Source organism: Ovis aries, chromosome 12 (genome assembly GCF_016772045.2).
Source record: "Ovis aries strain OAR_USU_Benz2616 breed Rambouillet chromosome 12, ARS-UI_Ramb_v3.0, whole genome shotgun sequence".
NCBI lineage: Eukaryota > Metazoa > Chordata > Mammalia > Artiodactyla > Bovidae > Ovis > Ovis aries.
The window spans coordinates 28109598-28249550 of record NC_056065.1 but is presented as its reverse complement, the minus strand read 5'-3'; the positions used below and the strand labels follow the sequence as shown (position 1 = coordinate 28249550).

The 139953-nt window shown below is 49.3% G+C and overlaps 5 protein-coding genes and 1 non-coding gene across 12 annotated transcripts in view; 4 read left to right on the top strand and 2 right to left on the bottom strand.

The window, feature by feature from the left end:
• The window catches only part of LOC101105347 (left-right determination factor 2-like), a 7809-nt gene extending 5731 nt beyond the window's left edge, over nt 1-2078 (top strand). Inside the window, exon 4 of the mRNA XM_027976112.3 lies at nt 1-2078. This exon is cut by the window's left edge and continues 2648 nt beyond it. The gene's annotated coding sequence lies outside the window, so the exon portion shown is untranslated.
• An 8992-nt stretch (nt 2079-11070) lies between these two features.
• PYCR2 (pyrroline-5-carboxylate reductase 2) lies at nt 11071-23259 on the top strand. 3 transcript variants are annotated; one of them, XR_009595668.1, is made up of 9 exons: nt 11071-11300; nt 11744-11814; nt 12864-13043; nt 13138-13359; nt 13568-13660; nt 13847-14010; nt 15332-15471; nt 15792-15886; nt 20513-23259. XR_009595668.1 is itself a non-coding variant. In XM_060396055.1 (8 exons), the coding sequence occupies exons 1-7, from the start codon at nt 11234-11236 to the stop codon at nt 15435-15437; spliced, it is 903 nt and encodes a 300-aa protein (XP_060252038.1). In that variant the 5' UTR covers nt 11071-11233; the 3' UTR covers nt 15438-15471; nt 15792-18487. The 3 variants fall into 3 exon arrangements, 2 of the variants coding, with proteins under 2 accessions (XP_060252038.1, XP_027832111.1); XM_060396055.1 differs by lacking the exon at nt 20513-23259 and having other exon boundaries at nt 15792-18487; XM_027976310.2 differs by lacking the exons at nt 15332-15471; nt 15792-15886; nt 20513-23259 and adding an exon at nt 14582-15291.
• Nucleotides 23260-32716: 9457 nt separating this feature from the next.
• On the bottom strand, nt 32717-32789 carry TRNAR-UCU (transfer RNA arginine (anticodon UCU)). Its single transcript has one exon. It is a non-coding gene; the product is annotated as a tRNA-Arg (tRNA).
• A 13636-nt stretch (nt 32790-46425) lies between these two features.
• LOC101111566 (left-right determination factor 2) lies at nt 46426-49768 on the top strand. The gene is made up of 4 exons (XM_004013630.5): nt 46426-46734; nt 47963-48209; nt 48407-48649; nt 48950-49768. The coding sequence occupies exons 1-4, from the start codon at nt 46485-46487 to the stop codon at nt 49311-49313; spliced, it is 1104 nt and encodes a 367-aa protein (XP_004013679.2). The 5' UTR covers nt 46426-46484; the 3' UTR covers nt 49314-49768.
• A 1442-nt stretch (nt 49769-51210) lies between these two features.
• Nucleotides 51211-88229, top strand: TMEM63A (transmembrane protein 63A). 2 transcript variants are annotated; one of them, XM_060396053.1, is made up of 24 exons: nt 51211-51530; nt 55375-55543; nt 57357-57556; nt 59949-60028; nt 62163-62226; nt 63196-63233; nt 67563-67705; nt 68680-68731; nt 69136-69244; nt 70219-70289; nt 74012-74092; nt 74314-74437; nt 74533-74666; nt 75934-76071; nt 77443-77596; nt 80260-80366; nt 80509-80595; nt 81066-81128; nt 82088-82250; nt 83176-83281; nt 84444-84611; nt 85280-85395; nt 85778-85840; nt 87282-88229. In XM_060396053.1, the coding sequence occupies exons 3-24, from the start codon at nt 57371-57373 to the stop codon at nt 87444-87446; spliced, it is 2412 nt and encodes an 803-aa protein (XP_060252036.1). In that variant the 5' UTR covers nt 51211-51530; nt 55375-55543; nt 57357-57370; the 3' UTR covers nt 87447-88229. The 2 variants fall into 2 exon arrangements, with proteins under 2 accessions (XP_060252036.1, XP_004013678.1); XM_004013629.5 differs by lacking the exon at nt 51211-51530 and adding an exon at nt 52049-52107.
• Nucleotides 88230-88751: 522 nt separating this feature from the next.
• On the bottom strand, nt 88752-126688 carry EPHX1 (epoxide hydrolase 1). Of its 4 annotated transcripts, none has more exons than XM_012187144.4 (9): nt 126641-126688; nt 106263-106450; nt 103732-103912; nt 97888-98115; nt 97185-97314; nt 96452-96657; nt 93909-94017; nt 89873-89989; nt 88752-89257 (listed from the first exon to the last, which is right to left on the bottom strand). In XM_012187144.4, the coding sequence occupies exons 2-9, from the start codon at nt 106443-106445 to the stop codon at nt 89056-89058; spliced, it is 1356 nt and encodes a 451-aa protein (XP_012042534.2). In that variant the 5' UTR covers nt 106446-106450; nt 126641-126688; the 3' UTR covers nt 88752-89055. The 4 variants fall into 4 exon arrangements, with proteins under 4 accessions (XP_012042534.2, XP_060252037.1, XP_014954660.2 ...); XM_060396054.1 differs by lacking the exon at nt 126641-126688 and adding an exon at nt 125810-126531; XM_015099174.3 differs by lacking the exon at nt 126641-126688 and adding an exon at nt 126468-126531.
• Nucleotides 126689-139953: the final 13265 nt, after the last annotated feature.

Here is a 139953-nt window from a genome sequence, read left to right as displayed (position 1 = left end):
CAATCCTTAGAACCTGTGACTATGTCCTGTTACATGGCGCAGGGCCATGGCAAATGTAATTAAGGCTACAGATCTTAAAATAGGGAGATTATCTTGGATTATTCAGGTATACCCCATCTAATCACACGAAAGCAGAGAACTCTCCAGCTGGAGGCAAAAGGGGAGGTCAAGAGATTCAAAGCTTCAGAAGGACTCCATCTTCCATTGTGGGTTTCAAGATGAAAAGGACCATGAGCCAGGAAATGAGAGTAACTTTCAGAAGGTGAAAAGGACTCCCAGCTGACAGTCAGCAAGGAAAAGGGACCTTAGTCCTACAGCTACATGGAACCAAATTCTTCCAACAACCTAAACGAGACTCAATGCTGATTCTTCCGCAAGAGCCTCCAGACAGGAACCCAGATCAGTTGACACCTTGATTTGGCCTGTGGGACCTGGAGCACAGAAACCAGTTTGGTCCACTCAGATCTCTGACCCACAGGATGTGAGATAACAAATTTGTTTTGCTTTAGGCCACTAAATTTGTGATAAATTGTTATGGCAGCAATAAAAAAAACCCCTAATACAGACATTAAGCCAAATCTCATTACAAGTGACGTGTAATTACAACTTTTTTCCCACTGTCTGACTTACTGAAGTTCATGGCTTTTCTATGTTGATGTACAAAGCTAATTAATAGCATCTGAATAGTAGATGCTATTCATCTGAAAAGATGAAGTAACAACATTAAAAGATAATTTTGAATGAATTGAAAACTGCACATAATCCCACAATCCTAAAACAGAATTATTTTGGTTTTTGCATCTCCTGTTCATACACAACCTGACCTGTTCACATACAGCATGAGTTCATAACTGTTTTGGAAATTAAAGTTAAGCTGTGCCTTAAGGCATAGGAAAAAAAAAAGGTGTAGAGTCACATTCCAAAAGAGCCACACTGGTTCTCCTTAGGTGATGGGATTAAAGGCAATGTTCACTTTTCCATTTGATCTAATTTCTAATTTTTCTATAATAACCATGGATTATTGGTATAAGAAGAAGCAAAAATATATGCAAAAGGTGCCTCCCTGGAAGTTCCTAAATCCCGGAGGATTAGGGATCAAGAGCACCTGCCATTTGACTTGCTGGGAGCAATTCAAGGATTCATTCTTTGGATCATCTCCATTCGTAGTGTTGCAGGAAGGGGGACCCCCTTCCAGGGCCCAAACCTGGGCTCTTGTCTAACACTCAGAAATGAATTGTCCAAGGAGACACATGTGCTGACAAAGCAAGAGACTTTATTGGGGAAGGGAACCTGGGTGGAGAGCAGTAGGGTAAGGGAACCCAGGAGAACTGCTCTGCCACGTGGCTAGCAGTCTTGGGTTTTATGGTGATGGGATTAGTTTCTGGGTTGTCTTTAGCCAATCATTCTGACTCAGAGTCCTTCCTGGTGGTGCACACCTTGTTCAGCCAAGATGGATGCCAGAGAGGAGGATTCTGGGAGGTGGTCGGACATGTGGTGTCTCCTTTTGATCTCTCCTGAACTCTTCCGGTTGGTGGTGGCTTATTAGTTCCATATTCCTTACCAGGATCTCCTGTCGTAAAACAACTCCTGCAAATGGTTACTACGGTGCCTGGCCAGGGTGGGTGGTTTCAATCAGTGTGCTTCCCCTAACAACTCCCCCCTGAGAGACTTCATACTCAAGATACTTCTTGGGAATTGGGGTGGAGGTCTCTTTCTTCTGTAACTTCTTCCTGTTGTGCATGGGCATAGGCCTGCCTAGCAGAGCAGAAGTCTCTCTCTACCTGATCTAAGCCAAGGTTTTTTTTTTTTTTCCTTGACTGAAACCAGCATTCACCCTTATAATAACAGCACTTTAGTTGGCTCCTCTCAGAGGTCAAATAGACAGGGGCCAAACAGAAGACCTAACAGGATGGTCATCACTGGTCCCCAGAAACAGGAGGCAACATTTGGGGTGAGGGCTGCAGGGTTTGTGACTTCTTTTTTTGTTTTTTTTTTGATTGGTTGGTGGTGAAGCAACAGAGCTGTGGTCCAGGAATCTTGTGTTTAGTCTGAAGTTACCATCCTGCACCTGAGTGGGGGCTCCAGTTCTGTAGAAGAACTCAAAGACATTGTTATGCATATTTCTTTGAGTAGGAACCAGGACCCTGTCTCAAGGCTGTACCAACCTTTGATTGCTTCTCCTGTTTCTGTATCCCTTCCCTTCCCTGATTAGCTTGTTTGAATCCACCCTTTGGAACTCAGGGAAGGTCAAGGAGGCTGAATGAAGCCTATATCCTACAGACAAGACATGGAGAACACAGAACAGATCTGTACTCAGAGCCCCACAGAGTCCCACTCAGTTTTAATTTAGGGAACTGGGCAACTATGACTGTGATAACTTCCTGTCAAAATGGGGCATAGGATCGCCTCAGCTTGGAGAATAGACACTGAATTGGAAGTATTCCTGAGTTCCAAGTTCTAGATCTGAGTCTTGTATGATTAAAATCTCAGTTCCTTGGTCTGCCATTTTGTTGTAACAGACCCAATTAGAAGTAGCTGGAGGAGGCATAACTGGAATTTTAACAGACAAAATAAATCTCATTTCTTTTTAGAAGAATAGGCCTGAAACCCAGTCTGGACCTGGCACTTTGGGGAGACTTGTAGCCAAGTAGCCAGTTGCCTGGTTTTATAAAAAGTAAGGTTGCAGTTACTAGCTTCCAGCAGACATTGTTTTGAGAATGGTGGCATCTAAGCCTGACATGACTCAGAAAACTCAAGTGTTTAGCAATATGTCTAATCTGAAATTACACTCATAGTGTCATCTAGTTATTTCCCAGGTTGTCTGAACCATAGCTACTCTATTTTGACTTTTAATTGTAAAAATTTTCCTTAATAGCCAAAGCAGATGTCACCATTAATGATGTCTGTGTTTCTCTAGGTATGAGAAGATGCAAGAATTGCAACTCATAAAAAGCAGAGTGCCTCATTCCTGATTTTCACCCTGAACTCCTTTCAGGGGCATTGAAAGTCAGCAGTTGCAGTGGCCATGATTTAATCTTTGTAAATGTAGATGGCAAGTGTCAGTCTTCAGTTGGCAGAATCTCTTTTTGCTTTTAAACTTGACCATGATTTTAAGGGGGGCATTTCATCACCATTTTATCCCATGGTGCTGAGAATGTCCATTCTCAGGTTTGGCAAAGATTTTGATGATAGGCCACTCAGTGTGCTGTTACTGGACTAGGCCATAAAACAGTATCCCAAATTCCCTGGACCACCTGTCTTACTAGCCTCTTGGTCCAGGACAATATTCCCTCTCATTGCTTCTTCCCATATCTAGAGTTACACTGCTACCATCATTGATCTCATATGCAAATATATATTATTCTATCAGAGGCCTCAGTCACACATTTGGGAGTATAAGAAACAGCAATTGTGTAAAACAGGTAAAATACAAATAACATAGCCAGCAATATTAGTAAAGTCACAAGTAAGACTTAAGTTAAGAGCTTCCATTAGATGTATCCCAGTATATCTCAGGTCATCTGACTTAGTCTACTCTGTAGAATCTTTGTCTTCTAGGAAAATTATACATTGGCACCTTCTATAAGGCACATAGCCCAGTTTTCTAGTGTTACTAGACTGACTGCCCTTAGTATGATTTAATTGTTTCCAACACAGAGGAGACTTTAAACCTAAATTACCATAGCCTGGTATTATCTATATAAATCCATCCCATAATTGTAGGAGATTTTTTCCTCCTTTGCTGAAACTTTGGTTGTTGTTCTGCTTGAGCTTGAGTAATAGAAGAAAGCTCAAATTTAAGGCCAGAGTCAGAGCAGGCATTATTAATTGGCCTGGTGAGGGAATCTCATCTAGTAATATCACAGTGACCTGGATATGACTATAAATTTTTTTTAAGTAAATTTTCTCAGGGCCAACAAGTTAGAGTCTTGAGAAATTTACCAAGGTAACCCAGAACTAGACACAGGTAATTGGCCACAAACCCAACAATTGGATTGATTTCTAAAATTAGCATAGGATCAGGCCAATGATAGAAAAGCATTTGATTTATATGCAAAGGTCTAAGAAGTCAAGAAAACATTATAAATGATCATACGAATCAGGTCCAGCATCTTGGGCAAGCTGTCTACCTCTGATGTCGTCTTCTCATCCTGGTGTAGTGTGGTTTCTCCTCTGAGCATCATTTTAAGGTGAGATCAGGTCAGCTATCTTCTCTATAGACCAATCCAGTGTAGGGGCCTTTGGAAGTGGGAATTAGTCTAAGAGTTAATTTCCCTTCAGTTTCATTGTGCGTGAGCTAGTTAAGAGTAACTGATAAAAAAAAGTCCTTCTATCCAGGTTGGAGACAGTCCCTTAAATTATGTCTTTTTCCAGTCCTGGTTGCAGGTCATGAGGCATCTGATCTTCATCCAAAGATAGATTACTGAGATAAGCTTCAAAAACAAACTTAGGGTGTTCTTTAAGAATTCAATTAAATTTTACAGTACTATCACATAACAGTGAAGAACTATCCAAGAAATGAGTCTTACTACATGCAGACCTCCCTTAACAAACTGGGATTTAACATTTATTAAAATACTTTTTTCTCCCTAAAATTACCCTAATTTTTATCAAATATAGCCAAATTAAGGCTAGTTTGCAAAATAGATCTGTTCTCACTAATTTTGGTCTGATGATTTATATAACCATAATTGATCATAGACTTTTTATTTTGTTGAAACATTTATAGTCTCACTGAATTTTTAAAATAAAACAGGGCTGGGAAACTCACACCAAAAGCTTATTACAGATTTTTCCTAACAAATCTAGGTGAATTCTTCCCTTTTTAAGGTCTCAAAAATTCCTTGAGATTTTTGTACCTGTTAGTGAGATAACCTTCCTAACTCACTTGATAAACTTACTGGAAACCTAAGAGTTTCAAATCTCTGGAGGAGTCAGACAGAGAGAAAATATAATTGTTTTGTTTATAACATATAATTTTATCAAATTATTATCATAATTAGTTTGAAAGGAAGGTTTTCCCTACTCCTGGAAAATACAAGATTCAAACCTGTAATTTTTAAGATAGAAACCATAAGTTATAAACATATTTGCTGGTTCATTCAGTCCTTTGTTAACTTTTGTAAAGTCATCAGGTTTTCCACTAGAATACCAGGACATATCAGAATGTTAAGAACTCCACATAATTTCTAGGATATCTGTATTAGTAATTTTACCATACATTATAACATGAGAGGATTTATTACTCATTTGATAATCTTTTCCATGTAATTTAACCAACCAAATAAACACAGTTTAATATCTCTCTTTGGGATGTTTCAGGGGCCCTCTGAAGCATCCCAAAGCTAGCTAGAGGTCAAAAGAACTTCAAAAGAATTCGATTTAGGAATTTTTATCAAAAACATCAATTAAAAGGGTTTAGAACACTTGGTCAGGTTTAGTCAATGTTGATGGGTGTATCATTTAGCTTGTTGATATGTCACAATGGGCGTAAATACCAAGGCTCAAGGTCTAGTGAAAGTCAGCTCTGCCATCTTGGACCTAGTTGGCTCTAACCAGTTTTCTTATGTTGTAGCCATGTGTTCCAGGAAACAAACTCACTCAGAAGGACAATGCAGATAGTGGAGTGCAGTTTATTACACCAGCAGGCCCAAGGCAGAGTATCCTCTTAGCCAAGGACCCCGACCAGTTTTTGTGAAAACCTTATATACCCTATGGAGAAGGAAATGGCAACCCACTCCAGTATTCTTGCCTGGAAAATCCCATGGATGGAAGAGCCTGGTTGGCTAGAGTCCACGGAGTCGCAAAGAGTCCGGACACGACTGAGCGACTTCACTTCGCTTTTTTTTTTCACTTTATATACCCTAAGTGTACTTGCTCAAACCCACCTCCCCAAATTCCTTGAAACTAGTCTGGACAAAGTAAAAGAGAGATACGATCAAAGTTAACCCATGATTCATGTGTCACAAGACTAGATAAACAGTGGACATTTATTAATAGGACTGTGGTCATATCCCGATAAACATAATGAAATTTACAACTTTGTTCTGTTACAGAGATAATTAGCATATTCTTTTAGGCAATGGAGAGTCCAAATCCTGAGGCTCTTTTATTGGGGGGTCCGGTTTCCCATTGGTATGCCGCTTCTATAGACACCGAGCACAAAGTTCAGAGTCCATTGGGAGGGAGACCATGCATGTAGCCTAATGCTCACAGCCTGGCCTAAGACGGAGTCCAGCTCTGTCTGTTTCCTCCTTCACTTATGGCTGTGTCATTCCTAACAAAATCCATTTATCTAACTAATTGTAATCCAATTCTAGAAAATCCTGATCATGCATAACTCTTTTTAGTATTTTTTCATACTTTTTTTTTTTTAACTGAAAACACATTTCCTACTTTTCTTTAGCAGCCAAGAACTAACTTTTATATTAGCATTTTATAGATTGGTGAGCATAAATACCAGTGATAATTTCTAAAACCCCTGCTTTCTTAGAACATTTTAGGATGGCACCAAACGTTATTCATTTATAGTCCCAAATCTCTGTTTCTCTGTAAAAGGAAATTAGCATTTAGAAGTAAATGTTTCAAAATCTTATTTTATTTGGAAATGACCTAACTATGCAACAGACTTCCAACATTTTGTTTAGCACAACCCTTAGAAATTCAAGTTACATTCATCTGGCGAGACTATTTTAGACAGATATTTCTAAAGAATAATTATTCTTAATAGAGTTTATCCAAAAGCTCATATCTCATTTACATTTTTTTTAGAAGTTTCTTCACTTGAGGTAGTTTCCTTGCTGACAAACTTGTAACAGATATGATAATATTTAACTTATATTAAACCTAGGTACAATGAGAATATTTTACTTAATGTTAATTAATCTAAGACATGTTTATAATTAGATAGGTCAACAAACAAACATTAACTATTTAATATTGAATATTTCCCAGTTCACATGAACCTGGAATTTATTATTTAATTATTTGATTTGTAAGCACTTACTTTTCTTTAAGCCAATTAAATAGAGCTCATTTACAAATTAACCTCAAAAATATTATCCGGAGACAAAGACATACCAAGACTTGTTTAGACAGACACAATGCAAGATCTAGCTTCATTTTCTAAGCTTAGTCATGAATTAGATATTACAATATAACATTTACTAGTTTATAAAAAACAGTTGGAATAAATAAAACTTTTAAAGGCTGTTTCCCATTTTTCCTCAGTCTCAGGGGTTAGAGATGGTCTAGATAAGTGTTCCTGAGAACAGAGCCAGAGCCCTGGTCTCAAGGCACAGGGAAAGAAAATCAAGTTCTAACAAAATGGCGGCAGGTCTAAACCAAATGGTGGCCAGACAAAGCAAAATGGCCATCAAAAAGCACAACACAGAACACAGAGTTAAAACACACATATAGACCTGGCAGTCCGCATCAGACACTCCCTTAAATACAAGAATACAGTCTCTCAGAAAACCTCCTATAAAGACATAGAACTTTAGATCCAAGTACTAACAGAGTAAAGGAACATATCTCAGGTCTTCAAACATTTCAAAGGGAGGAAAGGAAGCCAGGTTGAAAGAAGGGGGAGGAGGCGGGAGAGGAGGGTGAAAGGGGTGGCCTTACAGACGTCTCTTGCCACCTGCAGATACCCAGGCGTTATGGGACTTTACCCTGGGCCTCCAGAGATGGGAGGACTGGAACTCGGCCCTACCAGAAATCTGCCCAGAAAAGAACCAGAATTCAAGTTCTCTGCCAAGTGGAGGTGATCAGTCTCCAATCCTCAGCTCAGGCTGAGGCCCTTCGACCAGATTCCTGCATCCAGGACCAGTGGACTAGAAAAAAGGGGAAAGATAAGAAGGTTAAGGAGAGGAAAGAGAGAGGGCAGGGGAGAGAAGTCAATAAAGTCTCTTGTTCCTTATCGGTCGGGGCACCCTGGCCAGTTGTCCGCATCAGGAGGAGACCAGGGACCAAAGGGTCCCATTTGTGGCCACTGGGTCTGGTCCATTGGCAGGCAAGCTGGCTCCTGAGTACCCCGAGTGGTCAGGATATCAGTCGCAGAGAAGAAGAGTCCCGCCAGAGTTGTCATTTGTTGCAGGAAGGCGGACCCCTTCCAGGGCCCGAAACTGGGCTCTTGTCTAACACTCAGAAATGAATTGTCCGAGGAGACACATGTGCTGACAAAGCAAGAGATTTTATTGGGAAAGGGCACCCGGGTGGAGAGCAGTAGGGTAAGGGAACCCAGGAGAACTGCTCTGCCACATGGCTCATAGTCTTGGGTTTTATGGTGATGGGATTAGTTACTGGGTTGTCTTTAGCCAATCATTCTGACTCGGAGTCCTTCCTGGTGGTGCACACCTTGTTCAGCCAAGATGGATGCCAGAGAGGAGGATTCTGGGAGGTGGTCGGACATGTGGTGTCTCCTTTTGATCTCTCCTGAACTCTTCTGATTGTTGGTGGCTTAATAGTTCCGTGTTCCTTACCAGGATTTCCTGTCGTAAAACAACTCATGCAAATAGTTACTATGGTGACTGGCCAGGGTGGGCGGTTTCAATGTGTGTTTCCCTTAACATTAGGACAAATGAACCTACTATCAGAGACAGACCAGGAAGGCCTTGAGACTGAAGAAGTGAAGCATGGCCCACTTTGTTGGGACAGCTAGAGGAGAACAGGGGTGAAGGACTGTGGGGGGTGAGAAGGGAGGAAGGGCAGGAACAGCTGAACCCATCTGAGTGGTGGATGAGAGGATCAGAGGAGAGAAGTGAGGTGGGCAGTTTTGGAATCTTAGCAAACTCCCCACTTTCTTTCTGGGCTTCTCTGTCCCTTCAGATGGAGTCAAGGGATAGAGTAGGCACCCAAGAAGACAGGTACCAGACAAGGTGAGTGTATGTCTGTGGCTGAATAGAAGCATCAGCTTCTGACCATTCCTGAAGGTGTGTCCAAGTGGCTGGGTGGTGAGGAGATCCTGTCCCGTTCTGTCCCATCCCATCCCATCCCATCCTATCTCATCTGTTCAACACTTGTGCCCAGGGCTTCCCTGGTGGCTCAGCTGGTAAAAGAATCTGTCCACAATGTGGGAGACCTGGGCTCGATCCCTGGGTTGGGACGATCCCCTGGAGAAGGGAATAGCTATCCACTCCAGTATTCTGGCCCGGAGAATTCCATGGACTGTATGGTCCATGGAGTCGCAAAGAGTTGGACACAACTGAGTGACTTTCACTTGTTACTTGTTGTTATACATATAAACACTTGCTTCCAAAGGAAATTCACAGGCATCAAACATAATGGTCATGAGCGCCACAGCAGGGGCCACTGCACAAACGAAATGGATCTTTAGTCAGCAAGGTCATCATAAGAAAATAAAATCTGAGTGACTGAGCATCTGTACAATGGAATACTAAGTAGTCACCAAAATCTTATTTTAAATAACTTTCCAGTAACTTTGGAAAATATTTATTGTATATCTAGCATAGAAATTTCAAAACCGTATGTGTATCATTTATTTCCAATGATGGAAAAGGTCTGTATGCACAGAAAATAATGTGTAAGGAAATATACCAAAAATGCCTGCAAGAAACGATCCTTAGGAAGTATGACTGTGGGTGATTTTGACTTCTTACATTTATTTTTTGTATTTTTCAAATGCATGTATTATTTGCTAATCAGAGAAAGTTACCAGTGAGGCAGTTCTTCGCATCAGGTGGCCAAAGTATTAGAATTTCAGCTTCAGCATCAGTCCTTCCAATGAATATTCAGGACTGATTTCCTTTAGGATGGACTGGCTGGATCTCCTTGCAGTCCAAGGGGCTCTCAAGAGTCTTCTCCAACACCACAGTTCAAAAGTGTCGATTCTCTTAAATTTACTAGTGATGAAAAAGTAAATATCACATTTGTGAAGCTTTTGAAAGCAAGTAGCATGGTCAGAGGATACCTTAGTCAGGTCCTAAGGAGCCTTGGAATGAAAGTTATGACCAACCTAGATAGCATATTCAAAAGCAGAGACATTACTTTGCTGACTAAGGTCCGTCTAGTCAAGGCTATGGTTTTTCCAGTGGTCATGTATGGATGTGAGAGTTGGACTGTGAAGAAAGCTGAGCACTGAAGAATTGATGCTTTTGAACTGTGGTGTTGGAGAAGACTCTTGAGAGTCCCTTGGACTGCAAGGAGATCCAACCAGTCCATTCTAAAGGAGATCAGTCCTGGGTGTTCTTTGGAAGGACTGATGCTAAAGCTGAAACTCCAGTATTTTGGCCACCTCATGCGAAGAGTTGACTCATTGGAAAAGACTCTGAAGCTGGGAGGGATTGGGGGCACGAGGAGAAGGGGACGACAGAGGATGAGATGGCTGGATGGCATCACCGACTCGATGGTCCTGAGTTTGAGTGAACTCCGGGAGTTGGTGATGGACAGGAAGGCCTGGCGTGCTGCAATTCATGGGGTCGCAAAGAGTCGGACACGACTGAGCGACTGAACTGAAGGAGCCCATCATTTCCTAAACAGAGGAACTGGTTCTGTTTGCAATCCTAGTTAAGACCAATCGCGTAAACCACGTAAATTCAAGTAAATAACCGGGGCTTCCTCACCGCCTCCCCGGGCGCGCCGACAGGGTGCGGGCGGTAGCGCGGGAACTCCCAGCTCCAACCTCGATAATCCCCGGGTGCACCGAGAAGCCTGACTTGTAGCCCACGGGCCTCCACGCTCCAGTCTAAAGCCTCACCAGGAGCGTCACATTCGTCCCCTCAAATAAGCAACCTGGAGAGTTTCTCTAGCCTTCGAAAGGCGGCTGACGGCTAGCACCAGAAATAATAGAAGCCAGACCTCGCCGCTGGCCTCAGCCTAGGGTCGTGCCGGGGTGCCAGCGGCGATCTCCGCCCGCAGGTGGGGGCGGGGCTCGGGGGACACCCAGGGCGCGGGTGTCCGCGGCGCGGAGATCCGGGCTTCGCGCGCTGGGACAGAGCTTCCGCCCACAAATCCCGTGTCAGAAGGCGGGCACACGGCCCCGTCCCGGCCGCGGATTGGTCCCCCTGGCAGGGCGGGGCCGTTTAACCCTGCGGCGTGGTGGGTGAGCGTGAGAGAGGCGGGGTTGTGGAATAGAGGCCGGAAGCTGCGAGCGTTTCCTCGGATCAGGCTCGTTGTCGCCGGGCCGGCTACGCTCTCGGTTTTCCACGTTTCTCTCAGGGACCCTCTGAGCGGACTCCTGCGGCGGCCGGGCAGACAGGGAGCCCGGATAACCATGAGCGTGGGTTTTATCGGCGCCGGCCAGCTGGCCTGCGCCTTGGCGCGGGGCTTCACGGCCGCAGGTAAGCGCCTGAAGGCGCGAGGCGGGGGCGCGGAAGGTCCCCAGCTTAGCTTTTGACCGCCCTCCGCCGCACTAAAGTGAAGGAATGAGGAAAGGGGAACTTGAAACTAAGTGAAGTTGCTCAGTCGTGTCCAGTTCTTTGCGACCCCATGGACTGTAGCCTACCAGGCTTCTCTGTTCATGGGATTTTCCAGGCAACAGTACTGGAGTGGATTGCCATTTCCTTCTCCAGCGGATCTTCCCGACCCAGGGATCGAGCCCGGGTCTCCCGCATTATAGAATTAAGGATTCCTAAATCCCTAATAAGGGATTAAGGGGCAGGGGTGCACCAGCGACCGTCTCCACAACGGTCGGAGTTGCGTGGGTTTTGACTCTGCTCTCCCAGGAAAAACATGGGAACCGGGTGGGCCATGATCCCCAGTCGAAAAGCCCTGTCTTCTGTAGGCATCCTGTCGGCTCACAAAATAATAGCCAGCTCCCCGGAAATGGACCTGCCTACGGTGTCCGCTCTCAGGGTAGGTGGGGTATGAGGGTTTGGGGAACGGGGCGGAGACCCAGGAAAAGGGTGGCCTGATGAGCTGAACCCCTGTGCTGTTCCTTGGCCGGCGCTGACCTCCCTACCAGGAGCATCACTGTCCTCCATCTTTCCTGGGGCAGCTCAGGGTGGTGCGAGTAGCCAGGCAGACCGACTTGGGTTCCAGTCCAGACACTGGGGTGATTAGAAGGTTAGTTGAGGTTTTGATGTGTGGAAAGCACCTAGCACATAGTATGTACCCAATAAAATACTCACTTTGCTTCATCCACTAGCTCAGTTAAGGTCCTTAGCTGAGGTACTTAGCTTAATCCGTTAAGGTATTTAGCTGCTCTTAGCCTCAGTTTCCACATTTATAAAATGAAGCCCACAGTAGTCACTTTGCTGAGCTATTCTGAGGCGTAAATGAGCATGTTGGGAAAGAACCTGGCAAGTTAGTTTTTCCTCTTTCTGAACAAAGAATATCCCAAGTCTTCACCCAAAACCTGAGCAGTGTGGGAGAGGCAGGCGGCAAGTAACAGGCAGTGTCTGGGCCTGGGATGGCAGGTGTTGCCATCACTAGAGGGCCTTGTTTCTTAGTGTGATGTCTTAGAGGAGTGTCCTCAACTACACCCCTGGACCACACAGAAACAGGCACCCTGATGAACAAGTGTCCAGGGTTGGGATAGAGCCCTGCTTCTGACCATTGGGCACCAGCATTTCACCTTTCCCTTTACCTGTGCCACTTTTAAGCCATGGAGATGTCTTACCTGGCAGAGGGGTGCCTTGGGTGCCAGAGAACTGGTGGGGATGGGGGACAGTGATTTCCTGTTTGCCATGGGGAAGCTTGTCCATGTCCAGCACTCACTTGCCCAGTAGCAACACTGGAAAACTTCGAGGCAATGGGGGTAGGGGCAAACTCTGAGGGGAACAGGGTAGGGAATTCCAGGCTGCCTTTGGCCACATGAGCTTGGAAGGGTTCAGCTGCTCCTGGAGAGGGCCAGGGCTCATGAGGCTGCCACACGGTGTGAGCCTGGTGGTCTCCTCCTGCAGAAGATGGGTGTGAACCTGACCCGGAGCAACAAGGAGACGGTCAGGCACAGTGACGTGCTGTTCCTGGCCGTGAAGCCACACATCATCCCCTTCATCCTGGACGAGATCGGGGCCGACGTCCAGGCCAGACACATCGTGGTGTCCTGTGCGGCTGGCGTCACCATCAGCTCTGTGGAAAAGGTGTCCATCTCAGCCCCGGCGCCCCTGTTGATGGGAGGAGGGGGTGGGTGCTGGTGGGACTGGCAGTTGACTCGGCCCTGTGCCTTCACCCCAGAAGTTGATGGCGTTCCAGCCGGCACCCAAGGTGATCCGCTGCATGACCAACACACCTGTGTTGGTGCGGGAGGGCGCGACAGTGTATGCCACGGGCACCCACGCCCTGGTGGAGGACGGGCAACTCCTGGAGCAGCTCATGAGCAGCGTGGGCTTCTGCACGGAAGTGGAGGAGGACCTGATTGACGCTGTCACAGGGCTCAGCGGCAGCGGACCTGCCTACGTGAGGCCCTCATATACTCACTCAGCCCTCTGGGGACCCTGGGATGCAAGATGGGCTGGCAGGCAAGCCTGGGCTGGGGTTGTCGCCCACCGCTTGGGTGAGGCTGTCTGGTAGAGGAGGTTGACCCTTGGAGCTAATCGTCAGGAAAAGACCCTAACGCGTGCCCCTGAGTACCTGCAGCCCCGGGGCTCAGTGAGTGTCTTCACAGGCGTTCATGGCCCTGGACGCGTTGGCTGATGGTGGGGTGAAGATGGGCCTGCCGCGGCGCCTGGCTGTCCGACTGGGGGCCCAGGCCTTGCTGGTTAGTATCTTCTCCCTGCGTGTTCTGGACCCTGGTGTGGGGATGGGATGGGATTCTTAGGGCTCTCTGAGCCAGGGCAGGGCTTGGTGGGGAAGCTAGGATAGGGACTGGGGAGGAGTGAATGTGGAGAAGCTCATCCCAAGGGGCACCAGCAGTTTTCTCCTCTAATGGCCGTTCCTGCCCTAGGGAGCTGCCAAGATGCTGCTGGACTCAGAGCAGCATCCCGGCCAGCTCAAGGACAATGTGTGCTCCCCCGGGGGGGCCACCATCCACGCCCTGCACTTCCTCGAGAGCGGGGGCTTCCGCTCTCTGCTCATCAACGCGGTTGAGGCCTCCTGTATCCGAACACGGTGGGTTGCTCTCCTTTTCCACCCAGGCCCTCCACTTGGAGCCAGCCCCATGTGGCTGTCAGTGTCTTACAGAATCTGCCTTCTGTGGCCCCATTAGCAGTGCTGGAGTCTGTGCTCTGTTAACCCACTTATTAGACTCTGTGAGCTTAAGGGTTTGCAGGCCTTACTTCGTGTAATTCTTACATAGTTCTGATAACTGAGGTTTAACTTTGATTTCCAGGTGAGGAAGTTGAGGTTTAGAGATAACAGCTTTCCCAAAGTCAAACTTTCCCAAAGTCAAACAGCTAGTAAGTGATGGAGGTAGGATTTGACTTCAAGTCTTTGACCCCCAATTCTGTGATTTTTTTTTTTCCCCACTCTCTCTAGCTGATCACAGATAACACTTGAAGCTCTGCATCCGTGTAGTAAGCCATACTTAGTTAAATAGCACTTCTGAGAAGCTTAGGGGAGTGTTTGGTTTGGGTTTCTAAGTTCGGGTGGTATCCAGTCAACAAGGGTTGGGGTTAAGTGGATGGGGAGACCTTGTGTATCTAGTTGTAGTTCCTTCAACCTCTTGGGGTTTTGCCTGCAGAGAGCTGCAGTCCATGGCTGACCAAGAGAAGGTCTCCCCAGCTGCCCTCAAGAAGACCCTCCTGGACAGAGTGAAGCTGGAATCCCCCACAGTGACCACACTGACCCCAACCAGCTCAGGGAAGCTCCTCACGAGAAACCCAGTCCCAGGAGGCAAGAAGGACTAAGGCAGCCTGGCTCTGCCTTCCCCTGTGTCCAGAGCCCTCGGCTGTGAGGGCCATGTAGGGCGAGGTGATAGAGTTTCAGTCAGCTTCAGGTCCTCATGATAAACCTCCTTCCATCTGTTAGACCCAGCTGCGCTGGTTTCCCCTCCTGTCTTGTGTTAGAAGATGCTATGAAGGGGTGGCTGGAAATGAGATGCAGCCCTGCAGACCTCACACATTTGGAGGAGAGGGAGGCTGGGACTTCATTCAGAGCCCCAGCTGCGTAGGCAGGCCTGGAGACCTTCAGTGGATGACTCCTTCAACTGAGGTCCTCCCACTGGAGCCCACAGCAGGGTCAGCTTGTTGCTGAGTCAGGGTGTACGAAACATGACCAGGACTTCTCGAATTAGTAAAAGGAAAAGAAGTGAGTGACTCAGACTTATCACAATCAGAAATGCACATCTTAGACTGTGTTATATTTAACTCTTGCTTCATAGGTGTACCACTGAAAATGTGTTGTTCAATGTTGCTAAGTTTGGCTGCTTTAATAAAGTTTTATTTTTTATTACCTTGCTTTTCTTATGCTTAATCTCAAATCATCATTTCAGAGAACTCGAGGCCCTTGGCAGGTGTTCCTGGCTTCAGCAGGAGGTTGCTATCTATAGGCAGGAAGTAGGGATGAGAAGAAATAAGGGTCCAGGCCGACAGCTGTAATGACACTCTGCTCCAGCCCAGCCCCTAGTGTCAGGTAGGCCAATGCTCATTCCCACTTTGTGGGGGTGGGGAGTGGGGGGCATCCCAGACAGAGGAGGAAGCTACCTGCCTTGCAGTGGGCCAAGCACTGCATCAGATCCAGACAAGTGCCCTCAGAGGGAGGAACTATTATCTTCCTCACTTTATAGAAGCTACTGAGGCCTAGAGGGGATAAGCGACTTACCCCAGTTGAGTTGCTGGTCAGTCCTGCAGTTTCCCTGTGCAGGCTGTGTGCCTGGTGCTTTTCCCCAGCAGCACCTGCCTGTGGCTTTGGCTTCAGCAGCAGCTCTGAGTTCACGTCTTAATTTCCACCAGTTTTAACTAGGTGACCATGGAGAAGTTACTGAGTGTCTCTGACCACAGATTTCATCCCTGTAAATACAGAGGTTATCCTTCATCAAAAGGTTCTGGTGAGTATGAAATGAGACCGTGTGGAATGGCTCAGTAGAAACATCTAGAACATGTGGACCCTGGTGCTGGTGGAGCTCGTCCTTTGCCCTCCAGTGAAGAGGGAGGGCAGCTGGGCTCCAACTCCAAACCTGTGAGCCCATGGGGCCAAAGTGACAAGTACGACAATACTGTCATCTTTAAGCGCCTCATTATACAGTGGCCCCTTGGCAAACCCTCTACATAAAGTGTCATGGCTTTAGGCTCTAGACTTTTTTAAGAGTAAGAGGTTACATCAGTGGCCCCTAAAGATGTTAATATCTCACCAAAGAAGATTTACAGATGGCAGGTAAGTGCATGAAGAGATGCTCAACACCATTAGTTATGAAAGTCAAGTGTTAATTGCTCAGTCATGCTCAACTCTGTGACCCCACGGACGGTAGCCCGCCATACTCCTCTGTCCATAGAATCTCCAGACAAGCATACTGGAGTGGGTTGCCATCTTCAATCAAAGCCCGGTGAGCTAGCACTTGACACCCACTAGTGTGGCGCTGCATTAAAAAGGATAATGACGAATGTTGTCAAGGATATGGAGAAGTTAGAACTCTTGTGTATCTCTGGTAGGGATGTAAAATGGTGCAGCAACTTTGGAAGACAGTTTGGTAGTTTCTCAAAAAGTTAAACATAGAGTGGCCAGGCAGTTCCACTTGTAGGTACCAATCTGAGAGAAGAAAATGTATCCACACAGAAACTTGCACATGGATATTACGGCAGCATTACTCAAAATAGCCAAGAATCGAAAATAACCCAAATGTTGGGAAACTGATGAAAGGATAAAATGTATAATACACACAATGGGTATTATTCAATGATAAATGGGAAATAAACATGCTACAGGCCTTCCCAGGTGGCTCAGTGGTAAAGAATCCACCTGCCAATGCAGGAGACAGGTTCGATCTCTGGGTGGGAAAGATCCCCTGGGAAATCCCATGGACAAAGGAGCCTGGAGGGCCACAGTCCATGGGATCGCAAAGGGTCAGATACAACTGAACCACTAAGAATGCACGCAAAATCAGATGATGGTGATGGTTGCACAAACCTGTACATCGTTGTCAAATTGTACACTTGAGGTGAATTTTATGGTATGTAAGTTATACTTTGTAAGGCTTAAAGGAAATATGTTTCCCTAGTTTAATTAGCTAGGAAGTGGTACCAGGACTCAAATCCATGTCTGATACCAAATTCTGTCCTTTCTACACCAAGCCTGCTGACAAGCTATCTTAGGTGACAGGATACTGTCCCCTCATCTCCTCCACCCCCTGCAGTGTCACCCCCTTCCCAGGCCTAAATCCACCACCATACATTTACTGAGGACCTCCTAATTGCCAGGCCCCAGTCATGCCTTGTGTGAGTCCACCTGGCTCAGGTGAGTCCTCACCTGCTCAGGAACCTCCTGCCCTTTTCTTCTGATCTTTGACCAGGTATGTACGGTCAGGACTAGGTTTCACCCAGGATGGCTGGGGCCCCAGTCCTCCAGGGCATAAGTAAAGAGGGCCTCTCTAGGGAAACAGTTCTGGTCACCTTTCCACAGGGCCTCAGGCCTGCCGCCTCAGCTGCCCGCCTTCTTACAGGGCTGACTGGCCAGGGACGGGAGATGCAGGCAGGCAGAGCCAGGGGCCGGCAGCTCCCAGTGGACACCCTGGCCAGAAGGTCTGGAGCGTGTGGCCTGAGCCACCAGGAGAACACCCAGATGCCCCCTGCAAGCCTCTCAGGAGTAAGAGCTGGTGTTGGAGGTCAGCGCAGCCTTTGAAGAAGCATGCTGAACGCTCTCTGTGCCGAGTGCCCTGCGAGGCCAGGGTGTGCCCTAGTCAGTGAGACTCAGTTCTTGTTCTGAATTGCACAAGGGCCGAGGACAGATGTGGACACAGGGAGGAGAAGTGGAAAACACGAGAAGGCAGAGGAAAAGGCAGCACGGACACAGGTAAAGAGTGAGGAAGGGGCCAACCAACCCTCTGCCCGCACCGAGCCCTCTCTGTTCCCCCAGCTAAACTCTGCAAGCAGACGGGCCTAGACCAGGTGCAACCCCCATTTCATAACTGGCTTCTCTCAGGACACCAACCCCCAAGCACTCCCGCATCTATTGCTTCAGTTTTGCTCTCCTGTGAAATGGGGGCATGAACCTCTGGCCCAGATGTTAGCAACAGTTACTTTGGGGAAGTGGGATTGAGGTTACTTTCTTGCTTAATTTCTTTCTTTATTTTGCTTTAGATTGTTGCTTACGATAAGCAGGCAGGATCTCCATGGTTGAAAGACTGAAAAATGTTTTCACCAATCCCCACAGGCAGGCCGTTTGTGGGACACAAACATACCCTCCTTCATCCTTGTTCTCATGTGGCCGTCAGTTACTAAGCAACTCTCTGGGGAGGCACACAGGAAAGCCTGACTGGGCCCCTTTCCTCAGCGTTCCCATGGTGTAGACAGGCCTTCCTCTGTATCTAACTAAGTTCTTAAAGCCTTGACTTGTGCTTGCTTTCACCAATAAATCAGAACATAGGCAGAATGGAAATCGTGTCAATGTGAGATCAGGAGTGTTCTGAAAATAAAATGTACCTCTTTTCAAGGTCCAACCCAGAGTGGATGGTATGCTACCTTTATGTAAGAGATGGGGAGGGAACTTTGCTGGTGGCCCAGTGGCTAAGCCTCTGAGCTCCCAATGCAGGAGCCTGGATTCAATCCCTGTTCAGGGAATTAGATCCCATGTGCCATAACTAAGAGTTTGCATACTGCAACTAAGACTGGTGCAGCCAAACAGATAAATAAATTTTAAAAATGAAAGTGGGGATACAAAATTGGGTGAGGAAAGCCTCAAGGCTACACAAGACACCAAGAAGAGAGGTACTGAGGGACAGAGGGAAGGAGGCAGATGAGGGCAGGTGTGGGAGTAAGATATCTCATTATAATCCTTTTTGTACTGTACTGATTTAGGAATCATATGAAGGTGTCACCTAGTCACCAAATACATGCTGCAAACCTTTAGGGGCTGCCAGGCTGCCCCAGCTGTGCAGTGCTCCAGCATGACACATCTCCCCGAGGTGGTCAGTCAGGGCTGGCGCTACCAGAGTGCCCCACTCTTGTCTTGAGCTGCATCCAGGAACACTCTGGGCATGAGCATGCCCTGCTTGGCAAAGGTAGACAGATGGGTCTTCTGGACATCAGTCTCTTTCTTCCACCTTAGCCCACTTTCTGGGTCATGAGCCCTCAGGATGGGCTGGAGCCTGGCTCTAGGTTCCTATGAAACCTCTGACTCCTCTCTAATGATACCATGTCCGTCGCGTGATAATCATCTGTTTTCCTGTCTGGTTCCCCTACCAGTTTGGGTGCTTCCAGCAGCCGGGGGCGGGCTGGGCTGTAGACCATCCCTCCTGGTCCTAGTGCTTGACACCCAGTAAACACAGCTGAATGCATGCCTGCAGTCATGAATGAATGGATGAATGACATCTCCCCTGCTTAAATGTCAGTTTCAGCTGTATAGCACAGGGAACTACAGTTAATATCGTGTAATAACTTACAATAGAAAATAATTTTTTAAATAATATACATGTGTATGTATAACTGAATCACTTTTCTGTGCACCTAAAACACTGTAAGTCAACTGTACTTCAATTATATATATATATATATATATATATATTTTTTTTTTAATGTCAGTTTGGGCTATTTCTTGCTGTGCCTCCTGAGGCATCTGGTTTACTGAGGTGAAAGCCCCATGCAGCTCACAGCCTGTCTTTGGATCTGGTAATCCACTGTTTGTTGGGTTACCACTTCCTCTTATTCAATCAGTGAGTGTTTACTGAGCACTTGTGAGATGCTCTGCTCATGCTTGATTGGCTGGGATGTGAGGGACACAGTGAATTTCTATCCTTGCCACTCTGTCTTGACGGCACCTCAGTTAGTGCACCCTGTCCCTCCCCCAGGGCTACCTGAGAGCTTTTTCAGCACGAGGACATCTCAAAGGTATAAGCCATTTCATATGGCTCTGGAGTCCTTTAGGTAAGACGGAAACACCTCAGGAATGTTTAAGTAAAAAGGGACAGGAATGGAAATCAATTTCCTAACAGTTTTCAATAGGACTTCCCTGGTGGCTTAGACGGTAAAGAGTCCTCCTGCAACACAGGAGACCGCAAGTGACGTTGCTTTGATCCCTGGGTCAGGAAGATTCCCTGGAGAAGGGCATGGCAACCCACTCCAGTATTCTTGCTGGAGGACTCCATAGACAGAGGAGCCTGGCAGGCTACAGTCCACGAGGTCGCAAAGAGTCGGGCACGACTGAGCGACTAACACACTTTCTACATGGATAAATGCTCTTCCTTGAAAATAAAACCAGAAATGCTCTCGGGGGGCTGCAGCAGCAATACTTTTGATGAGACATCAGAGACTTTTCCTTTCAATCGAGATACGTCAGTAGCGGTGATCTGGAGGTGCTGTGAAACCTCTGCACCTCTCAGTTACCGGTCACCCTGAATCAAAAGTCTGGGTTCTAATCTTCACTGGCCAGATGACCTCATGCAAGTCATTCATCTGCTTTGATTTCAATTGATTATTAATCATTAAAATGGAAAAATAGCACTAATGGTCTGCGCTTCTCCCAGGGTGGTCTCTGCTTCGGGTAAAGCCTTCGTTAAGCCTGAGTCACAGCGCAGCCTGGTGGCACCTTGGCAGATGACAGCATTGCCCTGACCCGGAGGTCTGTGTCCGCCCCCCACCTCTCACCCGCAATGTCCTCCTCTCCCCCCAACCTTGCCCCTTTCTGCAACCCCACAAGGCAAGGTTTCCCCTTCCCTGAGAAGGGAAGCCTGGCCAACATTTCCTATCAAGGAGCATTTTATTTATAACCTAAAACAGAAACTTCCTTAATAAACTAACATATTTTCTTCTAAGTGCCGGGCACTATATTATATGTGCATTACATGTGATCTCATTTAATCTTTAAATGAATAATTATGATGTAGCTACAATTTCCCCATGTTACTTATGGGAACACTGAGGTTTAGAGCTGGTAGGAACAAAGTCAATGAAGGGAAAAGACTGGATGCTAGAAACCAAGATCCTTTTTCTGAAACACTGAACTGTCCTGCCTCAGGCGGGCACAGCTGCCCTCACTGACTGACCTGAATGAGGGGTCTTCCTGCCGGAACACAAGGAATGACCAGAAAACTAGGCTGGGTAGGGATGCAGGCAGGGGATAAAGTGCAGGGGTCCCTGGCATGTGCCTGGGAAGGGAACCCAGAACACAGCGGGGTTGGGACTGGCCTCATTACAGCCTTCACTGGGGAAGGGGATCTTGTTTCGAGGGTGTCAAGCCATTGGGAGACCCACTCAGAGAAGTAAACATTTTAATATTTCACTTTAGTATGGAAACTAATATAATTGTCATTTTGAATTAAGAGAAAGGAAATGAGAAATTGGTTATTTATGGCTTCCTTTTCCAAAGCCATTGCCCACCTCTCCCCCAGAAGGCTCCCCTTGCCCAACACGCGTGGGCCTGTCCCCATGAAGCCCGCGCCCCACCCTCTGTTCACACCACCTCCTCTCCTGCAGGTGCCTCCCCTCCCCCGGGCTCTTCTGCCCCATCTCCTTCCCCTGCTCCCAGCCCTTCACGGGTCCTTAGCCTCCTGGACCCCACTCTGTACTTCTCTTGTGAACACACTACTATGCTTGTTAGTGGTGCTATTGAGCTGGCAAGGTGCTGTCACCCATCACGTCCAATAGGATTCTCACAGAATCTTAGGAGGCAGGTGAGGAGGGTATGGGCAACCCCATCTCAAACAGGAAGAGCTAAGGCCACCGGGGGAGCCGAGGCCAGAATTGCAGCTATTGGATTCCAAGTCCTCTTTCCAGTTTTCCCCCACTCATTTCACAGACGGGTTCTCAGCGACAGTAGGTAGGTGGCTCCTAAAGATACCCTTTAGAAGGTAAGCCCAGGAGGAAGCTTGTCCTGGCTGGCCAGACCCGTCCCGACCGCTCAGCTGCCGAGGGAAGGCTCCTCAGCGCCACTGGAGGGCGCTAGGCGCCAGCCGCTGAGCACCCAGGCTGTGTGATTCCCGCTGTAAAAGCCGGAGCGCCTGTGCTCCGGGGGAACACCGGTCAGAAGCAGGAATTCAGCTTGGTGCGTTGCGTGCTGGCTGCAGTATATGATTTCATGTATTCACGTAACAAGTGAAAGTGAAAGTCGCTCAGTCGTGTCCGACTCTTTGCGACCCCGTGGACTGTAGCCCTCCAGGCTTCTCCATCCATGGGATTCTCCAGGCAAGAATACTGGAGTGGGTTGCCATTTCCTTCTCCAGGGGATCTTCCCGACCCAGGGATCGAACCTAGGTCTCCCGCATTGCGGGCAGACGCTTTAACCTCTGAGCCATCAGGGAAGCCCACGTAACAAAAGCAGCTTAGTATTGGTACAGAGGGAAGCACTTGCATCTTCTGCTGGGCCGCCTTAGCCCTCTTCCCCCCAGCATCATCTTCTCTGGTGAGAAAAGCGAGAAACCTGGATGCCTACACCTGGGTTCCTCCCCTGGGTGTCCCAGGCACTTTCTCAAGCGCCCCAGGATGCAGGCTTCTCAGAGGTCATCTCAGTCAATACATACCATACACACCAGTCTTGCTCAAGAAGAAGCCTTGAATAAATACTTGGCTGCCTGATGTAAAAAGCCAACTCATTGGAAAATACCATAATGCTGGAGAAAATTGAGGGCAAGAGAAGAAGGAGATAATAGAGGATGAGATGGTTGGATAGTATCATTGACTCAATGGACATGAGTTTGAGCAAACTCTGGGAGATGAAGAACAGGGAAGCCTAGCATGCTGCAGGTCATGGGGTCACAAAGAGTCGGAAACAACTTAGCGACTGAACAACAGGGGATGTAGTGTACAACGTGATGAAGGTAATTAACACTGCTGTACCATTAGAAATGAACATTAAGAGAGTCCTAAGAGTTATCATCACAAGGGAAAAATGTTTCCCTATTTCTTTAATAGCTTATGAGATGATGGGTGTTCACTAAGCCCATTTCATGATGTGTGCTGTGCTCAGCCGCTCAGCCGTGTCCCACTCTTTGGGACCCCATGGGCTGTAGACTGCCAGGCTCCTTTGTCCATGGAATTTTTTCAGGTGATAATACTGGAGCAGGTTGCTGTTTCCTACTTCGGGGGATCTTCTTGGCCTAGGGATTGAACCAGCATTTCTTGCATCTTCTGCATCAGCAGGTGGATTCTTTACCACTGTGCCCCCTGTGAAGCCCATTTCATGATGTATGTAAGTCAGATCATTATATTGTTCACCTTAAACTTATGCAGTTCTTTATGTCAATTATATCTCAATAAAACTGGGGAGAAAAAAGTGGCTTTGAGAGTCAGATTACTCAGTGGTCCTGCGGCCTTGGGTAAGTTACTTACTTTCCAGGCTCCTATCTGCTGCATAAAGATGATAACTGTCTCCACCTTGAAGGATTGAGATGAAGATTAGATGAGATAAAGGGCTGGGCTTGGTGTCTGGCAGGAGGTGAGCGCTAATGACTGGAGGTTGCTGTTATTTTTACTACAATCGTGCAGGAATCTGAAACTCAGGGAAGTTAAGCAGGGCAGATCCAGAGCCGGGGCCTGGTGGAGCTCAGGCCCAGGTGTGCACATGGCCCCTGTTCCCTGGACACCACTGGCTCCAGACCTGGTTCTCAAACCAGCCCGTCACCTGCCTTTTTTTTAACTAAGGGAAATGTAGAGGAAACTAGCATTTCCGTTTCCAATCTTATTACCCTTGACTCTCGAAAAATATGGGCCCCAGACCTATCCTTACCCATATGCCCGTCACTATTTGTGCTCACCCCATCTCCGCCACTGGAAATGGCTTCTCCTTGTCTTTCCCACTTCTGTAAATGTGGCAGATCCTCATCTCCAACTTAAAACCTCAGAGTCAGTGATTCCAAGCCTCAGCAGTGTGGGAGCCACTGCCCAGAACTTGAGAAACAGCTGTTGAACTGAGCTGACTGTGGTCACAGCCAACATTCCCAGGTATCCACGGAGACAGACCAGAAAAAAGATGAAGACCAGAGGAGAATACCTGCGTGATGACCAGTCAATGTATGTTCATTTAGAGCTAATTCAGTCGGTAAAGAATCTGCCTGCAGGGCAGGAGACCCGGGTTCGATCCCTGGGTTGGGAAGATCCCCTGAAGAAGGAAATGGCAACCCACTCCAGTATCCTTGCCTGGAAAATCTCATGGACAGAAGAACCTGGTGGACTGCAGTCCATGGGGTTGCAAAGAGTCGGGCACGACTGAGCGACTAACACACACATGGACACAGAAAACGCAAATTGTTCAGGTACTGGACTCTCTGCGGTTTGGTGTCAGTACCCCAAGCCACTCAGGGCAGACAGGGTAGCTGGCTCTCCTGGTGCCTTGTGCTTCCTCAGCTGAGTGAGGATTCAATGGGAGGAGGCATAAAAGGCACCTGGCTTAGTTCGAACCGCCTGCTTTTATTCTCTGATTCATTTATTCAGTCTGCTCACCAGAGGCACCACTGTGTGCCCAGCCCTGGAGCAGCAAATGTTATCAGACCTGGTCTCTTCCTCCCCGATGGGGTTCCTGATCTAGTAGGGAAATGGACACAAAGAGATCACCACAAACTCCAGATTACAAGGTGATAAATGCTCTGATGGGGGCAGTGAAGCACCCTGGGAGCAGAGAGGTGTTTGGAAATCTGAGGAAGGAAGGGATGTTGGTGATGGCTCTTGAAGTTCTCCAGATAGAAAGCGGTGGCTACGAGCAAAGGCGGACTAAGGAGCGATACCGGGGTGACAAGCACGCCTGTGTCCAGGTCTGGAGGTGGGCAGAGGCCCAGCGACGCTCACTTAGCAAGTGTGAAGGGTGCGGGGCTGGACGATAGGTGGGAGACCGTCTACGCGTTGCTCTGTGTAGACGTGGGCCGGCTGAAAGCAGGAGCAGCCGGGGAGATTTTAAGCAGGAAGGGATCGGGTCTATTTTTTCTAAAGAAAGGAAATTCTGGAAGCCTCGGGGAACTGTAACTTGAGTCTTGCCGCTCTCTGGGGAAAAGACGAGAGGCCAGCTGAAGACCCTGTGGCTTAAGGATCCCTCCCTCACTTCCCTCAACACACCCCCTTCTCCAGTAGCTGATTGTTTAAAAGTCAATTTGTTTAATGAACGAGCAGATAAGCTGAAGCTCCTTCCCGCCCACAGGCTTCCTCCAGGCTGCCTGTTCAATGAGGAGAGCATAATGGCTGTTGTTTAGTAGGTGCTGGATAAGGATTGTTGAGCTAATGAAGCAAACACAGGTCAGCTTCAGGAGTGGGGGAGGACTGTGGCGGGAGCAGGTGTGGAGGCCCCTCCAAGACTCCCGGCTTGGTGGCTCTAGGAACTTACCTGGGAAAAACTGGGTCAGGTTTAAGAGAAATAATAAAAACGACAGCTGCCATTTGTTGAGTCCCAAGTAAGGGTCAAACCCAGGGCTAGGCCTTTACACAGTTCTTCCCAGATTATTGCATGCACCTCTGTTGAGTGGGCATTCTGATCCCCAATTTTACAAGGAGGAAATCGAAGCTCACCCATTTGTCCTCGGGGCTGCAGTAGAGGCCAGAGCCTGTGTTCACCCCTCTCTGCTGTCAGGAGTTCCACTTGGGGTGAGGCAAGGGTGACATGGAGACCTCTGAAGAGCAACCTCAGATGAAGCTTCTAGAACCAGATGTGGGTTTGCAACCCAGCGCCATACATTAGAGCTAAACAGAATTGGAACTTTGTGGGCATCCGTGTGGGAAAAGCAAAATATTAGCTTGCTAGGGCCACTCTAACTAACCGCTGCAGGCTGGATGGCTTAAGCAACAGGTGTTCATTGTCATAATTCTGGAGGCTGGAAGCTCCGGTTTGCAGTGTCAGCAAGGTCTGTTTCTTCCTAGGCAGGTAGACCTTTGCCTTCTCACTGCGTCCTCTCAGGGCCTTCTCTGCATCTGTGTCCTATGGGGTTGGCCAGAATGTTCATTCATTCTTTTCTTGAAAGATGGCTGTAATAGCGCTTGTGTGCAGGCTAAGTCGCTTCAGTCATGTCCTACTCTTTGTGACCCCCATGGACTGTAGCCCGCCAGGCGCCTCTGTCCATGGGATCCTCCAGGCAAGAACACTGGGTGGGTTGCCATGCCCTTCTCCAGGGGGATCTTCCTGACCCAGGGGTCGAACCTGCATCTCATGTCTATTGGCAAACTGTATTGGCAAATGGGTTCTTTACCACTAGCGCCACCCGGGAAGCCCCTAGTAGCACTTGGTTGTCTTTAACTTCATTTGAAACAATTTTGTAACATTGTATTGTGACAGTTGTCCTACCAGGATACATTAAAAAAAAAAATTGGTGAGTCAAAAAAATTGACTGCTGCTAAGTTGCTTCAGTCGTGTCTGACTCTGTGCGACCCCAGAGACGGCAGCCAACCAGGCTCCACTGTCCCTGGGATTCTCCAGGCAAGAACACTGGAGTGGGTTGCCATTTCCTTCTCCAATGCGTGCAAGTGAAAAGTGAAAGTGAGGTCGCTCGGTCACATCCGACTCTTCCCGACCCCATGGACTGCAGCCCACCAGGCTCCTCCGTCCATGGGATTTTCCAGGCAAGAGTACTGGAGTGGGGTGCCATTGCCTTCTCCGGAGTTTTTGTGTAGCCATTTTAATATTGAAGATGGAAGAAAAAACCCAACATTTTCAGGATATTATGCTTTATTATTTCAAGAAAGGTAAAAATGCAACTGAAATGCAAAAAAAGATTTGTGCAGTGTATGGAGAAGGTCCTGTGACTGACTGAATGTGTCAAAAGGGATTTATGAAATTTTGTACTAGAGATTTCTTGCTGGAGGATGCACCAGTGGTAGACCAGTTAAAGTTGATAATGATGCAATTGAGACATTGAGAAAAACAATGTTATATGATGCAGGAGATAGCTGATGTACTCAAAATATCCAAATCAAGTGTTGAAAATCAGTTGCACCAGCTTGGTTATGTCAATCACTTTGATGTTTGGGTTCCACATACGCGAAAGAAATCTTCTTGACCATATTTCTGTGTGTGAATCTCTACTTAAACGTAGTGAAAATATTCCATTTTTAAAACAAATTGTGATGGGTAATCAAAAAGTGGATACTGTATAACAATGTGGAATGTAAGAGATCATGGGGCAAGCAAAATGAATCACCACCAATCCCACCAAAGACCAGTCTTCATCCAGAGAAGATGATGTTGTGTATATGGTGGGATTGCCAAGGGAGCCCTCTATTATGAGCTCCTTCTAGAAAACCAAACGATTACTTCCAACAAGTACTGCTCCCAATTAGGCCAACTGAAAGCAGCACTCAACAGAAAGAAATTAGTCAACAGAAAAAGCAGGATCTCCCATCAGGATAACACAAGACCACACGTTCTTTGATGACCAGGCAAAATCTGTTACAGCTTGTCTGGAAAGTTCTGATTCATCTGCCCTACTCACCATACACTGCACCTTCCGATTTCCATTTATTTTGTTCTTTACAAAATTCTCTTAATAGAAAAAAATTTCAATTCCCTGGAATACTTTAAAAGGCACTTGGAACAGTTGTTTGCTCAGAAAGATAAAATGTTTTAAGGAGATGGAATTATGAAGTTGCCTGAAAAAATGGCAGAAGGTAGGTGGAACATAATAGTGAGTAATTGTTCAATAAAGTTCTTGGTGAAAAATGAAAAATGTGTCTTCTATTTTTACTTTAAAAACAAAGGAACTTTTTGGCCAACCCAATACTTTCCCTTCTTATAAGGACACCTGTCAGTTTGGATTGGGGCCATGCTAATGGCTTCATTTCAGCATAATTCCCTGTTCAAAGGACCTATCTGCAAACATAGTCACATTCTGAGGCTCTGGGAGTGAGGGCTCCAGCGTGTGAATTTGGGTGCACAATTCAGCCCACCACAAGCAGAGTGCGGGGGTCATGGAGATTCAAGGGCTGAGCCTGGGAGGCGGGAGAGGGTGTTTTGGTAGTGCAATGGCAGCTCGTAGGACAAGGATTACGCAGAAGCCCTGAGGCTGGCAAATGATGGGAGGCTCCATGTAATCCAGGGAGAGGGCACCAGGGTGATGGGGGCTATGTGCCTGAACGCAAAACTCTAGGAAACGGGAGAGTGCTCAAGAGGAGGAGAAAGTGGCTGGAGCGGCCACCTCCAGCTGCTAAAGCATCAGTCAGACCTGCTTCAGACAAAAGGTCAGTGCAGTCATGGAGGCACCAGCAGGGGCTGTGGTGTCTTCATTACAGGGGGTGAAGGCCACTCCCCAGAGCTGTGGGAAGGGGTGCCTGCTGCTCTGACCACTCTTCTGGTGGCATGACAGCTGCAGAGCCAGGCAACAGGGAAGCAGGCTCTCGCCAGGTGTGTCCACCCCCATCAGCACATAGTCCACCTCACGCCGAGCCCAAGCCTGGGGCAAAGGTGCTCTGAGCATCACTGAGCCACTGAGCCACTGACCACAGGACCTGGAACACCAGCCCAACACAGAGATGGCGTGTGAGCCACTTCCACAGGGCCCAGTTTGGTTTCTTTTCTTTCCCCATCCTGTCCATGTCTGGAGTTTACCTCTAACTGCTCCCATGTGGAGCCCAAGGGACCCTGGTCCTCTTATTGAACACATTCTGGGGACCTCAGGGCCACCTGGCAGGAGCAACCAGTTTTCCCACTAAAATGCGGAAGAAAAAAACACGTTTTCCTGGAACCATGAGCTGCTCTGTGGCGGCAGTGAAATTACAGAGTCTGAGGTCCTGCCCTTGCTCAGGCTGTGGTCAGAAAGGGGATTGCACACCCATGCACACACTCACACACACATGCATACCCCGATGGTGCTTTTGTTTTACTCAACTGCTGCTGACACTGAACTAACACATCTCAGGATCCTCTTAGGGGAGACAGTACAATGGAATGGAAATAAAATAGGGGCACATCTGGGATGATTCCCATCTGAAGGAGACAGCCATGGTTGAGAAGCAGTCTCTGGAGGGACGTGAAGACTATACAGGTCTAATCACTCATTGTCCAGAGAGGGTCCTGGGCTGCCCAAGATCACACAGCACAGGCCTGTGCTGAGTCCACTCCTCCTTGCAGGTTCCCTTGGTTTGCGTTCAAGCCGCAAAACCCAGCTCCCGGGCCAACCTTTGTCAACACTGACCCATACACAGGCACTAGGGGAGCTTCCACCTGGTGCCTTGATTTGAGGTGAGCCTGCAACCACCTGCACGGCCTCCATCCTTCGGGAGGCCCTGGGTGGAGTCAAAGCTCCACGTGAGAAATGAGAGGCTGGTCCCATGGCAGCCCTGGGGACCAGCTCCTGCCTCGCTCACATGTTATTTCATTTTTAATTACAGAGCCGAGGCAGCAGAGCCTCCCAGGCTGAACCAGACATAGTGTCCTGTCTGATTTGATTTTTGTTCTCCTGAAGGAAAGCCTTTGGGGCCCACTGTACGGAACATGGGGTGAGGGAGGGGCTCACTGGGGCCTGGAGCTTGGGGATAGTGGGGATCCTGTGTCCAGGCTGGGGACACCCGCCTCCTCAGGCCCTGGTTTCCCAATCTGTGAAGTGAAGTGAAGCGCGTGCGTACGTGCGTGCCAAGTCGCTTCAGTCTTGTCGAACTCTGTGCGATGCTATGGACTGTAGCCAGTCAGGTTCCTCTGTCCATGGGATTCTCTGGGCAAGAATACTGGAGTGGGTTGCCATGGCCTCCTCCAGGGGATCTTCCTGACCCAGGGATCAAACCCACGTCTCGTATGTCTCCTGCATTGGCAGGCAGGTTCTTTACCACAGGCGCCACCTGGGAAGCCCATGAAGTGAGGGGATGGACCAAAGGTTCCTCTCAGGTCCCTTCCAGCACTAAAACCCTGTAAAACCTGAACAGCCCTTTGTGCTATACCTGCACAGCTTTGCAGGGCTCTGACCTCTCCTCCATTTCTGGGCTTTCATCTTATATTGTCGCTCCAGCATTCTTGCCTGGGAAATCCCAGGGACAGAGGAGGCTGGCAAGTTATAGTCCATGGGGTCGCAGAGTCAGACACAACTGAGTGACGGGGCACAGCAGCACGAACGTCTTCTCCTTACCTCTCTCTCCACAAGCCTGTGGCTCTCTGGAGTCAGGGGTGGTGGTGGGGGTGTCTCCTGCTTCTCTACCGGTGCTTTTCTGACCCGTTTGCTGGCTTCCTCCTTCTCCCACATCCTCAGCCACTAGTTATTTCCCAGAATTTGCCCTTGGCTCCTGTGTTCAGCATAGCCCTTGTCCTTCCAAGCAAGCGCCTGGCCACTCTCCTCTCCTGCTGCTCCTGCCTATGGCCAAGGAGCCCACACCTGACCTCCAGCAGGTGACTGGTTGTGGCCTCTGGGCTTCCCCCTGACGTCTCAAATGGACTCAGTCCACTCTCTTCCCCTCCATTCCCCACCTGCGTGGTCTTATTCCTCCCCTGCCTCAGTGAATGGAGCCCCCCACCCCCATTGCATGGTCTGTGCCGGTGGGTCCCGGGCAGTGCAGAAGGACGGGGCCTTGCCTCAGGGTGGGAGGGACCCTCCTCTCAAAGCTCCCCATTGGAGCTTGACACTCCTCCTTTCCCTGCGCCCACTGCGGGTTTCTTGCTCTAAAAGTTGGGAACAGATACTGATTTTTTAAACAAATTTCCTTTAATTTCCTTTCTTTATTTTTGGTTGTGCTAGGTCTTCGTGGCTGTGCAGGCTTTTTGCCACTGTGGAGAGCAGGGCTCCTCTCCAGCTGCACAGCCTTCTTTCTCATTGCAGTGGCTTCTCTTGTGCAGCGCAGGCTGCAGGGCACTCAGGCTTCAGTGCTCGTGGCTCTTGGGCTCTAGAGTGTAGGCTTGGTTGTTGTGGCACCTGAGCTGAGTTGCTCCACGGCATGCAGAAACTTCCTGGAGCAGGGAGCAAACCCTTGTTTAATTAGCAGATGGATTCTTTTTTTTTGGAACAATGAATAACTTCTTTATTAACCTTTAAATCATTTAATTAACCTGTTAACATTGTGAGTTACAGCTATTTTCTTTAAAATTTTTATTTATTTTTAATTAGAGGATAATTGCTTTACAATATTGTATGGGTTTCTGTCATACAACAATATGAATCAGCCATAAATATACATATGTCCCCCACCCCACTCCACCCGGTGGTTCAAATGGTAAAGAATCCACCTGAAAGGCAGGAGACTTGCAGGAGACCCAGATTTGATCCCTGGGCTGGGATGATCCCCTGAGAAGGAAATGGCAACCCACTCCAGGATTCTTGCCAGCTAAGTCCTATGAACAGAGGAGCCTGGCGGGCTACAGTCCATGGGGTCCCAAAGAGTCAGACATGACTGAACAACTAACACACACACACACACACACACACACACACACACACCCCATCCCACCCCTCTAGGTTCTCATGGAGCACCGACTTGAGCCCTGTGAGTCATACAGCAAATCCCACTGGCTATCTGTTTTACATATGATAATGTATATTTTGGGCTTCCCAAGTGGTGTTAGTGGTTAAAAGGAAAAAAAACGACAACTCACCTGCCAATCAGGAGATGCCAGAGACATGAGTTTGATCCCTGGGTTGGGAAGATCCCGTGGAGAAGGACACGGCAACCCACTCCAGTATTCTTGCCTGGAGAATCCCATGAGGATTCTGGTGGGCCATAGTCCATCAGGTCACAAAGAGTCAGACCCGACTGAAGTGACTTAGCATGCACAGTGTATATGTCTCATTGCTACTCTCTGAATTCATCTCACTCTTTCCTTCCCCAGTTGGGTGAACACCTGGCTTTGACACGGCGCTGTCACCGACTCAATGAAGAATCCACCTGCCCCCAAGACTGTCCTCAGGTCAGGCGGATTCTGTGCCACTGAGCCAGCCACCAGGGAAGCCCAACAGATACTTAGCTTTGAAATTCCAGCAGATCTGTCCGTCAGGCCCAGAGTGCAGAGGCTTCTTGTTATGAGCTGGTGACAGAGTTGGGTCAAAGCCAGGTCTCCAGACTCCTGCCTCCGGGGTGTCCCTGGGCTGCGCTGCAAGCCAGGCCCTGCCCCTAGCCCACCACCATCTTGGGCCCTGGGTGCTCCCAGACTGTAGCACCTGCTGGTTTCTGTAGGACCTGCTGCCCTGGGGCTGAGGGAGGCCAAGACCCTGATGCTGTCTCCCTCACCGAGCGAGGCCCCCACAAGAGGCACAGGGTACCTGCCTATCAGGAGATGCCTTGGAAAGGGGCAGGGAGGTCCGGGGTGGCCAGAGTCCTTCTGGCCCAGGGAGACCAAACACTTAGATTAAGAGCTTATTCTCTCGAGGAGCAGTCAGGTCCACTGCCTCACCAGACATATCCTACAAGGGCTGAGTCAGCCCTGCAGCGTAGAACCAGCTGGGTCTGCTGCGTGGAGCTGGTGCCCCGTTCCTCACTGGAGCTGAGCGCAGACAGGTGTGAAAACTTCCCTGTCAGCACCTGGGCTTGCTGTTCAAGGAACAGTCCTGCCCATGGGCATGGGCCTGGAGCTCTGAGGGCCTCTGGGCAGAGGTCCACAGCTGGGAAACGGTCAGCCCTTCCTGGTCCTGGGGAGACCAGCATTGGCAGGAGTCTGGCAGCATTTTACACTGGTGGCCATTTGTCCAGGGAGAAGCCCAGTCCACCCTTGTTTTCTCTTCTGGTGTTTTGGAGCTGGAAGACAATTCTGGTCTATCTCCCTCATTTTACAACAATGAGATCCAGAGAAACTTGCATGGCTAACCCCCCCAATGTTTTTTGACTTCATGGCGTGGCATGTGGGATCTCAGTTCCCTGACCAGGGATCGAACCTGTGCCCCCTGTGTTAGAAGCACAGGGTCTTAACCGCTGGACCACCAGGGAAGTCCATAAAACTCCTATTTTTTTAAAATTAACTCATTCATCCAGTAAGTATTGGAGCACCCAGTAGGAGGGCTGGACATTGTTCTCAGAACAGGCACACAACAGTAAATGGTAGACAAGGTCACTGAGCTCCTAGAATCTACATTCTAACTTGGAAACAGTCATAAAGAGTTAGTAAAGAGTTAAGCAAATGGATGAAGAAAGTAACTCTAGATAGTACTAAGTGCCAAGAAGGAAATAAGCCATGCGATAAGAGATAGTGACTGTAAGAGACAGGAAGGGTTATACAGATATCTATGAATATCTGAGAGGGGCCTTCTGAGGAGGTGCTATCTGATCTAAGTCCTGAATGATAGCTAACCCTGCAGAGGTCTGCACGCAGAGCCTTGCAGGCAGAAGGAACAGCTAGTGCCAAGGTCCTGAGGTGGAACCCAGCATGGCAAGTTTGGGGACAGTAAGACGGCCCCGTGTGGCTGGACCTTAGGGAGCACCTGATCAGTGGTGGGACCTGAGGTGGGAAGATGAAGCTGGCTCCGGTCAGTCTACGCTTTAATGACATGGCAAGAAATTTTAATTTAATTCAAAGCGGGTTTGCTGGTTTGTTTTTTGAAATAGACTTTAGTATTAGGTTCAGAGCAAAAATTGAGTGGAAAACATAGAATTCCCTTATACCTCCCTGACCCCCCACACGCACAGCCTTCCTTTTTATCAACATCCCACACCAAGGTGGGGTACATTTGTTATACTGATAAACCTACACTTACGCATCATAAACAGCTTAAGTCCACAGTTCACATTAGGGTCCACTGTTGTTCACATTAGGGTCCGCTGTTGTTCAATGGGTTTAGACAAATGTGGAATGACATATATTTGACATTAAAGTATCATACCGAGTAATTTCACTGCCCTAGAAATCCTCTGTGCTCTCCCCTCAGCCCCCTCCACCAACCTCTGGCAACCTCTGATCTTTATATTATCCCCATAGTTTGCCTTTCCCAGAATGTCATATACTAAAATCATATAGCATGTAGCTTTTTCAGAGTGGCTTCTTTCATTTGGTAATACGCATTTAGGTTTCCTTCGTGTCTTTTCATGACTCGATAGCTCATTTCTTTCAAGCGCTGAATCATGTTCCATTCGTCTGGAGGTACCATATTTTATTCATTCACCTATTGATGGGCATCTTGGTTGCTTCCAAGCTTTGGCAATTATAAATAAAGCTGCTGTAACATCCACGTGCAAGCCCTGTGTGGACGGAAGTTTTCACATTCTCTGGGTAAATACCAAGGAGCACAAATGCTGGATCATATGGCACAAGTACGTTTACTATTGAAAGAAAGTATTTTCTCAAGTGGCTGTACCATTTTGTATTCCCACCAACAATGAAGAATTCCTGTTGCTCCACATGTTCCCTAGTATTTGATGTTCAAGATCTTAGCCCTTCTAATAGGTGAGTAATGGTATTTCATTTTTATTTAATTTGCACTTCTCTGATGACAAATTATGCTGAACTCCTCACATACTTATCTGCCATCTGTTTATCTTCTTTGGTGAGGTGTCTGTTTGGATCATTTGCCTATTTTTTAATTTAAATTGTTCATTTTCTTATTATTGAGTTTCAAGGGATCTTTGTCAGAGAAGGCAATAGCACCCCACTCCAGTACTCTTGCCTGGGAAATCCCATGGATGGAGGAGCCTGGAAGGCTGCAGTCCATGGGGTCATTGAGGGTCGGACAAGACTGAGCGACTTCACTTTGACTTTTCACTTTCATGCATTGGAGAAGGAAATGGCAACCCACTCCAGTGTTCTTGCTTGGAGAATCCCAGGGACGGGGGAGCCTGGTTGGCTGCCGTCTATGGGGTCGCACAGAGTTGGACATGACTGAAGGGATCTTTGTATAGTTTGAATAATAATCTTTTATTAGATGTTTCTTTTGCATATGTTTTCACCCAAACTGTGCAGCTTGTGGTGGTGTTCTCTTGACAGGATCTGTTGCAGAGCCAAAGGTTTCAATTTTAATAAAGTCCAGCTGATCAATTCTTTCTTTCACGGATCTTGCCTTTGGTGCTGTGTCCAAAACATCACTGCCAAATTCAAGTTCATTGGGATTTTCTTTTATGTTATCTTCTAGGAGTTTTACAGTTTGGGGTTTTATTTTTAGGCCTATGATCCATTTTGAGTTAATTTTTGGAAGATTTTGGGAATTCCCTGGCAGGCTGATGGTTAACACTCTGTGCTTCCAACACAGGGGGCGTGGGTTCGATCCCTGGTTGGGGAACTAAGATCCTGTAAGCCATGCAGCACAATCAAAAATAAAATAAAATAGTTAATTTTTGTATCCCATGGACAGAGGAGCCTGATGGGTTGCAATCCATAGGGTCCCAAAGAGTTGGACATGACTGAAGCAACTGAGCACACACACATGTAGGGTTTTAATGGATAGAGTTCATGTGATTAAACCTTGCCTATGATTACTATTGACTGACGGACGAGCCTGGTGGGCTGCAGTCCATGAGGTCACTAAGAGTCAGACTCGACTGAGAGGCTTCACTTTCATGCATTGGAGAAGGAAATGGCAACCCACTCCAGTGTTCTTGCCTGGAGAATCCCAGGGACAGGGGAGCCTGGTGGGAGGCTGTCTGTGGGGTCGCACAGAGTTGGACACGACTGAAGTGACTTAGCAGCAGCAGCATGGGGGTGGGGAACAGGAGCAGGGAGAGGGCAGTGGCAGTTGCCCAGGTAAGTGATGAAAGGTCACAAACACGATTTACTTTGCAGGTGAGACCAATGGGGCTTCCTGGGAACAGACCCTGAAGGATGTGGGATAGGAATCAACCAGGACCCTTAGGGGCTTCTCCGGTGATCCAGTGGCTAAGAACCTGCCTGCCGATGCAGGGGATGTGGATTCAGTTCCTGGTACAGGAAGATCCCACGTGCCACCGAGCAACCAGGCCTGTGGGCCGCAGCTACTGAGCCAGCCCTCTAGAGCCCGCGAGCTGAAACGACTGAAGCCCGCGTGCCTAGAGCCTGTGGTCCTCAGCAAGAGAAGTCACTGTAGTGAGAAGACTGAGCACCGCAATAAAGGGTAGCCCCTGCTTGCCACAGCTGGAGAAAGCCCCTGAGCACCGACAAAGGCCTTGTGCAGTAAAAAATAAATCTTTGTTAAAGTAAATAAAATAAAAGCCATTTGTTAAAAAAGAAAAAAAAAAAAAGAATGACCCCCTAGGTCTGGAGGTCTAGCTGGGTGTAGGGTGGAGCCATTTACTGAGATGGGAACAGGCAGGGCTGGGTATATGGTTCTGGCACTCAGTGAAGCGGTCAGGCTAGAAGTGTGAGCCTAGAGCCATCAGTGATTGGATAGCCAGGGAAGCCAGGAAGCTGGACCACATCACTTAAGAGGAAAGAGCAGCAGGTTCTTTCCACGACCTCAGGCTGTTTGCAACAGCAGGTCAGCCCCCGGGGCCCTTCTGGCCTGGGGTCAGAGAGATGATGACACGCCATTAACACAGGGGACTGACTGAGTGCGGACCTGGCAAGGGGATCAGTAGGGGCAGACGCTGGGCAAATCCCCCAGACCTATTATCCCTCTGCAAACACAGGCCCCTTTCCCAAATGTGGATTCCACACGGGTTCAAGAGTTTTGCTGGGGAAATAAAATAATTGGGCAATCAGCCAGAAGAAAGCCAATGTGGATTGGGAAGCTTCTTACAATGGGCTGTTAGCCCTCAGGGATAATCTTTGTCATGCAGAGGAAGGAGCCTGGCTTCCGGCTGAGGATCTGGGGAGAGTCTGGCCTTCTTCGATTGGATTTGTCCTGAAAGGCCCAGAGGGGACTTCCCTGGTGGTCCAGTGGTTAAGACTCTCCCTTCCAATGTGTGTGTGTTGGGGGCGGTGGGGCGGTGGGGCGGTGGGGCGGTGGGGTGGTGGGGTGGAGGGGAGGAGTTGGATCCCTGGTCAGGGAGCATGCCTCATGGCCAAAAACCCCAAACATAAAACGAAGCAATATTGTAACAAATCCAATAAAGAGTTTAAAAATAGTCCACACTAAAACACTCTATTTAAAAAAAAAACAAAAGGTAGTAAAGTCAGATCTGCTGTCCTGGAGGACAGGAGGTGAGAGCGAGCAGTGAGGATGGGGAAACACTCAGTACCCCTGACTGAGGGCCTGAGGTTGAGGACACTGTAGGGGGATGGGTGGTGGGAGCCATGATCACTCTCCTGTCTCTAGAGCCCAGGATCTGACCCCCAACCAGAATCCAAGCTGCTAGCTGAGGCCTAGTAAGAAGACATGAGGGTCAGAGGTCATCTCAGGGGCTTGGTCAATGGGACTGAGCTGGACCTGGACTCAGAACCAAAGAGGACTTAGCTCAGTGAAGGGTGGAGCCCAGGAGTGGATTCCCTCCTAGATTAGAGCCCAGCATCTGAGCGGGCTCCAGGAGGGGTTCCCAGTCTGGTGCAGACACACTGTGTGTGACCCAGAGATATCCCTAGGCCCAGGTGCCCTGGCTGCCCCAATCCTGCACCCATCGGCCTATTGATCCCAGACCTGGGAGCCCATGTAGCTCCTTGGGGGTCTCCAGACATGACCCTGGGTGGGCAGTGGGGCATCCTTGTCCTCCAAAGCAACTTGGCCTCAGTGTCAGCTGGGCCAGCACTTCCCAGGGGTTCCCTGGGCTAAGGAGGGGTGCGGACAGGGAAGGACTAAGAACCCAGGTTTCGGTTCATCCACACCTTCCAGCGGAGGGTGGGTCCTTGCTGTGCCACTCATCAACTGTGTGGCCTTAGATGGGTTTTCTACCCACTTCAATATACGTCTCCCTCTACAACATGGGGATAATGTACTTTTCTTAATCCTGCTGCACCGCGCAGCTTGTGGGATCCTAGTTCCCTGACCAGGGATTGAGTCCAGACCCTCGGCAGTTAAAGTGCCAAGTCCTAACTACTGGACCTCCAGGGAATTCCCAATACTGAAATACGCTCTCTTTTTTGGACAAAAAACATGTCAGTATTAATGGAGAGGTCATCAGAGTGCCTTGCAAAGCAGCGCCCCCGCCATGTGCGCGCACGCGCGCGCGCGCACACACACGCACACGGTGCTCAGTAAACGGTAGGGGTCTCTCAACTGATAGTTACTTACAATGTTTAACTTTTAAAATTTTAAGTTAACAATGTCTTTGCGTTATTTTATAGTTAATACACACAGTACAAAAGTCAAAAGATACAAAGGCGTTTGTGAAAAATGTCAGCCTGTGGACCCTCCCTGTCCTCCAGAGCAGCTTGGCCTTGGCATCACAGGGCTGGCCTTTCTCTGGGGCTCCCTGAGCTGAAGTGGGGGTTGAGGGGGAACTAAGGACCCACATTCAGTTTCATCCACACCTTCCAGCTGAGGGTGGGTCCTGGCTTCAGTGTTCACTGAGCCACTCCCTGGCATGAGACCTCAGGAGAATCACTGCGCCCCGCTTTGACAGCTGTCTGTGGTCAGCTGGGTGAGGCAGAGAGGGGCCCGACTTCTGCAAGGAGGGCCAGGAAGGACACCTCTGCAACCAGATAATAATTGCTGGTCTTGACTGAGCCATACTTCACTGAACGCTCACCATGAGCTTGCGCAATACGTATTATTAGTGTTCCTATCTCACAGATAAAGAAACCAAGGTGCAGGGAAGGTAATGAACTTGTCCAAGGTCACTGGCCAGGACTGGCTCCCCTCAGTGCTCTCATTGGCAGTCTATGGCCTTGGACCAGGGTCTTCACTGCTCGGAGCCTTTGGTGTTCAGTGTCAACAATGTCTTCCTCCCAGGGTGTGAAGGAGAAATGGGAGGCGAGTGAAGCAAAGGGAGATCCCACACCTGGTGGGGCGAGGGTGTGGAACCACCCAAAACACAGCATTTAGGGAACCCTTGGGCTGCCCGCCCCCCTTTCTGTCACTGAACCCAAGCTTCCTCTTGAATCCACTGCCCTTTTGTCTCCTTAGCTGTCCCCAGGATACAGAGAAGGGGAAGAGTCATCAGTAAACATTTCTCTCTTTTTTTTTAGTTCTATCAGTTTATTGCTACCAACACACCTCCCTCCACCCTCATGCACGCATGTTGAGTCATGTAACCCCATAGACTGCAGCCCGCCAGGCTCCTCTGTCCAGGGACTTTTCCAGGCAAGAATAGTGGAGTGGGTTGCCATTTCCTTCTTGATTAACAGAAAAGAGGGAGGCAGGAAGAGGAATGTATGGAGACAAACTACTTCTAGAAATTCCTTCTTCCGGGCAAGATTTGAGGATAGAGACTAGTTTATGTGGGTGTTTTTCTTTCTGGACATTTTTTATTTGGGTTGGGGGGCACAAATAAGAGACTAATACTGATAACAACTCTTTCAGAGGAAAAATAAAGAAAGAAAATAGAAAAGAAAGGGAGAGGGTAAGGAAGAAAAAACAACTTGTGTTACAATCACAACTGTGCTTTTCTGAATCCAGGAAACTCTTGTCTTTTTTTTTCTTCTTAATTTTTCTTTTCCTTTTGGCCACACCGCATGACATGTGGGATCTTAGTTCCCCGACCAGGGATCAAACCCACACCCTCTGCATTGGAGTCTTACCACTGCACCACCAGGGAAGTCCCCAGAAAAGTCTTGTCTTTATAATGGAGAGGCATGTTTGGACTCTACTGCTGGGCAGGGGTGAGAGGTGAGGAGGAGTCAGAGGGGAGTTTGCTGCTGTTGACGGAGAAAGACGGGCAACAGCTTACCATCAGCAGACTCACTTTTGTCCCCCGGACAAAGCCTGCCTACTGTGTGGTGTGGCTGACCACAGACAGGGACGTGGGGAAGTTGCCCTCACCATATACTCTCCAGGTGTTTGCTTCAACAAAAAATGTTCATTGACAGATGGAGCCTTAAGCCGTTAAGAAGAACAAAACAAACAAATACACAGAACCAAACAAAACCAAGCCTGTTTGCATCTCCTCTAGAGGCTCCTCTGTGCAGGCAAACATGGCCATTCTGCGCACATAACTTATTCCAGAGCCTCCCAGGTCTTCTGCATTCTTGTCCTGGACAGGGTGAGAGCTCCCCCAGTAAGGCCCACCACAAAGGAAGGAAAAGATGAACTCTTGGGTACATTTTTAATGTTGGAGGGAAATGGCAGGACGGCTCCCTGCAGTGGGAACAGCGGTAGGCAGTGAAGGAGATGCTGTCGCTTTGATCTGGGCCTGGATTTGATCTGGGTGGCACAGCCACCCCATCCCCTCCAGCTGCCCAGCCTGCCCCAGCCAAGACCCGGCCCTAGAAAATGGGTGGCCGGCTCACCATGCAGCTGCGTCTCCTCTGAGCTCCACTCACTTAGTCTGGTGTAGATCCCCTTGCCCTCTCCGGTGGCATAGAGAAGGGACACTAGGGAGCTGGTGGTCTCGGCCCACGGCAAGAGCCTCAAAGGCTCTGGCAGCTCCCTGTACCCTGGGAGACCCCAACCCAGGGCCAGGGGCAGCCTGTGGAGGCCACATCTCCTCTGCCAGAGGCCCACGGGCTTGGCAGCATGGGTGGTGGAGGAGTCTGGGGCGGGCGCACTCACTCGGGCAGGAGACAGTGCTCCCTGTGTTAGGGGAGGGAGCCGCCCACCCTGGCCAGGCACCACAGTAACCATCTGCGTGAGTTATTTTATGACAGGAGGCCCCAGTGAGGAACACGGAACTAACACGCCACCACCAACCGGAAGAGTTCGGGAAAGGTCAAAAGGAGACACCACTGTCTGACCGCCTCCCAGAATCCTCTCGCTGGCATCCATCTTGGCTGAGCAATGCGTGCGCCACCAGGCAGGACTCTGGGTCAGAACGATTGGCCAAAGACAACCTGGAAACTGATCCCATCGCCACAGAACCTGAGACTGTGGACAGACTGAGGCAGAGCCGTTCTCCTGGGCTCCTTTACCCTAACTGCTCTCCGCCCAGGTGCCCCTTCCCAGTAAAATCTGTTGCTTTGCTAGCACGTGTGGCTCCTCAGACGATTCCTTCCTGAGTGTTAGACGAGAACCCACACTCAGGCCCTGGAAGGGGTCCCGCAACATCTGGAGCTCGCAGGGTAGTGTTGGTGGGATGGCTCGGGGACTGTAGCCTCCCTAGGACTCTCATGGGCTTTGAATATGGGGACATAGGTGGTCTGACAACTCCCCCCACCTGCCCCCACTTCCTCTTCCTGTCAGCTCTCATCCAGGAGACAAAAGGGCCAAATGAGGCTCTGTGGGCTTGGAAGTCGCCCTTCCTCCAGCCACTGCTGTCCAGTCACCCCATGCTGCTCTCCCTTCCCTCTGAATACATCCCTTTCCCCACGGCCAGCCCCCTCCCCAAAAGCCTCCCGGCGGGAGTGAGTGTCCACCCACTGCCCTGTGGGTCAGGGTACAGCACGTCACTCAGCACAGGCCTGGGTCCTAAGCCTGGACACCCTTCCTCCAGGCCTCGACAGCTGGCTTCTGGTGAAAGGGCTGTGGAAAGGCGGTTGCCAGGCCAAAGCTACGAGGCTACAGACGGACTTTGTTCTGGGCCTGTGGCTGGGAAAGAGCTTCCCCAGGGTGGACTCCCACACCACTGACCTTGGCCTGCACCAGAAATTGCAGAAAAGCCTCTTCTTCCTGAAGGACAAACCCCTCCCCCCAACTCAGTGCCCTCTCTCAGGTAAGCTTAATATCACTCTCCCTTTCAAGGAACTTCTTTTTTCATTTTGGCTGCTCCAAATGGCATGTGGGATCTTGGTTCCCGGACCAGAGATCAAACCTGAGCCACCTGCATCAGAAGGGTGGAATCTGAACCACTGGACCACCAGGGAAGTCCTCAAAGAACTTCTTACTGAAATTCCTTTGTTCATCACAGAGCATCTATTGAAGGAGGCACCCAGCATTGAGGCGATGGATGGATGACTCACACAGTCCACTCCTTATAACTCAGCTTCTGTGTCCTCCCTTCTACACATCGGAACTGCCTGACCACGAGAACATGATTGTATGTTTCTCTCTAACAGGAGACAGTTGTCCTTCCTACCTATGCAGCAACTCTCTCTCGGCTCCAAAGATTAGAAGACTCATCATCCCAACGGTTATTGTATCGATCACAGGGTGTATTAGTTCCTCCTCAAGTTTGGTCATGGTCTCACTGAAAATTCTGTTTCCTACAGTTAACCTTCAATAACTCGTGTATAGAGACCTCTCTGGTAGTCTAGTGGCTAAGACTCTGCAACTAAAAAATTCTGAGTGCAGCAACGAAGACCCAGCGCAGTGAAATAAATGCTTTTTAGAAAGAAAAAGAATAAGTTATGTATATAATTTTTTAAAGACGGGTAAAGGAGAGAGGAGAATGATTCCTTTATACAAAACAATACACTCGGACTTCCTTTTGGGCCAGTGGCTAAAACTCCATGCTGCCACTGTAGCAGGCACATGTTCGATCTCCGATCTCTGGTCAGGGATGTTCTCTAGGTCATGCAGTATGGCCAAAAAAAAAAAAAAAAAAAGCCAAACCAAACAAAAAACAAGCATAGAGAGACAGTGCAAAGCTGTCAGTGACCCACCCTTTTAAAGGGATGATTACACTAAATGAGGCCCCTAGGGTGGGTTCTAACTCAATCTGTTCAGTGTCCTTCTAAGGAGAGGACATTTGGACACGCGGAGAGACACCAGGGATGTGTGGGCACAGAGGAAAACCATGTGGGCACACAGTGAGAAGGCTGCCATCTGCAAGCCAAGGGGCAAGGCCTCGGAAGAAACCAAATTTGCTGGCACCTTGATCTTGGACTTCCAGCCTCCAGACTGTGAAGAAACAAATTTCTGCCTATTTAAGGCCTCCCCCTCCCCTCCCCCCACACAACATTTTGTTATAGCAGCCAGAGCAGCGGCCTGAGACAGCCCTCCTCAGAAGGTGGTCGCACAGAACTGTCCCAGAGCAGCGGCCTGAGACAGCCCTCCTCAGAAGGTGGTCGCACAGAACTGTCCCAGAGCAGCAGCCTGAGACAACCTTCCTCAGAAGGTGGTCACACAAAACTGTCCCACCGGCCCTGACTGACAGGGATTGAGATACACTCTGATTTCACAGAGGCAAGTGTGTCAGAATTTGAATCAATTGAACTAACAACACTGGTGGGTAGGTGGGGGGGAATGTGGATAGGGAGATGATGGGGGCAGCGATATAGGCTTACTTTGTGGCTCAGCTGGTAAAGAATCTGCCTGCAAAGTGGGAGACCTGGGTTTGATCCCTGGGTTGGGAAGATCCCCTGGAGAAGGGAAAGCCTACCCACTCCAGTATTCTGGCCTAGAGAATTCCATGGACTGTATAGTCCAAGGGGTTGCAAAGAGTCGGACACAACTAAGTGGCTTTCACTTCACTTGCAAAATAGAGGACTTCCCTGGTGGTCTAGTGCTTAAGAATCTGCCTACCAAGGCAAGGGACACGGGTTTGATCCCTGGTCTGGGAGGATTCCACATGCCGTGGATCAACAAAGCCTGTGCAGCACAACTACTGAGCCTGCACGCTGCAACTACTGAAGCCCACTCACCTGGAGCCCGTGGTCCGCAATAAGAGAAGCCACCACAATGATAAGCCCGCGTGCTGCGACTGGAGAGCAGTTTCCCAGCTCACCGCAGCTAGAGGAAGCCCGTGTGCAGCAACAAGGACCCAGGTGGGGAAAAACAAATAATTAGAAATTATTATTTTTAATTATAGAATTGTACTTAACTATAAGAATTCTAATAATAAAATTATAATTTGAAAAGAGTCACAATGATAGATTAGTAAGATTCATGTGGTGGGGAAAATATCTGAGTTTCTTGGTAAGCAGACTGTCTCTGGGAAGGTGAAGTGGGAGACGAGCAGCAAAGTCACAGAGGCTGACATTTTTCACAAACACCTTTGATCTTTTGACTTTTGTATTATGTGTATTAACTATATAATAATGCAGAAACGTTGTTAACTTAGAATTTTAAAAAGTTTAACATCGTAAGTTAGTATCAGTTGAAAGATCCTTACCATTTATTGAGCACCTATTGTGTGTGTGTGTGTGTGTGTGTGTGTGTGTGTGTGTGTGTGTACGGGAGTGCTGTGTGAGGCACTCTGATGACCTCTCCATTAATACTGACAAGTATTTTGTCAGAAAAAAAAACATATTTCAGTATTGGGAATTCCCTGGAGATCCAGTAGTTAGGACTTGGCACTGTAACTGCCGAGGGTCTGGGCTCAATCCCTGGTCAGGGAACTAAGATCCCACAAGCTGTGCGGTGCAGCTGGAATAAGAAAAGTACATTATTCCCATGTTGAAGTGGGTAGAAAACCCATCTAAGGCCACACAGTTGATGAGTGGCACAGCAAGGACCCACCCTCCGCTGGAAGGTGTGGATGAACCGAAACCTGGGTTCTTAGTCCTTCCCTGTCCGCACCCCTCCTGAGCCCAGGGAACCCCTGGGAAGTGCTGGCCCAGCTGACACCGAGGCCAAGTTTCTTCGGGGGACAAGGACGGCCCACTGCCCACCCAGGGTCATGTCTGGAGACCCCAAGGAACCACATGGTCCCCCAGGTCTTGGGTTGGTAGGCTGATGGGTGCAGGATTGGGGCAGCCCAGGGCATCTGGGGCTGGGGCTCGGGGTGTTTCTGGAGCACCACAGCAGTGCCTCCCTCATCAGGAAGGGGATAGGAGTCCCTTTCCCCTCAGATGCTGGGCTCTAATCCAGAAGCGAACCCACAATCAGACTCCAATCTTCACTGACCTCACAGCTCCCTTTGGTTCCAAGCCTAGGCTCTGGTCCAGTTTGTCCCCATCTGCAGAGTCTGCAGGATGACCTCTGACCTCACATTTTCTCACAGCCTTCAGTGGGCAGTCTGGACAAAACCAGCCTGTAAGAGATAGGAGGGTGGTCGTGGGCACCTGGCCCTGCTTCTTACCTGCCCTCCTGCCTCAGTCCCTGTCATCCATCTTTCCAGGACTCTCTGGGGGCCAGGTCTGCGGCCCCCATCTCAAGAAGGCCGGCCCATTGCCCTCCATCCTAACCTCAGCTCTGGGCAAGGTCCAAATTGGTCCTTCAACGGGGTGAAAGTAAAAGTGTCAGCTGCTCAGTTGTGACCAACTCTTGCGGCTCCATGCACTGTAGCTCGCCAGGTTCCTCTGTGCATGGAATTCTCCACGCAAGAATACTGGAGTATGCCCTTCTCCAGGGACTCTTCCTGACCCAGAGATCAAACCTGGGTCTCCCACATTGCAAGCAGATTCTTTACCACCATCTGAGCCACCAGGAAAGCCCAAACCCTCTATTCCCTTGGCCCCTTTCCTCCTTCCAGACAGAAGATCTACCTCAGGGGCCACTAAAGCATCTCCAGCCAACCTGCCCTGGCAGGGTATTGGGCCAGACACAGGAGAGAGTGGAAGCGGGGGAAGCCGGGCTCCTCCTTCTGCATGACAAAGGGTGGGGGCTGCCCTCCCTGCCTGACGGCTAATCAGCCCATTGTCAGAAGTCTCCCAATCCACACTGGCTTTTTCTTTTTCTCTTTGGCCTCTGGCCAGGGTTACCAGATTTAGCAATTAAAAATATGGGACTCCTGGTGAAAGGTGAAATTTGAATTTCAGATAAACAACAAATGATGTGCTAAAGTATGTCCCAAATTGTGTTCTGTATTTTATCTGACAGCCCTACCTCCTGGCTGATTGCCCAGTTGTTTTACTTCCCCACTAAAACTCCTCTACCATGCAAATCCACATTCATTTGGTGAAGCTTCAGGAAATTGAAGGACATGCCCCCTACCCACACCGAGCCCGGGTCACCTGGGTTGAGTCCACTTGGCTGCTTCAGAGGATTGAACAAGGACTCTGGCTGGAAACAGCTGGAGGTTGTGGAAGAGCTGTGGGCTAGGAATCAGACTTGACTTCATGCAGGCATCCATCATTAACTGTTGTGAGCCAGGGGTATTGTTGCCTCTCTGAGCCTTGGTTTTCTTAGCTCAAAAATTGGAGGAGGGAACAGGCAGGATGGTTTTTCAACTCCAATCTCTGAATCTGTGAACAGCCAGGGAGAAGGAGAGGATGAGGTTCCTTATTGGACAAAATCCCATTGGTAATAAATTACCTCAGGCTCTCTTGTCTAGGAAGGTCACCCCTTCCCCCCTAAGCACTGGGAAAAACATTGGGTTTTCTAATTGTGGACAGCCCAGGAGCTCAGCAGCCCCCAGGAGTCCTTTGAGCACCAGGCTTAGATGCTCATCCTTGTAGGCAGAATCGGTCCTTAGCCAGAAAGCCAAGGTGTTGGTGTGCACACAGAGTAGCTGTAGCAAGAATCAGGACTCTCAGTCCACACCAGGGACTGGAGTTTGCTCTGTGACTGAGGGAAAGGGAAGAAAGCACATAGAGATCCTTGCCTCTTCTTCAGGAAACAAGCTTTTTAATTTAACTGGTCCAGCAACCCCGGCCAAGGTAGAGGCACCTGACCACAATAATACCATCTGTTCACAGTCTAGACAGCCCCCTCCTCGGGCTCAGGGACCTGTCTGGATGCTGAGCTCCCAGGAGGTCTGAGGGGTGTGACCTCCCTTCCTCCCAGCCTCTCCCCCCTCCCACCATCCTGGCCCAGCCCAGGGCTGCTATAAAGCTGGCCCAGCCTGGCTCTCAGCACACCCCACTGCTGGGACCCTCCTGGAGCCTCATCCGGGGACACGTCTACTCTGCACCTCCTTCTCCCCAGCAGCGCCATGCGGCCCCTGTGGCTCTGCTGGGCCCTCTGGGTGCTGCCCCAGGCTGGCCCTGGGGCGGCCCTGACTGAGGAGCGGATCCTGGACAGCCTGCTGCAGCAGCTGCACCTCAGCGAGGTCCCCATCATGGACAAGGCCGCCGTGGAGGGGCTGGTCATCCCCGCCCACGTGAGGGCCCAATACGTGGCCCTGCTGCAGCGTGGCCACGGGGCGCGCTCCCGGGGGAAGAGGTTCAGCCAGAACTTCCGAGGTGAGGCCCGCCCTCCTGCTGCAGCCTAGTCCTCGTGGTGGTGGTGGTAGCTGTCTGGGGTGCAGGGTCCACAGGGTGGTGAGGGGGGACCATGGCCTGTGAGGACGATGGGCCTGGGCTTCTGGTCTCTGTCTGCACTGAGGACCCCGCCTCTCAGGGCCAGGAGGAGCAGGGCCGGCTGGACTGGCTGACAAAGCCAAGGCAAGAACAGGGAATCATGGGGCAGGAAGCAAAGTGGAAAGAAAAAAGTTAGAGAAGAGAAGACAGATGGTCAAGGTGCCTTTGTGCTAGGGGACAAAGAGGCTGGCCTCCGCAGAGTGTTGCCTTAGAGAGAATGGACCTGTGCGTTCAGTTTTCAGCTCTGATATTTGTTTTTGGACAAGTCTCCCAACAACTCTTGTGTTTCTTGAAATGACATTAAATTAGCTTTGACTACTTCCCAAAGTTGTGAGTATTCTCATGAGATGGAAGGTACCAGGTCTGAGTCCTATGGCAGCCTCTCACTTCCCCAGGGCTGGGGCTCACCTCCTCGACACCCACAGATAGACCAGGCCAGGCGCCTGGGGAGACGAGGAGGCCGGTGCTGGACACCTCAGCAGGGTGACTGCTGGCAGCCATGGGACTGGCTGATCAGGTGATCGCACTGCCAACCTGGGGTGCTGGGGACGGATTGCTGGGGCCTCTGAAGAGCGTGTTGTGCCTGACCTCACCATTTCCCTCAGGGCTTGGTAATTCCACAAAAATTGCCCCTGTTCCTTTTCACTGGCAAGAGTCCCCTCACCAGGCAGGGAAATGAAAGTAAATTCAGAGCTCTTTCTCTGCCTCTTAGGAAAAGTGGGTTTCAGCTGGTGACTGTAGATTTTCACTGGCAGGTCCTCAGCCTTCCACCCTCCATTCCCACTCCTGGCCTTTGCCTAAAGAAGCCTGCAGGTCTGCGGTCTTCACTCAGAGTCCCAGCCCTTGCTCAGTATCCCAAAGCTGGCCCTCCCCTCACTAGTGGTGAGGGGGGGTCACCACTAGTACACAAGCCCCAACCCCAGATGATGGTTTTGGAGAGCCTGCTTGGGGAGTGGAGGTGCTCTGTTTCTGGCCTGGCCCATCAGTTTCCCAGCCTCCAAACTCTCCCTGGGGATTCCTGGGGAAACCCTGTTCGCTCGCCCTGAGCCCTGCATCCTCAGAGCTCGCCTTGTGCTCGGAGGGGCCCCGCTGACTCCGCTCCTGTCCCCAGAGGTGGTCGGCAGGTTCCTGGCATCCGAGACGTCCTCGCATTTGCTGGTGTTCCACATGGAGCAGCGTCTGCCGCCCCGCAGCGAGCTGGTGCAGGCCGTGCTGCGTCTCTTCCAGGAGCCGGTCCCCAGGGCCGCCCTCCGCAGACACGAGCGCCTCTTCCCGCGCAGCGACCGCGCCCGGGTCACCGTGCAGTGGCTGCACGTCCGCGACGACGGCTCCAACCGCACCGCCCTCATCGACTCCAGGTGCGGAGGTCGCGGCTGCGGTGTGGGGCCCGGGGGAGGGAAGAAAGGCTGGGCCCGGGGCGGGAGGAGGGGCGGCTCGGTCCCGGCGGGGACACGCGGGAGCGGGTAGGAGAGGTGCCGCCCCCGGGGCCACCCCGGGCAGTCCCAGTCCCCACGCCTGAGCGCGGGCCTGTGTCTCCCTCCGTGCGGTGTCGCAGGCTGGTGTCCATCCACGAGAGCGGCTGGAAGGCCCTGGACGTGACCGAGGCGGTGAACTTCTGGCAGCAGCTGGGCAGCCCCCGGCAGCCGCTGCTCCTGCAGGTGTTGGTGCAGCGGGAGCACCTGGGCCCGCTGGCCTCCAGCGCCCACAGGCTGGTCCGCTTCGCCCCCCAGGGGCCGTCGAGCGGCCGGCAGGGGGAGCCCCAGCTGGAGCTGCACACCCTGGACCTCAGGGACTACGGGTAGGTGCTGTGGGCCACTGCGGGGGAACCTATTTTGAAACGGGCAACTTTACAGGGTGCTGTGGGAATGAATGAATATATAAAATATCTCCTTCCACTCTTGGGAGTAATGTCAGCTCTAATTATTATTTTGGGGGTTATTTCTGGTTATCCATCCTTATGACAAATATCCAACATTTTGAACATAATAAAGAGATAGATCATAAATCTTTCCAGGTGTGCCACTAGGTCTCACCCTGGGCCCCATGACCCCTGCCCTCTCAGCTGACCTCTGACTCTGCCTCTCTTTGCTCCCCACAGAGCTCAGGGAAACTGTGATCCTAAGGCACCGGTGACCGAGGGCACCCGCTGCTGCCGCCAGGAGACGTACATTGACCTGCAGGGGATGAAGTGGGCTGAGAACTGGGTCCTGGAGCCCCCAGGCTTCCTGACCTATGAGTGTGTGGGCACCTGCCAGCAGCCCCCAGAGTCCCTGACCTTCAAGTGGCCTTTTCTGGGGCCTCGACAGTGCATCGCCTCGGAGACGACCTCACTGCCCATGATTGTCAGCATCCAGGAGGGAGGCCGACTCCAGCCCCAAGTGGTCAGCCTGCCCAACATGAGGGTGCAGACATGCAGCTGTGCCTGGGACGGGGTGCTTGTGCCAAGGAAGTTGGAGCCGTAGGTGTGGGGTATAGTCATCGAAGGACTTGGCTTGTGTGTGTTGAAACTGTTCCGGGTGCCAGAAGAGATGGGGATGACTGAGCTGATGGTGGCACATGCTCTGCGCTTCATACTGAGTTCTGACCAGTTAGCTCGCCTTCTGATTTTTGTTTCTCAGGAACAAGACTCCCTGGATACTGGGAGCCCCTGCCCAATCTTCTCTCCTCGACATTTTTTCACTGCACTGTATCCTAAGCACTTACCTGTGTAGATTTTGTAACCTAAGAAGAGAAACCCCAATTTGTCACTGTTTCCTTGTCCTCTTATTGGACGTGGGCTGAGCTCTGTGGTATGGCTGGGAGACACAGTTGCTGCTCTGGGCTTAAAAATCTATAGTAAATAGAAGTTGTGCATACCTAACTCAAATAATAAGGGTATTCTGCAAGAAACAAATAAAATACATTTTATTCTGTTTTACCCAGAACCCTGCAAATTGTGAGAGAACAGAAAGTTCTATAGGAATTAGGTCAACCAGATTAGAAAACTAAGGAAAAGACTTTCAAAGACTTGTTCAAGGTCTCAATTAAGTGATACAGGATGCTAGAATTGGAATGCATTGATTCTAATGTGCCTGTCCTCTGAAGATTGAGGCAGAACTTTTTTTTGTCATTGCTGTTGCTATTTTTACTTCTCTGGGCACAGGGAGTGGGCTTTATTTCAATTCTAATTGATACAAAATTTTTAAAATCTGTGATTAAAATCATCATCTACAAGAATGTGAATCACTCCTTTAGATTTGAGGGCAGATAAAGGGAGCAAGTGATAAAATGCTGATGTAAGATTTTGGAATGCCAAGATTACACTGGCTTTAAACTGAGTTTGATACAGGGTTCAGGCCTTGGACATGGTTGTCTTGGATTCCTTGCTTATCTTTACAGCTCAAATTAACTGTAAATTCTACATCCTCTAAATTTCCATTTTCTTCTCTATCAGATAGGAACAATCCTTGACTTCTCTGTACTTCTACTGGAAATTTAAGGAAGTAGTGTTTATAAGCACTCCACATGCTGCCTGATACATAGTGGGGCTATGGTTATCTCACCTCACATGTTGATCTGTCTAACCTCTTGATTTTGAAACGACCTACTGAAACTCAATTTAGAAATACCTTCCCTCTCTGAAATCAAGGATCCTAACTTTTCTTTTCAGTGTCTCCACCAATGTAATCACTGGGGTTAGAACCTTACACTTCCCTGGACCCCACAGCACAGATCAGGGGTGGCTGCATTCATTGAGGAAGGGGAAGAATAAAGACGCAAGGTGGAGGATATGCGGGGAAGAGAGTGGACAGAGTCCGTCTGAGGCGCCAGGGGGAAGCCCAGTGGCCACACGCAGGCACCTGCTGGAAGTCAGTTGTGGGTTCCTTGGCCGCTGGAGGGAACCGCAGGAGGAGAGATGGCCAGGCGCTTACGGGTAGGCCAAGGGCTGTGTTGAGCACAGACGTCAAGGGCAAACTCTGGAAATAACTAGTGACTGGGGGTTGGGGAGAAGGAGCAAGCCAGCAAATGGGTCAGAAAAGCACTGCTAGAGCAGAAGACACCCCCGGCAGGCTCCCTCCAGAGATCCCCAGGCTGGCTGGGGAGGGAGATAAGGTGAATACATTTACCACGACAACAAAAGATGAAAGCCCAGAAATGGAAGAGGGCCAGAGCCCTGCAAAGCTGTGCGGGTACTGAGTGCGGAGCTGTTCAGCATTCACAGATTTTTAGTGCTGGAAGGGACCTGAGAGAAAGCTTTGGTCCAACCTCCTGCGGAAACGGAGGCCTGCGGAGGAGGGCAGACTGCTGCAGCCGGCGGGCTGTGCTCTTCGGTTTCACTGGGGGCGCTGTCCTCATTGAACGCCAACCTGTGTGTTGCCCAGAGCACACCCCAGCGCCCTCGGGGAGCTTACAGTCCAACTGCGGGGGCTGCCGCTCATAGGGAACTCTCTGGGACCCAGAGCTCAGCGAGCTGGGCTAGAACGGTGACCCTGGCGGCCCGGAATTGGCAGTTCCGGCTTTGGCTCCGGGGCACCGCCGAAAACACTGCGACTTCTATCTGGGGCCAAACGCAGGAACCCCCCGCGGCCCCTCCCCCGCCGCCGGCCCCAGGGCTTTCACTGTCAGGCTATTCAGAAAGATAGCGGAGCCGTAGTCTTCCGCGCTGGGAACCAGGTGACGACGGACTACGTGGAGCCGAGGTGCGGGCTGAGCCTACCCGATTTCCCTACCCCCCCGACCCCACTCCGCCCCGATACAGGGGGGCCTAAAAGCTGGTCTAGGAAATTCAGTGCACTACAGAAAAATCAAGAACTTTCGCCCATGCGCTGCCCCCGCCTCCCACGGATGTGATCACCCTGTACTAGGCCTGGGGCGCCCCAAGGTGTCTGTCGGGGAAAGGGGGACGCGTCGGGGGGCCGGGGAGGGGAATCAGCCCTGGCGGCACTCTCCTCGGTCCCAGGACACGAGCTGGCCGGAACGGGGCCTGCAGACTGCAGGGAGGAGCTGAGCGCACTGAGCAGTGGCCCCGCGCCGGGCCTGGACGGGGGATCGCCCAGGGGCGCACGGCGCCGGGGGCGGGAGGCGGCGGCAGAGCTGACACCCACTCGGGCGTAGCTGCAAATTGGGCAAGCCGTGGACGCGGCTCTGCGCATGTGCAGGAGAGCGGGGAGTTTCACTTTATAACTTTTAAGTGGTCAGGACTCAGCCCCGCCCGACCAGGTGGAGCCAGGCAACTTCTGGTCTGCCCGGGTCGCTGCGCCGCCGCCGCCTCCGCAGGTAAAGGGGAAGGGGCGTTGAGAGGGGGGGATGACGCCTTCTTCCTTTCCCCGAGACAGGCAGGACCCGGGGTCTACGCCAGGGTGCCACGTCTAGTGTCTGGTTCCGGCGTGCGGGCCTCTTGCCTCCGCAGCCCCAACTCCGGAGCAGGGGTGACCGAGTGGCTGGGAGGAGGGTGTCTGTCCCCGGGCTGCGCAGACCTCGCGCCTCGCTTCCAGCGCCGCGCCTGATGGCTTTACGCAACTTCCCAATCCAAGGCTCCAACTTTTCGCTTTTAAGGCTAATCCCTTTCTCTTCCCACCCTCTCTCTGGGGATTTGTCAGCTGGAATCGACCTCCCAGCCTAGCCCGGGGATCTCAGCCCAGGGGCTGTTTTTTCTCTATGCGAGGCCGGCCTGGGTAGGGGCCGAGTATCTGCCCATGGGAAGGTAGAAACCACTCTCTGGAGTCCTGAGGAGGGAAGCTAGGGGTTTTGGAGGATAGGGGGAAGAAGAGAGCTCTGCTAAGAAACCAAAACCGTAGAGGTTCCAGTACCTGATAAGCCTGGCTACCTGAGACTCTGGGGTGGCCTCTCTTTCAGCTCAGTCGGTGTTCTGAAAAACAGGAGACCACAGGGGTATACAAAATTACACCCTTAACCCCCTTTGCTTCCTTCTGAGCTGAAGTTGTGTGACGGTATCCAGCCCCTAAAGTGTGGAAGGTTTGAGGTTAAGCCAGTGGATTGTGCTCACCAGTCCAGGCCTAGTGTGTACAAAGGGGCTGTGTGTGGGGGCATCCTGAGGACCTTCTTGGGCCCTGGCTCAAGCAGAGTTGTGGACTGTTGCTGGGGATGAGGAAAGACTCCAGGTCATCTCTTATTGGAGAAACAACCCGTATTTCCCCTCTCCTACTCCATGCTTGCCTTTCTACTTCCCTCCTCTGACCCCTGTCGGAGAGTCCTGAGTCTGCTGCTATCTTGAGGTGGAGTATACAGAAGGAGAGGCTTCTTTCTGCCTTCACACACCTCTTGTCTGGGCTTCCCTGGTAGCTCAGATGGTAAAGAATCCACCTGTAATGCGGGAGACGTGGGTTCGATCCCTGGGTTGGAAGATCCCCTGGAGAAGGGAATGGCTACCCACTCTAGTATTCTGGTCTAGAGACTCCCATGGACAGAGGAGCCTGGGGTCACAAAGAGTCAGACTCAACTAAGCAACTTTCACTTCACTTCACCTCTTATTTGTTTAGTTTATGGGCAAAGATCTCCCTTGGGTGTTCATTGTACTCTAACGGGAAAAATGTCAGATGGGGTTTTGCTATCATGTTTCCCATTGTCTGGAGAGGTGACTTAAAAGCAGATTTGGAGTGCCTGTGAGGGTTCAATGCTTTATGGGCATTGCCTCCCACTCTCACCCTGCAGGAAGCACATCATTGTCTCCATTTCACAGAGAAGGAAGCCAAGGCATGGAGTGGTGAAGCCACATGGTGCTGGGAGCCTCACTTCAGAGTCTGCTCAGGGCTTCAGGCCACTGCAGTGGAACTCTGAGCCATTTCCCTAGTCCCCCACTGCTGGTGTCTGGGAGGTGAATGGTTGTCCAGGTTCCTGGACCCTGTTTGGTGGGGCTTTAAGGAGAAGTTTGCAACCTGCCGTCTAGAACATCAGAGTCTTCTCTTATGGCAGAGGGCCTGGAACTGTTTGTCGTCCTGCCATCGTAGTAACAAAGTCAGAAGATTTGATGATAAAAATACCCTGAATTTGCAAGAGCTGATGATGCTCACACACTCTGCTCCTGTTTGTGGCAGGGAGGAACAGAGATCTTCTGGTGTGCTACAGGGGCCAGCAGCTGCCAGCTTGGATGGGCAGGGGGTTAGCATGGGTGGCTGACTTCTTTGGCAGTTTGTGGAATGGCCATCACATTGAGCCCTCTGTCCCCTTGCCACAACCAGACTCTGGGGTGTACGTGGGTTGAACTTTAAGTCCTGAGTCACCTGCTGCTCACCTGACCCCAGGGCCTCAGCAGTATATCTTGGCTTTCCTGAATGAGATGATGAGCAGAGAGCTCCCTAGAGAAGGGATGGATAAGACCAGGCATCCATAATGTGTATCTGACAAATATGGGATGACTGAACATGACCAGGCAGGGCACCCATGGCCACAGGGCCTAATTGCTGGTTTGGCCCCTGCCCAGCACTATCAGTCTTTCAGCCACTAAGCCAGCTCTCTCCCAGTCGCCACCAGCTGAGTCTCCTTTTCTCCCCCTCCTGCTCCTCCTGAGCCTGGGGGGGCCACCCTGTGGTCAGTATGTTGCCAGCTGCCCTCTCAGCATGCCGGTTGGGGAGGATGAGGATGCAGGGGGCTGGTCCTGGAGGGACTGTGATGTTTCCGCAGTCTTGCAGACTTGTAACAGGTGGAGACAGACCTCAACTAAGCAGAAAGGTCTGAGAGTCACTGAGGCCCCCCAAAGCCATGCCCACACCTGGAAGGCGCAGAGGGGACAGGCCACCTCTGAAGAGTCCTGAGGTTTCCTCCCAGGCTGGCTGGCTGACCTCACCGAGTCCTTCTTATCAAACCTTGTTAAACCACAGGGGGAGCCTGTTTGACTTAGTGGCGTGACTGGGGTGGAAAAGATGGGGAGGAGCGTAGGTCCCTGCCTCCCATTAGGCCTCTGCTCTCTCAAAGCTCCACACAAAGCAGAATTGGTGAGGCGCCCCCCACCACACCCCCCACCGCAGCAGCGCCTCTTGCCCTTGACAATGCTCCCTCTGTGACCATTTTATGGGGATATTTTTTCCCCCACTTCACTATTCAGGGCTTCCTTGTTGGTTCTGTTGCATTCTTTTTTTTTTTTTTTCCTGATTCTAGTCTTTGGGGGACCTGGAGAAGCCTTCCCAGCTACCCTTGGGGCCTGTGTGGGGTCCTGGACTCCGTCTTCCCAGAGCCCACAGCTCCCAGTGCTTCTGTGGGAGGAGTCCCAGTGCCCGGGGCTCACCAGGGCCTTGAGCCCTCGGACAAGAGAGGCTGGAGCTTCAGGTGATGTTAGGGAGGAGAGAGGAGAGACCAGGGTGCACAGAGGAGGGTGGCCCCTTTATAGCACTAGGTGCTTGGAGAGAGAGCCAGGACAGGAGGGAGCCCATTGGGAAGAACCGTAGGCTCTGGACGCGTGTTTGAGTTCCGAGACACCAGGCAGGTGTGAGTGCAGGGGAAGTGTGCTGAAGGGTTTCACGCCAGAGCACCCGGCCTGGGAAAAGGACAGCTCCCACGTGACTCTGGTTGTCTCCTGTGTTCCTTCAGGGAAGTCTGCAAAGGCTGGTGCCCCATGACCTCTATCAGGAAAGCCCAGCAGGAAATGAGCAGCGGACCTGAGGCAGCTTGGGAGGCGGCCAGGGCCACCGCTGCCTTTGCCAGCGCCAACTGAGGCCCTCTCCAGGGGACACATCCACACTTCCTTCCCCAGCATCTGGTAAGCGTGGGACAGGAAGGAGGGGCAGGCCTTCGCCAGCCAGCGTCAGGCTGGGTGTTGCATTGGGGCGGTGCCACTGGGTGGGGTTTAAAGGAGAGAAACTAAGACCATCTGTTTCCCAGAGGCAGCTTTTGTGACTCTGCGCAGGGCCAGCAACTCCGTGGCTCTGCCATCACACCCTCCAGCCACTGCCAAGTCTCTAATAGGGATGACAGAATGACTTGGCCTCTCGGGGAGTCCTCCCATGCCCCCGGACCTACTGCCTCCCCCATGCCTCCTGCACTTCCTGTCCTGTGTGCATGAGATTGTCCCAAAAGAGCCGTCCCAGTGGCCAGAATTGGAAATCACTGGCTCCCCAACACACACCCAGACTGTATTACTGCATAGTACAAATATCTGTCTGTTCTTTGTACCGTTTCTTGCCTCCCAGATTTTTGCCCCTCTAACAGGTAGGAAGACCAGACTTAGCCAAAGTCCCCTGGGAATCTAGTCTAACTAGATTTAAGGACATAGGACCTTGAGAGGAAGGGATGCTGAGCATTTTTCCAGGCTCCTCAGCTGCAGACAGTGTGAAAGCAGGTCAGAACCTGGGCACTAACACTGGGGCCTTAGGAGTTTGGAGATTTCCATTAGTTTCACCTGCGGTTACCAGGCGTCTCTGAAAGGAAAGGTCAACAACTAGCCTGGAGAAATATTTGCTTTGGAAATGCTGGACCTTCCAGAAAGGCCAGGAGTGCAAGAATGAGAGGGCAGAGCCTGGGGAGTGCTCCAGTGATGCACAGTGGGTGACTCAGGGGTCCCTGAAGAGGCTTAGGGCCCTGTCCTCCTCCCCCTTTGCCTTCTCTGTCTCCTTCTCTCTGCTGCTCTTTCCCTGGCTTTTTTTTTTTCTTTTTTCCCCAAATCTTTCTCTCTTTTAAAAACCTCTTTATTTGGCTGCATTGGGTCTTAGTTGCATCATGTGGGATCTTCATCACGGCACAGGGATTCTCTGGGTGTGGTGCACGGGCTCCAGGGCATGTGGGATCTTAGTTTCCTGACCAGGGATGGAGCTCACATCCCCTGCATTGTAAGGTGGATTCTTATCTACTGGGCCACGAGGGAAGTCTCCTTCTCTGCTTTTTAATCTCTCACCAAACAGGTGTGGGTAGTCAGCTGCAGAGGGAATGTGGCAGAGCAGAAAGGGAACTGGCATCTGAGACCCAGGAGGCTGGGTCTGAGGCTCGACTCTGCCCTGACCAGCTCTTTAATCTTAATGGAACTCTTAAGGCCCTGAGCCTCAGTTTCCAAGTGTATGGTGTGGGCCTATCTCTGAATTCCCAGCCTGACATCTCTTGAGCTCTTGTCCATGGCTCAGATGATCAGCAGTTGTTGCATTTGGACACTCTTCCTCCTCTGTTGATTCCTCTGCCCCATCCTGTCCCCTGCCTGCACTCCAGGGCTCCCAGGACCACTCCCGCCCCTCATCCCACAGGAATGACTTCCTGACAGTCATCCCTGAGGCTGGAGGAACTTGGCACCCTTTAGGCAGGCTCCTGTCCTTCCCTTTCGTCCTGTTCATCCCTGCCCCTGGGGAGGCAGCCAGCTGTGTCTTAGATGAGCCATCTGCTCCGTCCATCTGACCCTTGGGCTACATCTACAATGGAGCTATTCTCTGTAGACTCTGCCGGGCACTCAGGGCTGGTGTCTGCCTCTACCGGATCCCTGTGCCCCGGCAGCCCCTGGTGGAGACACCCGCCCTTGGCTCTGCCAGCGCTGGCTGCAGAAACCACGGGAGAGTTGGTGCCCTGACTCTCTGTTGGGTCTCCTTCTCCAGGGAGGACCAGCGTGATGACCGACTCCCCTTTCCTGGAGCTGTGGCAGTCCAGAACAGTGGCCATCCGCGAGCGGCTGGGCATCGGGGACCAGCCCAATGATTCCTACTGCTACAACTCGGCCAAAAACAGCACCGTGCTCCAGGGGGTCACCTTCGGGGGCATCCCCACTGTCCTGTTCATAGATGTCAGCTGCTTCCTGGTGAGACCCCCGGGGATCACATCAGTTATTTGTTTCGCACTAACCCCCTCCCCCGCCACAGGGTTTTCTGGGAAACTCAGATGAGGAGCCAGACATCCCTGGGTTTAAGTCCCAGTTCTGCTTCCAGGCTGTCACCTTGGGCATATCACATAGCTTCCTGGGGTCTCAGGTTTCTGCTCTGTGAAAGGGAGGTAATAATTCTTATCTCAGAGATTCTTGGAGAAGGTTAAATAAGGCGAAGCATGTGAAGAATGTACATTACTGCTCTTTTGTTTATTATCATTGTTACCAAGTTGTCAGCCCATCATGTGTCTAAGGCCCTTAGGAAGGGTCAGTCTGCTGGGATGAGAGATGTGACTGGAGAGTGTGGATGAGAATTAGAGAAGCTGCAATTCCCAGTTTATAGATGTCACCCTTGTTCTCCGCTGGGGTCCTTGGGCCTTTAGAGAATCAGATGTGGGGAAAAGGAGAGAATTGGGGGAAGGCAAGTACACCTTATTAGCACCACTCCTCACAGTGGACTTTTGTTAATTCAGACCTCCTTGTTCCTAAAGACCCCCACCACCATCACCCAATTTGAAATATGCCATCTTCCCCCCTAGACTGGCTCAGACTTGCTAGGTGTGATTTACTGGGGGGCTAGGGCACCTTCTTTTCAAAAGTGTCCATGGGATGGTTGGTCTCTCTTGTCGCCTTCTCCTCACATGTAATGGAGACCATCTGGGTAACCAAGGTAAGAAGGGGTGGAGGGAATGGACCCCTTGGACTGCTTTGGACCAGAGGCTAGGCTTGGGTGGGAACCTGGGAGAGGGGAGTTAGGGTAGCCTAAAGTGCATGCTAAGTCACTTGAGGGCCCTGTGCCCTAAAGGAGGCGGCTATCCAACCCAAGTTTACTTGTAGGAAAAATGTTCATAGGAAGAGAGGGAGTTTTTACTCCTCTTTCCGTTTTCTTCCCTAGGATTAAGGTCTAAATTGTTACATTAGAGCTTTGCTACATTGTTGATCTTCTATTGGCAGATATGGAAACCTGTGTGCTACTCATGTTGCTTTTACCATAAAGGGCTCTTAAGTGTCAAGTAACCTACCTCTTGGGGCCAAAACCCATTCATAGGTTGAGAACAGTCCTGTCTACCAGGCGTGGTTGGGTGGGGGGAGTAGGCAGGAGTGTGGTGATGGATTTCAGGGTTGGTGGGGTTAATGGAGGAGGGTCCGTCTGGAGCTGTTATCCAGCGTCTTCAGGGAGGGGAGAGTCTGGGCCAAGGACACAAGTCAGGAAACACAGGCTGGGGTGGGTCTGTCTTGAGCAGGATTTGATGAGAAGAGAGAGTCACTCTCTGTTGGAGTGTGCTGGTGGGGTACATTTTTATTGCAGGAAGATTTGGGGATTGGAGCCAGAGGAGCCTGAAAGACATCAAGGCGTGGGAAACATCTACCCCACTTGAGCCAAGGCAGCAGCCAGGGCAGAGGGCTGGCACTCATTGAGCGGCTTTCATATTTTTCTGATGATGAGACTCACCTGCCCTTGAAACTATATCACCAACTTCCACCTTCACCTTGCGAAAATTCAGCTGGAACTTAGCCACTCTGGAGTCCAAAACCCACATTTAAAAACCACAGTCCCTGACCAGGGCACTTGGGGATATGCTGATTAAAATGTGTCTTTCTACCTCCCTGGATTTTGAAGGGGGGGGAGCCTATCCAGGGTGGGGAGAGAGGCAGGAGTAGGGCAGAGGACCTGCAAAGGAAGGGAGGAGACAGTCTAGAATCCACGGGTTTTTAGAGCGTAAACGGGGTTAGACTTGAGTCCAACCCCTTCCATTGCCATTGGGCATGCAGGGCTGTGGATGGCCCTGGCTTGTGGAAGCCAAGCCAGCTAGCACTGGGCCTTTGGTGGGTGTTGCCTCCACGTGCTCTGTGCCAGATGTCCCCAGGGCTTGCCTCCTGGAGAACCGAACTCAAGGTAGAGATCTGACCACTTCTAGCTCAGCCTGCTATCATGGTTCTGTGATTAAAAATGCAACCTGATGTGAGGGCGGGAGCTGGTCCCAGGGGTGCTGATAGGGCCTCCCTACTCAGGGGACCTTGCAGGCAGACCAGGGCTGAGGAAGGTTGTGGCTGCCAGTGCTGCCTTGAGAGCAAAGGATAGGCCCTGGGAGCTTGGCCGGGAGGCCACCAAGGCAAGCTCAGTGTCAGCACTGATGGGGATGGGGGCTGGTGAAGGGGGTGGGCGCAATGTCGAGCTCTGGAGCTGTGTGGCCTCGGGCAGCTCAGCACCTCCTCTGGTCCTCTAGCTCTCCTGAGTCTAAGCAGGTGCCTTTGCCCTGAAAACAGCGGTCTCTTCTAATTAGAAGCCATCCAGTAAGATTTTACTTGGTTTCTCTTCTACTTTTAGTCTTTAATAGTGATATTTTCCATCATAAGAAGAAAATTCTGGGATTATGGCCGCATTGCCCTGGTGTCAGAAGGAAACAGGTAAAAAGACTCATTATTTCAAGTGTGTGTGTGTGTGTAGGTGGGGGGATGGGGAGAGTGAGCACAAGAGGCTGGGAGGGGCTTGTGAAGCCCACCAGGCATAGCCCACATGTGATGCCCATGTTAGATGGTGCTCATTAGTATGTCTGCCAGGCCTGTACCAGAAGCTGTTGTCTCTGCTCTTTACCGCAGACCCGTGAATTTGGCCTCAGTACCTTCTTTGTGGTGGTGAGAAAACCAGGGCCCACATGCTCAGCTCTCCCTTGGGGCTTGGAGCTGGCTGTGGCCGTGAACCTTCCGCTTCAGACTACAGAAGGAATCCAGTTGCTTCAGATAATTCAGGCTTTCATCATCGAAGAAGGATGCCTGCTTTCTTCCTTGCCTTGAGCATTTCCAAGTGCATCTTCTTTGAGATTAATTAATTCGGGGCTGGGGACGAAGAGAGCCATGTTGGGAAGGGCAGCAGGGCTGCAGGCGAGCTGCTCCCGTCCCCGGGGCAGGGTCCACCCGTGGTCTGAATCCACCAGCTTCAGAGGGCCTGGGTCAGAGCACAGACTGCCATGGCCGGGACTCAGGGCCTTCCACCTCCACCTTGTGCTCTACTGGCTCTCTGCGCATGTCACCTCAACAGGGAGAAAGAGTTCTAGGTCTGCACAACTGGAATTTCCAGCTCCAGCTGCTCCCCCTCACCCCAGGATTTTGTGTCAGATGCCGAAATAGGAAGTGAGTGGAGAAACAAGGACAGGCCCAGGCTCCCTGTCCCCAGCCTCCCCAGGGCTTCCCCAGGCAGGCCCCCACTCTTGCTCCACAGGTGGCTCCTGTGTTGAAATATGGTCTGTGCAGGAGGGTCGATGGGGGTTGTCTATCGATGCACCTTCTTTCCCCACAGTCTCCACTCTGGTTTTGCAGAAGCCCAGGGCTAGGCTTCGGGGCCTCTTGCTTCAGCTGTATGTGAGCCTTGGGCCATTTAGGGGAACTTTTGAAACGCCTGGTACATTTTTGGCGCGGTCACCCTTAGGAGGACTGAGTGCATGCGTGCGTGTGTGCTTAGTTGCCCAGTTGTGTCCGACTCTTTGCAATCCCATGGATGCACTTGGAAATGCTCAAGGCAAGGAAGAAAGCAGGCATCCCATATAGCTCACCAGGCTTCTCTGTCCATGGGATTCTCCAGGCAAGAACTGGAGTGGGTTGCCATTCCCTTCTCCAGGGGATCTTCCCAACCCAGGGATTGAAACGGGGTCTCCTGCGTTGCAGGCAGATTCTCGGCCACCTGAGCCATCAGTACTACTGAGTACTACAGCAGAATAGAGCGCTTGGAAATCAGGAGACACTCCCACCTCTGTGGCTGTGTCATCTTGGTCGGGACCCTGAACTTGAGCTCACTGGATCATTTCCTCTGGCCCTTTCTTGCCTGGAGGGTTACTGTGAAGGTCACATAAGGCAGTTCTTTGGACAGGATTTGACAGTTGAGTTTCACCAGGCCTTGTGCCATTAGAAGTGGGTTAGTGAAGCCGGGTACAGGAAAACAGAGAGAAACAAAACTTAGCATGTTGCAAACACCTCAAATTGGCAGTGCATGGGAAGCTTTTATGGGTTACTCAGAAGAAAGGATGTGCCCAAATCAACAATGTAAAATGCCCCAATTTGTCAAGTCCAAAATACATGTTTTGGACATTTCCTCATCTATGAAATTAGGTGCAACCTGTTATCAATGGTGGTCATAATTTAACTGATAGCATCCTTTCCTTCTTAGTGAGTCAAAAAATAATTGTGCCATTTATAACCAGAGCTGTCTTAGATTTAATAAGATAGTATTTCAAGTTTTACTTGCTATGTTGAGAAATATATTGTAAACAGGCAACGCTTTGAAGTCACTTTATCTATATCAGTCACAGGGCTGAGGTTCAAGGGGGTGAAACACAGGATGGTCCATTGACACCCTGGCCCCCTGTTCTTCATCCCACATAGCAGAGTTTCATGTCTCACCATTCCTTGCAGTGGTCAGTGTCTTTGCCTATAGTTTTATGAAGGCTAGTAGCTTTGGTCCTGAGCTCCAAGAGGGAGCAAGATACTAGACACAAGTTTTAAAATTTTTTAAATAATGATCTGTCATTTTTCCCCTTTGTGTTTCTAGTGAGTCCAGATTCCGGAGACTGTCGTCTTCCTCTTCAGGGCAGCAGGACTTTGAAAGCGAGCTGGTTGGTATTTAAGGGGCTGGTGTGGTTGTGGCTGGGAGGCGGGGCTTTGCATGGATGGGCAGGAATGAACTGGCAGGGAGAGGGCAGTTGTACTCCTGGTGAGCTGCTAACTTTGCTAACCCTTGACCTTGAGTGGCAAGTGCTGGTGACAGCGCTTCTCTGCTTTGACAGAGGCACCTGAACTTGAGGATTACTATGGCACAGATGGCGGCTGAGTGACCCAGGATCAGGAGACTTGGCTGATTCTCGGGCGCAAGGCTATAGCACTTGTCTGTGTTACCATATTTATGACTTTGTGTGACAGTTAATTGTTAACTTACCTGCTGGTTTATGAGTCAGCTGCAGGCAGGAACCAAGTCTTGTCCAGCTCTGTTCCCCATCTCCTGACACCCAGTAGGTCCTAAGTAACTGGCGAATGAATGACAAGCCAATATTTGTCTTTCCCAGCTGGGTGACAGTCCAACTTTAAGGCGAGCTAAGTTTAAGAAATGTTTTGGACAATAACACCCATGACACCCTGTCCCTCTCTAAACCCCCCTCCAGGGAACTGGCCAGTTAAGCAGGCTTGTTTCCTTGGCTTTGTCTTGCATCTCATTCAGTCATTTTGAAATGAACAGAAGCCCTCATCGACTTCTCCAGAGTGGCGCTGAACTTTCATCAGCTCTTGATTTGAATTTCACCGCTTGACCCAGGAGCCTGTATAATTCCACAAATTGTCAAAACTTGAGAGGTTTTCCCAAGATGTTCAGGCCCAGGACGCACATTACAAGGGACTGGGAGCACGCAGACTCTGTCGCATTTGAACAAGAGTGTTGCTTGCTGAATTGGGGACAGAAGCAGTTGTTGTTTGTTTGTTTGTTTTTATATAAAACAGGAAGTTAGATTGTTGCTTAGTGTCAAAGCTGATGATTATATCTGCCTCCGAAAAACAGAGATTATTGGAAGCTAACCCGTGTTCTCCATTCCCAGGGATGTTGCTCCTGGCTGACCGCAATCTTCCGCCTGCAGTGAGTACAGCGTGGGTGGCTGGGGATGTCTTGTTTGGGTGGGTTTGTTTGGGTCCAGTCAGGAGGAGAGAGCCAAGGTGCTGATCCTGAGCTGGAGTCTCTTAGATACTTTTCAGGCCCAAAGCAGTATGTAGGGGCAGAGAATTAAAGTGGCCCAGGCAGCCTCTATGCAAGCTAATTAAATCTAATTTTTTGCTTTAGGCAGTAATTCTGTCTGCTTACTATTTATCACTGATATATTTGCATGGAAGCTCTTCTAGGCAGCATCACATGTCTTTGAATTGGTGAACAATGGAGAAATAATGATTGTTTAATATATTCAGCTCGTTTGGTTAAAAGTTAGCTGTTTTTCAAAACCTGGACCCCTTGGAGAGAAAGAGGTGCTTGGGGCCCAGTTAGCTGCGTAGCATGTGATTGGCAGAGTCATGATATGAGGCTCGGCTCTGCTGCCTGTGGTGTGTTCTGTCCCATCTGAGAGATCACTGTTGTAAGGTGCACACTATTTTACACAGCACCAAGAATGAGAAAATGCTTTCTATTAACGCTGTGATCAGCTATGATCCCACCGCATTTCAGAGGTGTTGAAAAATGAAAAGGTTATCTTAGAACTGATGAAATGTGGGTACTTCCAGGACATTGGGTAAATCCTTCTCTCTGGCACCCTTCTCTTTGGCCTTCATTTTTCTCAACTAAGCTAAGAAACACAACATTGTAAAGCATTTGTACTCTCCCTGCCCTCACACACACAAAAAGACTGAGCGCAACAGCAGCTCTGCCTAATTCAGGTGCATTCATATGTGTGAGACCATGTTATAAAGAGCCGAGGTTGCTAAGGCTTGTTCCCAGGGGAACTGGCAGGAGGCAGTCTGTGCAGAATAAAGCAGAAGTCTGTTCTGAAGCCAGAGGAAGCAGGGGGAGAGGTTTCTGGCGGGGAGGAGAGGACTGAGGTCAGGAAGGGTGGATTTGCTAGCCTCTCCCATCCCTGCCCATTATGAAATCATGTCAGTGTTTCTTCTTTGCATTGGAAGTTGTCACACTCTGTGTAGTAAGTCTATCACAGTCAGAAAAGAATCAGTGAGAAGACATTTAAGCCACCCCTAGCCCTGCCTCTGAAAGGTACCTACCTCTGGCGCGCTTTCTGCCCCGCCACTGTCCATATCACTGCTGGTTGTGGCTCAGGTGATCCCCACCCCAGACTGTGGCCCCAACTCTCCGCCTGGATCGGGTGGGGCAGAACAGAAATTTTGACTCATTATCTTCATGGTGACTGGAAAAGGCTGCTTACAGTTTGCCCTGGATTCCACCCCTATGGTTTCCATCTTTGCATGTCCCCCTCCAGCGTAGACCTCGCCTCTCACTGAGTGGGGCTGTAACCTATACAGCTGTGCATTCTGCTTTGTCATATTAATGCTATTTGTTGCTTAGTCGCTAGGTTGTGTCTGACTCTGACCCCATGGACTGCAGCACACCAGGCTTCCCTGTCCTTTACTGTCTTTTGGAGGTTGCTCAAACTCATGTCCATTGAGTCAGTGATACCATCCACCCATCTTGTCCTCTGTCACCCCCGTCTCCTCCTGCCCTCAGTCTTTCCCAGCATCAGGTCTTTTCCAGTGAGTCTGTTCTTCCGATCATGTGGCCAAGTATTTGCTGGGTAAGCACATGTTATGGCAAAGTGTATGCATTCTGGTAGTTTATTTAGAAGTGAACACAGTGTAATCAGTTGCAGCGTTTTACCTCCAGTTAGGCAGTAAAAAGGAGGGATCTTAGCAAGCATCCCCACCCAGTGCCAGGCAGGCATCAGGCCTTGATCCTCACTGCCCCTTGTGTGCCTGCTGAGTGGCCAGATAGTCAGCAGGTAGTGGCCTCTCCACTTTAGGCCCTAGCCTCCCGTGGTTCCCATGACCCTCTCTGGAGGGGGGTTAGCTGGATTCAACTGTGGTCTGTCTGTGTGGCTGCAGAGCCCACTCACCACACCATTCACCACACCTTTCAGACCTGCCTTTTTATCCTGTTCAGTTCAGTTGCTCAGTCATGTCTGACTCTTGGCGACCCCATGGACTGCAGCACATCAGGCCTCCCTGTCCATCACCATCTCCCAGAGCTTGCTCAAATTCATGTCTATGGAGTCGATGATGCCATCCAGCCATCTCATCCTCTGTCGTCCCCTTCTCCTCCTGCCTTTAATCTTTCCCAGCATCAGGGTCTTTTCTAATGAGTCAGTTCTTCGCATCAGGTGGTCAAAGTACTGGAGCTTCAGTTTTAGCATCAGTCCTTCCAATGAATATTCAGGACTGATTTCCTTTAAGATTGACTGGTTTGATCTCTTTGCAGTCCAAGGGACTCTCAAGAGTCTTCTCCAACACCACAGTTCAAAAGGATCAATTCTTCAGCACTCAGCTTTCTTCATAGTCAAACTCTCACATCCATGCATGACTACTGGAAAAACCATAGCTTTGACTAGATGGACCTTTGTTGGCAAAGTAATGTCTCTACTTTTTAATATGCTGCCTAGGTTATTTATAGCTTTTCTTCCAAGGAGTGTCTTTTAATTTCATGGCTGCCATCACCATCTGCAGTGATTTTGTAGCCCAAGAAAATAAAGTCTGTCACTGTTTCCATTGTTTCCCCGTCTATTTGCTATGAAGTGTTGGGACCAGATGCCATGGTCTTCATTTTAAGCCAGCTTTTTCACTCTCCTCTTTCACTTTCATCAAGCGGCTCTTTAATTAGTTCCTCTTTGCTTTCTGCATAAGGGTGGTGTCATCTACATATCTGAGGTTATTGATATTTCTCCCAGCAATCTTGATTCTAGCTTGTGCTTCATCCAGCCTGGCATTTTGCATGGTATACTTTGCCTATAAGTTAAACAAGCAGGGTGACAATATACAGCCTTGACACACTCCTTTCCCGATTAGGAACCAGTCTGTTGTTCCATGTCCGGTTCTAACTATGGCTTCTTGACCTGCATACGGGTTTCTTAGGAGGCAGGTAAGGTGGTCTGGTATTCCCAGCTCTTGAAGAATTTTTCAGTTTGTTGTGATACACCCAGTCAAAGGCTTTGGTGTAGTCGATAAAGCAGAAGTAGATGTTTTTCTGGAACTCTCGTGCTTTTTCTATGATCCAGCATATGGTGGCAATTTGCTGAAGCGCTTCCTTACTTGAGCTCTTTCCTCCTTTCCTTTCGGCTGCACTGGATCTTCATGGTGGCGCCCAGGCTTCTCTTGTCTCAGCGTATGGGCTTCTCTGGTTGTAGCCTGTGGGCTTAGTTGTTCCACAGCCTGTGGGGTCTTCGTTCCCCTGCCAGGGATTGCACTCACAGTCGCCTGCATCGGAAGGCAGATTCTTAACCTCTGGACCACCAGGGTAGTCCCTCCCTGAGTTCCTTCTTCCCAGTGCGGTGCTTTCCTGGACTTCTGAGACCAAGACCCTCAGGGTACCTTCATGTCAGGAACAAGAGATACCCCCCATGCCTTCTCCCTCCGTAACAGGAAAGTCTGGCTGTCAGAAACCAGAATTTTAATTTTCTGAGTGCCCGGATGACCCAGAGCCTCCAGATATAGCACTGAGGGTGGGAAGGGGTGGAGCAGGTTGCCTCCGCTCCCCACCTCTGGGGCCACAGCAGGGACACAGGGAGGAAGCAGAGCTGGTCGGGTGGACAGAGCCTTGCAATGTCTGAAGCAGTGACCTCACCTCTCTTGCCCAGTTTGTCTGAGGGAGACGGGAGAAAGGGTGGGGGCTGTGAGCCTGACACGCACAGCTTTGCTCAGAAGATTCCCAGCAGCCCTCTGGTCAGTGGCTCCGCTTATTCATGGATGCAGGAAAGGGCCGAGGGATAATTGTACTTACACGCCTCACTCCCATACAAATGCAGGCACAGATGTTTCTAGAGACAGTGAGTGGACTGGTGCAGGTTCTTTCATCCAGGAGAACGGGGTGGAGGCTGAGAGGCAGGCTCTGGAGTCCACGTCGTCGCTCTGCTGTTACAGGCTGGGTGATTGTAAAAGGTTTATTTTTCAAAAATGTTTATTGTTTACTTGACTGTGCTAGGCCTTAGCTGTGGCATGTAGGATTTAGTTTTCTGACCAGGGATCAAACCCGGGCCCCCTGCATCGGGAGCATGGAGTCTTAGCCACTGGACCGCTAGGGAAGTCCCAGATTGCAGAAGTTAATGTGATTTTTCTGTTCCTGTTTCCCCACATGTAATATGGTAGTCAAATTGGGACTTACCTCCTAGATGGTCGTGAGGATTATATGGGATAATCTGCGAGAGGGCCCAAGGGCCTGGCCCGGTACCACTACTCATTAGGATTCTGTGTGTGTCTTGGCCAGCGATGACCAGATCCTGGAGTGGTGTGGGGAGGACGCCATCCACTACCTGTCCTTCCAGAGACACATCATCTTCCTGCTGGTGGTGGTCAGCTGCTTGTCCCTGTGCATCATCCTGCCCGTCAACCTCTCAGGGGACTTGCTGGGTAAGGACTCCTCGTCTTGCCTGCGTTGGGCCCCGGGCAGAGCATCAGTCCTGGGGAAAGGGCTCATGGTGCTGGGTCAGAGCCCCGGGATTCCTGCTGAACTCAGATGTGAGAAGGTCTCAGGGTGACTTTCTGAACTGGCCCATTTGATTAAAGATCTGGTGGAGAATCCACCCCAAACCTGGGCCAAGAGCTGGGGACTCTAATATCTAAGTAGGAGGAAGACCTCAAAATCTGTAAGATCAGAGCTTTCAGAGTGTGTTTTATAGCTTCCTGCCGCCACCCAAATCAGGTGGCCACAGTTAGTGGATCTGGAAGATGGTTGTGATGCTCAGAGTGAAAATAAGAGCGTGGAATTCTATTTCCAAGCACCCACAGGAATCCAACATCCAAAACACCATCATTAATCCACTTCTTTTTTTTAAAGAGTTTTTGATGTGGACTATTTTTTAAAAAATCTTTATTGAATTTGTTACAGTATTCTGTTTTATGTTTCTTTTGTTTTTGTTTTTTGTTTTTTGTTTTTTGTTTTTTCGGTTGTGAGGCATGTGGGATCTTATTAATAATTCCCTGACAAGGGATCAAATCTGCACCCCATGCATTGGAAGGTGGATTCCTAACCACTGAACCACCAGGGAAGTCCCATAAACCCACTTATACCCAGTGATTCCCAGCTTTGGTTTTGGGAACAGTTTAGGATGTATCTATATTTCCAAAGGGATGCCACGAGACTCTCAAAGCAAGATGAAGTCAAATTTTGACTTTAGGTAGGTTGAGAAGAAGTTGTCAGGAGCATCTTGGAGAAAAGCAAAGATCTTGGGTGGTGTAGCTCTGAAGACTGGATAAGTGTCACCATCCTCGGACTGGTCTGGATATCGTATCCTTCCCCTCCTCAGAGCTCCACAAACCAAGGTTGCTCCCCCTACCCGTCGCATGTCTCTAGTGTGACCCTGAGTATCTGTGCTTCTCTGCAGACAAAGACCCTTATAGCTTTGGGAGGACAACAATCGCAAACCTGCAGACTGAGTGAGTACGAGCTGGCCGGGCATGAGGGTGCTGATGGGTGAGACCGAGGAGAGGGTGGGCTCTGGAGCCCAGAATAGGCCGAAGCGGGAGGGTTAGCATCCCAAAGCTTCTTTGCCGCTAGCACCTGTCACTGGGCTATGGGCGTGGACACGCCCCAGGCTGCTGTTGTTTTGCAGTGGGTCTTAGGAGACCCGGGGGTGTCATTTGGGGCTGGCGTGCATTTGCCAGCACAGCGCCCTCTGTAAAGGGGCACTGGCCATGCCACCTCTGCCGGAGGAATCTGTTTTGATGAAGCCTTTGGCCTTCAGCTCAGGGCCATGAAGGTAACAAGCCCAGCCCCTGCCCCTCAGCCCCTGCCTGGGGGCCCAGCCCTGATGGCAGGTGCTGTTCCCCTCTCCCCACAGCAACAACCTCCTTTGGCTACACACCATCTTTGCTATCCTTTACCTCATCCTCACTGTGGTCTTCATGCGACACCACACCCAGTCCATCAAGTACAAGGAGGAAAGCCTGGTGAGTAGGGGATGGTCTGGGCATGTGCTGGGGAAGGTCTCAGGTGGGAACCAGAAAGGACTGGCACAACGCTTATTCCCCAGCACCACAATGGCAGTGAGTGCAAGGGGGCCTCAGGCTTGCATGTGTGTGCTCAAAATTGGCATTTAGAATTTCTTTTTTTTGATAGATTGTTTTAGGATTTGGCTATTACCCACCATTGGGGTTTGGGCTTGTAGTTATTGATTCTAAGTAACTTCCAAGAAGTTTGACTTGAGAGCAGCTCCTTCTCTCTTTGCAGCCGACAGCTTGATGAGGGTAGGGGAAGTTTCTGTTGTAACTGAGTCACTCAGTCGTGTCTGACTCTTTGTGACCCCATGAACCGCAGACTACAGCATAACAGGCTTCCTTGTCCTTCACCATCTCCCAGAGTTTGCTTAAACCCATGTCCGCTGAGTTGATGTTGCCATCCAACCATCTCATCCTCTGTTGGCCCCCTTCTTCTACCCTCAATCTTTCCAAGCACCAGGGTCTTTTCTAATGAGTTGGCTCTTGGGTCTTACTCTGATCTGCTGTGTGACCTCTTTTGAGTCACCTCCCCTCTCTGGGTTCTTTCTCAGTCTCTTGTCTTGCAAAGGAGGCTCATAGAAATTGCTTTGGAAATGTATTTTTTTCTTGGCTGTGCCACTGTGTGACATGCAGGATCTTAGTTCCCCAACCAGGGATTGAACTCATGTCCCTGCAGTGGAAACACAGAGCCCTAACCTCTGTACTGCCAGGGAATCCCCTGGAAGTGTATTTTTGACTGCCTAGAAAAGATGCTATGTAAATAACAGACTTCAAGGCTCTGTCAGGCTTGGAAGATGAGCCTCTAAGCCCCTGAGCCCCCATTGTTTTCCTTGGGGAGGAAAACAGGGTGAACAGCTTGAACAGGATGTCCTTCTGCAGACTGGCTTGCCCTGGTGACTTTTCTCGCTGGTGTGTTTCTCTGGCAGGTGAGGAGGACCCTGTTTGTCACAGGACTCCCCAAAGATGCCAAGAAGGAGACGGTGGAGAGCCACTTCCGGTGAGCAGGGCCATTTCCGCTGAGAGGGAAGGGGAGCACAGCCACCCTCTGGGTGGGACGGGCACCTTAGATGAGCTTGGGCACCCACAGAGACCCCCCCAGAGTGCCTGGCCCAGCCACAGAGCCTTGGATACTACTGTGGGCAGGCTCTGCTGGGGCTGCAAGGGCCTGGGCTGGGGTGATGCATCCTCTGCCAGAAGCCACGTGACTGCAGTAACCAGAGTACAGGCTGGCGTGTGGGAACAGAGAAGCATCTTGCGAGCTAGTGGGGAAAGAAGAGGATTCATAGGAAACCCCCCCTCCCCACCAAAAAAAAAAAAAAAGGATTCACTCTGGGCTTCTCCGTGTCCACTTTGCAGAAGAAGAGATACCTGAGAAAGACTAGTCTCGGAGGGGAGGGACCTGGGCCTGCATTTCATGGTCCATTCTTCTGATCAATGTGTTTCCTGAGTGAGCGCTCTGTGCCCAGAGCTCTGTCCTCCCAGAGCTCACTCAGCCCTCCCGGAACCTCCCTTCTGGCAGCCTCCTCTGAGCACCTGCACAGGGATTCCTGCAGGGGGGAGGCTGGAGAAAGGGCTTTCCTATACCAGGAGCCAGCACGAGTCCCGCCCGCAGCAAAGGTCATGAGGTTAAGGGGCCCGACAGGCAAAGGCAAGTCAGGCCTTAAGGGAGCCTCGCTGGATCTGCTCGTGCATCTGCCCCGAAACCAGAGTCTGCCTGCCTTACTGCACTGTGCTTTCCACTTACACTTCTGACATTAACAGGGGCTGTCCCCCACCACCTTCCTCTAAAAGGAATTAACTTAGAGCTCCAGTTAATAAGTCTCCTGGGCGTAAAAAAAATGTCTCGGCTTAAACCCCTCTGATAGCTTTCTAACTTACCTGACCGGTCTGCCCATATTTTTACGACTGCACATGTAAATTGTTTACAGCCTCCCAAGCTTAAGAAATTCTAAGAAAAATCATTAGAATAAAACTGATTAAGGGTTTCATTATTGAGCCAATACTTGCCGCCAAGTTTTCTTATCTTTTAATATAACTTTATTTAGTACTTTGAAGGTGATGCAGATTAAAGAAAAACACTACAGGGAAAATGAGATTAACATTCATTAAGGAAGAGAGCCAAGAAATGTTAACAGGCCTTTTGGCCAGAAGATATTGTAAATCACCTGAGACCCTTTGTATACGGAAACATTTACAAAGAGAAAGCCTGGTCTTGATAAGGGTCAGGGCTGCTGACCCTACATAACTTTATATTATCCATTGATCTCTATGTACAACCAAAAGTATAAAAAGCTTTCTTGAAAAATAAAAGACGGACCAGTTTCTCAGATCAGTTTCTCAAACTAGTTTCTTGGAAATCGGCTCCTTCCATGTCAACTCTCGCTTTCTCCCTCTCTCTCCCTCTCCTTTTCAGGCTGATCCCTTGGAACACAGAGGCTCTCCCTGTCTCCTTATTTGCCAGGGCTTCTAAGACCCACGCGAAAGGGAGCCCAAGGCGGGGCACCCTCCACTATTCAAGCAGGCGCCTATGGCCTAATGTAGACGGTACAAGTTTCTTGTCTTGAGACTTTATTAGCTTTCTGTGTAAACCAAGGAATATCAGCCTGTTTTCTCCACTAATTTTCTTACTACACTATTCTTTCCTAATCTCTCGTTATATCTCTAATTAAATAAGTTTTTCCTTGCCGACTCCGTCCCCACTTCAAATTCCCTGGATCCACCGGGGCTGGACCCCGACATTCCTGTGAGAAGGAAATTATGTGTGTACAGTGCTATGAATGCAGAGAATCATATGGCCCGTCAGGAAAGGGGGTGGTATGGGCAGAGCAGGCCAGAGACTCCCAGGATCCTGGGCTGGAGGGCTGGAACCCCAGCCTGGGAGCTGAGGTTCCAGTCTGTGTTCCTTCCTCATCAGCAGTCAGTAACTTGTAGTATGGGTTAAGGGTTGGCTGTGGCTTAGCTTGGGCTTCCCTGGTGGCTCAGTGGTAAAGAATCTGCCTGCAATGCAGGAGACCCAGGTTTGATCCCTGGGTTGGGAAGATTCCTTGGCTAGGAAGATCCCCTGGAGGAGGGCATGGCAACCCACTCCAGTATTCTTGCCTAGAGAATTCCATGGACAGAGGAGCCTGGCAGGCTACAGTCCATAGTGTCACACAGAACACATCTGTGTTCTTTGAACACAGCTGAAGCGACTAAGCAACAGCATGGCTTAGCTTTGCCTTATTTATGAAGAACACTTTCTAAACAAATGACTCAAGTTCAAGTTCAGTCGCTCAGTTGTGTCTGACTCTTTGCAACCCCATGAACCACAGCATGCCAGGCCTCAAATTACTAATATAAACAGAATTGTAAAATGAAATGTTTAAAATTTATTGACTAACCTCTTTTTCAGAAACTCAAAGCATTTTAGAAATATTTTTCTCTGTGTAAACACCGGATACTGGAATCATTTTTCTTGATTCCTTGAAACAGCTCCCCCACGTGTCCTGTTAGGCAACATCTGGAAACAGTGCGTGTGTACATGCCCATCTGTGTCCGACTCTTTGTGACCCATGGACTGTAGCCTGCCAGGCTCCTCTGTCCATGGGATTTCCCAGGCAAGAATACTGGAGTGAGCTGCCATTTCCTCCTCCAGGGGATCTTCTCAACCCAGGGATCTAACTCGCGTGTCCTACATCAGCAGTCAGGTTCTTTACCACCAGGGAAGCCCTTTGGAAACAGTAGCTCCACTTAATGTATTACCTAAAAGAGAAAAAAAACAGTCCTTGCATTCCCATTACAAACACTGAATCACACTTTCTCCTATTTTAGGAAGCTCTTCTAGTGAACACTGCTGCAATCCACGGGGACTGATGTGTGAATCAGCCTTTTAGCAAGGATGCTTTCACTGATGTTCTTTTCCTCAAACCTCCTATTGGGACCTGAAATTTCAGGTTGCCTGTTACTAAAATGTAAACTTTTCCAGGCTCCAAGCCCAGTACCCAGTGCTTGGTGTGAAGTAGATAGGGATTTACATGGTTCAGGAATGCCCAGGAGTTGTACATATGATTATGTGTATAAGGTGAGAGAGCATCGTATGGGGGTACAGGTGTGGGCCCTGGACCTGGGCCACCTGGATTCCCTTCTTGACTCAGAGACGCACTAGTTTTGTGATCTTGATCACAAGTCATTTTACCTCTCTAGCATTTATTTTCTTCATCTGTAAAGTGGGCACAGAAACCTCACAGGTCATGGTAAGGATCAGATAAGTTAATGTTCTTACAGTGCCTAGCCAAGAATAAGTATACATGCAGTATTTTACTAGGATTTGTGAATGCATTTGCTGGGCTGAGGGTCCTTTGCTTTCATTGGACCTGTGATTTTCAAAAGGGTCACAAACTGAATAGGATTTCAGTGATGGTCTAAGGTAGATAGGACCTGGAGCAAACAACAAATTTATTCCCTTGCGTGGGTAGAAGAGGTAATAGATAGTGTTATTTTTTTCTCCAAGAGAAGTGCTGATTTAAAGCCAAGTAGATGTAAACTTGTCAGTTTCAGGCAGTTACTTTCTTGCTATTAAAAAGGACCTCTTTGTATTATATTTCAAAATTTCCCCCTTTGGTAAAAGACAAAGAGGTGCCGAAATGAAAATGTAATTGCTCTGCCACCCTTGGAGTCTTTGGGGTCTCTCCTGCCAGGGGTTCTCTTTCCCAGTGGTCTTCTTTTGCTTCCGGGGCACAGGGACGCGTATCCCACGTGTGAAGTGGTGGAGGTCCAGCTGTGCTACAACGTGGCCAAGCTGATTTACCTGTGCAAGGAGAGGTAAGGGAGGGCTGGCAGGGCGGTGGGCATGGGCAAAGCTGGCCTGCAGCTTTCTGACCCTTCCCTCTGAGATGCCCACCTTCCTTCCTTGCTGGCCTCGGCTCCCCCAGCGAGGATGGGAGGAGGGTGGCTCTGCCCTTTCCTTGCTTAGGAAGCTGGTGGTGACCAGTGGGTAATGACGGGTGTCATTGCGAGTCTGATGTTTGTCCCTCCCACTACAGAAAAAAGACTGAGAAGAGCCTGACCTATTACACAAACCTGCAGGTGAAGACAGGCCAGCGGACCTTCATCAACCCCAAGCCTTGTGGCCAGTTCTGCTGCTGTGAAGTGCGGGGTTGTGAGTGGGTGAGGGTGCTGGGGGCCCACTGGGGGCGTGGGTGCTGGGCCCCCTGACACCCGCACAAGGCCACGTCATCACACGGGGTTGTGTCCTCTGATAGGAGGACGCCATCTCCTACTACACGCGCATGAAGGACAGGCTGATGGAGAGGATCACAGAGGAGGAATGCAGGGTCCAGGAGCAGCCCCTGGGAATGGCCTTCGTCACCTTCCAGGAGAAGTCCATGGCCACCTAGTGAGTGTGGGTGTGTTCTTTCCTTCCAGACAACTGGCTGTTCCTCTCGGGTTGAGATGGTCCTGCTGGACTGCCATCTCTGGCGTTTGTTTGTGGCGTTTGCATCTCCTTCACTGGGTGTGGCTGGCGTGGGGGCCAGCCACCCACTCCACTCACTCCCTCGGTGGGCCCAGCCTGTGTTTGTGTGACGACTGGGCTCGGGTGATTGTAGCTGAGCCCCTCTCTGGTTGTCATAGCCTTACCCCACTGCTGGCTCTCATCAGCTGCCCAGGGATCCTCTTGCCTCTGTGGCCCAGCATTTTCCCAGGTGGGATGTACCCACCCTCCTTCATATATCCACTCTGGAATCAGATTCTCTTTCTGTGTGTGTCCTTCCCATCTCCCTACAGAGGCACCACTGGGGGTAGAATGCTCACTGCTGACAGGAGCCTGGCCCAGGGGAGTGGGTTTTCACCTTGGCTGTAGCTCCTAAAGCACTCTCATGCCTGGGATCTCCATGTCACCTTGTGCTGGGGGCAGCAGGGGATGAGGGCAGGAGAGGGAGGCGGAAGGGAGGTGAGCCAGCAAATGCCCCTCCCCCTGCTTTCCCTGCCTGGGGCTTCATGAACCCTGGCAACAGACTCCCTGGATGTGCCCTGCAGACCCTGAAGTGAAGCGGGGTTGAGGGGAAGGCCAGTGAGAAGGGGAAGGGTGTTCTGAGACGGGAGTGGGGGCTGGTGGGTTCTTTGTGGGAGACTAAAGGGGGAAAGAGTGGTGAAGGTGGATGTGGGAGTCCCAGGGAGGGGTATCTTGGGGTCATAAGTAATGCAGTCTCACGCTGCTAGGGGGTCTGGGAGGAGGTGAGGGAGTGAAACGGTGAGGCCACGGCCCGGCAGGGGGATGCAACCAGCCCAGCTTAACAGGCAGAGTGTAGCGGGGGGGCAGGATGCAAGGAGGAGCCCCCTGTGCTGGGGTGACGGGAACAGTACAGGGGTTTTAGTCAGACAGCTGGGATGCAAACCTCACTCTGAGAGCCTGCATTTCCTCGTCTGTAAGATAGTAATGGTAATCCCTGATTGGCAGGCTTGTTCTAAGGATTGAACAAAGTTCTGCACATAGTGGGCTAAGAGTGACATCTCTTTCACAGCGCTAATTATAATAAGCTAATGATAAAGTAGAAGTCCTGTGCCACGGGGCTTCCAGTCTCCCATGGTCCTATTTGCCCCATGTGTATGTACATGGTACCCTGAGGGGTCTGGACCCTGGTCATTTCTGCATTTCCTGGCAGCATCCTGAAGGACTTCAATGCCTGCAAGTGTCAGGGCCTTCAGTGCAAAGGTGAACCACAGCCTTCGTCCCACGGCAGAGAGCTCGGCATCTCCAGGTGGTCGGTCACCTTCGCCGCTTACCCCGAGGACATCTGCTGGTGAGCCCACAGCCAGGAAAGAGGCCGGGGTGTCCTGTGGGGCTGCCCAAGTCACCTGGAAGCACAGGTGTGACCTGGCACTCAGGGAGACACACACTCTCCTGCATCCCTCTGGGCCGGGGGTGGGGAGTATCATGGGAGGGCCTGTCCACATCCAGGGCTTCACTCCAGTGTTTCTCCCTGGCATCAGTGGTCCAGTAGGATTATAATAGGAGCTGTGTGTATAATTTTAAGTTTCCTTTTAGCCACATTAAAAAATGTAAAAGAAACTGGGGAGTTCTCTGGTGGCCTAGTGGTTAGGATTCCAGGCTTTTACTACTGTGGCCTGGCTTCAGTCCCTTGTCGGGGAACTGAGATCCTGCAAGCCATGTGGTGTGGCCAAAAAAACCCAAAAATTAAAAATAAAGAACAGGTCTAAAAAGTGTACTAAAATTAACTCATAAGAATTCTCTCTCTATATATAATGTTATCATGGCAACAATTTTTAAAAATTGAAAGGTTTTACAATCTCCTTTTCCTGTGTTGTGGTCTTTGAAATCCAGCATGTATTTGACATTTCTGGCCCATCTCTGTCCAGACCAGCCACATGTCAGCACTCAGCAGCCACCTGTGACTCGAGGCTGCTGTATCAGACAGGGCAGACTTGCATTTAGTGCCAGCTGCCTCTGGCCTAGGGCGCAAACTGGTGACCTGAGCTGTGTCCACGGGAGCCTGAAGCATGATGCCCAGGGCAAGGAGGCCCGGCAGAGGCCCCGGCTCGGCTTGCCGTCCAGCCTGGCCTCAGTTCCTTGTCCAGAGCGAGCTTTGGGCCCTCGCCTCTGCCGGCTGTGCGTCAGCCCCTGGGAGTTCTGCTCTGGTTTGCTGACCTTTCTAAACTTGGGACTGGTTATCACTCTGCTCTTGGTGGAGGCAAGAAGCCAGGGAGTTCCCAGCTGGGCCTTTCGCCTTTGCCTCCTGCCTCCCTCCTCCTCACACCCCAGCTCATGGGCCCCTCGGGGGTCCTATGTCTCTAGTGTGTCTGAGAAGTGCCACATTGGAGCCTTGTTTGGTCTGCTTGGAGGCTCCTGGTGTCTCTTCAGGTAGGTTCTGGCCCCAGACTCCAGCTGAGGAGCCATGTTAGCAGCAAATAACTTGTTTCCCCCTGAGCTCACAGGGACCCCAAGTTTGACCTTCTTGGAGCTGAAGGTCAGTGCAGGACACTTGTCTGTGCTCCTGAGGTCAGAATGAGCCCTCAGCTGGAGCCCTCGGTCTAGTCACTTGCCTTGCCTGAATCTGACCTTCTGACCCACCTTAGCCAAGTGCACTGTTGGTGTCTTAGGTGACCAGAGCCTGAGAGATAAGCCTCCAGGGCCTGTGTCCTCCTCTCTGCAGGAAGAACCTCTCCATTCAGGGCTTCCGCTGGTGGTTCCAGTGGCTGGGCATCAACTTCATCCTCTTCGTGGGGCTGTTTTTCCTGACCACACCCTCCATTATCCTGTCCACCATGGACAAGTTCAACGTCACCAAACCTATCCATGCACTGAATGTGAGTGACCTTTCTGCCAAGCCCCTCCTGGGGGGCTGGCGATAAGAGGGTGGAGTGGGAGGTGGAGGGATGAGGCCAAGGGCTGGCCTGGCAGGATGGGGGTCAAACTAAACCAGGAGTTTAGTTTCAAACTGAACCAGTCGACTCATGTCTGTGTTTTTAAGCCCTGGGCATATATGGCAGCATTTATTACAATGTGTTTGTAGTAATGTTATGTGTATATATGTGTGTGTGTGTGCATCCATGTATATGAATATGTATAGTGAAGTCACTCAGTTGTGTCTGACTCTCTGTGACCCTGTGGACTGTAGCCTACCAGGCTCCTCCATCCATGGGATTCTCCAGGCAAGAATACTGGAGTGGGGTGCCATTTCCTTCTCCAAGGATCATCCCAACCCAGGGATCGAACCCGGGTCTCCCACATTGCAGGCAGACGCTTTACCCTCTGAGCCACCAGGGAAGTCCATGTATGTGTATATGTGTTACTATAAAGATATAGATACAGCTCTAATGGAATCAATCCACATGCTCAACAGTAGGGGAAATTTGAATTGAATGAGGTGTATTCAGTCTGATAGACCATTAAGCTTTCATTAAAAAATTACATAGATTTTGTGGCAGACATGGGGGGCTTATGATAAGATCAGGATGTAAAATTATCTCTCAGCAGTGGTCACGGTGATGTGCCTGTGAAGTGTGCTGCTGTGGGAAGTGGCTAGCAAAGAATGAAAAAACGTCTTTTGCTCTCTGGGATAGCAGGATCATGAATCAATTATTATTGTTGATTTTTCTTTACATTTCAGCTTCTGGTAATCTTATTGTATTTACTCTAGATAGCTAATGAATGATTTTTAAAAAAATCTTATGTGAATTGATAACAACTAAACACTCCCTAAAATGGCATCTACCTGGTTTCCCATAATTGGCTTTGCTGAAATATCATCCTCAGTCTTGTTTTTTTCAGTTCCACTTGGCATTTGGTTAATCATACCCTGGGACACACACAGTGGACAGAGGGCCTGAGGGCCTGGTCCTAACTCTGCCATTCCCTAGCTGGTGAATTCAGAGCCTTGCTTTTTCCTCTAAAGACTGGTTTTTCTTCTATAACACTCTGCCGTGTTATACTCATGGGGCTGTTGTGATAAATGGCTCAATAGATAATTTTAAAAATGCATAAGTTTTTGTTGAGATTTTCAGCATGTCATTAAAGAATTGATGCTTTTTGAACTGTGGTATTAGAGAAGACTCTTGAGAGTTCCTTGGATAGCAAGGAGATCAGACCAGTCAATCCTAAAAGAAATCAGTCCTGAATATTCATTGGAAGGATTGATGCTGAAGCTGAAGCTAAAGAACTGACTCATTAGAAAAGACCCTGATGCTGGGAAAGATTGAAGGCAGGAGGAGAAGGGGACGACAGAGAATGAGATGGTTGGATGGCATCACCGACTCAATGGACATGAGTTTGAGCAAGCTCTGGGAGTTGGTGATGGGCAGGGAAGCCGGATGTGCTGCAGTCCATGGGATCACAAAGAGTTGGAAATGACTTAGCGACTGAACTGACTGTATGGTTGGGCTTCCCAGGTGGCTCAATGGTAAAGAATCTGCCTACTAATGCAGGAGATGCAGGTTTGATCCCTCAGTTGGGAAGATCCCCTGGAGAAGGAAATGGCAACCTACTCCAGTATTCTTGCCTGGGAAATACCATGGACAGATGAACCTGATGGGCTATAGTCCATGGGGTTCCAAAGAGCTGCACATGACTTAATAACTTAACAACAACAGTGTATGGTCAAGGCCTGTTCTTTTGAGGAAGGATCTGCTGATTAGAATTCCCCTTTGTCTATTTTATAGAAAAATACCCTTATTTCATCGTTTGTGATTCTAGTTTTAGTTTCTTACAGTAAAGCAAGATCTTAAAGATACTTGCAAAAAGTACAGAATCCTAGATTTCATTTTCGTTGCTCTTTTCCAGTTAATTTACTGTTAAATTCAACAGCATTTTTCAGAAATTCACCTTTATCAAGTCTTTCCAAAGTGTCCAACCTAGTATTCAACGAAATCTTCTATTGTTACAAGATTCATTTTTTCAGAGAAGGTAATAAGTTAATCAAATCATGAAACTGCAATAACAAGTACAACAGGCATAGACCGGATTGGGAACTAACATGGCACCGTTTTGGGGAGCTGTGAGTGGGCAAGAGGCTGGGGAGGGGCCCTGGCCATCAGTGCTACATCTTCCTTTGGTGTCTGCTGTTGGCTTTTTATAGGTAACAGAAGAGGTTCTCTATCTGGCCAGGAAGATGAGTGGAGTCCAGTTGTATGTGAAGTTGCTTTCATCCCTCTAAAGTGCTATATAGGGACTTGCCTGGAGATCCAGTGGTGCTTTCACTGTAGGGGCGTGAGTTCAATCCCTGGTCAGGGAACTAAGATCCCACATGCTGTGTGGCATTACCAAAATTTAAAAAAAATAAAGAGCTGTACAAATGTCAGGTGCTGTTATCATCTATTCAGCCAGCATTATGGAATATCTACCCTGTACCAGGTACAGCATTGGTTCTAGGGGACAGATGCAACCAAAACCGAGTTCACTGAGTCACCATGGCAACAGGTCATGACCCAGATCACCCAGGCTCACAGCTCTCTCTGCTGTGGACTTTTTCTAGGACCCCATCATCAGCCAGTTCTTCCCAACCCTCCTCCTGTGGTCCTTCTCTGCCCTGCTCCCCACCATCGTCTACTACTCTACACTGCTGGAATCTCACTGGACCAAGTGAGTGTTCCGAGACTCACCCCTGAGGGTGGGGGTCTCTGGCCCCGCAGCCTACCAGCGTGATGGGCACACAGCAGGGGCCTTCCTGGGAATCCCTGGGGCATCTGAGGGACTGTGAGGGCTCACGTCTGACTTCCTGCAGGTCAGGAGAGAACCGGATCATGATGACCAAGGTCTACATATTCTTGATCTTCATGGTGCTGATCCTGCCCTCCCTTGGCCTCACCAGGTACACATTACCACCTCCTGCTCCAAGTTCAGAGCCAAGGTCACATCCAGAGAAAATGTAAATGGTTTGGAAGTGGATCCAAATTGTTAACAACATTTAAACCTGTCACACCCTCTTGGAGTGCAGTTGTGCTGGCACACTGATACTTTCAGAGAAATAGGTTCTTTCTGCCTTGAAAACAAAAAAGCTTAAAAATGAAACTTATCATGGACCTTCCACTTAGGGAGCAAGTCTAATCATGGCTTTGGTTATTCAGAGGAAGGAAGCTTTTGTGAAAGCAGGCCCTGATGAGTTATGGTGTAATAAGTAACCAGTGTAGATGCAATGTAGAAAACCAATGTAGATCTTGAGATTAGGCCTTTTACAAAACAAACAACAATCAAAAAAAGCAGAAAGAAAAAAAAGAAAATATAGGTATGATCACATGGAGTATTGGAAATAAATTCTTACAGGATTTATTTTTCTTTCAGTTTGGATTTTTTCTTCCGGTGGCTCTTTGATAAAACGTCCTCAGAGGCCTCTATCAGGTTGGAGTAAGTATCAGCCACATTGAGTTCTGGCTCTAGGTCCCAGATGAATGTCCCCCAGAGGCTGGGACTCTGGCGACAGAGGGGGAGGGTACTGTGCTTCAGTGCCTGTAGCCTCTCCATCACCCCTCCAGCTTCCTGGCTGGGCTGCACCCTGGGAACTGACCTACTTTGTGCTATGTGTACAGAAATGTGGTTAATCTTTTAGGTTAAAACTCAATTAGTGACAGTCTCCTTCATCCTTTGAAACTTACTTACTGAGAACAGAACCGCTTGGGGAGAGGGAACTGCTAGGTCTCAGGGGTGCCAGGGAAGGGAAAGGGGAATAGTAATTAACACTGCAACCAGAATAACTGTCTGGTCCCGGGTTATTTTTGCTATGAGAGTGGAGTTAAACTTATTTTTAAATGTGTGTCCTTGTTAGTATTTTCAGCTTATACCACACCTTTTTAATAATAATACCTGTTATTTAAGAAGATGCTCTGCTAAATGCTTTATTCTGTTTCTCATCGAATCTTCACAACAAGCTATGAGGCAGAAATGATGACTATTTCCATTTTACGGATGGGGAGACTGAGGCCCAGAGATGCTGAAGAACTTGCCCAAAGCTACCCAGCTAGTTAAGAGACAGAGCTGGGATACAGCCCAGCCCCTCTGATACTACACTGTAGGTCCTGATGTAGACCCTAAGGTTCAAGATAAACTTTTCCAAGGGAGTGTTCACAGGGACGCCTGCACGTGCCTATCTGAAAGGATAGAGCGAATTTTCTTAAGTTCTCGCTGGGTAACCTGAGGACTTGGGAGCTGGCAGCCACAGACAGACTCACACCCAGCCAGCTCAGGTCTGGGTTGACTGTGATAGCCAGATGGCCGAATCCACGGTCAACTCTCAGTCCCTCCTCTGCCCAGCTGCGGGCTCCTCTCCCTCCCTGGGTGCTCAGCTCGCACACCCGGTGGCTCCCCAGGTGCGTCTTCCTGCCCGACCAGGGCGCCTTCTTTGTGAACTACGTCATCGCCTCGGCCTTCATCGGCAACGGCATGGAGCTGCTGCGGCTGCCTGGCCTCATTCTCTACACCTTCCGCATGGTCATGGCCAAGACCGCGGCCGACCGCAGGAACGTCAAGCAGGTACGAGGGGGGAAGGCGCTGCCTTCATCCCAGAACCTCCCCACCAGCCACATTGACCTAGTGGAGTGCCAGGCACCGTGCTCAGGGCCTCCTAGTTCGGCCCAGGGCCCCACTGTGGGGAGTGGAGGTGTGAGGAGCCTGTGTGAAGGTGGCCTGGCTGTACCATCCTCCATCCACTCTGTCTCAGGCAGAGGAGAGAGTGGGGAGTTTTGCATTTCAGCTGGCCTGATCTCACACACACACACACACACACACACACACACACACACACACACAATTAAGATTCATACATTCCTTTCCCATAGCCCTCTATTTGCATAAATTGTTAGATTACCCGAGAGGTCAAAGACATTTGGAACTGATGGCATTTGTTTTAAGACTCTAAATTGGGTGTGTGGGCTTCTCTTTTACTCTCCTTTGCTGTTGTGGGAACCGTGAGCGAAGAGGCCCTGCATCCTATCACTGAATCTTCAGAGCCCCTGTGAGATGGGCCCTACTGGAGCCCACCTTGCAGACGCACAGACTGAGCCACAGGGAGGTCAAATGCTTGGCTGAGACACACGGCTCGAAGGGGTGGAGCTGACATTGGGTCTGACGTCAGAGTCTGTGGAGGATCGTTCTGCAGTCAGACATATCCCTTCTGTCCTTTGGAGGCTCACAGGCCTGTTGGGTAGACACGATTAGAACAAGAAAAACACTATGAAAACATGCTTCATCATGCCTTGAGAGGTCTGGGTGTGAACTAAGTGAAGCTGGAGGAGGCTTGTGGAGGGGCAGAAAGGGCCTTCCTTGAGAGGTGAGGGTTGCTGTGAGTCTCCCATTTCCAAAGTCCTCCCCGATGTGTTCTCCCTGACCACTTAAGAGAGCATGGAGGTGGGCTGGGGTGGACCAATCCCCTAAGTTCCTCACCGTCTCCCCCTCCCAGCACCAGGCCTTCGAGTACGAGTTTGGAGCCATGTATGCATGGATGCTGTGCGTCTTCACCGTCATCATGGCCTACAGCATCACCTGCCCCATCATTGTGCCATTTGGTGAGTGGCCCTGGAGTGAGTCCCAGGGTAGGCGGGTGGCTGGTTCTGCAGAGTTCCCCAGGACAACCAGCACCAGGACGTCATGGAGCGCCCCAGACAGAGGGCCTCTTGTAACCCCGAGAACCACAAGCTGTGGCTCATAGCCACCAGCCACACCAAATTTAATTTCATGTCTCATGGATTGCTGCCACTGGCCTTGCAAACTGAGACCTCTCTGAGTCCTCCTCCGGTCTGATGGCCTCTGCTGGCTGAGTGCTTCATTCTCAGCTGGTTCTCAGCCAGCAGCACTCGGGGAGGCCGTGTTTGTCACGGTGGCAGCCACTGTCGCCCTCCATGTGGATTACCACACTTCACTCTCTCAGGATCCTTCAAAGCAGGTCTTATTTCTGTCCCCTTTTCACAGAGAAGCACTTAACGCTGTGTTAGTGAGGAATGGAGGCAGGATTTGAACTTAGGACTTTGAAGGCCAAGGTCTCCTTGACTTAGAAGGCCAAGGTCTTGCAAATAAAATACACCTTCAGGAGCTGGCAACAAATGGAAGACTCTGGAAGGAAACAGAACACCCAGGAGACTGTTGACTGAGGTTTAGGAGGAAGTTTTCATTTTCGCTATATAATCTCTTGTACTGTTTTAAAGATCTACAGTAGTGTTACTCTTTCAAAGCAACAACGAAATTTTTTTTTTAAGAACCTGACATAATGGAAGAGGCAGCACCTGCATACCTTCTGTGCCATCCCTGGGTTTAGACCCTTGGGCATCTGTTGACAGCGATGGTGCAGGGGGTCGGCTTGGGTGGGAAAGGAGAGTGGGAGCACTGAGGGGCAAGGGGAGGGTCTCAGCCTGCTGGGGCTGCTCAGTGTGGGAGGAAGTTGAAGCCAGGCATCTGGGTGTAAAATCTCTTCTTTCCCCAAAATGGTCCTAGAACTGCAGTGATCCATGAGGATACACAGAAACCTCTGCTCCCTGGGGTCAGAAAGAGGCTAGGAAAGGGGAAGAAGAGAGGAGAGGAGAGAAGGGGAGGGGAGGGGTTTCGGAGAGTGAGAGCCAGGAGATGCAGGGCTGCCTGGGCTCCAGCTCTGGCACAAAAAGTGCCTCTGGGAGGCAGGGGGCAGAGCGGCCCCTGGTCCCAGGCGAGGTCCAGCTCACAGCCCGGGCTCTGCAGGCCTCATCTACATCCTGCTCAAGCACATGGTGGACCGGCACAACCTCTACTTCGCCTACCTCCCGGCCAAGCTGGAGAAGAGGATCCACTTCGCGGCCGTGAACCAGGCCCTGGCCGCTCCCATCCTGTGCCTCTTCTGGCTCTACTTCTTCTCCTTCCTGCGCCTGGGTAAGGGGTGGAGGGCAGGAGGCCACCCCCAGCCTCCCATTCCCACATCAACACCAGCCAGTCAAATCTCTCACTGCTTTAAGAGCATCAACTCGGTGTCCAATCAGAAGGTGGTACCCCAGGGTGAGGACTGATTGGGTGCAGCACTGACAACCCAGTTCCAAGCTCCTGAGGTCAGCTGTAAGCTGGGGAAGGCCAGGTCCATTGCCCCAGACAGCCTTACAGGGAAGATGAAGGGACTGGACCGCAGGAGAGAGGGAAGTTTGTCTGAGTGATTCTTTTAGGGTCCTCACATGTCACAGTGTGGAGGAGGTAGGGGCAGGCAGGAGGGAAAACTGCTACTCTTGGGAAAAAGGAAAATGCAGAAGAGATGCCTGACTCTTCCCAGGGCACTGGAGACTGGAAGGAACCAACCCAGCAAGGAGGTTGACCTCTTGCCATTGACTCAGTGCCCCAGTGTCCGAAATTGACCCGGGATGATGGCAGCTATTCAGCGCATCACTGTGTGCCCCTGGGGGTGAAGACAGCATCCCAGCTGCTGGAGATGGTGGGAAGGGGGTGGGAATGATGTCTTCTCTTTTATTTTTGGCCTGAGGGAGAAGCCACACAACAGTTCGTGCAGCAGGTGTGACCTCCCTCCATCAAGGCTGGCATCCCTTTGTCCCCAGGTCTGAAGGCTCCCCTCACCCTGTTTACCTTCCTGGTGCTGCTGCTCACCATCCTGGTCTGCTTGGCATATACCTGCTTTGGATGCTTCAGGCACCTCAGCCCTCTCAACTACAAGGTAAAGGGCCCCTCCCCGATCGCTGCCCCGCCAGAGTCTGGCAAAAGATGGTTGGGTTCATCCTCCAGCCCTCCTCCACCTCTTCCCATAGCAACAGATCAGCAGCCCTCTCCAGATTTTATTTATCCACGGGGAAGGCGTGGGTAGTTGGCTGTGATGTGTAGCTTCCCTGCCCTCCCGCTTCCCTGCTCCCTACGCTGCCTTCCCCCTGCCACCCCACGCTGCCTTCCCCCTGCCACCCCATCCTCTCTTGGGCTGCTGCTGGTAGCTTTGTGCCAGCTGGTACTATTATTCTGGGTGTCAATAGTCTGTTTGTTTAGAGGGTGTTAGTTCAGAAAGATCGGTTATGTTTATCATTGCAAGTTTTTGCTGTTATCTGCAGACAGAAGAATCGGCGAGTGACAAAGGCAATGAGGCGGGGGCACACGTACCTCCACCGTTCACAGTAAGTGTGTTTCTCACCCGAGCGCTGAGCACCTGCACAGGCCCAGCCAGATGGGCCTTGCAAACATGCTTTGATCTTCTCTCTTAAGACAGAAGTCCCCTGATCATGTGGCAGGAGGGTTTCTGAATTAATGTCATTTGAGAAGGAATCCCTGGTCCCTCCGGATGTTTTCTCTTGCATGTGTGAAGCCACATCCATCACCGAGAAGATAATTAGTTTTACCACGATACATACCCGTCCCCCTCAGTTTCAGTTCCCTGCTCACTTTCCTTCTCTGCATATTTCATGCTTGGTGAGTTTTTGTTGTTGCTGCTGCTGCTGTTGATTTTTCAATTGGGGGATCGTTACTTTACAATATTGGGTTAGTTTCTGCTGGACAACAGTGTGCATCAGCTGTAAGTACACATATACCCCCTCCCTCTTGAGCCTCCCTCCCACCCCTCGACCCCTCATCTCTTTCCTTCTCTGCATGTTTAATGCTTGGTGAGTTTGGGCCTTTACTGAAGCCATTTCGCAAGGCCCTGTGGTTTGATGAAGGTTTATCAGAGCATTTCATCAGCACCTGCCTATGTGAGGTGCTTCACGAGGCATGAAGAGGGTGTCACACTAACTCCTCTCTGAATTCAGTAGAAGAGCATGGCACCTGCTTTGGAGGAGGGCACTGTTAGAAAGATACCAGGACTTCTTTCCTTCCTCGTTCTCCCCGTTTCTGGCCTCCAGGGTCCTGCCCCTATGCTGGGCTTGGGAAAGGAGAATGGAGCCCCAAGCTCCCAGAGCTATGGCTGCTGGCCTGGCAGATCGGGCTGGGACTGACCGACAGGGCTAGGACAGTGCCGATCTGGGTCAGTAGCAGTGTTCTTTGCGATGGCTCCCTCCCACGTGTCAGGCACTCTTATCAGTGTCTGTCCTTGGATCAGCCCTGGAGGTTTCAGGAAGAGTCATCGCCCAGAGGTACAACTCTTGAGTGTACCTGCCAGACATGGCAGGTGGCGGATGTAAACCCCTCATTCTCAGCCTGGTTTGGGGTTGGCAGCCAGAGTCTGGGATTGAGAGGAAGCACAGCCTACATAGATTTGCTCAGCTACTCAGAAGTCCCACTGACAGCATTCTAAACCTGTCCTGTGTTGATAGACCTGATTCCTATAAAAAGTTGCTCTAGAATTGAGGATGTTTTGTCTCCTCTGAGAAAGAGGTGTGCTTTCTTCTCTAGGACCTTGAGACCATGTGGCTGTGCTTTCTGATTTGCTCTGGCTGCTGGGAGAATGTGCTAGTTGCTGTCTTTTAGGTCCTCATGTCCTAAGCTGATGTTGTTTCTTTATGTGTCCTTAATGAGAATTCTGTGTGTCTTCCTGCTGGAGGGAGTTGGGACAGTAAGGGGAGAATGGGGTCTGGAATCTCATGCCCAGCCCTCCCAAGCACTAACACTCCCATTTGTTGGCAGCCCTACGTGCCCCGGATTCTGAACAGCTCATCCTCAGAGAAAACAGCCCTGTCTCCACAGCAGCAGACCTATGGCGCCATCAACAACATCAGCGGGACTGTTGCAGGGCAGTGTCTGGCACAGAGCCCAGAGGACAGTGTGGCAGCTGCTGACCAGGAGGACTGAGAGCTGGGGAACTGCTGGGCTGGTCCAGGCTCGGGGCCCTGGGGAGTCAGAAGGTGAAGAGACACAGGTGGAGAGGTGGCTGGCCCTCGAGCTCAACCAAGTTTAGGACTTCTTTCCACCTGCTTTAAGCACAGCCAGTCTAAAGAGATGAAAGCAGAAAGGGGCTCTGGCCCTTGGCTGAGCAGGGAGGCGGGACCGCCATCAGGTGGGGTTCTTTTGGGCGCAAGTGCAGACCTGGACTCTCACTTGCTCGCCTGAGGTTCTATTTCTTTCCAAGTCCCCCTCCTGCACAAGCGCCCAGCTCTGTGGCTGGGATGATGGCCCTGGTGATTTTTAGCAGGATCATGTGTTGAAACTGTGTCCCTCCAACCCACAAGTGTGGTGACAGAATCAAGCAAGAGGGGGCTGCACCGTGTGGAAGACCTTCTCCCTCTGAGCATCCAGACACTGCCCACCCCTCTCCGGGCACACACACATACCACCGATAACCAAAGAGGCTGCCGCAGCCACAGGCCTGAGATGGGTTCCTGATGGTGATCCAGGTCCATCCCAGCTTCCCCTCACGGGTACTGGACCCTTCCCACCCCTGCCCCCACCCCAGGAGTGAGTTGCAGGAAGCAGGAGGGTAGTGGGCCAGCACCAGGCTGCAGCAGACTTCTCCACATCCCCACCAGGGTTTTTTTTTTTTTCTTTTCATGTTGCCAGTGACATAGTGGCTGGGTCGGGGTCACCTGGAGTGGCAGGGACCATGAGGACCACTAATAAAGTGCCCACTCAGCCAGACTGCAGAGATCTAGCCTTCTCTGCCTCTTCACATCCAGTGCATGAGGCTCCATCTGAAGCCCTTGATTCCATCTGTCTGTTCCCTCCAGAAGGAACAGTGCTCAAGGCCTCCTTGAAGCCAAGGGAGAACTATACCCACAGAAGGAGGGGCGCAGCCTCTTGCCTTTCTCTCCTGACTAGACCCCATGGCTGCAAGGCTTCTTTGGGCACTTGCTGGAGAAGCTGCCTCCAGGGGGCGCCAGAGGCACAAGCCTGCATGATGGGTGCGGGTGGGGAGAGCTGGGAGGCTGCCTCCAATCACTGAAGCAGGCAGTGAGGGTCCCCAGTAGTCACTTGGCCTTGCTGCCTCTGCTCTGAGCTGCCCCTGGCGGGGACCCGGATGGGCAGAGTGGCCTCTTGGTGCCCCCAACAAGAGTGGAATGGGACATCGCCCCAACACAGGCTGCAGGCTTGCCAGCTCGGCGGGAAGGGGCACCCTATGTGGGATCGGGGCTCAGCAAGTCACTTGTTCCAGCCACTCTCAGAAGAAAAATCATTTATCATCAAAGCCATGTTGCTTAGCAAGTGCAAGTGGGGAGTTTGCGTGGAAGGGTGAGCCTGGGGTCCCAGCATGGGCAGGGGACGGCAGCAAACACATTCCTGGGGACAGGGGCATCTCTCCCCACAGAGGACCAGAGATAGGGACTGGGCTCCTTGCCAGCCCCAATGCTACTGGGAGCTGGGCTGCGAGACCAGGGACTTCTCTGTAAAAGGGTGGGTGTCAGGAGGGAGCCTGCCATGCTAGGGCAGGGGCTGCCAGGGAGGTGACAGCCAGGTCCCGCTGGGGTCACTGCCGCTCCTGCAGCCCCACGAACTTGCGGATGTCCTGGGCGAGCAGCTCTGGCTCCTCAAAGGCGGCAAAGTGGCCCCCACGGGGCATGTAGGAATAAGAGATGAGTTTCGGGTACTTGGTCTTCACCCACTTTTCTGGCAAGTGTATCAGCTCACAGGGGAAGGCAGCAAAGCCCGTGGGCACGTACACCTTCAGCCTGGAAGAGATGGGAGATCTCACTGAGGGGGAGGCCGGGCCGGCTCTCCCGCACAGCCGGGGTTCAGGGAGCTGGGGGGGGGGGTGTCAAATTCGCTCAGCCACATGGATCCATGAAAGGACAGACCTAGGTTTTAAGCACCCACCTCAGCTCCAACCCCATTAGGGCCCTCTTTTCTGGAAGTGCTGCCCCAGCTGGAAAGTGTGGCTGAGGTGGGAACAGAATCCACCTCCCACCTTTGCTCCTTTTTCCCTTTGCTGCTGCCTGAGGGTCTCCTTATGAGATCTGGCAAGGGGTTCCCGAACCATTGTGCCACCTAAGGCTAGCCTTGGCCCTGGGGGAGCCCCTGCGGATGTTTGGGGACCAGGCCTGGCAGCAAAGGGAGCTGCTGTCTCCCTCCATTAGCTTCTGTCTGTGAGCTAATTCTAAAGAGACCCAGCACCCCCGACCTCCTTTAAATTGTATTCCTATTCTACACACCTGGTGCGCACCCAAGGCTTGGCTGTACTTTTCCATATCAAATGTCCTCCTTTGAGTCCAAGCAGGCCACCCTCCTGCTCTCTGTCTCAGGGGCACCCTCCCCAGAAGCCCCTTTCCGGGCTCAGCTGGACTTACGTCTCATGCTTATTGACCTGCGCCAGGTTCTCCTTGTAGAAGCGCTGGGAGGAGGTGATGGTGCCTGTTGTCCAGTAGAGCATGATGCCCGTCAGCAGGTCGTCCAGGGAGAACTTCCTGGGAGAGCAGACAGGAAGGCCACGCTCAGTGCCAGGAGCGCCTGAGAGCCGCCACTTTTAAGCTATGTGTCAGTGCTGTGCCCACCTGGCACGCCTCTTGGGGCCTCACCGCCCACTCAGTGACCTTATTTCTCCCTGTGCTACAGGCAGGCCTGGTCCAAGGTCACCAGTCACCGTGAAGACAGGTAATGTAGAATGATGAGCACGTACAAGGCAGCCTGTCATCCTGGGTGGTATCAGCCAACCCTCTCCCTGACCTGCCTGCAAAGGTTCAGGCCAGATGGGAAGAAGCAGGTGTGGTCAACCGAACCAGGAGCTTGGCTGGTCACCGCTGGGTGGTCTGTGCGGAGGGTGCTGCAGCCTCTGCTCAGCCCACCCCTCAGTGCAGGCCCACCCCTGACCGGTCCTGAGCAGAACCTGGTGTCCGGGCAGCCTTTGGGACCCTGGCACCAGGAGAAGCAGGCAGGGCCAGCAGCTGCTGGGGCATTTGTATTCACCAGCCCCCAGCTTACCTCCTGCCAAACCTGTGTCACCCCAGGAAGGAGCCATGGGCCCTGCAGAGACCCTCCCCCAACATGGTCAGCACAGGATACCCCTTTTCTTCTCTAGGCTGGGAACTGCTGAGCAGGTGAAGCCCACCCAGACTGCAGGGGCCCCCACTCCGGGAGGAAATAATCATTTGGTACCTGTTGTTAGAGCACGCGGCCTGTGGACTCTGGAAAGCTCCATACCCTCTCCGGCCCGCCCGCCCCTTGGGCCGTCGCCCTCTCCAGTTGGTGCGGGCCACTCAGCCCAGCCTGCGTCCACAGCCCGGAACTCTCCATGACCTCCCCCTCTGCCCATGTCAGCGGCTGCGACCCATGGGCCATGCCTCCTGGGCCTCCATTTCCTCACTGCTCTCCCCAACTCATCCTCCACTCGCCAGCCTCTGTCCTTGTCTCCTGGAATAACCACCCACCACTCCTCAGCCCCTCTAGTTTCCCTGACATGCACTCACCCCTTCAGGGTCTTTTTCCTGGGGGCCCTCTGCCACCTTGAACCCTCCTACAGCCCACAGACCCAAGGGGACTCCAGCCCTCCTGACAGCCGTGCTTACCAACCTCAGTTGCCACGTCCTCAGAGGGTCCCAACAGCTGTGTGACCACCCACAGCCTCCCACGCACCCACCTTCCTCTGTGAGGAAGTCTAAGTTCATGGAGCAGCCATCTCTAACTGCCCCTCCCCCCTCACCCCCCAGGCCATTCCCTGGTTGATTCCTGATTCGGGGCTCAGGGGGAGCTGTTGCTCCCTTGTCCTGAGTCCTAAATCCCTCCACCTGCCTCTTCAGGCCCAAACGCCCCTCACCTCCCACATTGTCCCCAGGCCTTCCCTCCCTCCCTCCCCTGCTCTCTCTCCCATGCCTCCTCACTCTGCGCACCAAATATCCTTGCTGCCCAGGCCTCGTGGGGAGGGTCTTCTCCCTAGGTCTGTCCTCCCAGACTCTCTTCTGGAGCCAGTAAGGCTCCTCCCAGCACCCCTGGACGCTGCTCTGCTGTGCTCTGTCTTGAGGAGATCTGCCCTGAGACTCCAACTACTAACTCACCGAGAACACAGTGGGAAGAGCTGCTCCAATTCGACCCCTCACCTAAAGCTCCAGATCTGTGAGCCCAGCTACCAAGTGGACACCCCTGCCCGGGCATCCTGCCAGCATCTCCCACTCGGCCTGTCCGTGACAGAAACCAGCTCAGCCTCTTGGCATCCCTTCCAAGCGCACTGCCTTTGCTCCTATATATCCACCCCATACTCGATGCCTGGACTAAAGAACATTTGCTGCTCCGCCTGCAAGGCTCCTCAGCTCCAGGCAATGAGCTGAGTTGATTCGGCAGAAGCCAATTTGCCAAAAAACAGTCAAAGGTCAGTTGGCTAAGTGTACTTGTTTGCTTCAGCTATTTAGATACAGTTGGTCAATCATATTTTTATCCTCAGAACTGCAATCTAAGGAATGTTCAATTCACCTCTGCCCTGCTCCCAACTAGTGCAGCCTGAGACAGGAGCAGAGAAAGGAGAATCTGAGGGGCACAGGAGGGGGACAGAAGAAGATATTAATGTTAAATATGAAAATAAAGTAAGAAAAGAGGCTTCTCAGAGACAACATCTTCATAAGACACCTTCGTATTCAGGGATTATATTTCTCTTAGCCCTCAGTCCCTCGTCTCTGAAATGCTAGATCTCTAGCCATGGCAGCATGAAGCAGGGATAGAGATAAAATGAACATTTTCAAAACGCAGTTTTGATAACAAAATTAAAACCAGTCAGTGAAAGCTGAACAGTTACAAGAAGCACTTACACTTGGGAACTGGCTTTTAGTGAGTTGGCCAAGTGCTTCCACCTCCCCTGCAGCTCCAAGCACAGCTTGAAAACTACCACAGCAACCATTTCTACCCTCCTGCAGCTAGCGATCTTTCTAGAACACAGATCTGATCATGTCTGTCTGCTGCTCAAAGCTTTGGTTCTCCAGGCACGCAGGTGGGCAGAAACTGCAGGGGGCAGCCCGCGGGCAGTCTGGTTGGCCTCATACCCGGTTCCAGGTATTCGTGTGCAAGGAGCAGGGCCAGACCCCTTGCCAAGGTGCTCTTAGTGGCATCCCATCAACCCTTGGGTGCTGCCCTGTGTGGGACTGGGGAGACAGATCCCATGAGAGGCTCTTCGAGGATCCATCTGTAGGTCTGGCCCCATTGTATTTACGCCAGCCTGGGGACAAATTACCCCTTCCAAGTACACCATGCATTTTAATCAATCCAACTTCTGCTTCTGCTTTTCTCTTTGCCTATATTCCCTTCTTCCACCCTTTCCACCTGGCAAACTCCTATTCATCCTTTAAGGCCCAGGTTAAACAGATTCTCCCAGTCATTTCCCCTCCCTGTCTCTTAAAGCAAATCCCCCTTTCTCTGCACCCCCATAGTCCTTTGCATGTATCTTTAGAGTTCATTTCATCAGACAACTATTTGTGGAGCACCTACTATATGCCCACCTTTACCAGCTGGTGGCTGAAATGGTAAAGAACCTGCCTGCAATGCAGGAGACCTGGGTTCAATCCCTGGGTCAGCAAGATCCCCTGGAGAAGGATATGGCAATCCACTCTAGTATTCTTGCCTGGAAAATTCTATGGACAGAGGAGCCTGACAGGCTACAGTCCATGGGATCTCAAAGAGTTGGACATGACTGGGTGACTTTCACTTCACTTCACTTCACTTAGTACATGCTCAGTGCTGTTTTAGGTGCTGGGCATGGCTTAGACCAAGTCCCTACTTCCGGGGCCAGATCCATACACTCCTTCTCACATATTAGACACTGGTGCTCTGAGTGTCTCTGAAGGAGTAACAAAAGGGCTGGGCCCTGGAGCAGGTGGATCAGGGCCAACCTTGATGAAGCTTGAATCAGGCCAGGGACCTGGGAATCATGTACCGTACAGGCTGCAGCCTTTAAGGTTCCAGGAGACAGGATGGCCTCCCCACATTTTCTGTAGCCACCCTGTAGGACCAGCTTCCAAAAATGATGCAGGCATACAGCCATGATGTCAGGCTCGTCCAGGATTCGGGAGGGACGGTCCTTGGGCTGCTCTCATGTCTTAGTGACAAAGAGGCTCTTGCTGCCCTCCGGACTCCTTGATCCCAGGAGGCTGTTTAGCAAACAGAACCGCCTTGAGCCCTGCATCCTATTTTTTGTATCTCCATTGCGCGGCTAGACCTCTCTGGGCCTCAGCTTCCTCATCCAAAAATTGGGGCTGGGTTGGTCACAGGCTGAGGATCTGTGGGACACCCGACAACAGATGGAGCTCGATGACGATCCCACTCAGAGCAACCAGAGATGAAATCGGTGAGAAGGGAGGCGGGTGAGGAAGGTAAGCCAACAGCAGGCAGGGGTGGATGGGGTCTTACCTCTCCAGGCCTCCATCCTCCAAGTCTCGGAATTCTGAATTGGTCCAGGTAGAAAACTTCTCTAGAATATAGGCAGCCAGTCCCACAGGAGAGTCATTCAGAGCACAGCCTGGTGGGGGAAGAAGCAAGGGAGCGACTCAGGGCTGGGACCAGAGAGCTTGCCAGCAAGAGGGGCGGTACTGGCCCCACAGAACAGCAGTGTGGACAGGAAGCCTGTGTCAGAGCACAGCTCTGCCCTGACTCTTGGGGTGCTCCTGCACCTCACTTCCTTAACCCTGGGCCTTGGAATCCTTACCTGACAAACAGGGATAATACCTCACCCACTACTTCATTGATATCCATATGCTATATGGGCAGCTTCCTTTAAACCAAAGACTACGACTCCAGGTTTTGTAGGATCCAAATGAGAAATATATATAAATGCTGTTTTTAAAAAGTGGTTTTTGTTTTTTTTTTTGTTTCTATTCTGTGATTAGTGAAAAATTAGAAACAACCCAAAAGCCCAAAATAGGGAATCAGTTATAAATAAATATTGATCCACTCATAGGCCCAACGATAAAGCAAGCATTAAAAATGGGATGGATGGGGCTTCCCTGAATGGTGAAGAATCAGCCTGCCAATGCAGGAGACGCGGGTTCCATCCTTGGTCCAGGAAGATCCCACATGCCAAGGAGCAGCTAAGCCTGCGCGCCACAACTACTGAGCCTGTGTTCCAGAGCCTGGAAGCTGCAACTACTGAGTCCACGTGCCACGCTCCTGAAGCCCGCATGTCCTAGAGAGCCTGTGAGCCGTAGTGAGAGAAGCCACCAGAACAAGCCTGCACACCTCAACCAGAGAGGAGCCCCCCCACCCCCCCCGGCCACAATTAGAGAGAGAAAAGCCCGCAGAGCAACGAGGACCCAGCACGGCCCAAAATAAATAAAACTGTTCTTTAAAAAAGAAATCCTTTTTAAAAACGACATGGATGGATCTCACAAGTAAAATATTCAGCTAAAGAAGCCAGACTCAGAAGAGTACCTATTGGAGGATTCCAATGCATACAAAGTATAAAAAGCAGCAAAAGCAATCTATCTGTCAGGTCAGGAGGGTGGCTGCCCTGGGCGTGGGGGGCAGTACCCAGAAGAGGGTGCAGGGGGCTTTTGGGCTGGTGGGTCACGCTCTGTTTCTTAAATGAATGCTGGTTGTATGGACAGATTCCATTTGTGAAAATGCATCAGTCAAAATGTTAGCCAGTTCTTCTGAAGGCCTGGGAGAGGAGAAGTAGGAAACAAGAGGTTATAGGTGATTGTCTTTTCTGTTTTGTGCTTTTTTGCATCTTTCGATTTTTTGACATTGAACATGGGTTACTTTTATAATCAGGGGGAGAAAACTGGTTCTATAAAACACTGTTCTTATTACCGTGAGCTGCCCAAGGTGTGTGAGTATGGACTGTCATGGAACCTCTAAAAGACCACGGGCAAAACAATTCCTGGGTGTCCTCTGAGTGGGGTTCAAGGAGTTTCTAGTGGACCCTTCTTATATCATATGATTGTAAAGGGGGCCTTTCTTCCCTTGTCTTACAGATATTTTACAGGTCTGCAAATTGTTGAAAACTAACAGTAATGCAAGTGAGTCTAGTTCACAGAGAAGCAAGTGAATTTTGTCCAGAGGGTAGATCCTACAGATTCTCTTCACAAGGTTAAAAAAATTTTAAGTTTTTTAATCTATATGAGATGTTGGATGTAAACTTATTGTGGCAATCATTTTACAGAAATCATTATGCTGTACACCTTAAATGTATACAGTGCTGCATGTCCATTATATCTCAATAAACCTGAATAAAAAAAAAATCCAGTGGAGATATACTTGATTATTACCCTGTAGATTTTGACAAGTTTTGTATCTATTAGCCAATTTATTTTAGTGTTCCTAAATGCCTTTGAACTGTTCTATTTTGCATTTTACTAACTGCTTTAGTTAGTTATATAAAATTTTGACATGTGCTCATTTATTTTTATGATTTTATCTTTAAAAAAATCTTTTTTAGAATTTGGAAATTACTTTATTGACAGAGATACATAGTATGCCCCTCCACATTAGTATAGCTATATGATTGAGACCTTAAAAAAAATATCCCTTAACAGGGCCCTGATGGCAGAAGCTCCATCTGTGCTGTCTTCCCTCACTGAATTGGGGAGCTCTCCCAGCCCTGGGGCACCCCTGCTCTTCCCACAGTCCCAGAGCTGATAAACAGTAGGCTTTGTCTTACCCCCTCCTCTGTCCATCTCTAGGCTTCTCCCTGTAGGACTCATGGGTAGAGGGACCAGGGGTCAAAGTCACTAGGAACGCTGATTCTGCTCAGTGAAGCTGTTCAGGAATTTGGCCAGGCAGCGTAAGGGTGGAAAGAGCTCTGAGTCCCTCACAAGAGGTTTTCACCCCACGAGCAGTGTTCCCAGGGTAGGTAAGGCTTCCCCCGCTGGTTGGGAGCCTTGCTGAATGGATTGGATGTAACCTCACCCCCACCCCCCACCGCTGAGCCAGGTGCCTTGCGCCTGCGCACTCACCCACAGTGTCCGGCTTGGTGCTCTGGATGTGCATGTAGCCGCTCTCCCTCAGTAAGCTGAAGAAGATCTTCTTAAAGGGGTATATCAGCTCCATGTCTCTCTCGGTATAACCGAAAAGCCCCCCGAAACACCGTCCCAGAGGAAGGGTCAGGGTGTAGAAATTTCTTAAAATCAAAGCCATGTTCAAGTGCAGGCCCTTGATGTGGCTGGGGGCAGAGAAGGGTCAGGTGAGCCTGGGTGCCATCAAGGACGGGGAAGTTGGGGGGGAGATGGAGGAGGAAGCAACCACAGAGCTGGGGAGCACAGGGCCAGCGCCCATCAGCAGCTGCCCCCTCGGGTGACCACATGAGGTGAAGGAGCAGGCTGGGGAGAAAATACAGGTTCTACAAAGTTCTGGTCAGCTCTCTCCCAGGACTTGGTCCATCAGAAAGGTCTACTCCCTGACTGTCCCCCTCCTCTAGCTGGCTCTCCCTGCCTGGGCAACTGGCCCAGAGTCACCAGTCCTGTGTGACACCAGAGGGAGGGAGGATCTGTGTTGAACTGCCCCAGGCAGAGCTGAGTGACAGGGCCCCTCCCTTATCTCCCCTGGGCCCACAAACATCCCGCCCGTGTGGCCGCTGTGCCGAGCCTCAGACACTGTGCCCAACCTTCCTCCCTACGCAGACATTCACCTCGCACGGGCTATGCACACACACCTCCATACATACACACAACGCCTGACAGCCACCCTCACCTGGGCACCAGCTGGGCCATGTTGGTGCAGATCAGGGCCCCCCAGTCCCCGCCTTGAATATAGAATTTCTGGAAGCCCAACCGCAGCATCAGCTTATAAAAGATCCTGGCAGTGGCCACTGTGTTGAAGCCTGGTTGTTAAGGGGAGAGAAGAATCATGGGAGGTCACACATTTGGTCCTGCCAGAGACCTTTGCGATTTCTCACCACCACCCCCCTCCCCGCCCACCCTGCCCTAGGCTGAGGGGAGAGCAGCTCAGAGTGGGTGAGAAGGAATCCTGGGGCCCAAGGGTGGGGTGCCCAGTGCCCAGAGGCAGTGCTCCTGGTGCTAGCCCGGGTGCAGGAGACGGTGAGGCCAGCCCTGCTGAGGGTCCATGGGTCCACACTGTGTGCAGTGCTTAGTCAGCCTTGCTGGCCCAGAATAACACAGAGTCCAGATGTGGACCCGCCCCGAGTGGGCAGCTCCTAAGGACACGAGCATCCAGGCCCTGAGCCCACTCTGGACAGTCATGACTCTGCCCGGTCCCTGGCCCGCCACGCCCCTCAAATCCTGAGAAGACACACTGGCCCTTTGGCAATCAAATCATCCCCATTGCTTCTCTTTCCTCAGGGCTCAGACCCTCCCCTCCCCCCAGCTCCCTCAGGCTCTGAAGGAAGCCGGCTCCCCACCCTGGGGCAGGTGCCCGGCCCGCAGCAGCCCCATACCCTTCTTGGAGGATGCCTCGGAGAAGCCATAGCCAGGAATGGATGGACAGATGACTTCAAAAACATGCTCATCACTCAGGCCGTGGTTCTTGGGGTCAGTCAGGAGCGGGATGATCTTATAAAACTCGTAGAAGGAGCCAGGCCAGCCGTGCACCATCAGCAAGGGCTTTGGGGTTTGGCCGGAGGGGAGGTTGGGGGGCTTCACGTGGATGAAGTGGATGTCCAGGCCTGGGGAGACAGGACACAGCCAGGGCTGGGGGAGAGGGCCCTGTGGTGGGGAAGGCTGCCGTCGCAGCTCTCGGGGCAGCCAGTCAGGCTTTGCGCCCGCCTGAGCGGGACCATGGTGCTGCCACCCCGGGTGCCCCACGGGTGCTGACCACAGTCACCACCAGTGGCGCTGGTTGAACGCTTACACTGAGCTCCAGACCCCCCACGGGGCTTACTCCCAACCACCTGCAAGTGATGGACTGCTGTGGCCCTGCAGGTGAGAATGTGAGCTGTCTGTGAGGCTGGGCCAGGCTGCTCTCAAACTGCTGCTCGTGGCAACGCTCAACGTATTCACTGTTTAATAATTTACAAATTGTGGAAGGGGCAGGTAGCCCTATATATCCAGCAGTAGAGAATGAAACCAGAGAAGGCAATGGCACCCCACTCCAGTATTCTTGCCTGGAAAATCGCATGGATGGAGGAGCCTGATAGGCTGCAGGTCGCTAAGAGTCGGACACGACTGAGCAACTTCACTTTCATTTTTCACCTTCATGCATTGGAGAAGGAAATGGCAACCCACTCCAGTGTTCTTGCCTGGAGAATCCCAGGGGCGGGGGAGCCTGGTGAGCTGCCGTCTATGGGGTCACACGGAGTCGGACATGACTGAAGTGACTTAGCAGCAGCAGCAGCAGAGAATGAAACAAATTATAGTTTAACAGTACACTGTAAGGGACTTCCCAGGTGATGCTAGTGGTAAAGAATCTGCCTGCCAACACAGGAGATGCAAGAGACCCAAGCTGGGAAGATCCCCTGGAGGAGGAAATGGCACCTCACTCCACTACTCTTGCCTGGAAAAATCCCATGGACAGAGGAGCCTGGTGGGCCACAGTCCACGGGGTTGCAGAGAGTCAGACATGCCTGAGCTATGATCACACAGTACACTGTAATACAGTAGAGTCCCTGTAATACAATAGAGTCATCTAAAATGACAGTGTCCGTGTGCATTGAATATGGAAATCAGTCCTGTATATGTTGCTAAGTAGTAAAAGCAAACTATGAAGCCAGATCCATGGTATGACCCAATTTCTGTAAATACTTACATGTATGCATATATTTATATGGTGTGTATAGGAATTTTAAAGTCTGAAAAGATAAACTACAAAAATGTAAAAAGTAGTCCTTTCTGAGCAATAGAATTTCAAGCAAATCATAGTCTTTTTTGTGGTTGTATAAACTTTAAAATTTTTCTACAATGGACATATGCATAACTTTTTTTTTAAGTGGAGAAAATTATTTTAAGGTAGAGTGCTGGGCATTGAAACAGCACCCTGGCCAAAGATGGGTGAATGGATTCCAGGCACCCCCCTCCCCCCCACCCCCGGAGTCCCTTTGAGAACAGTCTCTTCCCAAGCAAGTGGGTGTTCATAGCAAACACGGCCAGGGAGGCTGTCACACCTCCACCATGAGGGCTGGCATTGACAGCAAGGTCTGTGGTTTATTCACTCTACAAATAATACGTGCTTTCTGTAGGAAACAGAAAACAAAGATAAATCAAAAGCCAGGGGCGGGGAATCACATGTAATCTCATGATCTGAAGAGAACACTGTGTTACCTGTCCAACATTTTAAAATAATTTTTTAATTTGGGGACAATTTTAGATGTATAGAAAAATAGTGGAGCTAGTACTGGAAGTTCCCATATACCCATATTTAGTCTCCCCTACTATTAACATCTCGTGTTAGGATGTACATTTACTATAACGCATGAGCCAGCACTGATACATTAATAACTAAAAGTTCATATTTTATGTATTCAGATTTCCTTAGGTTTTTTTTAAGTTTTAAGTGGTGGTAGGAACATTTAACACGAGACCTATTGTCTTCACAAAGGGTTTTTTTTTTTGCCTGTTTTCCCACAGTTTTAAGTGTGTTGCACAGTGTACAGTGTTGCTATCTATAGGTTCAGTGTCATTCAGTGGCTCCTTAGAATTCGCGTGTGTGTTGCGTGTATGTATCCAGTCACTGAGTTGTGTCCAACTCTTTTGAGACCCCATGGACTGTAGCCCGCCAGGTTCCTCTGTCCATGGGTTGCCATTTTCTTCGCCATACTTAGAATTTACTCGTCTTGGATAACTGAAACTTTATACCCGGTAATTAGTAATTCTATAGTTCCCCACCTCCCAGCCCTTGGCAGCCACCATCCTACTCTCCGCTTCTATGAGCGCAACAATTTTAGATATCTCATATAAGCGGAATCATGCAACCTTTCCCCCTTCTGTGACTGGCTTATTTCACTTATCGTAATATCCTCGAGGTTCGTCCATGTCATCACATCTTATGAGATTTCTTTCCTTTTAAAGACTGAATAATACTGGTACATACACACATACAATGGAGTATTACTCAGATTTCCTTAGTTTTTACCCAGTGTCCTTTTACTATTCCAGGATCCTATCCAGGACACCACGTTACATTTAGCTGTCAAGTCTCCTTAGGCTCCTCCTCGGCTGTGACAGTTTCATACGTTTTTAAAAACAGAGAACATAACTTGCCTTTAACAAAAATAGAACCCTATATACATTCTATTTTGGAACCTGATTTTTTTTTCCCCCACTTAACAATATATCCTGGGTGTCCTTCTATGCTGCTAAATTTAGTCCTAAAGTTGATTTTAGTAGTTAATGTTAACTCCTTTGGAACACACAGATTCGTGTGAGAGATTATTTTTGATTCAAATTCTATCACATTATCATCTGAGTTTAAAATTAGAAAAAACACACATATACATCCATTCTGTATAGCAGTGTATACACAGGCAATCCCTGGAAGCATGTTATTTAACAGAAGCAGATGCTGTCCCTGGGGAGGGACGAGAGGGAGACTCTGTCTCCTTCTGTACTTTTTGAATTTTAAATATTGAAATTTTAAAAACTAAAAAATTAAGTTAAAATTTGCCCTGTGGGTTCTCCTTCCCTTTGGGGTGAAAGTGTTCTCCTGGTCGCCCTATGGATCTGTGGTGCCTGTAGGGTCTCTGTGCCCAGGCTGCCGGGTCAGAATTGAGGAGACAAACTGGGCTCAGAGGGCAGCCACGGGCTTGGTGAGGGGAGAGGGCAGTGGGGAGCAGCTGGTCACAGCTGAGGGCCAGTGCTGAAATAGTGGCCACAGGTGAAGGAGGAGGGGACAGGCTGGGACACCAGAGAGCCAGGTTCCAGCCCTGAACCTCCACTTCCCTGTGACTTAGGCGACTCCTCGCCCCCGCTGGGAGGTGGTGGCTCCCTGGAGGCCTCCGCGTGAGCGCGTGTGTGTGCACGTGTGCGCAAGTCGTTTTGGTTGTGTCTGACTTTTTGCAACCCTACAGGCTGTAGCCGGCCAGGCTTCTGTGGCCATGAGATTCTCCAGGCAAGAATACTGGAGTGGGTTGCTGTGCCCTCCTCCAGGGGATCTTCCTGACCCAAGGATCAAACCCACATCTCTTATGCCTCCTGCACTGGCAGGTGGATTCTTTACCACTAGTGCCACCTGGGAAGCCCCCGAAACCCCTGCATGTCTCAGACTCTCTGAGAACAGAGACTGATCTGTAGCAGGACGTCCAGGACATGGCCTGGAGCCAGAAGCTCATCACAGAACAGGGAAGTGGCGGGGCCAAGAAGGCCGAATAAGGGGGCCAGTGGGGATGAGGAGAGAACGTCGAGGAGAGGTCACAGATCGAGCCGTGAGCAGCCGGGAGCACAGGGGTCAGTGGGGGAGCAGAAAAGACCCTGACAAGGCCTAAACGTGAGGGAGGAGGATGGCAGCAGAGAGAGTGAGAAGGGAGGTCCTCTCGGGCGAATTTCAGGCCAGGGAGTCAGGAAAAGAGACACACTGACACACACACATGCATACAATATGTGAGCAGTTAGAATTTTCCATTTATACGTATTCCTTGGGTGGAAAATTAGGAACCTGGGCAATTTCGACACTTTTCAGCCTTGGGAAGGTATATTCAACTTTTCTGAATATTTTTTTAAAGATAAACTTATATGGTACAACTGCTACGGGAAACAGTATTATAGTTCCCTCTAAAATTAAGCATAGAATTACTAGTTGACCCAGCAACTTCACTTCTGGGTATATACCCAAAGAACAGAAAACAGGAACATAAGCAGATATCTGTACATTCATAATCACAGCAATATTTTTCACAATAGCTAAAAAGCAGAAGCAACCAAAGTGTCCATTGACGGATGACAATGTGTGCCCTTATTCAAAATGTACCATTACTCAGCCTTAGGAAATTCTGACGCATGCTACAATATGGATGAACCTTGAGGACATCATGCTAAGTGCAATAAGCCAGTCAAAAGGACACAGATCACATGATTCTACTCATGCAAGGTCCTTAGATTCAGAATTCATATTTAAGTTTACAGAGACAGAAAGCAGAATGGTAGTTTCCAGAAGCTAAGGAGAGGGAGAGAAACAGGAGTTAGAGTTGAATGACAAGAGTTTCAGTTTTTGCAAAATAAAAAAAGTTCTGAAGATAGAGGGAGGTGCTGGCTAGATAACAATATAAAAGTACTTAATCCACTGCGACATTACAGGTAGCAAGGTACACTTAATGCTTTCAATGGTCAACTTTATGTTATGTGTATTTTACTATGTGGGTGTGCTCAGTCGAGTCTGGCTCTTTGTGACCCTATGGGCAATAGCCCGCCAGGCTCCTCTGTCCATGGGATTTTCCTGGCAAGAATACCAGAGTGGGTTGCCATTTCCAACTCCAGGGGAATATTTTACTATAATTAAAAACAAATAGATAAATTTGTACAAATTAACAGCATGAGTTTGATTTTCTTAAACATTTCTATATCTGATTCTAAATCTGTGTTGGGCTAAAAAAATACTTTTTCACTATGGAAACTATTATCCCAAATTAACTTAGGTTGGGCTTCCCTGGTGGCTCAGAGGTTAAAGCATCTGCCTGCAATGCGGGAGACCTGGGTTTGATCCCTGGGTCGGGAAGATCCCCTGGAGAAGGAAATGGCAACCCACTCTAGGATTCTTGCCTGGAGAATCCCATGGACAGAGGAGCCTGGTGGGCTACAGTCCACGGGGCCACAAAGAATCAGACATGACTGAGTGACTTCATTTTCATTTTCACCTTTCCAAGAACATTTTGAAGACAGCTTTCCTTCCAGGTGAAGTTGGGTGACAACTTATGATACTGTTGGGACAGGAGGTCTAAAGCTACAGAGACAGGACAGTTTTTATTCGAACCTTGACTGACAGCTTGGGCACCCTTAAACAGTCACAGTATCATAGACTCCAAAGCCTCAAGGAAAGGCTGAGTTGACTGAGGCCATGCCCCGATCTAGGTCTCATCTCCATCCTCTCAAAGATTGTTCCATCATTCAACTAGATGGTGCAATTCTTTGGTTTTTATTTATATGTTTTCCCATTTAGCTCAAAAGACCATTGGATTTGTTGGGATTTTGCATTATTTTTGCATCTGAGTGCGGTTATACCTTCCAAATACATCTCACTGACCAATAATCAAATTCTGGGTCTCCCGGCTTTATTTAAGTCCCAGTGTTATTTAAGTGTCTATGAAGGTCGTTTCTGTCATACACATCCCCCTCCAGCTGGTGTTTTGGAAACATACCTTCAATCTTAGTTTTGAAGTGAGGGTATTTGTTGAGAATCTCCACCTGCTTCCTCCAGTCAAATTCATTCCTCCAGTAGGAGATGATTTTCTTCAAATAGTTGGAGTTGAAACCATAGTGGAAACGACTGTCCTCCAAAGGTGGAGTTAAACGGACCCTGTCAATCCTCTGATGTAAGTCCTGGAGAAAATGTGAGACCCCAAGGAGAGGAGGTGAGTGGGGCAGAGCACAAGAGAAAGTTTGTTTTCAGAAGACAGAGAAAGTCCTGCAGCCACCAGACCCCATGCTACAGCAAAGACAAAGCAAAATTCCACCAGACGGGATGAGGAGGCTCCTGGCTTGCAGACATGTGCTCTGGGTCATCAGGTTTATCCCAGAAGAAAGCTCCTGGCTTCCCAATGGTGGCTGTTCTCCAAGCATACAGTTTTCACTTTCAACTTCAGGTTACTTCTCATTTTTGTTTTTAAATGTATGAACAAAATGTGTTTTTAATTTATCGAGGCTTATATACAGCAAGGGGGGGCTTCCTAGGTAGCTCAGTGGTAAAGAATCTGCCTGCTAATGCAGGAGACGCAGGAGATCCCTGGGTTGGGAAGATCTCCTGGAGGAAGAAATAGCAACCCACTCCAGTATTATTGCCTGGAAAATCCTGTGGACAGAGGAGCCTTGTCAGCTACAGTCCATGGGGTCACAAAGAGTTGGACACAACTGAGCGACTAAGCACACAGCACACAGACGGCAGGGGGTGGCCAGCTTTTTTGTTTCTGTTGTTCTTTTGGCCAACTTTTTTCAAAAGGGCTAGATCATAAGTAGCTTAGGTTTTCTGAGCCGCAGCTAACCTACTCCGTTCTTGTAGGATGGAAGAAGTCATAGATGGTACATGGACAAATGGGAGTGACTGTGTTCTAATAAAACTTTACTTATGGGCACTGAAATTTGAATGCCAGGTAATTTTCATGTTACAAAGTATTATTCTTCTTTTGATTTTTTCCAACCATTTAAAAGTGTAAAAACTATTCTTAGCATGGGAGCTATACTAAAAGCAGGGGGCAGACTATTATACATAAAATAGATAACCAACAAGGACCTACACTACAGCGCAGGGAACGCCACTCAATACTCTGTAATAACCTGTATGGGAAAGTGAAAATCGCTCAGTTGTGTCTGACTCTTTGCAACCCCATGGGCTGCACAGTCAATGGAATTTTCTAGGCCAAAATACTGGAGTGGGTAACCTTTCCATTCTCCAGGGAATCTTCCCAACCCAGGCATCAAACGCAGGTCTCCCACATTGCAGGTGGGTTCCAATCTGAAAAAGAATGGATACATGTAATATTCATAATTGATTCACTTTGTCGTACATCTGAAACTAATACAGCATTGTAAATCAACTATACTCCAACGTAAAATCAAAATTAAATTAAAAAAAAAAAGAAGGCAGCAGAATAGATTTGCTGACTCTGATACCAGTGTTAAGTGATACACTATATGTGAGTATGTGTGTGTTAGTCACTCAGTCGTGTCCGACTCTTTGTGACCCCATGGACTGTAGCCCGCCAGGCTCCTCTGTCCATGGACTTCTCCAGGCAAGAATACTGGAGTGGGCTGCCACTTCCTTCTCCAGGGGATCTTCCCAGGGATCAAACCCGGGTCTCCTGCACTGCAGGGGGATTCTTCATTGTCTGCTCCTCTTCTCACCTGCTAGACGAGAAGCTCTTTGAGAGAAGGCTCTCTCTCTTCTTCCAAGTACTTGGCACTAGGTCTGCACACAGAAGGTGCTCCCATACCCACAGAATGAAAGAAACGATGGGTAGGGATGCCCCAGGTCCCACCCACCCTCCCGGTCCTGCTCAAGCCTGGCTCTCAGCTTAGCCTACTCCAGGGTCACACCTATCCCTCGTGATTCCAGCTGTGTGTGGAGGACGGGGCCCAGGCTTTGGCATTAAAAAGATCTGAGTCTAAATCTGCCAGCTTATTATCTTGGTCACTGTGCATCAACGGCTTTGGCTCTCTGAGCTTCAGTTTCTACATGACTGCAGTCACTGCACGTGATCACGGGGAGCTAAACGCACAGCAGGTGCCTGGCTGCAGCTGGCCCCGGGCCAGGCTCTCTGCGCTGCAGCTTTTTATGTCACCACAGCCTTGGTTTCACTCATGATCTCCACCCAGGCTCCAAGAAGGCCTCACTTCTGCATTTAAGCTCATCCCCAGGGTTTCAGGTGGGGCACAGAGGAGGCAGAAACAGCTGCTCTCTGTGACCCTTAATGTAGATTCAGTGGGCAGTTGTTTCCTCGCACGGGCACTACTGGGCCTTGGGAACCAGGAACATGGAGACAGAGGAGGGGGAAGGAGCAGAAGGGATGCGTGGGCAGAGTAGGTGAGTCCAGTGGGAGAAAAGCAGGCAGAAAGCAGCCCTAGAGGGACCACTTCGGAAGACCCTCCTTGGTGCCAGGCCCAGCCTGAGGCCCAACCCCAGATGGGGCCTCCCCGCCCTCCCCTCTGCTCAGCCGCCTGGAAAGAGGTGTCTTACGTTGATCTCCTCATCTGATGTTTCCACCTTGAATGGGCGGATGCTCTTATCCTCCCCAGCTGTGGGCCTCACCCCAGGCCCCCACCATCCATCTTCAAGGGGCAAAGTCTCTTCCTTGTCCTTGGAGACGAACCAGTAGATGACAAAGCCCAGCACTGAGGCGAGGAGTATTTCCAGCCACATGACTCCTGCAAGAGCAACAGCCCATCAACAACAGAGTCTGCCAGATGGCCCTTGACCTCTGGCTGGAAACGCCAGAATCCTGATTTCTTTCCCACCCAACCCTCGATTTTGTGTACTTTTGACATGAAAAAAACATCAGCATTTGTTGTTTAGTTGCTAAGTCCTGTCCAATTCCTGCCACCCCATGGACTGCAGCCCACCAGGCCCCTCTGTCCATGGGATTTTCCAGACAAGAATACTGGAGAAGGTTGCCTTTTCCTTCTCCAGGGGATCTTCCTGACTCAGGGATCAAACCTACATCTCTTGGACTGGCGGGCGGATTCCTTACTGATGAGCCACCAGGGAAGCCCAACTTAAGCATAGTATGGAAAAATTGGAAAACAATTGAGAAGGCCACAAAAATCACCATAATCCTACCAAGCTATGGAATTCATTAATCAGATTTAGAAAAGATGAAGCTGGGTTGGCTTCTGCATAGCCTTGGATGGTGGGCTCTGCATGTCTGAGGCCTCATGGTTCTCTGAGGGGGTCTCTTCCTCCAGACATTTCTGAGAAGCTTCTCTCCACTGTTGTGACATCCCTCCCCCACAGGAGTAGCAGGGACATCTCTGAGCGGCGGGCTCAGGAGAGAAGATAGAGTCACGCTTGCCCTTTGCTGTCTCTCCCTGAGAGGGGCCTCTCCTCAGGGTGTACATACAGGGCAAGTGGGGAGGTCTGAAGAGCTGGGAGGTTAAGTGCATCCGGGGTTGAGGGGAGTGTTCGGTGGCCCAAATGTGGGCATATATCTCAGCTGGTTGTCAACAGTTTTATTGAGATTTAATTCACATACCATGTAATCCAGTGGTTTTCAGTATATTCACAGATACATACAACCATATTCACAATTCGAGAAAATTTTCATCACTACAAAAAGGAACCCTGTACCCTTTAACTATTACCGGCACTAGTCCCCCACACCACCCTGGCCCTAAGCAGCCACTAATCTACCTTCTGTCTACAGACTTGCTTATTACATTTCATATAAACTCAGATGTTTTAATCATTTGTCTGACTCCCCTACTTTTTTCGCAAAAGGGTAAAAAAGAAGAGCTTAGTTCCTGCAAACCAGTATCAGGCCGACAATGGCTCGGCATTATCATCTAGCTATTTGTTTTGCACGTTTCCAAGGAAGTAACCCCCCTTCCCCTGAAGGTTCACAGTCAGAGAAGTGTGTGTGAATATGGGTTCCATCCTCAGGCCAGAGACCTTTGCAGAGCCACCTCCCAGGCCCAGCCCAACTGCCCCCTGGAAACCTGGGGCACGGGAAGGATGCCGCTACCAAACCCACCCCAGTGTGCCCTCTATCCACTGCTGGGGGCTTGCCAAGGCCCTGCGGTTTGCTCTGCCAAGAAAACATGCACAGGCTTCTCCCACTTCCCACAAAGAGATGCTCTGTCTCTGCCAGGGAAACCCCTCCCCTTTGAGAAGAGCCAGCTGCTAGTCTTTGTGTTATTCGAAGGCAGGGGCTTTGAGGTGCTAGGGAGCATGTGGGAAAAGACGGAAGGCAGAGAGCAGAGCTGCCCTTGGCAGTGGGAAGAAACAGATGTGGCTCACTGGCCAGGTGGGTCATAATGTAAGAGTCTGGAGCTGGGAAGACAAGAACTGTGTCTATCCTAGTCCCTGCCCTGACCACAGTGCCCAGCATAATGTCTGGCAAAGAAAGGCATTTTGCCAATATGTGTGCGATCAACATATACAGTGGATGCAAATAAGATGTTGCAGGATGGGAGCTGCAGTCATGATGAACAAGAGAGGTTAACTTTAATCTCCCAAGTGAATGATACACATCATCTTCCTTACCTGACTTCAGCACAGAGAGGTCAAGAGCACGCTTGTCACTTTCCACTGGGTTATAAATGCCCTACTTTCCCTTTTCTGTGTTGAATTATCCCAGGGCTTTCACTTGTCCATGTGAACTCTGAGTTCTCACCCTTTGAGCAGCTCCTTGGGAAGCAGCCAGGGAAACAGAGTTGTGAAATACTGCACCCAGCTCCATGTTAGGAGACTGCAGGTGCCACCTTCAGCCTCCACCGCCTTTTTACAATTGCTGGGTACTACCCACCTAGCAGATCTGATATGTGTGCAGAGAGTTATCTCCCTTGGACTTCGACAACAAACAGAACCATGAGCTAGAGTGTTGAAATGATCAGTATTCAGGCACTGCATCTAAACTCTGGGGACCTGGACAAGGGGCACCATGATGGGCCATGCTGGCAGAGCCCAGGGCAAAGTGACAGATTCAAGGAGAAAGTTTAAAGCCCTTTCTCTTGCACCTTAATTAAGATAATGAGAGTATTAGTTCTTGGTTCAAGGACGGTACTTTAGTGCTATTGATCTCAGATTACAAAGCAAGTTTCACTGCAGCGTGTTAATTTGCCACCTATTAACTACCCTTTATTTATTAGCAGGTATTAAATGCACCTGAAGCAAGGCGCTCTAGGTTAGCCCAGTGTAACAGGCATTGACTCTGCTGGTGGGTTTTCAAGGGATGTGATAAACCATGGCGCATGCAAATCCATCCACTAAAGAACCAAATTTCACTGAACTTTCTTTATCACTTAAGGTAAGAACCAGGGCAGGCAAGGCACTTGCCGCAAATCACATCGCACTTTCGAGGATTAGAATCTGTCGTCAAAGCATTCATTCCTGGGCTGTCGCTGGGTATGTTGCTCCTGCCACCCCGACCTACCCACACCATCTTATTTCCTCTCAGCATCCGTTTCCAGCCTCAAGCCTTCATACCTGCCCTTTGGGTCCCAGTCAGAGCACAGGCGAGCCACGACTGCAGGGGAAGCTTCTCTCAGGTCAGAATATTTTTTTCCCCCAAATTAAATAATAATAAACAAGACCTTCCCCTTCCTCGCGCACTGGAGCAGCGGGTCCATAAGGAAGGAGGTGGTTGGTCCGCGAACTCCGAGAAGAGGCGGGGCCTATGAGTCCGACCAATCAGAGTTCAGCCCCCCCATCCTTAGGTTTAACTCTGCCCGCACTCTCCCAGGCCAGCGAGTGAAAGCCTAGACAGACGCTCACTGCCAGGGGCGTGGAGGGTCTCGGAGCGCTGAGGCTGCCCTCAGACCTCCGGATCTCCCCAGTCAGGGCTGCTGCTTTATTTAGAATATGAGGAAAGTGGAAGTCTGAGGCTCAGGAGAGACGGCGCCACTCTGCCTGTCCAGCTCTTTGTACAAAGCAGGCGATGGCGTGGAGCCAGCTGATAGCTCTCCTCCCCAGCGCGGGCTCTCTGGGGGTGGGGCCGGTTGAAGAAACATCGCTCACAAGGGGGAGAGGCACTGTTCACCGGGAAAGCCAAGGCCAACAGCACTCTGGCTGTCGCAGCCTAGACTGGGGGAGGGGGTGGCTCCAGGCAGTGACACAGCTTCCCACCCCATCCCCCAAGCCCCACCTGCAGGGGAAGAGAAGGGCTGCACCAGTCCAACTTCCCTGGGCCGGCCAGTCTCGCTAGTCTGGAGCCATTGAACAGCCAAGCTGAAGAGGAACTCAGCAACCTGAGCCCAGCCCCTTCACTTCATAGCTGGGGAAACTAAGTCCAGGGGTGGCCATAACTCACCCAAAGCCATGTGGCCAGGGAGCAACACATCTGGGAAAAGAAGAAAAGGAGAAAAGAACCACTGTACTCCTGCCATCTATTGTAACTGGCCTAGGGCAAGGTTTCTTAACCTTGGCACAACTGACATTTTGGACCAGATAATTCTTAGTTAGTAGGCCTGTGCCTTGGAACAGCATCCCTGGCCTCTAGCCAGTAATACCACCTCCTCCCCAGTGTGGGATGGCATTACATGTCTCCAGATACTGCTACATGTTCCGTGGGGGAGAAATTGCCTTCAATAAAGTGGAGAACCCACACTGCGGGTCAGTGATTCAACTTCAGTATGTGTTGGATCATCTGAGGAGCTTGTTGAACAATTCAAGGGATCTGCGGTATGGGCAGAGAATCTATATTTCTAACTAATTCCCAAGCAGTGCTGCTGCTCATGGCCCATGGACCACACTTTGAGAACCCCTGCTCTAGACTGGATTATAAACTCAAAGAAGGCTGGCCGTCTGTCTTGCTCCCCAAGGTATCCCAGTGAACACTGAGCCCAGTTCTGGCAGATGCAGGAATCTCAACAGTTATTGAATAAACACTTGGGTCTGACCAAGGTAGGAGGGACTATGACCCTTCTACAGAATCAAGAGGCAAAGAGAAAATATCATTTTGAAGGTAACAGGTGAGCATTGCAGAGCCTCTCTCTGTACACAGACTGGTAAACTGGTCCCATGCAGAAAGCTGGATCCAAGTACCCTCCTGGTTATGGAGGAAGGGTGGAACCATGACTCCACATCCACAGAGTCCAAGATACCAGCAGAAATTTGAACTAAACGTGACAGCTCCAGAGAACCCTGCCGCCCCCCAGCCAGGCCAGTGAAAGTCTCAGCAGCCCAACTCTCATGTTTTACCAACTTTATTTTCCTGGTGAGGAGAAATTCCATAACCTCTCCTTCTTACAGTCTGCAACTTCGAGGGCAGTGGGACCCCAGAAGGCTTGGAAAGAAGTTGGGGCAATGCTGCCATATCAACCAAGTCACCTTCCTGCAGGAGTCTTTCCTATCTTCCCCCAGCCTCCAGCTTTTGTTTCTTTTGTCCTCTCCAAATCAGTGCAAATACACACTTGAAGCTGGGGGGTTTGGGGTTTCAGGCCCACTTCTGGCTGATGGGCCTCAGTCCGACGACTGGACACAGATAAGACATTGACCTTTAAGATGGAAGGGCAGGTGGAGGGTCCCATCCAAATTGGAACTGAGGTAACAGTCCTAGGAGAGAAACTAGGATGAATTAAAATGTAACAGGAGGGAATTCCCTGGTGGTCCAGTGGTTAAGAATCCACCTTGCAATGCAGGAAACAAAGGTTCAATCCTTGGTTGTGGAACTAAGATCCTACATGCCTTGGAGCAACTAAGCCACAGTTACCGAGCCCATGTGTTCCGGAGCCACACCCCACAACTAAAGAACTGGTGCTCAGCAACAAAGGATCCTGAGTGCTGCACCTAAGACCTGATGCAGCCAGACAAATAAATATAAAAAATAAATAATAAAAATTGTTAATCACTACAAAAACATGTAACAAGAGACTCGTACAGTCACTCTGGAAGACTGTTTAGCAGGATCTACTAAAACTGGGCAGATACCAACTCTATGACTCAGCAGTTCACTCCTAAGTAGAGATCCAACCAAAATGTGTCCACATGTGTTCACGTGTTTGCCAAAAATCACAACCTAGAATGTTCATAGCCACATGATCCAGGTCTGACGTGTAGAAGCCAAAACTAGAAATAATCCAAATGTCCTCCCACTGCAGTTAGTGGTCTGCTGATACGATGGAACACCCTACAAGGAGAACAAATAATCTATAATTACACACAGTGACATGGATGTGTCCCACAAACAGCGCTGGGCCAAAGATGCCAGACACAAAAGAGAACTCACTACGTGACTCCGTTTGTATAGAGGACAAAGACAAGCAAAACTGATCTATAATAAGAGACTTTAGCACGGTGCTTTTCTTTGGACTCAAGCACTATATTGTACTTTCCAGTGAGTGCAGTATATAGACAGGTCTAGAAAAGAAAGGCTTGAAGGGCAAGACTTGGGCAACTTCATTGATTCAGTTCAGCAGTACACTGAGGAGTCACCCCCAGGATGCCCTCTAAGGAGTCTGGGGTGGCCATGGTTGCAGGCCCCCCCATTGCCTATATGCCACCCCCCAACTGTGGCACCCCAACCCGAGCTTTCTTTACTCAGTAAGACTTACTGACTCAGAAATCAGCCACTAGTAGCTTGATTCCTGGAAGAAGGTGGGACGTTAGAGGGCAGACCTAGTCACTGGGTCCCTAGGAACAAAGTGTCGCCCAGTCCCACCATAACATCAAGGAAAATGCAAACACCTTGCGAATTTGGGGAGGCCCAGTGGCCTACTTTAGTGTTCCCATTTGAGGAGCCAGCCTGGCTTTCTTGCAGAACCTTCATTCCATGGGAATCCCCTTGCCTCCAACAGCAACTCGGACTACCTTTAAGAAATGGAACATTTTGGAGTTTACAATAAGGGATCTTCTAGCATGCATTGGAGAAGGAAATGGCAACCCACTCCAGTATTCTTGCCTGGAGAATCCCAGAGACAGAGGAGCCTAGTGGCCTGACGTCTGTGGGGTTGCACAGAGTCGGACATGACTGAAGTGACTTAGCAGCAGCAGCAGCAGCAGCAGCGTGCTTCCTTGTTCAAGTAATTCAAAGTCCAGCTCTGCCATTTACCAATTGAAGGGCTTTGGCCAACTTACCAAATCGCCCTGAGCATCTGTGGTGGGGGTGGTGGTTTAGTTGCAAAGTCGTGTCCAACTCTTGGTTCGTCATGGACTATAGCCCACCAGGCTCCTCTGTCCAAAGGATTTCCCAAGCAAGAATACTGGTGGGGTTGCTATTTCCTTCTCCAAGGAATCTTCCCAATCCAGGGATCGAACCCAGGTCTCCTATATATTGCAGGTGGTCTCCTGCATTACAGGTGGATTCTTTACCAACTGAGTCACCAGGGAGCATCTGTGGTCTCGTATGTAAAGTGAAGATAGTGCCAACTTCACAGGATCAAAGCAGGTGCTCCACAAATGCATGCTCCTATCACTATGTGAAATTTTCATGCCTCAAGAGACCCCAGAGGACCCTTGTCCCTATCCCTGTTAGATGACAGGCCTAGGACCCTGCCAAAGACTTGCATAAGCAGACTGGGAGCAGGAGAGTGCATGGCGTGTTCATCTACTGGCCTCCTCTCACCAAAGACAAACTTGAAGGTTAAGGAAAGTACAAGGTTATATACATCTTGGCTACTAGAGTTTTGCAATAGATGTCTCTGGAGGGTAGGCCCCATTCTTCTTTTCTGTTCTGAGAAGTTACATTAGGGTGCAGAATTCTGTTTACTAAGGCTTCCTGTTTCCAAGGAAAGCTATATTTATCTCATCTGTGTGGTCAGCTCCTGCTGGTGTAGAAAATATTCTATCCACATAAAAACATCAATATTTAGGAGACACTATGAAAAATTCAGAAGTAATACAACGTGAAATGAGAGTCTCTGCTTTATTATGCTAGCATCTGAAATTGGAGGTTAATTCATCTACTCCAAAGCTTCCAAAAATATATTTAATCTAATTAGGTTGTTGTTTTGTTTTGTTTGTAATGCACTTTTCCAGAATACTGGCAAAATACTTTGTTGAAAGAATTGGGGAAGTGAGGAGCCTTTCAGAATGAAAACATTTTTTCTCCCCTGGAGCCACAGTACCCTTCCTTAAAAAATGATTAGTTGGCCTCAAACGGGAAAGGTAGTTTTTGTTGCAAAGCAGCCAGATATTTTTAAAGACACAATAACTGGAAGATGGTGGTCATTTAGTTCTAAGATGTTGAACTTAGAAGGAAATCTGAACAACAATTGACTACTCTGATAAGAAATGGGATTGTATGCAACTTAAGTCCCCAAATTCTATATCGAAGGTTTGAGCATGTGCTTATGAAACTTGGGGGAAAAAATCAGGAATTAGTTCAAGCTGAAACAGTCAACTGCGCAATATAGTGATCTTTACCCATAAAAGATACAAACAGAGCAATTTATTATTTCACTTTTCTTTTGTTTTTCTGGATTTGACTTGTAAAGGACAATTTTAAATATAGGAGATCAAGTAAAAGTTGTGCTTAATTCTCTTTAGCATTGTTAAAAGGAAACTCGGGCTAAGAATTTTACTGAATGTAAAGTATTTCTGTTATGCCTGGGGCAGAAACACCAGTTTTAAAACAAACAGTTCACTATGAGATTGATGTTAAAAGTTCAAAAGAAAACTCTGTTTGCAATTGGAATGTACAAAGTATCAAGAAGTCATTTTGCTCCTTTAAAGAAAATAAAAGAGCTGGATTGGTGCCTTGGAAAAGCGAGTATAAACTTGCTTTTGGATCAAAGGGCGGTTTAGCAAACACTGCCTGTGATGGTGAGCTGGCTTCTTTGCAGGCACAAGGAATAAGACACAGTCTTGTGCCTGCTGAAGTTCATGCTCTAGAAGGACAAACAAATGAACAAATGACATCCCTCGAATGATAGATACAATAATATCTACACAGATGGAAGAGAAGTGTACAAAGGTAAGAGTGGTAAGCCTGCCACAAAGGTTTCATGGAGTAGGGGGGTCATTGAGTAGGGTTTTTAGGGATGAATAGGAGTTTACCAGACAGAAAATAATGGCGGAATGGAGATATACCCAGGGAGAAAAGAGAGCATGTGCAAGGACTTCCCTGGTGGTCCAGTGACTAAGACTCTGCGTTTTTAATGCAGGGGGCCCAGGTTCATTCCCTGGTCAGGGAACTAAATCCCACATACCACAACTCAAGATCCTGCGTACCGCAACTAAGACTCAGTGAGGATAAATAAATAAATAAATTCATTGGGCATTTAAAAATCCACAAGTAAAAAAAGAGAGAGAGCATGTGCAAAGACATGAAAGTGAGGAAGTGCGTGGTATAAGCAAAGATCCACAATAATCTACATCCACGTTCAGTGTAAGAGTTGAGTACAAGCTTTGGAGGTCAGTCATTTAATCTCTTCCTGTATTAACTGAAAGGAGTCCCTGTCTTATCTCTTTTATAAATTGTTACTTCATCATGATGAAGCTGACTCAGGAGTTTTAACTTAGAAATCGTGTTTGCAATTCAGAGGACCCTTCTGTGAATTAGATCCCAAGGGGATCAAGGGACAGAAATATACCTGGGAGGTGAGTCTTTCATGGTTGTGTGAGAAACGGGTGGCCAGGGCAGGAGATTATTCAAACCCAGCATTCCACCCCAGTTGCCCTTAGTGATTTGGCTCTCCAGCAGACGTGCTCCCAGACTGAGATATTGTGGCAGACTGCCAGCTATGTTTTCCTCTTCCTTCTCAGCACTGAAATTTTTATTTTAGTCAGAGAAGCCCGGCTAAACACTACATTTCTTGGCTTTCAGTATGACAGGGTGATTAGGTGTTGACAAAGAGCTGGAAGTGTGTTTGAGGCAGAGCCATCTGTGATCCAGACAGAACCTTCGTGTGAATTAGGAAAAGATCCATTCCTCAAAATACTGTCAGAAAATGAATCTAATATACTGCTTTTGTTACAGGACACCTCACTGCCATCTGCTAGAAAGCACTTGGAAATAAAAATACAAATCCATGATGATGATGATATGAATGGTTTCCTTGTCCAGGGAACAACCTGCACAAGGGTACACTGGTCTTGTATGTGTGTGAAGACTATGTAGAGAGCTCTGACTCAGCTGGAAAGCTGCACATTTTGCCCTTCCCCTTCTTTTTCATGCTTCCTGGGACACAGACATGATGGCTGGACTCTGGTAGCCATTTTGGACCATGAAGTGATCTTGAGGATGGGAATCAGAGATGATGGGGAAAGATGGAAGTCATCATGGAACCACCAGCCCAACGCTGGACTACTTACTCCCAAACTTCCTTTGTATAACAGAAAAATAAACTTCTATATTGTTTGAGCAGAAAGTGAAGAGGAATTAAAAAGCCTCTTGATGAAAGTGAAAGCGGAGAGTGAAAAAGTTGGCTTAAAGCTCAACATTCAGAAAACGAAGATCATGGCATCCAGTCCCATCACTTCATGGCAAATAGATGGGGAAACAGTGGAAACCGTGTCAGACTTTATTTTTGAGGCTCCAAAATCACTGCAGATTGTGATTGCAGCCATGAAATTAAAAGACGCTTACTCCTTGGAAGAAAAGTTATGACCAACCTAGATAGCATATTCAAAAGCAGAGACATTACCTTGCAGACTAAGGTCCATCTAGTCAAGGCTATGGTTTTTCCTGTGGTCATGTATGGATGTGAGAGTTGGACTGTGAAGAAGGCTGAGTGCCGAAGAATTGATGCTTTTAAACTGTGGTGTTGGAGAAGACTCTTGAGAGTCCCTTGGACTGCAAGGAGATCCAACCCATTCTGAAGATCAGCCCTGGGATTTCTTTGGAAGGAATTATGCTGAAGCTGAAACTCCAGTACTTTGGCCACCTCATGCGAACAAGACTCTGATGCTGGGAGGGATTGGGGGCAGGAGGAGAAGGGGACGACAGAGGATGAGATGTCTGGATGGCATCACTGACTCGATGGACATGAGTCTGAGTGAACTCTGGGAGTTGGTGATGGACAGGGAGGCCTGGCATGCTGCGATTCATGGGGTCGCAAAGAGTCGGACACGACTGAGCGACTGAACTGAACTGAACTGATTGTTTGAGCTGTTGTTATTTTGAGTTTTCTGTTATACAAAGCCTAAAGTAATCCTAACTGATTGAGAAAGTCAGGGAGAAAAGAAAATATATCAAGTCCTCCAGGGCACATACTCTTAGGAACAAATGCTCAGTTTTCAAAATTTTCAATACTATATACAATTTCAATGCTATAGAACATGATAAATAAACATTTTTCCCGCTGCCCCAGTCACAGAAAGGTATGTTCTCAAAAGACAGACACAACACAGTAGCTGGCTCCTCGAAGAGGTGTTGTCAAGAATGGTGCCATCATTCTTGAGAAACGAAAAGGATATTATTCCACTTGACTCCCAACTATTCAGACTCTTCTTTAAATAAAAACCTGGGTGAGAAGCAATTTTGTAATACCTATCAGGATGTAAGATACAAATGACCTTTGACTCAGCAATTCTAGTTCTAGGAATTTCTGCCTCCAAAATACTGAGTTTATGTTTAAGTAAAATGCCATATGTACAAAAATATTCACTACAGCTCTTTTTTTGGTAAAAGCAGAAGACTGAAACAATATAAATATTTATCTTCTGGGACGGTGAAATAGTCTGACATTCATACAGTGAATATGTGCAGAAGGTAAATCTATATGCTAATATGAAAAGATTTCTATGATAGGTACGTGAAAAAAGTAGGGTACAAAAGAAGTGTGTACGATTACTGGGTGACAATGGGGTAGACCAAAGGGCACACACAGTCATGTGGAGACTGTCAGAGTTCATGCAGACGCCGGTGACAGTGGCCTCCGGTAAGGAGGAAACACTTTCGCTGGATAAACTTCTGTGTGTCGAAAAAAACTTTTTTTACCACATGCATGAACTATCTGCCCCCAAATAAAATAGTCATACATTTTCTAAAGTATAGAAGACCGCAAGAGTGACTCTTCCCTGTGATCCTGCTCCAAGCGTGAGTCAGACACCTCGCAGCACCAGAGCTGCACAGACTCGCTGGTGTGACTTCCCAGTGGCCAAGAAGCCCTTGACACAAAGGTGAATCTGGAAACCTGGAAACCCAAGGGCATCTGAGAGCTGGGGGCCTGGCAAACATATGAAATGGGGTAAAGAAATCTGACTGGGCTGTGGGAGAACTGGTGTCCAAACGGGGCTGTCCTTTCTGGGCACGTAGTTCCCACTGCCACCTCTGGATAGAGGACACACACGTGAATCTCTAACCCAGACCTACTCTGAGCAACAGACTCAGGCACCCACCTGCCAACTTGACAGTTCCTCAATGTCTCAAAACCTCCTCCAATGCATCTGAGGTTGCACTTGTCTCCTGAAACTTTGTCTTCTTCTGTGGTTCCCTCTCCCTGTTGCTGGAAGTACCCACTTCTAACTGCCAAAAACCCAGGCGATGGCCTCGAAACACCCCCATCCTCCATTTCATCCACATCCAATCTATAGGCGAGTTCCAGAAGCTCCACCTCCCAATTATACCACAAACCCACCTCTACCACCGCCAGCCAGCCCATGTGCCCAAGTGGTGCCCTTCTCTCCCTGGACTACAGCTGGGTTCACTTACCCCTGCTCTGCCTCCTCCAGTGTGCTCTGCAGCCAGAGCGATCTTCCGGAAACCCAAATCTGACCCTATCATGCCCCTGTTAAAACTCCTAAATAGCTTTCTGCTACTTTGGGGACAAAACTGGAAAAGGTCACTTATCATTCCAATCCCAAAGAAGGGCAATGCCAAAGAATATTCAAACTACTGCACAATTGCACTCATTTCACACGCTAGCAAGGTCATGCTCAAAATTTTCCAAGCTAGGCTTCAACTGGGCTTCCCTGGTGGCTCAGCTGGTAAAGAATTTGCCTGTAATGCAGGAGACCTGGGTTTGATCCCTGGGCTGGGAAGATCACTTGGAGAAGGGAAAGGCTACCTAATCCAGTATTCTGGCCTGGAGAATCAGTCCATGGGGTCTCAAAAGAGTTGACAAGACTGAGCGAGTTTTCACTTTCAGGCTTCAACAGTACATTAACCAAGAGCTTCCAGACGTACAAGCTGGGTTTAGAAAAGGCAGAGGAACCAGAGATCAAATTGCCAACATCCCGTGGATCATGGAAAAAGCAAGAGAATTCCAGAAAAACATCTACTTCTGCTTCATTGACTACGCTAAAGCTTTGGACTGTATGGATCACATCAAACTGTGGAAAATTCTGAAAGAGATGGGCCTACCAGACCACCTTATCTGCCTCCTCAGAAACCTGTATGCAAGTCAAGAAGCAACAGTTAGAACTGGACATGGAACAGTAGACTGGTTCCAAATTGGGAAAGGAGTCCGTCAAGGCTGTATGTTGTCACCCTGCAGCATACATGGCGAGAAATGCCAGGCTGGATGCAGCCCAAGCTGGAGTCAAGATTGAGATCTAGAGGGTGAGGATCAGCCTCAGGATCCTGGCAAACACAGTGGGGAGGGGCACAGCCTGAACTGGGAGACTCTCCTTCCTCAAACCCAGGCAGGTGGTTAGAACCTCGCAATTGGAAAATGCTCCCTAAACTATAGAAAGCTACCAGCTAACTCCAAGTCAGCGCTCACCATGTACCTGGCCTTCAGCCGGAAGAGGCCAAGAAGGTGGCCACAGTCCTGAGCCTGCGGAGAAGGCCCAGCTCGGCCTCCATCTGGGAATTCCTCTGTCTACCCTGTCGTCCAAAGTCTTCCTGACAGGGATTCAGACATGAGAACCTCACGCTCCTTCTGGGAGAAGCCAGCCACTGGCCAACAATGGCGTGGCAGAGGGGTACGCTGTGGGCCCCTGGACTCCGGGCCAGAGAAAGGTGGGGCTGGGGATCTGTGTGCTTCGGCAGGCTACCCTTCCCCGCCCTACCCAGCCTTGCTGCTCCTCTGTGGGGGAAGGCACGGCCTGCAGAATGGGGAAAACAGACAGCTTCCTCTCCACTTCAGGCTGGCCTGCCAACACAAACCTTGAACGTTCTTCCTCAAATGCAGGCCAATAGACGGCCACATCTGGGGTTCCCGGAGCTCCCCAACCATGACACTCGATGTGGGAGAGAGCACTCAGGCCCAGGGTAGGTGGGGGAAAACCCTGGGTGCAGGCGCCTCCCCTATTCTGCACAGCCCAGCACATGACCAGCCTCCCCACTCACAGCCCTCTCCCTGAACCCCAGTGGCTGGCAGGGCCTCAGGTGGATGGGGTCCATGGGTAAGGTCAACTGGGTTGGGCTGATTAGAATCTTCTGCAGTAGGGTAAGGGCTGTGTTTATCTCCCTGAAAGACCTGGAGCCAAAACTGGGAGAGCAGCCTGGAGCCGGAATCCGGGAGAAAGAAAAAAGTAGTTTACAGGCAAAAACAAAGGGACGTAAAAAAGTATAAACAGTGTGGGGGGCAGCCTTCTGATGGGGCAGCCCCTGTTCTGGGTCCTGAGGGAAGGAAGACACATCCCTGTCTGCTCTGGAGAGTCACCCCGCCCTCTGCTCCCAGCTATATATGTATACACACACCTGAATAGACAGACAGGAAGAATACAATTAGTGACCACTGATCTGATGAAAATCGTGGAGTAGGGTGCCAGCTCGGCTGGCGGTCAGGTACTAATGGCCTGCTTTGAATCCTGGCTCTACCACTTGCCAGCCATAGGCCAGGTAACCTTAGGCCAGTGACTTCATTCCTCCATGCCTCAGTCTCCCTGTCTGCAAGATGGACAGAATAAAGTACATCTCCTACCGAGTGAACAAAGGTAAAGTTGCCACACAGGGAATTTTTGACTGTGAAAACAAAAAGAGCATTCACTTTTTGTTTTTAGATCCTGGAACACGAAGGTGGGGGAGACAGACCTAGCCTGAAGCTGAGGGAACCTTCTCTGAGGAAGTGCTACCTGAACAAAGGTGGGAAGTTAAGGAGGTTTCTTTGTAAGAGGGAAGAGCAGCGGGCTCCAAGGTGGATATGTTGTTGTTGTTTAATTGCTCAGTTGTGCTCGACTCTTTGTGACCCCATGGACTGTAGACTGCCAGGCTCTTCGGTCCTTGGAATTGTTCCAGCAAGAATACCAGAGTGGGCTGCCATTTCCTTCTCCAGGGGATATTCCTGGACTGGGGATTGAAGCTGCGTCTCCTGCATTGGCAGGAGGATTCAGTCTGGGATAAGGAGGGGGCAGCCTCAGCATCTGACAGGAGAGTCTGGAACGGTGAAGGGGGGCCATGCAGTGAGCTGGCTGGCCCGGAGCACCTCCAGGGAGGGGACGGCGACCTCCACAGATGTTAAACACCCCTGGAGCAGGGGTGGCCACAAACTCATTCACTCAACCTTCAGCCCACACTTTTAGTTAAGCAACACAAGTGGGGGAGCAGACTGTCTCTCTACCCCACAGGGTGCACATGCTCACACTCAGGGAGTTTTATTTGAACCCTTTCCATCTCATGTTTGTCAGTTAAAATAAGACCTGTCAAGTTGTCCGTTGGTTCTAAATCACCAAAGGAAAAACCCAAGTGGAACACAGCTCACTGCCTATGAGGCAAAAGCATTACCTTCCTGGAATTTCAATACGTGGCATTTTCTGTTTGAGGAGAGAAAGACTCCTATTCAGGAGATAATAGGCGTGGGCCATATAATACACCTGTTGGATTTCCTTCCCACCATTAACCACACCCTCTCCCCTCCCTCCCATCCAGAGCGGCTTTTCTCAGCAGTGTGCTCCGGGTCTGGGAGCTTCCCCAGTAGTGTGTAACAGGATAGCACTGCAGGCTGGGCCACAGCGCGGTCACCTGAGCTGGAAAGGTGTCTAAAATGCACAGAAAGGTGTCCCTGTGCTCACATACTGCAGTCCTAAGGACTCGGGTCGGGGTTTAGAGGAATATTCTGCGTTGCTGCTGTCTTGGTGGGATCAGTCTGCTTGTGGAAATGTTAGGTTGCAAAAAGAAATGCAAAAGCTAAAAATACTTCTGGTGTTCAACCAAAGGTCGAGTGGGCAACTTGGAAATTAAGATGTTCCATCTTGACAGTATCACTGTGACCCTGAGACCTGACTGTGGGAAGGGGGCACATAACCACATAACTGGGTGAGGGCAGGGGCCACCTCCCCGCAGCTGGCCATCAGGCTGCCTGCTCTTGCCTTCTCACAGGGACAACTTGGTTCACAGGGAGAAAACTGGAAAGCAGGAAAGGCCATCCATTTTCCCCCAGAGAGCTGGTAAGAGAGGCAGATTTCCCTGAGCCCTTGGCACTCATGGGGTTAATCATGGAGCGTGGCGTGGAACCTGTGTTTCTCTTACTTTCCAAAAGGTTCAAGTCTCTCCAGTTCTGACAAGAGTGATGCAACCGGAAAGCCGTACCAGTATTGCAAAGGTCACTCATTCCGCAGGAAAAGCCAAGCCCCAGGTTGAGCTGCTGGTGGACATCCCGAGGTGGTGGTCCTCGGGGAAGGGTGGAGTCCCAGGCCCGGCCAGCGAGGAGCACAGTAGGGATCCCTGAGCTGGAGGCACCTGGCCTCCCGCTCACTCCTGATCAGTTTCCCACCACCCTCACGGTTCACACTGCAGACCACAGCCCAGCTAGAGCCAGCTCAATGGGCCCACAGGGGGTAGGGGTGCTCAGAACCCTTCCAGAATATCGCTAGGCGTCTGGGTGCCACCACCTCCCTGGACGAAGCCCTGGACCGGGCTATGGGGGTGGGAAGACTCTAAGCACAACATCTCATGGTCTACAATAACCCCGAGAAGTAAGGCATGTTAATAGTTTTGTTTTTCTGTTTTAAGGAGATTTGAAAATGAAGCTTCAACAAGTTAAATAGTTTGCCCAAGTTAACCCAGCTTGTAAGTGCCAAAACTGCACTTTAATGCAGTCTGTTTATGAATCTTCCCAAATGTTAAAGGCAGCCAAAACTCCTGCTGCTGCCTGACTCGGGACAAGCCCCATGGTCTCTGTTTGTGGGTTAGCAATGGAATCCTCCGGAAAGTCCTTAAACTCCCCAGAGGAGTATTCTTTTCCCCCCATAATGCAATCACTTTCAGTTGGGCGATGGAGAGTTTAGCAGATGTGGCTTTGTAGTAACTGGACGGTGCCCTCAACTGGCTCCTTGTGACAACAGTGTCTGCTGTCTGACAGCAAAGCCAAGACACAGACAATGGGGTCCAGTGGACAGGAAGACTCCCCTGCAGGTCCTGGAGCCTGCCTGGAGATATGCTCTCAGGCTAGACTTGAGAGAGTGAAAATAGCTGCTCTCTGGTGACAAAGGATAAAACTCCGTCAGGAATGTAAACAGAGTTATTCTTCAATATCCGTGGGGGACTGGTTCCAGGACCTCCAAATACCAAAATCCATGGATGCTCAGGTCCCTTCTATAAAATGGTGGCGTGCAGTCAGCCCACTGTCTTGGCAGATTCCACATCCATTGCCTCAAAACCCAGGGTTACGAGGGCTGGCTATATACCCTTGATGGCAGAAGAGACAGTTTCAGTTTGAACCTGGTTTGTATAATCGCCTGTTCAGTAATACAGTGTGCAAGGGCAGGACTGCACAGCTGTCCCCTTCACAAGGGAGCGTCCAGCACTTTCCCGTCAGGGAGGGAGGTGGAGGCGGCTGGCTCCTTGGCAAGGCTTCAGTTCCCTCTAGGGCGAACTTCTGGGGTGGCTTCTCCCTGCTGCAACCTCCCTACCTGACCACACAGCCCCTGGATCCTCTGCTCCTAGAGTCTGGGCCAAGAGCCACCCATAGGCAGTCCAGGGGTAATCCACAGGGCCAGCTGGGCTGGGAAGTGATCCTTCTGCCTTAACCCTTGGCCCCCAACCTCTGCCTGGGGTTTTGTCCCGGGCCCACACCCCAGGTGTGGCCCTTCAGTCCATTTGACATTGCCCTCAGTGGGCCTGGCATAGGCTGCAGGTCCACCCCAGCCCCTCAAAGCTGATCATTCCCCACTAACCTATTTCCTTTTCTGAAGATCCCTTTGGATTCTTATGCACAGAATCATCACATAATAGAGCTATAAGAAGCTTTGCAGATTATAAAGTCCAACCTCATTTCATGGATGAGGTCCACAGAGGGGACCTGACTGGCAGGGTTGGGACACCAGCCGGATCTTCTTTCTAGCCAGTTCTCTTTCACATCATTGTATTACCTCTCAAAGGAATGAATCACTCATGATGGGATGTAGGGTTTGATCAGAGGTGGGGTTTGAGCATGGGATCCTAGAGGCCCCTCAAGTCACCACAGGCTTGCTCCTTGCCCACTCCAGCCCAAGTGGGTCTGCACTGAGCTCTTTCTTTGGCAGCAGTGAGCAGCACACACTGAGCCCTGCCTTGTGTTTTAAGCCCAGTTGTGTCTCATTTCTTTGACTATCTCAGCTCAAGGATGGAGAACTAGAACCTGGGCAGACCCTCCCTTCTCATGTCTGGGGCAGGAACGGATGCTGGGAACAAAGTCAAGGTGCAAGTCAGCAAAGACCAAGTCTGGGCATGTTGGGTTATGTCCATGGGTGGGTCACTGTGCAGTGATAACACGGGGGCTCCTTGTGACCTCCAGCTAGTGCTGCATTTAGACCTCAGACATGAACAATGACACCACAGGAGGGGGCTAGGGGAGGCATTCCACTTCCTCCAATGATCCGAAGCCCTTTCGCTAAGGGTCCCTCTGCCCAAAGAGCCCCCAGTACGTCACTTCCCACAGACCTCCCACTCCCGTAAGTCTGTACCAGCCAGGGTGCTTAAGGCATAGCTGGGAGGCAGGTGGGATCACACAGGGAGCATGTGGGTTGGAGCAGATGGTGTTGAAGTTCATCCTGGCTGCCTTGCTGAACAGTTATTTTCCATGGAAGACTTTCTTTTTCTTGGAACTGGAGGTGGAGGAGCCTCTTGTTCTCAGGCTGGGCCAGTTCAGTTTATCCAGGTCACTCACACCAAAGGACATGGGTGGCAGCTTGGCCCACACTCAGCAAACAGACATAAAGTTCACCCATGCCAGGCGCATGCCTGGTGTGGGGCCTTTGCACTTGCTTGACCTGGTGTGCCGCCCCTCCAGAGAGCGGCCTGCCACTCCCTCATTCCACCTTTCTGCTCCCCACCCCCGACTTCTCTCTTCAGTGCTTTGTTTTTCTCCCTGGCACACATGGCTTTCTAACATACTTTATATTTTGCAAATTTATTTTGCGTATTGTCCATCTTTCCCCCAACAAAACTATAGACTCTATGAAGACATGTTCCCTGCTGAGCCCCCGTGCCCAGGGCAGAGCCTGCACACATGGTCAGTCCTCTGGATTTGCTCGGGAAACATGAAGAAGTCAACACAAAGCCCTTCTAGGTGTGGACATTTGGGAAAGAGAAACTGCTGAACCCTCTCAGTGCTGTGCTAAGTCACTTCCGTTGTTTCCAAGTCTTTGAGATCCTATGGACTATAGCCCACCAGGCTCCTCTATCCATGGAATTCTCCAGGCAAGAATAGTAGAGTGAGTTGCCATGCCCTTTCCCGGGGGGATCTTTCTGACCCAGGGATACAACATACATCTCCCGCTTCCCCTGCACTGCAGGCAGATTCTTTACCCCTGACCCACCGGGGAAGCCCAGAGTTTCTTGCTAAATCAGACCTACTAGGGCTAGTGAAAGACCTCCACAAGGTCCTCAAGCCCCTACTCCCAGAAGGATGCAACCACCACACCAGAAGACAGTGTTACTTTCCAGACTGGGGCCCCTTCTTTCAAGTGTTAACTTTTAATGGTATATTCAGAGGAGTCTGCAGAGTGGCACCCAAACGGGCATAAATCCCAATGTTCTCAACAATTTCCCGCAACAGCTCATACATCCGATGTACTGGGTGCTGAGGTGCCGAATGCAGAGGTCCCCCCCCCCCCACCAGCCCCTTACCTTTCAACCCTATTCTCTGTACAGAGCCCACGGGGCAGGGACAGGGCTAAGAGAGGGCTGTCTGTCCATCCCTGCGTCAGGGGCCCACACATCTTTGTGCAGCCAGAAGTTCATATAGTAGAGGAGAGTGAACGGGGTGGGAGGCGCAGCTTTAAAAGAATCAAAATCAGAGTCACAACATCGTCAGAGCCCGCACCTGCACCCTGAAGGCTTCAGAAGGGCCGGGCAGGCGAGGGGCCAGAGGCTAAGTTCCCCAGCATCCCTCCGGGGAGGGAGGCTTGCAGGAGTCTCTGGTCTCTGCTGCCCTTAGACTGGTCACATCCCTAGGCTCCTAATGCACGGTGAACTCTTTTCCCCGGACCCAAGTTTCCTTTCCTGGGCGCTGAGCTGGGCGGGGTTGGAGCGGGAGAGAAAAACTGGAACCGCGGTTAGAGATGGTGAGAGAGGACGTCTCAGCCAAAAGACTTGAGGTCTGTTTAGGACTCCGGTGACAAACAAGTGCAGTATGAGCCAGACGCCTCCTGGAAGCTGTACTCCCCGGGAGAGCCAGGCAAGGGGGCCGCCGCCGCGCTTCCCCGCGCCCCCTCCCCCCGCATTCGGTTGGCAGAGCGCGTGCGGGCCTCTTCCCGGAATCCCAAGCGCCTGCGGACCGCACGCGGCGAGGCCTCGGTCGGGACCCAGCTGCGGGCGGCGGGGCAGGGGCGGCGGCGGAGGCCTGTGTGAAAGTCTCCCCGGAGCCCTGGCTGTGCGGCGCCCGCCGCCAGCGTCCCCCAGCCCTCGGGATCGCGTTGTGCCCCTGCACCCTGGGAGCGCCCGGGCCCCCGGAAACTGCGCAGACGCCCCGGAGCGCTTACGGTCGTCGGCTCCCTGGTTCCTGGGCTTGGCGGTCCCTCCGGCTCCGGCTCTCCGGGTTCCCCTGCTCCCGATTCGCGCGTCCCCTGACTACCCTGCGCTGACCCCGCCCGGGCTCGGCCCCCCAGCGGGCGGGCCGGGCCACCGAGGTTCAGTCCCGCTCCGCCCCTGTTACCTGGGCCACCCGGATGACTCTGCACCTTCCTAAGCCCGCCTCTGCTTTGGAAGAGAGCTCTCAGAGTGCAGCCTGCGGTCAGAAACGGTGTCGAAGTTCTTGGTCACTGAATCAATAAACAAACAAACCTCAAGCTTCAGCCTTGTGTAACTTTTTTAACCAGTTCATTGTTATTGTATTTTACACGTGTGTTGTGTGTCCAGGACAGATTGGGGAATTTTAAAGCAAACAAACCCGTCTTTCAACACACAGTCTGAGAAACACTAGTCTGAGTGAAATTTGAACCCGCACAAAGAATTCTTCATGGTGAGGACTGAGATCTACAAAGTGGAGCTGGACGCCTGGAGCGTAGCTCGTTCCTGGCTAATAAAAACACTCAACTTAGTTCCCTCTCCAAACCTTTGCTTATGTAGTATTCCTGGAAAGGATGCTCTCCTGCATCCAAATATGACCTACTGTTCTTTAATCCCACACCTTCCTAGTGAAGCCTGATCTCATCCCTGCAGTCTCTGACATCTCTGTACTCCTTCAAAACTTGCAGTCTATGAGATTCCTCCATGCCTAACCAAATCTTTCAAACAGAAGCTCTGCTTCTGGCCATTTTACCAAGGGACTCAAATTTGTTATCTTTCAAACTCAGTGATGATGAAAGCATCCTAAAATTAGATATTGGTGATGACTATACCACCATAACTCTGTGAATACACTAAAAACTACTGAATTGTACACTTTAAAAGGATTAATTCTATAGTATGTGAATTATATCTCAGTAAAACTGTCAGTTTTGTATTAAAAAAAAAAAACTGCAGTGAGGTTGTAACCTCACTCCTCATTCCTGTGTCCTAAAATCCTCGACATACGTTCTTGTTAGATTTCAACAAACTCACTCAGAAGGATAATGCAGATAGTGGAGTGCAGTTTATTACACCAGCGGGCCCAAGGCAGAGTCTCCTCTTAGCCAAGGACCCAGACTAGCGTTTATGAAAATCTTTTATACCCCATGCGTACATGTCTGAACCCACCACTCCAAATTCCTTGAGACTTACATAAACCAAGGAAAATACAATCCCAATAACTCCATGATTCACGTGCTACGTGCTCATGTGCTCAGTCAAATGATTAGCCAGTAATCAATAAACCCGAGGTTACACTCAGATAGATACAGAAAAATTTATGGCCTGTCTGGAGGAAAGGGTGATTAGTGTATGTTTTCTCTTAGGCGATGAGTAACCTAGATACGATCTTCAAGGTTCCCCTGTCAGGAGGGGGTCTTTTCCTTCTGTTGTTGTTTTCATAGGCACTAAACACAGAGTTCAGAGTCCATTGGAAAGGTGGCCGAGCACGATCAGCATGAACAGGCCTACGATGGAGTCCAGGCCTTATGAATACCTTCTTTAAGATCATTCACCCAGCGTTAGAATATGAAATCTAAGCTAGTGCTAGATATTCCAAAGTACAATCTACCTAGACACAGTAAATAAATAAGGCACTGAGTCCAACTCAGCAGGGCAAAATTTAGACAGTCAGATTTCAGATTTCAGCTTTCAGTCAAAAGCTATTGAAAGGTTTATGGACTGAAAGAATGGGTATAATGTGATCTCTAGAATAAACTATGTGCTTTTTAAAAGTCAAAACAAAGGCTGTTCTTCTGTACAAACGTCTGGAGAGTTTCCAGGTACATCGGGGAGAATTAAAAATAATGTGTGTGGGGGGATGAAAACTGTAGATCGATTCCTGAGTCACTGGAAGGAAACAACATCTTTTACGCCAAAAATGCATAAGATGAGTCTAATCGTGAGGAAACCTCAGGAAAGAAACCCAGCTAAGTAATATTCTGCAAAACAACTGGCCTATACTTTTCAAAAATGTCAGGCTCATGAAAGGCAAGGAAAGGCAGGTAAAAACGTTCATGGTGAAAGGAGCCTGAAGAGGCATGGAAACACATATGATGCTTTTAGACTAGATCCTGGACTAGAAACCGTTTCTATGAAGAATATTATTGGAATGATTGGGGATGTTTGAAGAAAGTCTATAAATGATAGCAGTATATTAATGCTAAATATTTTGATTTTGAGAACGAATATTTTTCTAAGTGACTATCCTTGGTCTTAGAAAATATACACTGAAGGATTTGAGGAGTCATGTCTGAAATGTTCATTCCATTTCATACACTATATATACATCTCATATTTGTATATGTATATATATACATGTATATATAATATATATAAATGGAGAGAGAGAATTACAAAGTAAATGCAGTGAAATGTTAGCAATTAGTAACTCTGGGTAGAGAGTTTATGGGAGTTCCTTATACTATTCTTGCAACAACTTTACTATAAATTTTAAATTATTTTGAAATTAAAAGTTTTAAAAATCGTGGATCAAGTAAACATATATCTTTATCTCAGCTCCCTACTGAAAACACCATGAAAATCACCACCGAGGTGCAGAAAAGCTATAAACTCCAAAAGGACAAGGTGACTGGGAGAAAAGATAACCGCAGAGGAGGGATATCATGAATTTTTTAAGATGAAAATCAGTCGACTAATTTAGCAGAACAGATAAAGCTAAAAACCTTTCTACACCCAGAAGCAGGCAGATTCTTGCCCTAGACTTGTAGAGATCATCAAACTATAGCCCTCGGGCCAAACTGGACCCACAACTAATTTTTGTAAATAAAGTTTTCCTGGAGCACAGTCACACTCATTTGTTTATATACCGTCTGTGGCTGCTTTCAGGCTATAGTGAGTAGTTAAATGTAAAGCCTAAAATATTTATTATCAGGCCCTTATACAGAAAAGGTTTGCTAGTCCCTGCCTTACAGCCCTGCAAAATCTTAGGAGCTAGAGGTATGGGGAGTCTCTGAAGGTAGGAGTTTGGGTGGATGTGGGAAATGGTAGATCTTGAGTGTCCCTGCATGTTCAAGCCAAGTCTGCCAAGAATGTAAGGAAAAGACTCAATAATGGGGAGTTATTGTTTAAAGGGTTCTAGAAGTTCAGTCTTGCAAGATGGAAAGAGATCTGGAAATGGGTAGTGGTAATGACTGCATGACAATATAAATGAATGTACTTAAATACTACTCAACTAACTGTACACTTAAAATGGTTCAGATGGCAAATTTTCTGTTATGTGTATTTTACCCACCACCGCCCCCCTCCTCCCTACCACACACACACACACACACACACACAAATTGGAAGGAAAACAAAACGAAACCTTAGGAGAACTAATTTAAACTTCGTATAAGGAGAATTTGTACCTTCTGTTGCTTGTTCTTACTTCAAGCCAGTGACCAGCCGTCCCTCACTGGCCGACCAGGGATTTATTTTCTGGAAACTGAACTGAGACTCTTTCCACCTCAGGGGCACTACTGGGCCCAGGTACAACAGGGATGAGGCACCTGACTGAAAATAGTGGAACCAAGTGAAAGTCTTCACTTTAACCTGTGAGTCCCTTCTCAGTGCCTTCCCACTTGAGTCCACAGAACACCGTTCCCAGGTACTAATCCCTAAGCAGGAAGAAGAGGATCTGCCTCTTAACTAAATGAGCCAACCTGCAGAAGAGCTGCAGATAGAGACACCTGGGGGCCTTGTAACAAAACAGCTGGCTCACCATCTAGCCACCCTCCCCTGAGGTCAATTAGGGTACTGGGCACCATGTGCACAGTTCTTCCAGTTGGTGTTTTAACGCCTCACTTCTAAATAGTAAAAGACCACCAGATACTGGGGAAAGCCTCCCACTTAAAAGGCAGAGCCACAGTTGAGAGAGAAAGTACTCACAGGCAACAGAGGAAACTACAGTATTCTCAAAGACATAAGAAAGGGTTTGTATCTATGAAGAAGGGACAAGATACGATTAAAAAAGGAGCAATTCAGAGAATTAGAAAGCCCTTTTTAAAATTAAAATTTTAAGAGAAATGTCCAAAGATAGAATTTGAGGAATTCTCCCAGAAAAATGGAACACAAATCAAAGAGATGGACAGTGGAAGGAAAAAGAAAGAAAGAAAATCAAGTCAGTCCAGGAAGGCACCAGACATATAAGCTCCATAGAACAGAAAGGAGACTATAGAGAGAAGAACATTATTAAAGAAGTAATCTAAGTATTTTTCCCAAACACAGCATAGGAACCTTCAGATTAAAAAGACACCATGGGGAAAACAAACAAACAGAAGAACACCAATGCAGGTCATGTCATTGTGATATTTTAAAATACTAAAGAAAAAGATCTAAAAGCTTCTGGAGAAAGCAGGGGAAAGCCCCCAACCAAAAATAGTCAACACAAAGACTTAATAATCAGAATATCCTCAGACTGCTTAGCAGTAACAGTGGAGACCATAAAACAGTGAAGCAAGGCCTTCAAAAGTTGTTAGGAAACTATTTCCAACAAAGAAATACTTTGTTGGAAAGTATATACTTTATTATATAATAAAGTGTAAGGGCAAATTAATAAAGGACATCCTCACACATGTAAGGACTAAAAACCTTTTCACTTCTCATGTACCCATTTCTAGACATGTGACTAGAGGATGTAATCCAGCAAAACAAGGGCGGAAAATATGAAAGGAGAAGATATGGTATTTGGGAAACAGGGAATCTAACAGAGGAGCAGCAATAGGAGGCCTAGGCTGACAGCTGTGCAGGCTTAGAAAGCGGAGTGTCCAGAGGGAAAGAGGAAGACAAATGGCTGGGAGGCAGGTCTCCAGAAAGTGAAATGACACGTTAACTGAATTAACTTTTTGGAAAATAACATGGACAGATATTTGTCAAATCTGATGGCATATTTAGGGGGAAAAAAAACTAAGGAAAGGAAGATAGAAAAATAAAGCGAAGGAAGAAAATGATTAACAACAGAAAAAAAACAGAAAGTTGTTCAAGAAAGGAAATGTAATCATGGTATATTGCTTGGCTGTGTAGTGAGCAATATTTACCTCATCATTATGTAAGTACTATTGATTGAACACAAAATTATTATTGTTCCTATCTTGAGAGGATCAATGGGAGCCGCAGTGATGGGTGTATAATACGTTGTCTTTATTATAAGAGAAAATCAATATATAATGTCCAAAATTGACAAACCAAGAAGTATGCATTATAAGCATATTATTTAGATATCTAGAGGTAAATGCCCAAAGACCTGAAAGTAGATTGAGAAAAATGAGGGAAGGGGGTTGTTATATTTTACTGTAAGCCTTGATTATTTATCAAAAAACATATACAAATAAAAATATAAATTCATTAAAAATCTTATTTTCTAGATTTCCAGGTCACTGGACACTCCAGACTCATTGCTTTTCTCCCTAGATTTCTAAAGCATGTATTGCGCTGCTCTTGTTTCTAGGCTTTTATCAGTTCCCGTAAACTGGTATTTCCTGCTGCTTCCACTCAAGCTGTTTCTTCCTGTTTATTCGCCACTGGGCTCTTGCCCTACACTGGCTACTCTCTGGATGCTTACCAATAAATTCCTTTTCAGATGCTAATTGAAAGATTATTGATTGCACTAGACGCTGTATGTAGTTTACTAGAGTCTCATATCACCTGCTGCTCATCACAGAAGTGTTACCTACTTCAAAATAAATGGATTACAGATCACTTGGGACATTAAAGAAGTGGAGATGGTGATAGCAAGTGGCTGTTTTACAAAACACCCTAAAAAGACAGCATTTTATAAGAACATCAGTTATGCAGAATTGTTTCATAGCTATATTTTTTCATCATTTTTATAATCAACTATATTTAACAGTCATCCATTAGCGTATGATCCTACCAACTGATGGAAGAGATTTTCACATAGTAAAGTATGAGAAGTTATTCTGGCTTATACATGGTTTAGTATAAGTATTACATAAGACTTAGTATACATGATTTAGACGCTGAAGAGATCAAGAGATGGAAAGAATACATGGAAGAACTGTACAAAAAAAGATCTTAATGAGCTGGATTACTACAATGGTGTGGTCAGTCACCCAGAGCCAGACATTCTGGAAAGCGAAGTGAAGTGGACCCTAGGAAGCACTGCTGTTAATAAAGAGAGTGGATGAGATGGAATTCCAGTACAACTATTCAGAACCCTAAAGGACGATGCCATCAAGGTGTTGCATTCAATATGTCAGCAAATCTGGAAGACCCAGCAGTGGCCACGGGACTGGAAAAGGTCAATCCTCATCCCAGTTCCCAAGAAGGGTAGAACTAAGGAATGTGCTAACCACCAGACAGCTGCACTCATCTCCCATGCTGGAAAGGTCATGCTTAAATCTTGCATGCTAGGCTTCAGCTTTACGTGAATCAAGAACTTCCAGATGTCCAAGCTGGGTTCAGAAAAGGCAGAGAAGTCAGAGATCAAATTGCCAATCTTTGCTGGATCATAGAGAAAGCTTGGGAATTCCAGAAAAACATCTACCTCTGTTTCATCAACTACGCCAAAGCCTTTGTGTGGATCATGACAAACTGTGGCAAGCTCTTAAAGAGATGGGAACACTAGACCATCTTACCTGTCTCCTGAGAGACCTGTATGCAGGTCAAGAAGCAACAGTTAGAACCCTGTATGGAACAACTGATTAGTTCAAGTTTGAGAAAAGAGTATGACAGGGCTCTCTGCTGTCACCCTGTTGGTTTAACCTACGCGCTGAGCACATCATGAAAAATGCTGGGATGAATCAGTTACAAGCTGGAATCAAGACAAGCAGGAGAAATATCAACAGCCTCAGATATGCAGATGATATCACTCTAATGGCAGAAAGCGAAAAGGAACAAAGAGCCTCTTGATGAGGGTGAAGGAGGAGAGTGAAAGAGCCGGCTTAAAATTAAATATTAAAAAAAATAAGATCATGACATCCAGGCCCATTACTGCATGGCAAAAATAAGGGGAAAAGGTGGAAGTGACAGATTTCCTCTTCTTGGGCTCTAAAATCACTGCGGATGGTGACTGCAGCCATGAAATCAGAAGACGTTTGCTTCTTGGAAGCAAACGTAAGAAGGCTACAACAAACCTAGACAGTGTGTTGAAAAGCAGAGACATTACTCTGATGACAAAGGTCTGTATAGTCAAGGCTATGGCCTTCCCAATTGTCACATCTGCTTTAATCATTAACAAAAAGATTGCACCCCAAAAATCAAAATGAAGTAACTGTGGTTCAAGGCTTCCAAATGGAGCTGAGTGGTCATTTTGGACATGGTTTCAGACATGTTCCTAGATTACTAAGAACTTATATTTTTTGTATCAGACTCAAGGACACAATCGTCTATTCCCAAAACAATATAACTGACGCTTGCAACTTCCTGGTCTTTTAGCTATGCAACCATCCCACACTGCAATCAGTCCTTGCTTGGCAACCAACATTACTTTTCACCATCTCCAATTACCATTCTTGACAAAGAGCTAATGTAATTTTGTGGGTTTTGCCTTTATAAACCTCTTCCATTTTATAGTCTGGTGGAACACAATTCAAGTGCTTCTTGAATCTGTGTCTCCTGAGCTGTAATCTTCAGTTTCTGGCATAAAACTCTTTTCTATTGTTATTACAGATTGGTTTATTGGTTATTTCCACCAGTACAACAAAGCAATCATAAAAAAAACACAAACAGAACCCCCAGTTTCTAGAAACTTGGCCTTCTACAAAGGATAAGATAATTTACAAAGATTATCTTTTGGGAGATTATCAAGAATGACAAAATAATATGTCCTATCATGGAGCAACCACAAATAGAAAGTAATTTTAGATTTTAAATAGATATCATAGTTTTATAAAAAGAGGCAAATGAAGAGAAATGATGCAAAATGTTGAGTTTTTTAAGCACTTTTCCTATGTCCACAGTAAGGCAGAAGAATACATTATTACTCAACAATCCTGCAGAGAAGGCAATGGCAACCCACTCCAACACACTACTGGAGTGGAAAATCCCATGGATTTGCCTGGAAAATCCCATGGACGGAGGAGCCTGGTAGGCTGCAGTCCATGGGGTCGAGAAGAGTCAGACACGACTGAGTGACTTCACTTTCACTTTTGACTTTCATGCATTGGAGAAGGAAATGGCAACCCACTCCAATGTTCTTGCCTGGAGAATCCCAGGGACGGGGGAGCCTGGTGGGCTGCCACATATGGGGTCGCACAGAGTCGGACATGACCGAAGTGACTTAGCAGCAGCAGCAGCAACAACCCTGAAATTTCTTTTGTATGATTTCACACTGACCGCTTTCTCCCAGGTTTCTTGAGATCACCAACTATACTACATTCCCAGGACTTCAAGGTCAATGATCAACAGTATTATCGCAGGAAGATCAAAGTCAACAGAAAAATTTAGTAAAGAAGCCAGTTGTAAACAGTTTATGCACAAAGTTCAAATGCAGTCAAGGCCCTCTTGAGCCCTCTATGGGCCTACACTGGACACTGCATTGTGACCATGCCCTATTTGAAGTTGAGTCATTTCACTTTTTAAAAATTATTATGAATTTTATTGGAGTATAGTTGATTTACAATGTTAGTTTCAGGTGTGCAGCAAAGTGAGTCAGTTGTGCACATACATATATCCATTCTTTTCAGATTCTATTCCCATATAGGTTGCTACAGAGTACTGAGTTTGGAATTCCCTGTGCTATACAGTAGGTCCTTATTAGCTATCTATTTTATATATAGTAGGGTCTATTCTCGCCTGGAGAATCCCATGGATGGAGGAGCCTGGTGGGCTACAGTCCACGGGGTCACAAAGAGTCGGACATGACTGAGCGACTTCACTTCACTTCAGGGTCTATCTACTAAGTATTTTGATAGAAGCAAGAAGTCAGTGAAAACAAGTTTTTGCAAAAAAAGTTTTTCACAAAAATAGTCTTTTATAGCAGGGATCTAATGCCTGATGATCTGAGATGATTGTTGCTGTTTAGTCATTAAGTCATGTCTGACTTAGCGACGGGGTCTTTGTGACCCTCTGGACTGTAGCATGCCAGGCTCCTCTGTCCATGGGATTTTCCAGGCAAAAATACTGGAGTGGATTGCCATTTCCTCCTCCATCATTCTTGTTTTGCCCAGGATGGGGGTACTGTTGTTTAAACTTGGTATTTTAATCAGTCTTTTGGAACCTCAGTTGTCACTCCATGGTTTTAAGACAACAGCAATTTCAGCACGTTTCCCCACCCCATCCCCATTCTCCTTGAAGAGCAAAAACCAGGTTTCACCCTTTTAACTGATTTTTAAAATATTATTAAGTGCTTTTCTTTTTAACCTCATCTTAGGCACTACCTGTTGAAGACTTCAACAGATAAGGAAATTAGCTCAACTGACTTCACTAGGTGAACATCTTCCTGCCCTATATTTCCCATCCCGCAAATTTGAGTTACAAATATTCAAGTGCTTTCATTATCATGAAGGCGATTCAGGGCCAAGCTATCATCACTATGATTTTCTTTTCCTGTATAACGTATTTTCCCTAGACTTAATAATTTTAATATTTGATTGGTTTTTCTATGTGCCAACCACTACTATACCACAGACCTCCTTATGCTATCTACATCCTTTCCTAGTAAATTTATTCACATCAGATTTTCTTCATTTTCTTAATGAAGTGCCTCAGGAGCCCTCTGGTCTGCCTCGGATCTGATCCGGTTGCTCTATGCCTGTGGCATCTGAGGTCCGCCTCCACCGTGTCTCAGGGATTCCTTTCTGTTCTCTCCTGTGTTAGGTACCCACTGCCTGTATCCCAGGCTCTCCTCTTCCTTGGTTCATTCCATTTTAGAGGAGCATTTCGTTGAGTGAGTTCCTGAAAAGGTGTTATGTGGGAGGTAAATTTCTGAGGAAACAAATTACTGTTTCCAGGAATTTGCTGGATGTATATTCCTATATTCCTGCCCTTTGCTAGGTGACCTCCAGTGCTTCCCAACAGATGGATATAATTCCCCATGTCACTGATACCAGGCTTGGGCATGTCATTTGCTCTGACCAATGGAGTATGAGGTGACATCTGAGCAGAAGCTTTATAAGCTCTGTCTCTCTAGGTTCTGCTCTTTCATCCTGGATCCTAGCATGAGGGCCTTGGAGCAAGGGAGGGACTGTGGAGGCACAGCTTTCTGTAATTTGAGCAAAAAATAAACTTTTTTTCAAGGTACTGAGATTGGAGGGGTCCCTCAATAAAACTTAATCTAAATGTGTCTGGGAAATGTCTTTATTCAATGCTTCCCTCTAATTGTTTGGATGCATACATATTCCAGGATGGAAATAGTTTTCTTTCAGAAATTTGAGGGCATTGCTCCATGATCTTCTAGTATTGCCCTTGAGAAGTCCAAAGCCACTCTGATGCCTGATTGTTTTAAAGAACCCCTCCTTTGCCTCTGGAAGCATGTAGGAGTTTCTCTTTATCACCATTATACTGAAATTCTGAGATCATAGGCCTTGATATTTCATCTACTTTCATCCTTGTGGAAGGCACTAAGCAGGCCCTTTCAGTCTGGAAATACATGTTCTTTAATTTTGCAAAAATTTCTTAAATTATCTTATGGATGATTTCTTCCACTCCATGTTCTTTTTTTCTGAAATTCCTTTATCCAAATCTTTAACTGTTTTTCTGCCCCTTTTTTCTTTTTGACTCTATTTTCTGGATATTTCTGCATTTTTGTTCTTTTCAAGCTTCTTTTTCACTTCAGTTGTTCTTAATTTCCAGGAGTCTTTTTGTTGTTGTTCTTTTTATCTCGTTTCCCCTGAAAGCTGAGCCTGAGACAAAGGCTTGCTTATGGTAGCTTATTTGGGAAATCATCCCCAGGATAAGAGGTAAGGGCTGGGAGGTGAAACTGTAAAGGAGGAAAAGACAATACGAAGATGTGTTTCCAACTTGGCCACTGCTCGGGGTAACTGGTGTTTGATTCTGTGGGGCCTTTTGAGAAGGTTTATAAAATGAGTCTCAGAACTGTTCACCCAGGGAGCAAAAACTAGGAGCATTAGCTCCATCCCTCTTTGGTCGAGGGGGAACCTCACAGACTTAGAATTTCCTGTGTTTCCACGTTGCTTATACATGATTGCCAAGAAGACTGGTGTCCCATAGAAGCCACAAAGGAATGGACTAAGAGAGTAAGTGACAATATCAAAATCTGAAACTTCTGTTTGGCCAAAGGTATCAGTGGTGGGCTGAACAATGATTCCCCCAAAAACATCCCGAGGCATCCCAAAGACAACTTGTGCCTGTTCCCTTATATGGCAAAAGACACTTTGCAGATGTGATTAAAATGTGAAGATTATCCTGAGTTATCTGGGTGGAAACAAAATGTAATCGCCAAGGTCCTTATAAGAGGAAGTCAAGGGTCTTCCCTGGTGGTCCAGGGACTAAGACCCTGTGTTCCCAGTGCAGGGGGCCCAGGTTCAATCCCTGGTCAGGGAATTAGATCCCACATGCCACAGCTAAAGATCTCATGTGGCACAACTAAGACCCAGGGCAGTCAAATAAATGCCTTTTTTTTTTTTTTAAAGAAGGAGTCAAGAAGGTCAAAGGAGGTGATGTGGTGACAGAAGAGAGGTAGGAAAGGCGATGCAGTGTGGAGCCACGAGCCGTGAGAACAGCCTCTGGAGGCTGGGAAAGACAAAGAAACAGAGTCTCTGCTGGAGCCCTTAGGTACAACGACCCTGCTTGATTTTAGCCCTTTAAGGGTCATTTCGGACTTCTAATCCTATTAGAGAATAAATTGTGGGTATTTTTAAACCACTAAATTTGTGAAAATTTGTTATGGCAGCAATTACAAACAAATTTGTTACCATGGGATCAAAACAGTATCCATACACAGAGATAAAATATGAGTGACAGGATAGGAAAAAATGCTTGAGGCTTATTTAACAAAGGACATTCTGAAAACATAGAGGATTCTTTTTTTTTTTTTTTTAATTCAATGAACACATAGAAATGACTATGTGCCAGGCACTAAGTGCTTTACCAATGCTAATTCATTTCATCCTCATAACAACTTTGAAAGTGGAATTGCTCAGTTGGGTCAGACTCTTTGCAACCCCGTGGACTGTAGCCCGCCAGGCTCCTCTGTCCATGGGATTCTCCAGGCAAGAATACTGGAGTAGTTGCCATTTCCTTCTCCAGGGGATCTTCTCGACCCAGGGATCGAACCCAGGTTTCCCACGTTGCAGCCAGATGCTTTACCCTCTGAGCCATCAGGGAAGCTCATAACAACTTTTATGAGATCCTTATTATTTACCATTTACATCAGAGGAAACTGAGGCACAGAGGTTAGGTAACTTGTCCAAGGTCCCAAGAATCCTTAAAGAAATGACAGCAACCCAGCAGAAAATTAGCAAAAAATTGTAAACTCAGACAGCACACATTTGAAGATACCGTGTCAACTCAAGCCTCCGGAAAGCACATACCAAGATGGAATAAGAAGTGCAGTGGTCTCCTGGCAGAGACGCCTGTGAACAGGAAAGGGAGCAGTAGTAAGAGCCTTGGACTTCCCAGGTAGTCGAGTGGTTAAGAATCCGCCTGCCCATGTGGGGGACAGGGGTTCTACCCCTGGTCCGGGAAGATTCCACATGCCATCCAGCAACTAAACCCATGTGCCACAACCATTGAACCCGAGTGCCTGGAGCCCATGCTCAGCAACAAAAGAAACCACCGCGATGAGAAGCCCACTCACCACAACTGGAGAGTAGCCCCCGCTTGCCAGAACTAGGGAAAGCCTGTGTGCAGCAACAAAGACTCAGTACAGCCAAATATAAATAAGTAAAACTACAAAAAAAAAAAAAAAAAAAAGCCTCAGACCACAGTGCAGGTCTGACACTGGCATCAGGAGAGCAGGGAGGAAGGAAGAGCCTCGGCTGCAGTACAGCTCTGTCTTGGCCAGGCCGCACGGGGCAGGACTGACCCAGCGCTAGTGTCCTGGCCATGCTCAGCCACAGGCTGGGAACAGCTCCGCAAGAGTGACACGTCAGTGTGAACCTGCAGCAAACCTCACAGATGTGGCGATTGCGACCAGAGGCTGTCAGCTAACTGCAGTTTTTGGCAGGATGTTCTTTTTTTTTTTTTTTTTCCTCAAAATACTGTGTTGAGGTATAACTGGCATATAATAAACAGCAAATATTCAGAATATACAGCTTTTCAAAGTTTGGTATATGTATACCCATGAATTAACACAGTAAATAGATCCCTCCTTCCATTCACATCTCCCCTCTTCACCAAGGAAACCGCTGATCTGCAACCACCGTACACTAGCTTGCACCTCCTAGAATCTTGTGTGAGTTGAGTCATGCCGTATGTACTCTATTGCACCTGGCTTCTTTAACTTAGCCTAATTATTTTGAGGCTCATCCACTTTGTTGTATGTACAAATAGTTCATT

What these genes read in the sequence shown, in the direction of transcription:
- EPHX1 (XM_012187144.4), bottom strand. Translation starts at nt 106,445, where the DNA reads ATGTGGCTGGAAATACTCCTCGCCTCAGTGCTGGGCTTTGTCATCTAC. An exon ending in ATGGCCCAGCTGGTGCCCAG is followed by an intron (nt 96,658 to 97,184) that starts GTGAGGGTGGCT and finishes CTCTGCCCCCAG; the next exon opens with CCACATCAAGGGCCTGCACT. An exon ending in GAGGATGGAGGCCTGGAGAG is followed by an intron (nt 89,990 to 93,908) that starts GTAAGACCCCAT and finishes CTGCTCTCCCAG; the next exon opens with GAAGTTCTCCCTGGACGACC.
- PYCR2 (XM_027976310.2), top strand. Translation starts at nt 11,234, where the DNA reads ATGAGCGTGGGTTTTATCGGCGCCGGCCAGCTGGCCTGCGCCTTGGCG. An exon ending in CTACGGTGTCCGCTCTCAGG is followed by an intron (nt 11,815 to 12,863) that starts GTAGGTGGGGTA and finishes CTCCTCCTGCAG; the next exon opens with AAGATGGGTGTGAACCTGAC. An exon ending in GCGGCAGCGGACCTGCCTAC is followed by an intron (nt 13,360 to 13,567) that starts GTGAGGCCCTCA and finishes GTGTCTTCACAG; the next exon opens with GCGTTCATGGCCCTGGACGC.
- TMEM63A (XM_060396053.1), top strand. Translation starts at nt 57,371, where the DNA reads ATGACCGACTCCCCTTTCCTGGAGCTGTGGCAGTCCAGAACAGTGGCC. An exon ending in AAGTGCGGGGTTGTGAGTGG is followed by an intron (nt 74,438 to 74,532) that starts GTGAGGGTGCTG and finishes GTCCTCTGATAG; the next exon opens with GAGGACGCCATCTCCTACTA. An exon ending in CTTCTCCTTCCTGCGCCTGG is followed by an intron (nt 84,612 to 85,279) that starts GTAAGGGGTGGA and finishes CTTTGTCCCCAG; the next exon opens with GTCTGAAGGCTCCCCTCACC.
- LOC101111566 (XM_004013630.5), top strand. Translation starts at nt 46,485, where the DNA reads ATGCGGCCCCTGTGGCTCTGCTGGGCCCTCTGGGTGCTGCCCCAGGCT. An exon ending in ACCGCCCTCATCGACTCCAG is followed by an intron (nt 48,210 to 48,406) that starts GTGCGGAGGTCG and finishes GCGGTGTCGCAG; the next exon opens with GCTGGTGTCCATCCACGAGA. An exon ending in CTGGACCTCAGGGACTACGG is followed by an intron (nt 48,650 to 48,949) that starts GTAGGTGCTGTG and finishes TGCTCCCCACAG; the next exon opens with AGCTCAGGGAAACTGTGATC.